The sequence below is a fragment of the Molothrus ater genome, chromosome 8, assembly GCF_012460135.2.
Source record: "Molothrus ater isolate BHLD 08-10-18 breed brown headed cowbird chromosome 8, BPBGC_Mater_1.1, whole genome shotgun sequence".
In the NCBI taxonomy this organism is placed as follows: domain Eukaryota; kingdom Metazoa; phylum Chordata; class Aves; order Passeriformes; family Icteridae; genus Molothrus; species Molothrus ater.
In genome coordinates this window covers 2,668,865-2,812,106 of record NC_050485.2, presented here as the reverse complement: position 1 = coordinate 2,812,106, position 143,242 = coordinate 2,668,865, and positions in this window count along the sequence as shown.

The following is a 143,242-nucleotide window of genomic DNA, read 5'->3' as shown; positions in this document are numbered from 1 at the left end:
GGAGTCACCACTAATGAAATGTGAGGCTCAAAGCATTAAAAATGTGGTGGAGAAGGTCCAGGAGCTTCCCTCAGCCCTAAAAAGCCAGGATAGTGAGGTGGCAGCAGTGCCTGGGGTACATCCACCCAGGTGGAACTGGTGAGGAAGGAGAGGCCAGGGCAGGTGGGAGCTTGCAGAGGATGCCTGGATACTCCTGGAGGAAAAGCTGGAATCTGCACAATGTGTGCACAGGTGGTGGGAGATGGCTGAATTACAAGGGACAGGTCATAAACAAGCTGGGAAATGTTATAGGGACTGAAACAGAGATAGAGATGGGGCTTTGGAGCTATCCACCATCAATGGATCCCACTGACACCTTGGGTGCTGCTGACCCACCAAAACAGAGCTCCAGTTGGTACAGAAAAGCCATGCTATGAAGGGCCAGTGTCCACAAGGAAGACAGAGGAGTCCTGCAACTTAATTTGAATAAGGGAAGAGAGTCCACTGGGCCACATCCCTGTAAGGTCTCAGTTTCACAGGACTCAGCCTCTTATCCTAAACTCCTGGCTGCATGTTGCCCTCTTCCTTTGGCTGAGGTAGGAGGAAGGTGCAGCCTTCCTGAACTGCCCATCACATGTTTCCTCCCTTGAACATGTTATTTTTCCCCAAAATTAAAAGTTCAGGCTGTCTGGGCTCTGCAGTTGGCTCCTGTGGGCCCATTTCTCCTATTATATTAAAATTCAGGAGTCAGACTGGGTTCTGTAACAAAACCAGGTACTGACATAAAACCATTTTGAAGACATTAGCACCCATTTCTCCTAAAGAATCTCACCCATTGGGTTGTTTGTAAGGACATCAGCACCGATCTTTCAAATTCAACCTCCAACCTCCAGTCAAGAACCACGTGTGATGCTTTAAAGGTTTTAGATGTCCTCGAGCAAAGCCAGCCAGGAGGAAGTGGTAACTGAGGAGGATTTTTAGGGTATCCTGAGCTCAGCCACCTTCTGAGGTGTTTGCTTCTCCCTCCAGGAGCCTGCAATCCCAACCTCAACCCCTCACCAGCTGCTGAACCTCTGGGGACATCAGCATTCCTCCCTGGGACAGCCCAGGCCCTACCTCACCCTGAGCAGAGACAGATGATCTCCAAATGCTCCCTGCCAGGCCAGAAGCTGCTGTGGGGAGTGATTTCTAATCCAAAGAGAATTTTCTTCCTCCCAGCATCACTCAGGGACATTTTCCTTTGCCCAAAAGGCTTCCTGCTGTGTTGAGTCATGCTTGAAGCTGTGCTTGTTAGATAAGTGCTGCTGAGCTCTTAAACAAATGAAGTTGATTTACCAGGGCTGTAGGATGGCCAGGTATCTAAGGTGTTATTTAAGAGTATTGGCACTTGGAAGGCCGAGTGCTAAAAGCACTTCATTTTTATTTCAGCTCTTAATTGAAAATCAGCTGGTTTGTCTCGTTCTCCTGCCCTGCTCCCATCCCCACGATGGGATAAGGGCTGTTAACGTGACACAACGTGTTTGTCAAAAAGTGGCACCAGCCCAGGCTTTCACTTGTGGTTTATTAGTTTAATTACCCAGGGTCTTGCAAAGGCTCCTCGGTGAGGCAGAAAGGAGAGAGTCGAATGTTTCTTGGGCTGGATCCTTACATCATGTGAAGGCACCTGGTGAAGGCAGCGAGGTTAAAACGTGGCTCCTGTGATTAACCGTGACTGGATTCAATAATACCTCGGAGTCACATTATTGCTGACCTTGTGCTTTGCCACCTTCTCATCTTTCTAATTTGTCTTTTCTTCCTGCCTTTGCGGCAATAACAGGCAGAAGTGTTAAAAAAATAAAACCCTCCTGATTGCCTTGTGGGAAAGAGCTCCCCTACTCAATGATTTTTAAATTTTCTTTTTTTAACTTTTGGTATATTTCTTGCTATTTGTGTTTTTCTGGCATTTGTGCACACAAATGCTTGCATGAGAATAGTGAGAATAGCTACTCAAGAGCTGTTTGGAGGCATCCTTGTGATTTTTTTTGAAAATTAATTTGTGTGATGATGTGCTGAATACTGCTAGTCATCAAGATAATTCACACTACAAGAAGTTCTTCCTATGTGCCATTTTAGGAGATGGTCCTGACATTTTTTGTAAGAAAGGCAAGGCTGAAGCTGGGATGTCCACAAAGAAAAGTCCAGATGTTTCCTGGCCTTCTTTCCAATGATTTGCTATTCTCGGTGTGTGTTTTGGTTTTTTGGTTGTGTTGTTCTTTTTTTTTTGGTTGTGTTGTTTGGTTTTCTTTGGTCACCCAGACCAGAGCACCGAGTGCCACAAGCTGTTTGTTGAACATCTCCCACCTCGTTGGGCAGCCCCTTCCATTGTTCAACAACCTTTTCAGTGAAGAAATTCTCCCTGACGTCCAGCCTGAACCTCCCCTGGCACAGCTTGAGATTCCTCTTCTTGGCTAGGAATTCTGAAGCAGAAATGGGACCAGGACCTAAACAAGTAAAATGTTTGGAAAATACCTTGCTCATCCCAACATCCAGCATTAGGAGCAACCTCTCTTTGTGATACTTTGACCCAGAAACACCAGCAAGTGTAAAATTTGGTAAACACACCATTTTGGCTATTTTTTGGTGTTCATTTTGTTTATTCTGGTGCATGTTGAACTGCCAGTTGTCCTGTTTACTCCATGGTGTAATTTAAGATGCTGGTTGGAGGTCCAGCATCCTTAGGTGAGAGTTACTGGCTACCCAAAACCTTTTATCTTGGTGGGATTTGCAGTCTGGTGGATTTATTGAGGATTTTCTCCTCCAGAAGGAGATTTAATCTCTCAGCTAACACTCAGCTGGCCTGGGTGGTGCATCACAGGTTCCATTTCTCTGGGACTTTGGGAAAAAGGTACTTACCAGATGGGATGTTTATTAGGAGTGGGTTTACCCAAGAATGTATCAATACAGAATTTTCTCTCTGCAGGTCAAGAGGAAATCTGCATGTACTTTTAGAAACACAGACAGCGAAACCATTAAATTAATTTGTATTTGCTTTAATAAAAGTGCTTCCTGCCTTTAGAGAATGACAATGGCACTAGATTAGTGCATCCAGGAGTGCCATTGTGAATGGCAGCTGGAGAATGAGAGCTTGATGGGATCTAAAATGAAAGAAGAATGTTTGCAATCAGTTTTGTGCCTCATTCTCCTCTCACCCCGGCTACCTGAGATGTTCAACACATAATTCTACAATTATGTGGTGTATTTTTTATTCTTTTTAAGGCCAGGTATTGTAAGTCTTCTGTAAGAAACTCTCAAGATGCTATTTTCATGCAAATAGCTTTGTGTGCTAAATTGAGGAGCTTAAGAAGCACAGAAAATACAGGAAATGTGGGCAGAATGCATTCGAAATGTAAAAGTTTCCTGGGAGTTGTCAACAGCTCTTTAAGAAGTCTGCTGCCTGCACCTTTCAGCAGCTTTTCTTTGTGATTGCTGGTGAAAAAAAACCCCCAACAATTACAGAAGTGAAAAGATTGTGAGTAGTTTGTTGCACCGAGGAGCAGCTCTGGAGAGCGATAAAGGAACGTTCTGCACTGCGCCTTTGTGGCTTTGGCAAAAACGAGGCGACAACAAAGCCCCACTTATTTTCCTATTTCCCACATTCAAAGCAAGAGAATGTCCAGGTTTTTCATGGCTTTTCCTTAAGGTTTCTGTGGCACCTTCTGGGACGTGTCCTTGTGTGTGTGCTTCTCCTGCAGCAGCAACTGTAGTGAAAGAAATCCGAATTTCCCGGTGGAAGGATCTTCATGGCTGGCACAGGAGATGAGTGCACAAGCCGTGATTGCCCAGGGCCAAAAGCATCCTCCTGGAATGGAGAGGGGCAGGAATGAAGCCAGTGGCTTTTCCCATCCCCCGAAAAGATGAGCACTTTCTACTGCACCACTGCTACGGGTGATTAAGGAAAACAATTGAGCTCTGACAACAGGCATTGACATCTCCAAATGAAAAAGGAGTGAAGGACAGATTCTGGGAGTCGCACTATTGATGAGAATGGATTTCCCTGGATGGCAGGGAATATTTTATATATATATATATATATGTATATATGTATACATACACAATTTTATATTTATCATTATATATAAAATATAATTTAATATATCGTTATATATTCTCATCAATGGTGAGACTCACAGAATCTGTTTTTCACTCCTATATATTATTCACTACATATATTGAAAAATATTATATATTTTTCACTCCTATATATTATTCACTACATACATATATGATTCTGTATATATTAAAAATCGAAAATATAACAATAATAATAAATTATACTATATACTATATATTTTATCATGTATAGTATACATTATACTATATATAATAATATAGAAAATATATTATATAGAATATATTGTATATATAATATTAAACCATATAATATCTAATATATAAAATTATATTGCATATATAATTTAATATATATAATTATATAAAATATAGAAAACTATTATATATAATATCATTATATATCTACTGTATTATATTTAAAATATAAATTATACTATATATTTTATATATTATATTATATATACCATATATATATTATTCACTATATATATAATATATTATATATACTATATATAGTATATATATAATATATACTATATATAATATATATTATAGATAACATATTTTATATAATACTATAAAAGTATATATATATATATAACATAATAATATAATATAATATAATATAATATAATATAATATAATATAATATAATATAATATAATATAATATAATATAATATAATATAATATATATTATTTATTTATTTTAAATGCTGCCTAGAACAGACAGTCCCATCAGAGGAGTTCAGGGGTAATCTGTGGCACAAAACCGGCTCTGTACTTGCATTGATGAGCCCACTGAAAGGCAAACAAGGAAAAGGCCTGAGTGAGTGAGGACAAAGAGGGGAGGGGCAGCTGGGTTAATGCTGATAAATGAATATTTGACGTTTAAGTTCAACTTCCATTTGCTTGCAAATGAAAACAATTCTGTCAACACTGCAGGAGATGGGCTGTGCAGTTTTTTTATTTGTCTTTTCTCCACCAAAGGTTAATTCTTCTTTGATTTAGAAGGTAAAAAGAAAGGCAGAAACATGGGCTTTAAATGATAGGCAAACACAGGGACTCACTGCATATCCTCAGCACAGCCCTGCTCCAGCAGCTGGAGGGGTCTTCGATACCTGGGCATGGAAGGAAGAGCTTGCCAGACAGGTTTCCTAGAGGAATTTTTTGCTCACTTCCAGCCCCGAGGTTAAAACCAGGATGTTTACAGCCACATCTTTTTATAGGCAGCATGTGATAGGTAATTTTATGTGAAAAATCTATTTAGTCCCCTGATGGAAGAAGTTAACTTAGGTGAGGCTTGTTCTCCCGTGAATTCTTGGCGTGCTTATAAAAAACCCCCGTTGCAGCTCTCCAAAATATTAGCTGTAAAACTTGTTCCTTGTTAAAGTTACAATCAGAAGGTGCAATAAAGGGATTATTCAGGCATGCATTACCACGGAATGTTCATCTCCAGGCACTCGGGTTCTCGCTCTGCAGCAGCACCGTGCTCTGCCTGGTAAATCTCCTGGTGCTGCTGGGGTAGAAAACACAAACCCTCCTTTAAATAATGCATCCCTACCCTGCTGTGCCTCTCCTCTGGTTCAAAGACAGCCCCCCTTTAAAGTTTAATCAGTAATTTTATCGTTGCTCGCAGGAAAAAGGTACCGATCCCAAAAAATATAAAATCAGGAAAACCGGGATGGAAAAGTTGAGCAGTGGATGGAACTGCACCTTCTCCTCTGCTCCTGCTGGTTTTAATTGATCCTTCATGGTGGTGTGTGCTTATTTGGGAAGGGTGGCCCTGGGAGGGTGACAGGAATCTGTTCTGGCTGACCAGAACCCACCTCTGGCCAGCCCAGCCACAGGGGAACCAAGGTGAAGCTGTGCTGGAGCAGAGCAGGGAATGGGGATTCCCTTTGGATGTTTGGTTGGATTTCTTTCCCCAGGTGGCTCTCTCAGAACAGTTTCTGTCCTTGCAAGAGGCCTTTTGGCTTCTGTTTGTGTTATCTGTGACCTCCTGAAACTCCAAGGGCTGTGGGACAGTGCAGCAATTCAAGGTGGATTTGTTATAAAAGGTGTTGAGACCTGAGCTGGTGCTTTCTCAAAATGCCATCAACGTTGTTGTTTTCCAGAGCAGAGTCCCAGTGATCCAGCACAATGGGAGAGGTCCATCCTGGGGGAAAGCACTGGGAAATCATGGACTCATGGAATGCTTTGGGTTGGAAGGGATTTTAGAGCTCATCCCATCCCATCCCACCCCCTGCCATGGGCAGGGACACCTTCCACCACACCAGGCTGCCCAGAGCTCCAGGGTGGGAAGGGATGAAACACAAGCTGCTGGAATCTGCTCTTGGATCCATGCTGGTGCTCCCTGTTGGCTTTTCAATGGAGGTGTCTGCCTAGCAGGAATGGTTTGGCACAGCTTCATGGGGGAAATTTAAACCATCTTGTTGTCCATGGGTGCTGTTTTGTCTAGAACCTGCTTGGCCTTTTGTGCTGAGACTGCATTAATCCTGGCTTATGGGGGCAGTTCATTATTTTAGTGGGATAATATCAATCTGTTGGTGTTCAGGCTGTCCCTGTGTGTCAATGTTATATTTGCTATATTGTTTGTTATGTTTGTTATATTTTTGTATTATTTATTATATTATTTATTATATTATTTATTATATTTGTTATATTAGTTCGTATATTTATTTTCTTACATTTCTTACATTATTTCTTACATTATTTCTTACATTATTTCTTACATTATTTCTTACATTATTTCTTACATTAATTACATTTCTTATATTTCTTATATTTCTTATTGCTACCATCTCTTTCTCTCCAAAACCCCCTCAAAGCCAGTCTGGGAAAAAAAGGCTCATTTTGAACTCTGAATCACCACTATTCTCTGGAGTCTCCTACAAGCCTCAATTTGGGTTTTAAAGCTGGTAAAAACGATCCAGTTTAGGATGCTGCTGGTTTTGCTGAGCGTGTGCTAAGCCACCAAACATTTTTCTTTGTCAGTCCAGCTGCTACTTTAGATCTCTAAGTCCATATTGTGCTGCTTTTCTGCTTGAAGAGATGCGAGAAAACCAGCCTGTGCTGTGAGGCATTTCCAGCCTTTGAATAAGTTGTACGGGATTTTAAAATTTTTTTTCACTTTTTTTATTCCCCCCATGATTGCTGTCTGCATAGGTAAAGCCCAGCAGAGCAAATGCTGATAATTCAGCTAAAATGCAGCTGAATTATTGGAATAGAGACCAGCATTTAGGTCTTGTATTCTTAACTGTGGGGAGGAAAGGAGGCATTTAGCACAGGTTTGCAATGGGCTGATACAGGGATGGCAGCAGAGGAGAAAAATGAGGGTTTTTTTTGGAAGCTTGGTGCAGGATTTTTATGCATGGCTTCCTGGCTATCTGCACAGGAGATATATATATATATATAAATATAATAATATAATATAATATAATATATATATTTATTTATTATATTTATATTATATTTATATTATATTTATATATATTATATTTATATTTTTATATTTATATATTTATTTTATATGAATAGGAGATTGCCATCACTATAGAAATGTTACAGATGTGCTCTCATCTCAAGGTCACAGTTTTCCTTGTTCCCTGGGTGAGGCTCTCTCTGGGACTGGTGATCCATGCTGGGAACTCTCCTGTCTCTCCCCCTTCTTTTCCTGCAGGGATTTCTCCTGTGAGCCATAACGTGGCTTATTTATGACCTTTCTTTTAAAAGTAAAAATTTTTTGATTTAAAAAAATTTTAAAATTTGAAAATTTTTCAGGTTTTTAAAATTGTGTAGATTTGAAGGTTTGGGATGTGTTTTCCCCTGGAACCTAAGTTTGAGGGGTTTTTCTGTAGGTGTGAAAGTACTGAAGGCCTTTTTTGTACTTCTCAATGGTGTTCCCCCTTTTTAGGGGTTGGACTCGGTCTAGGAGCTCTTTCCAACCCTAAAGATTCTTCAGAATGGGTTACTTGATGTTGTATTGCACTAAATAGTTTATTTTGTTGGTTTTCTGCACTTGAGAAAACAGCTGGATTTCTACTTCTTTTAGCCTGAGCTTGATGCCCAAATCATGTCAGGATTCTTGAAGCATCACAGAGACTTAATTGACCTCCCAACCCCCCAAAACCTCTAATTAAAGGGGTGAATAATTTTGCAAGGACACACCAATAGCGATTCCTCAGTCTAGAGCAGTTACTTTGCTTTTTTTAAAACACAATTTGAATCATGCATGTTCCCTTCTGTCCATTGATATTTCATTTTGCCGTTGCTGTTTAATAATCCTGTAAAATCCAAGTCCAGCAAATGTTCCTCCTGGAAACTCCAGCTGTGTGGGGAGGTGGAACACGGGGCTGGAGCAGGGAATTCTTGGGGGTTGCTGGGAGGCACTCTTGGGAAGCTGCATTCAGCATTTGCCTCTGGGATTATGCCAAGAAACCCAACCCCCTTGACTTCCCAAGCTGTTTAATGGTATTTTTATACAACCCCCAGGCTCCCCACCTTCCCTGCTTGTCTCACCTGCAGCCTGCTCCTCCCCACCAGCCTCAGCCTCCCTCACTCCCAGAGCTTCCCACCTTTCCCACCTAACCTTCAAGGCTTTCCCAGCCACAGAAATTCCTGCAGGTGGAGCTGGAATGCCGTCCTGCTGCTGGGATGATGCTGGGATGAGTGCTGAGGCACGGCTGGCTCTGCTTGCCTGAGCTTCTTGGTCCTCTCCTTGCACCTGGATTTGGGCACCTCTGGATCAGGAGACTGCCATGGCCAAGGACATTTTGTTGTGCTCATTTTCCTCTAACACTCATCCTGATTTTATTCTGACAGGAGGGAATCTCACTCCATTTCTTGTCCCCTAAGGACTTGTGATGAGAGGCAAACAAAACAATTTGTTCCTGGCTCCAGCTATTTGATATTACCCGTGATGAGGTTGTCCTTTGCACTGATTTATCTGGAAAGCCCTCTGGGCATTCCCAGATGCTGGGCAGCCAGAGGGGAGGTGAGAATAAGAAATTTCTTGGTTCCTAATTTTCCTGCTGGCTATTTTCTGTTTCCTTTAAGCCTCAAGCTGGGAATGTGGACCCCTGGTGTGGCTCCCAGTGCACCTCCACTGTGCTGTTCAATCCCACCAGCAGAGTGTCTCCCAGGATGAGAAATAGCTCCTAAAGCACAGGGAGAGCTCCAAAAGGTTGGGAACGTGCCCAAAACATCAACAAATTGATCTGTGCAGGGTTCTTGCTGTGAGCACCAGTTTAAAAAAAGCCAGGATGGGAGGAACAAGACAGGCTGGTTTTGCATGACATGACAGAAATGAATTGCAGGGAGAGCTTGGGGAATTTTCACTGCAAGCTGCTGGAAAACTCTGGTGTGTCCAGGCTGGAAAGGCTGTCTGGAAGGCAAAGCACAGCTGTAAAGAGAGTGTTGAAGGGTGGGATGTTCCATATGGGCTCTGTGCCTGCCCCCCATTCACATGGTGAAGGGGTCCTAGAATGGAATCCCAAAATGGTTTGGCTTGGAAGGGATCTTAAATCTCACCTTGTTTCACACCCCTGCCATGGGCAGGGACACCTCCCGCAATCCCAGCCTGCTCCAAGCCCCATCCAACTTGTCCTTGAGCACTTTCCAGGGATGTGGCATTTCTCTGGGCAAGGTGTGGGTGGGTACAGCTCTCCATGGGCCCCCCTTTATGGGCTGCTCTTCCTGGGGCTGTGAATTGTGGCCCTCAGCCCCTCTATCTGCAGTGCCACTGCCTGTGCTGAGTTCCCCTCTGGGGCTCCAGTGAAGGACAAGGTCCTGAGAAAGAATCTGCACCCACATCTTGCTCCCTCCCTCCCAATCTGGGGCCTTTTTGCAGCTTCAGGCCTTCCTGAGCTGGAAGTTAATCTGTAACTTTATATTTAATAGTCCTTGATGGACTTTTGCCAGGTTGCTCAAGCCTTTTTGTGTTCTGGGCCCTTGGTGTGCCCTGTTGTAAAGGGTTCATGCTGCTGTGACAGAGCTGGAGGCTGTTTCAGTCATGCTTCAAAGTCTTTGTTTTTCCTGGTACATTGAATTTTTGCTGTTTTTTCTCAGGCCTCTGGCATCCCCTGACCTTTCTCTGGCAGGAGGAGCATCTTGCAGCCCTGCTTCTGATACCTTTTATACCTTTTTTCTCTCTCTCTGAAGATCTTTTGAGAATGTGGTCTGCTGCCATGCAGGCCATCAGGCCAGGGCTGGGGAACCTGTTGAGTTTCTGCTGGGCTTTGGGGCAAGTCCCACAAACTCTGTTTAAAAGAAATGTGTTTTCTTAGCTCTGCCCAAAAACCAGTGCTGAGCTCAAACACTGAGCCAAGCAGTGTGCTGCCCCTTTCCTTCCTGCTCTGCTCTCCCTGTTAGTATCTGCTGGAAGGGCTCATGTCTCATCTCAGCATCCTCCTGGGCACGTCCAAGTCCCTCAAGCAGAGCTGATGTTCCCACATTCCCCTCTCCTCGGGTGTTTTATCTTTCTCAATGTTTTATTTTATTTTACTGATGTCAGTCCCATCTCAGCATCCACCTGGGCACATCCAAACCCCTTATGCAGAGCTGATGTTCCCACAACTCCCTCTCCTCTGTTTTCTTTCTCTTTCTTAATCCTTTGGTTTTTTTTTCTCACTGCAGGTTATTTTAGCCCAGTAAACATTTTTTTTTGACAGTTAGTGACATGAATAAATCCTTTTCCTGTCTTGCCCCAGTTGATTATTTAAGGGGAGAAGATGATTAAATCCAGCAGGGCTGATTTGAATTCTGTGTTGGCAGGAAGGGGGCGGCTGATGGGGGTCTGTCAAGTCACAGAGTTTGCCTTCATCAGCATCTTGGGAGAAACAGCCATGCCAGCTGCTTAAAACATCTGGTTTGGGTTGTTCCCTCCACTCCCCATCTCTGCTGTTTGTTCTTTTTCTTTCCTTCTGGAGAGTTCAGCCTTGCTGACTCTGAATGTTGGATCTGGAGGGGTGGCAGCTTGGTTCCTGCTGTTCCACTCCAGCACCAGAGCCTGGTGAGGGTTGCTGGCTTGGACTCCAAGCCAGGGTCAGCCAGAGCAGTAAAAATCCAGCACCATCTGCTCCCAGCTTTGTGCAGGAGGAGCTCTCACAGGTTTGGGGCTCTGTGGTTCGTGTGGTGCCAGCAGGGAGCAGGGAGGGCCCCTGTGTGCAGAGGGAGAAGGTGTTTTCCTAACCTTGGTGGCATGGAAACAGGAGCAGAGAGAGCCAGAGCAGCCCCAGCAGAGTTAATTAAGTGCTGCATTTAAGAGGTGGAATCGAATGGAATGGCTTTGCATTTACTGGAGTTGGCTGTTCCTGATCTCAGGGCTTGGGGGAGGGCTGAGTACCTGTGCAGTGGGCAGCAGTGCATTAGTGGGGGTTTGGCTGAGGCTTTGAGAGAGGAGCTTTGAGCTCTCTGAGCAGTGGATTTGCTCACCAGCAAGCCCTGAGCCTGCCTGATGAAGGCAGAGTGCTGTGAGTGCTGCCAGGAGGATGCAGGGGTGAGGATCCCTCTCACTTTAGTTTTCCAAGATTTTCTAAGCCTTCTGATGTTAACATTCTTGTGGTGAACTTTCTCACCCACTTTCTGTAAATAACTCATTGTTTTGCATTCTTTTGTAGAAGAAGAAAAAGTTCATAGACTGTTTCGACCAGTGTCATTGGAGAGGTGGCACTGCCACCCTCCAATCCACTGTCACTTTTGGAAATCTATAAATGTTGGAGTCAGAAAATAAACTTCCCTTTTCCTTCACCTTGAGAACAGTGGTGTGCACTCGTGTTTTCTTGTGTCCTATAGAGACAGATCCCCTCCTTTCTATCCCCTTTCTCTTGACCACAAGATGTGTCCATAAACCTTCTGGAGGCTGACCTCACCCAGCTGCTGCTCTGTGCAGTGAATCCCATGCTCAGGTCTTGCTGTGTCATGTCCCAGTGGAGCTCAGCCTGGCTGATCAAGCAGGGGCTGAATCCCAGAATTATTTAGGTTGGAAGAGCCCTCCAAGGTCACAGAGCCCAACCTGTGCCCAATGCCCAGCCCAGAGCACTGAGTGCTGCATCCAGCCCTTCCCTGGACACTTTCAGGGATGGGGACTCCTCCACCTCCCTGGGCAGCCCCTGCCAAGGCCTGAGCACCCTTTGCATGCAGAAATTGCTGCTGCTGTCCAAGCTGAGCCTCCCCTGGCCCAGCTTGAGGCCCTTTGCCCTTGTCCTGTCCCTGTTCCCTGGCAGCACAGCCCGGCCCCCCCCGGCTGTCCCCTCCTGGGCAGGGAGTTGTGCAGAGCCACAAGGGCCCCCTGAGCCTCCTTTGCTCCAGGCTCAGCCCCTTCCCAGCTCCCTCAGCCCCTCCTGGGGCTCCAGCCCCTTCCCCAGCTCCGTTCCCTTCTCAGTATCTTCCTTGTGATAGTCCCAGACCTGGGCACAGCATTTAAGGTGAATATAAAACCCACAAACAACCAAAATGTAGCCCAGGCTGTGCTGATGGGGTGGCTCAGCTCACTCTGAGTTCAGACACCCCCTCCAGGCTGAGCTCAGCCATCAGAGGGGTTAGGAACCCTCCACTTGGAACAATCAGCAACATTTCCTGTGCTCTGGAAAATCCAAACTAATCTTGTTTGGTGTCTGCCTGCGCCTTGCTGGAGGGGAATTCTGTCCTGCTGAGCACTGTGCTGTGCCAAAAGGAGCAGCAGATCCCTGTCTGGGGCAGAGTCAGCTCCTCCTCCCAGCTTGGAAATGGAGCTCCTGGACTCACCTGGCCTCGCCCTCCACTGCCACTATTTTATTGGGATAGGTTATCTCCTGGTATTTTGGCCACAGAGGATGACTTGCAATATTTCAGCTTTTCCTGGCTTGTCCTTTCACCTGCCTGTCTTTTCCCTTCAGCCCCCCTGTGCTTCTGATGCCTGACTTTATTATCTTTGCTGTTTCTAACCCTTTTTTTGGTGCCTGTCGGAGCCTGATTTCTGCTGGGGGGAAGATGGAAAAGGTCAGGCTCTCACTAGTGAAGCTGATTTCATTTGTTTGCTGCATCTGTGGACAAACTTGCATGTGTGTTGCAAGTATGAGCTGCCAGGAGCCTCCTGGGCACATGGGCCCCGTGGTTGTTTATTTATTTACCTCTCCTCTCTTGTTCTTTTCTCCCACCTGATCCAGTATTCCCAATTTTACCTCTCCTTGCAAGACAAAAGAGCTTAGTGGACTGCAAACAGTAAATAGAGCTGACATTTGCAGCAGTCAGTCTGATACAGGAGGATGGGGGATGCAGCAGCACTTTTTTGGGCTTGTTTCTACTCATTTAAAATATTTTTTAATCAGGAGCTAATGACAAGTTTTGGTCACGGGAGCTGATGCACAGGAAAAAACAAACCAAAACCCACCAGTTTGCATTTAAAATAATGCAAAGCATTATAAATAGGGGGATCTGCAAGGATATAATCAAGCTAAATTGCTCATTGTTGCTCTCACCAGAGATGATTTCTTGCCTCTCTCTGGGTTGTGCTGTCGTCTGGCTTTAGGGAGGATGTGTTCTCTCTTTATTCCTGCTATAAACCTTTGCAGCAGCAGCAGCAGCTGGTGGCTGTAAGAGTGAGTTTTTCCTTTGGGTTTTGTGCAGATCAAGCAAATATTCCTGGTGGCTTGGACGTTGCTGTCCAAACCGTGGCAGGAGAATTGTCCTGCAGGTTCCTGCCCCTCTCCTCCTGCAGCTGAGCTGAGCTGAGCCCTTCAGGTGGAGCTGTCTCCTCCTGCAACAGGTCACAGCCTGCCAGGAAAGCAGCTCTGCTTGGGGACAGAGGACTCTCTCTGCCTGCAGATGGTGTGCAATAAGCTCTGGATTTGAGTGACTCTGTGCAATTTATCCCACTGAAAGCCTGGAGAGAATCAGGATGCTGAAGTCTCCAAACAAATCGTGATGCCTTTAGTGCTTGGGTGGTGTTTTGGTCCTAATTTTCTTCAACAGTGTTATACATTAATGCAACATAAAAACTGTGCACTTTTCCTTGCTTTAATTGAACTAGGGTGTGGGAAGATGGAATGGTTTGGGTTGGAAAGGACATTAAAGCTCAGCCAGTGCCACCCCTGCCATGGGCAGGGACACCTTCCACTGTCCCAGCTTGTTCCCAGCCCCTGGCCTTGAACAATTCCAGGGATCCAGGGGCAGCCCCAGCTGCTCTGGGCACCCTGTGCCAGGGCCTCTCCCCATCCCAGGGAAGAATTCCTTCCCAATATCCCATCTACACCTTCCCTCCTTCTGCTTTTCCCCTTGTTCTATCACTTCATGCCTTTGGGAAAAGTCTCTCTACTTTGTGTACTGTGGAGACAGCTAATAAAGGTGGGCAGCAGTACCCTGGTCTGCTGATTTTCCTGCTAAATTATTTAAAAAAAATTATTTAGCAATGATTTGCTTTGGTTGTTTCTTCACTGGGCAGCTCTCTGAGAAGTGTAGGTGGCTTCAGTCACTGCTTGGCAGTGAAGCTTGCCATGGAAATGCCACAGCCTGGAAAACTTAATGGTTGTGGAAGGCAAACGTGGCTTTATGATATCACTCTTGTCCCAAAAATACAGTTTTTTGGCTCAATTATTCTGCATGTGTCTCTCTTAAAGCTTTTTCCCCTTTGCTCCACTGTGTATGGAGCAACTTTTGCTGAGGAATGGGAGTGTCCTGAGGGTTAAGTAACCTAATTTCATCTGTGCTGCTTTTGTCTTTCTACCCTCAGAAGGCAGAGACCCTGGACTGAAAAAAGCATATAAAAAGATTCTAATTAGTACAGGACAAAAAAAAAAAAAAAGGGGGACTGATTTTAATCTTCTAAATTAGCAGAAGGGTGGAGTTACAAGCAGCAAGTGTGGCACCTACTTGGATATTCCACTGCATCCATTTTTTTTGGTAGGAAGGCAAGCTCCTGGGGTGGAATTACAGCTCCCATCAAAGAGTGTCTTGTTTGGACATGCTGACAAGCCACTGATGTCCTTGTCAGCTGTAAATGCCAACCTGACTGTCAGGCATGAGAGAGGCCTGGTGGGGCCCACCTGTGACAGCAGGGAAACCTGGCTCTGGTGGCAGCTGGGAGAGCCACCAGCTCCTGGCTGAGGGTGGCATGGAGCCCCTGCCATGCCAAGGGGTCTCCTCAGTGGAGCAATGTACCTGGACAGCTCAGTGTGCTGCCCCAGCCATCCTGCTTGTCACTGCTCTTACCAGAACTCTCTCAGGGCCCTCTGGAATTCATCAATTTACCAAGACATAATCTGTGCTAAAATATGAAAGTAGAAGCTGAGAAACCGAATTCCAAGACCACAAGAAAGAGATAGCAGAGAGCTGTGAGCCACCTGTGTTGGGATCTTTAGCTGGTCAGAGTGAACCTGAGAAAAGTTGGAAATTCTCTTTTCCCAGCCTGGTGCTTGAAGAAGGAGTCAGGGCTCTTCATTTCTCAGTCTCTAGGTTGTTCATTGTTTCTTATCTATAAAATTCTTTCTCCTGCCCTGCTGAGGTCCATCCAGCAGGACAGTTCCAGGCACTCTGCCTGCCCCCAGGGCAGGGCAGTGTCTTTATACTAAAAACTACGTGTACAATGGTTACAATAACTTCCCAATACCCATCACCTGTGTTAGACAGTGAGCTTCTACTCTAAACCCATCCAAAAGTGCCACCATCACAGCAGAAGATGGAGGCCAAGAAGAAGAAGGAGAAAGGCTGGACACACCCAGATCCCTCCATCTTGCCCCCTGAACCCCCATACCAAAAACCCAAAATCTACTTTTTCACCCTGTGATAACTTCACTATTATTCTACCTAAACTGTTGTGGCTTGCAGATCTTTATCTAAGGTTGGTAATTTGCTCCATGGGTCATAATCAAACCCACAGGTGTTTTGGGCTCTGTGCCAGGGTCCTTGAGCCCCCTGGCAGGGGTCTGGGCTGCTCAGGACAGCCAGAGGGATGCCTGGGTCCTGACACACCTGCACTGTAACCAGTCCCATCTTCTGAAAGGTGCATGGACAAGACAAGGCACCAATAAGAAATGTGTGAGCAGCAGGGACAGAATCTATAAATAAGTGTATAATGTAAACAATAAAGGGCTTCTCCTTAATCATATTGGTCCAGGAGCCCTGAATTTCCCACATCTCAGCCCCCTTCTCATCAGCAGCTGGCTCAGGAGGTCCCACAAGGAGCAGAGAAGGCAGGCACCCCAGGAAAGATGATTTTTGGGGTGGCTCTTGGAAAAATCCCGTTGTATTTGGGATTAGGCACTAGGACACCACAGCCTGCAGCCTTTTTGGGCAGATCCCTGTGGAGCCTGGCATTTTTGCCAGGTGGAGATGAAGAGTTTTGCTGGGTGCTCAGAGAACTCAGCTCTCCACCTGTGATTTTTTTGTCAGAACTTTCATTCCTCTTTATTGCTGTTTTTCTAATTTTTCTGTGGGCTTCTAATGACAGTGATTATGCCAAATGCAGCACATTTCATGTACTGTGGAAATGACTTTCAGACCCAACTCTCAGGGCTTGAAGGACCATTAAAAACCCTGCTTTTCAGAACTAAGCTTTGGTGTTCTCCCCACTCTATTTCCAACCCTGTGTTAAGCTGTAAAGTAGTAAAATTGCTGACTTGATTATGTTGCATTAATTAATTATCTCTATAGCAACATGCACTGATGTCATAAATATGGGAATTCAGCAGTGCAGCTGGATGGAAGAGGAGCTAATGGATAAATGGGGAGAAAGCTTTTATTTTTTTTAAATCTCTGCAGTAGTTAAGTAAACAGATTACTAATAAAATAATATTTTGGGCAGTTTCTCTTTCACTGCCCCATTTCCCTTGTGATGGAGCCTTCTGCATTGCACAGGTCCTGAGTGTTCCTCCTAGAGAAGTTTTCCAGGCTGCAGGTCCCACTCTCAGCCTGCCCAGAGCCCTGGGTTATCCCCTGCTCTCTTTTATATTGACCTGGAAATGTGGAAATTGAGGCAGCAGAGCTTCTCCTTGCAGGAGGAATCCTCCTGCCTTCAGCAGAGCCAGGGATGGTTTTCCATGGGGGAGGGAAGGGTGTGGGTCTTGAGAGGGAAATACAGATAATTTTGGCACTGTGAGGTGGAAGGGCTGACACAGCGTGAGACAGGAGATGTCAAGAGGCAGAGGAGATGGAAAAAAGTGGATTTTGGCTCTGAGAAGGTTGGGATGCTCTGTTTTGTGTGGCTGTTAGGAGCCCTGGGTTATCTCTGGAAATCCTGGATGGCCACTGGCTCTCTCCTATTTTGGCTCTTGGTTAAAGGCAGGAGAGAGGTGTTTACAAACAGGATTTGTGCAGTGGGGCTTGGAGAGGGGCCCTGTCCCTGTGCCCAGGAGTTGCAGCAGATGTGGTGTCCTGAGAAGCCAGCAGGAATGGCTCGTGATGACAACTGCAAGATCAGGCTGGGGAGAGGAATAGCCAGCTGTGTCAAAGGAAGAAATATGGTCACAAGAGTCCATAATTGCACTGCAGGTCTCAAGCTCCACAGAGGTTGAGACCTGGTGCTTTTCTCACTCATTTCTGTTGTCAGTCTCTCCCCTGAATAATTTTGTTTTGCTGTTTGCTTGCAGCCATCAGCTGTGAAGCTGATCAGTCCTTACCAGTCCAGCACGAGGCTGGAGCAGTAAAGGCACTCTGGGGTGAATAATTTATTCAGTTAATCTATTTTGATTTCTGTCATTTGACAGAAAGTCCCAGGCTGGGCCTGTGTGGAGGAGGCTCAGAGTGCAGCTCTGCTATTTATACAGCACCCTGGCTCTGGGAAGAGCTGCCAGGCTCTGCTTGGTGGGGTGAAGAGCTTGTGATTTCAGAGCACTTTGGGATGTCAGACACTCCGGGGTTTTCAGCAGGAAGAGACTTGGGGATGTTGGAAGAGTTTTGCACTGTGGAGGAGCAGGGAAAATTCACAGTGAGGGTGTGATGGGCACTGCTGGGTGAGCTCTGGGACAGCCCCTGGGAGGTGCTGAGGGTTAAACCCCTCCTGTGGAGCAGCCCAGACCATGTGCTGTCAGATCAGGGCTTTTTGTGTCTCAGATGGGGCAACTGGGAGGCGTTTTAAAAACTTTTATTCCATTTTCAGTCTCATGTTGGGGTGAGACAATACAGATGTGATGATTCACACCATCCCAATCAGAAGCTGACTATTTCCTAATTACATTATAAGTGTTTCTTGGCCTGTCAGCTTTTGCTGTGCCACGCAGCATCTGCTGGGAGCAGGAAGCCCCAAATATTGCTGGCCTGCTCCTTGTTTAATTAGCTGCCACAGGTGTAACTCAGAGTGCAGGACACTGCACAAACATCACATTATAAACCACCCTTTCTGCCTTTCTGCCTATGTGCAGGAAGGGTTAAGCTGTAAAACAAATTTCTACATGAATTAAAAAACTCGTTAGCACGGGAATATTTTGATTTCCGCCGAAAAGTGTTTATTTTGGTAGCCTGCACAAAATTTCAGCTATTCTAAAACCCTGAGATTTCACAGGCGAGCTTTCATGTTCCCAGCAGAGAAGGAGGTGAGATACTCAAAGAATCTCTGTTCTTATTTCAGCACTGCACTTGCCAGCCAAATTTTTCCAAAAGAGCCCAGTTTGCTGACACAAATGGGGTTGCTGATGTGCCCAAGGAGAAGGAAGTGCTGGGGAACAAATTCCTCCCTGGGTCCAAGTCTCTCCCATCTTATCTTCCCCTTCCATATGTTTCCTCTGTAATGAGAGGAATTATTTATCATTAAAGTGATATATAATTTAAAAATTAAAGTTAATGAATGCTTAAATTAATTTACTGACAAAAACAAATGTCTGTCCTTCAGCTTCTATAATTTTAATTGGAGTGGGCTACGGCTTAATTAACATGTATTGATCGTAGTCCTGAGTGCATCTATAGGTGGGTGGACTGTGTTGGGAGAAATCCTCCTCTGAGATGAAGATTTGCTGATAACATTCTGAATAATTGTCTTGTGAAGAGACAGAAGTCTTTGCTGTTTTCCCTGCAGAAAGCTTTAAACAAAAGGTATTGTCTATAATTAAGGCAAAAAATTTGGCACGGCCGCTTTATAGATGGGAAGAGAATTCTGCTGCAAAAATATTAATGAATTGAGTCATTAATTAGGTGCATGAAGAAGACAGAAAACTGGAGGAGAGTTGGAGCAAATAAAGAAACGGATGCAACTGAAAACTTTTTTGGGGATATCAAGGTAGGCTTCAATTTTGTGTTTAATCCCTGCACTCTTTCCCCTGGGCAGGTGTCCCCAGTTCCATGGTGGGGATAAGGAGTGTGACAGCAGGGAGTGGCTTTTTCAGGGTGTGAGGGCCACCTGCTTCAGGCAGGGGGAGGAGAAGACATCCCAAAGCCCCTCCAGATGTTAGCCCCAGATGTTCTGGGAGCCTGTGGAGCTGGGGACAGGCCCTGCAAGCAGGGTGTGAGGAGAAGGAGAGGCAGCCCTCACTCCCTGGCACAAAAACCACAAAACCCTCTGCCTGAAGCTGAAAACCTTTCCCCTGACCTGTTCCATGTGGCAAAGGACCCGAATCCACCTCTTTAAAGAGACCTCTGTATTCTCTGGTGTTAATATTTTATGTTTTCTGAACGACCAGAGTGAAAGATGTGCCACATGCTTCATCTCCTCATCTTTTGTCTCCTTGCAGCTTCTGCTCACAGACTGCCTGAGCTCCTCTCAAGGATTCCAGAGGGAGGCACCCCCAGGAGCCTCCTGGCCCTTTGGGGCAGGTTTGGGGTCTGCAAAGGGGAAAAGCCAGAAAGGACAAGAGGAACCAGCCTCAGGCAGGTCCAGGTAGGACATCAGGGAGAATTTCTTCACAGAAAGGGTTGTCAGGCATTGGAAAAAGCTGCCCAGGGAGGTGGTGGAGTTGCCACCCCTGGAATTATTCAAGATGTGGCATTCAGTGCTCTGGTCTGGCTGTGAGGTGGTGATTGATCAAAGGGTGGGGTTGATGATCTTGGAGGCCTTTTCTGACCTAAATGGTTCTGTGATTTTATAATTCTGTGATTCTCTCAGCCTTGGGCTTGAGAGGTTTTTTTCTTCTCTAGCACAAACTCCTCCTTCTTCAAAAATACATTTTTTAAATTGAATTTAGAGGTGCTGAGGAAACAACCAGCCCTCTAGACCTGACTCACAGCAAAATGTTTATAAATTCAGATCCAGGCTGCAGAGACAAAGAGGAAAACAGAAGAAGAGGGGATTTATTTTGTGAAACCCCATGTTACCTGGCTGGAAGAGCTTCACAGCTGCCTCCCAGCACCACTTTCTGCACAGGGATAGGAAGGGGGCAAGAGGTGATTTGGGGAGCCCCTCAGCCCCCTTTCTGCCCCAAGCCCAGCTGGCAGCTCCATGTGCTCTTTCTTGGAATCACAGAACCCTTTGGTTTGGAAAACACTTCCAAGATCATTGAGTCCAACCTTTAATTCACCCAGCACTGCCAAGGCCACCACTAAACTGTCCCCAAGTGCCACATCCACACCTTTTTTAAACACTTCCAAGGATGGTGATTCCAACACCTCCCTGGGCAGCCTGTTCCAGTGTCTGGCCACACTTTCAGTGAAGAATTTTTTCCTAATATCCAACCTAAACATCCCCTGCTGCACCTTGGAGCCATTTCCTCTACCCTGTCCCTTTTTTCCTGGGAGAAGAGCCTGACCCTCCCCTGGCTACAACCTAATTCAAGTTTTCCTTTTGGCCTCCATGCCCTAGAGGAGGAGGATTTTGATTCATCCAGTGGGGCTGTGTAAATGGAAACTCCTCTTCCAACTTGTCAGGCCCATCCCTTGCTCTGTCCCTTTTTTATTAATGCCATGCACAGGCAAAGCCTTCCTGGAGACCTTTTTCTCCCCCTCCAATATATTGAATAAATTTTACATCAGGAAGGAAAGTAACTTGCAATAATGACCCATCAGTGGGTATTTAAGATTGCTTTAATGGGTCACATTGATGTAATCTCTACTTTTTCCTGGGAAGATCATACTGGGCCATAACCTCGATTCATATTTATGTCAGAAGAAACTATATGGTGGAAATGGCTCAGAAAGAGATTTTCCCTGCTAAGCAGTCAGATACAAATGTACAGAGCTGCCAGAAATGTGCTGGGGTTTGAAGGCAGACAGGGAAATATCAGATGTTTAGGGCATTTCTCTCTTGCCTGTAAAAATTCCTGAAAAACTGATTTCTCACCCTAGGATGTGACCCATGTGTGCTCATGGGACCAGAAATGTGCAAGGTTGAGCAACTGTAGGATTACTCTTAGGAGCACTTTTATAATCTTTTTCATGTGAGCATGAGAGGTGTCTGTAGTTTGCCTGGCTAAAAAAGAAAAAAGTCAGGAGGGAAAGAGAAATATAAATAAAAGCAATGGAGGTGTATGCATATAAATATATATACATAATATAAATATATTTACATATAATATCAGTAATGTTTGACCTTCCAGTCATGTCCTTATGCCTGTTATTCCTTAATGCTCAGACCCTTCTGGAGGCCAAAAGCCAGCCTGGCTTGGGGGTATCAGGGACATTTGGCTTGTCTATAAAATAAAATAAGGGATGAAAATTGCATTTCAGGCCATTCCTCTTGGCCAGAAGCAGCAGCTCTGTCTTGCTCCAGCGCTGCAGGAAGATGAGATAAAGTTGCAAGTTCACTTGGTCAGGATGGATGAGGGTGCAGGGGAAGGCAATGAAAATCACACAAATTCCCCGAGCTGTCTTGGCCAGGAAGGGACAAACATGACTAATGCTGCCTGAATGATTTGCACAAAAGGATTTCTTGGACAAACTTTGCCTTCCTGGAGGTAAACTGTCAGAGGGCACAGCTCAAGTTTTCTGATGTGTTCATGAGTCAGAATTATTTAATGAGGGAATGGAGCAGCCTCCCCCAGGCCCTGGAGCCGGGTTACCCAGGGGAGCAGCACCAGCCCCAAGCAAAGAGCTCTTGTTCTTGAGGTCACCCCAAGCTCTCCCAGATAAAGTCACTCCTTGGTTTGTGTTTTTGGGATCGTGGGGAGCACATTTGTAGTGCTGTGAGGTGGGGAACCTGATTGCAAAGATGGTTTTAGTGATGCAAGCATCCAAGTGCTGACGCCGGTGCTCAGTTCCTAGAAATGCTTCCAGTGGTTCCCATCTAAAAAAAAAAGAAAATATAAAGTGTGGTTACACTTTATATTTTTATTTTCTTTTTCTTTTCTTCTTCTTCTTCTTTTTTTTTTTTTTGGGGGGGGTATACCATCTAATTTTATTGTTTTTTCTGTCAACCCTTTGGACACACTTGTGAGAAGAATAATTTATTCAGCCATTTTGTCAGTGCCATTATCTCTAGCAGAAAGCCACCAACTAAAAATGAGTGGTGTAGCACACACACACAGGCTAAAGAATGAGACTTTCTTCCTTTCCTTCTTTCTCTTTTTATTTTAAAGCATTCATTTGTTGAAAAATAACATTTCAGGTCAGCTGAAATTATTTGTGTTGAACTCAACAAAAAAGATGACAGCAGAAAGCAGCAATTTGAAAAAAAACAAACCACTTTCTTGTGCATTTTTGAAATTAGATGCTTTTACTTCTTTTTTTTGAGGCCGTGTTTGGAGCCAAAATGAAACTAATGTTAACTTTAAAAAGATGCTTTTTGGAGCTTCTCTATTGAATCTTTCCCCCCCCACACCCCCAAATTTTCTCCTTGCTTTAAATTTTCTTTAGGAAGAAATAGTTTGTCTTGAGCTGGCTCAGGATGAGCCTGACCTAAAGGAAGTAAATCCACATGGTTATTAACTGGTTGAAGCCAGTTAAAAAAACTGGAATAACTCCTGTAGCACAGCAGAGCCTGGAGGTGACCTGGATCCTTTTGGGCATCCAAGGGACATCAAAAAAACTGAAATAACTCCTCTACCACAGCAGAGCCTGGAGGTGTCTTGGATCCTTTTGGGCATCCAAGGGATTAAAAAAAAAATGAACTAACTCCTGTAGTGAAGCAGAGACTGGAGGTGTCTTGGATCCTTTTGGGCTTTCAAGGGACACTGAAAAAATGAAATAACACCTACAGTGTAGCAGAGCCTGGAGGTGTCTTGGATCCTTTTGGGCATCCAAGGGACACAGAGAAACTGAAATAACTCCTGTGGTGTAACAGAGCCTGGATCCTTTTGTGCATCCAAGGGACACCAAAAAAATTGGAATAACTCCTGTAGCACAGCAGAGCCTGGGGGCATCTTGGATCCTCTTGGGCATCCAAGGGACACCAAAAACTGGAATAACTCCCATAGTGAAGCAGAGCCTGGAAGTGTTTTGGATCCTTTGGGGCATCCAAGGGACACCAAAAACTGAAATAACTCCTGTGGTGTAACAGAGCCTGGATCCTTTTGTGCATCCAAGGGACACCAAAAAATTGGAATAACTCCTCTACCACAGCAGAACCTGGGGGCATCTTGGATCCTTTGGGGTATCCAAGGGACACCAAAAAAACTGGAATAACTCCCATAGTGTAGCAGAGCCTGAATCCTTTTGGGCATCAGAGACACCAAAAACTGGAATAACTCCTGTAGTGTAAGAGAGTCTGGATCCTTTCGGGCATCCAAGGGGTACAAAAAAATTGGAATAACTCCTGTAGCACAGCAGAGCCTGGGGGCATCTTGGATCCTTTTGGGCATCCAAAGGACACCAAAAAACTTGATGCTGCTGGAGGAAGAGCATCTGGAGGGGCAGTGACACCTGGCCTGAGCTGCAGGATGGGATCCCTGCAGCATCCTGGATTTTGCTGTGCTCCTGCTTGGAGTCCCCTCCCTGCTCACTGCACAGCAATATTTCCCTTTAGCACATCCCAGGAGCAGCAAAATGGCCCAGGCTGGTGTGGAAATGCAAGAATGAAGTGAGAGTTCATTTTTCCTTGCTCTCCCAAGCAGGAGATTCATGAGGTGGCTGGGTGAGTTTAAGGGAACTTGCAGTCTTTTCATCATGTTGATGGGTGGATGGATGGTGTGGCTTGGAGAATGTTTAGGGCTTTAATTAACTCAGGGCTGCGCTCTCTGCAACAGTTCCCTGCTGCTTTGGGGAGCCATTCCCAGCCTCTTCAGACCTTGTGTGGTGCTGGGATGACCCTGGCTGGATGCCATGTGCCCAACAAAGCTGCTCCTTCCCTCCCCTCCTTGGCTGGACAGGGGAGAGGGAATTTAATGGAAGGCTCGAGACCAAGACAGGGAAGGATCACTCAGGAATTACTATCATGGGCAAAAAGGTCAGCCTGGGGAAATGAATTTCATTTATTGGCAATCAAATTGGAGTAGTGTAATGAGAAATAAACCCAAATCTTAAAAACACCTTCCCCCACCCCTCCCTCCTAGTCAGGCCTAATTTCACTCCTGAATTTTCCCTCTGCTCCTGCCCAGCAGTGCAGGGGCTGTGAAATGGAGTTGTGGTCACTTTGTCACACATTTACTGTCTCTGCCACTCCTTCCTCCTCATCCTTCCCCTGCTGCAGGAGGGCTCCTTCCCTCGGGAAGGAAATATTGGAACTATTCCAAGGTGAGTGCTCCCCACAGGCTGCACTTTGGGGCATCCCTTGGGATCACAGCCTCCTTCAGGAGCATCCCCTTCCTCCACAGACTGCAGGGGGATGGACCCTGCTCCATCCTGGACTTCCAGGGCTGCAGGGGCCACTCTGCCTCACCATGGGCAGCACCAGCTCTGCTGGAGCAGGAGAAGCTTCTGGCACTTCACAGGAGCCCCTCCTGTAGCCTCCTGCTCCCAAACCTGGCCGTGCCAGCCCAAGGCACCTGGAATCATTACTTGAGATTAATTTTCAGCCTAAAACAAGCTCTGGGGACCTGTTATTTTAGAGATTAAAGTTCTAGCATAAACAAACTCTGTGCATGTTGTTTTTGCATGGGAGATGTTTTTAGTATCATATTTAATGTTCCAAACAAAGCCATTGCTTGTGGTGTTTTGCAGCCTGGATGCCTTTGAAAGGGTAGATATGGACCTTGTTTGATGCTGAGCTATTTGGGGCTTTTTATTTGCATTTTGTGGCTCTTATCTTGTAGGCAGAGACTCCTTTCTGTGTCTGTAGATCAGGATGTCACCCACAGAGCTCTGTGGAAATGGGAGGTGGCTCCAGAGGTACAAGACACAAGTTCAGGGGCAAATGGAAAAGAGGGATAGGAACATTTTCACTTTGAGGTTTGCCTCATCCTAGCAGAGACTGGAGGTAACTTGTGTTTTTTCCATGCACCTTTGATTTTTTTTCTTTTTTTTTTTTTAAAGCCATCCCAGACTGGCAGAGGGGGGGAGGTGAATTTGCTGGAAAATTAAAATGCCTCCTGTGGTGGTGTTCACAGGGGTCTGAGGATGAGGGAAGAGATGAGGATCTGACTCCATGTTTCAGAAGGCTGAGTTATTATTTTATGATATATATTACATTAAAACTATACTAAAAGAATAGAAGAAAGGATTTAATCAGAAGGCTAGCTAAGAATAGATAAGAAAAGAATGATAACAAAGGTTTGTGGCTCGGGCTCTGTGTCCAAGCCAGCTGGGCTGTGATTGGCCATTAATTACAAACATCTAACATGGGCCAATCCCAGATGCACCTGTTGCATTCCACAGCAGCAGATAACCATTGGTTACATTTTGTTCCTGAGGCCTCTCAGCTTCTCAGGAGGAAAAATCCTAAGGAAAGGATTTTTCATAAAAGATGTCTATGACACCTCCCCAAAATTCAACAGCTGCCCTTGGGTGCTTGGCTTCTGGGCATGGCCACAGTGCCAGGGGCCAGGGGAACAAAAACCACCTGCAGAACTTCAGCTCTTCCTCAGAGGGCAGGGAGAAGAGGTGCTGTTCCCTTGTTGGCTCAGTGATGGGTGATTGTGACCGTGTTCACAGGGGTTCTTGGATGAGGGAAGAGATGAGGATCTGACTCCATGTTTCAGAAGGCTGATTTATTATTTTATGATATATATTACATTAAAACTATACTAAAAGAATAGAAGAAAAGGTTTCATCAGAAGGCTGGCTAAGCTAAGAATAGAATCCGAAAAAATGATGATAAAAGCTTCTGTCTGGGACAGGGAGTCTGAGCCAGCTGACTGTGATTGGCCATTGATTAGAAACAACCCCATGAGCCAATCCCAGATGCACCTGTTGCATTCCACAGCAGCAGATAACCATTGGGTACATTTTGTTCCTGAGGCCTCTCAGCTCCTCAGGAGGAAGAATCCTAAGGAAAGGATTTTTCATGAAAAGATGTCTGGGACAGGTGATGAGCATCCATCCCTTTGAGCTGCAGGTCAGGCTGGCAGGGGAGGGCTCTCAGCTTCCTGCAGGCTCCCCACAATGTGAGGCACTGGAAAACTTGTGTCTGATGAGCCTGGGGGGCTTCCTGCTGGTGAACAATGGCTGCTGGAGAGGAAAGCCCAGCAGGAGCAGTGGGAGGCTCTGAGGGTGCTGCTGCCACCACACAGAGCCATGGGCAGCCCTGGGTGGCCCCTAGAGTGTCACTGCCCCTCAAAAGCAAAACCCCCTCCCAAAGCCATCCCAGCAGGGCTCAGGGCTGCTCTGTGGGCTCTGCCTTTGGCATCCAGAGCAGCATCTCAAAGGGGAGGGTGCAGGGAGGGATCAGGCAGGCGCTGCTGCTGCTGCTGCTGCTGTGTGTGAGCACGTTGTTCTAATGCACTTATCTCTTGTTTCTGTAAAGGTTATAAAAGTAAATAATCTTGCTCTAACACAGTGTCCTTGCAGTGCCTGTGTGGCTCCATGGATAACTCTTCCTAAGGCTGACTTGTGGTGATTAATACTCCACAGAGGGAAATTATTTTTTTTAAAAAGGGAGCCGAGAAGTAAGGCTTGAAGATGCTTGTTCCCTTCATGCCCCCTGTGCTCGAGGCTGATTAGCTTTTGTTTCCTCCTCCAGCACGAGGGAACTGGAGAAATGTGCTCCCTCCTGCCCTGCAGTGTTGATCCCTGGCACTGTGGGGATGAGCAAGTGGCCAGAAGCATCAGGAGGTGCCTTTGCTCTGCCATAAGACCCCTCCTCACAGGCCTGGGCTGCCCAGGGGAGGCTGGCAGCACCTGTGGACCAGGTGAGCAACATCAAACTTCTTTCTGTGTGCTGGAGAGGGGCTGGAGAGGGGATGTGAGCCGGGCAGGAGACACTGGAATGTCTCAGCCCTCCCTTCCTGGCACTTGTGATGAGCTCAGGCTGATGCTGGCCCTGTCTCTGTAATGGGGTTTTTAGCACTCTTCAGAGACCTGCCCTGAGCTGTAGCCAAGGGCTGGGAGAACACTGGGAAGAGGCTTGGTACTGCCCAAGGCTTCCCTGCCCAGCAGCCAGCTTGCACCTGTGTGAAACACTGAGATTAATGAAAACTGTCCCTTTCCCCTGAATATTCTCAGTATTGCCCCCCTCTCCATGCTTGCCTGGGATCACAGTCCTGCATTCCCTTGTTTTCCAGAAATGTTTTGTCTTTGTGGAGCACAAATGTTGCCCTGAGCCATCCAGCTCTGTGTGCTCCCCACAGAGACGTGGCTTCTCCAAAACTTTCCACTCAGTGCTCAAACCTCTTCTGCCCTTTGAAAGCTTTGGCTTGGGAGGGAAATTCTTCTACTCCACGAAGGGGATGCTGCAAAATAAATCCCACCACGGGCAAGGGAGAGGCATCTCAGCTTCCTGCTCCCTAGATTTAGCTGTGCCATTAGCCTGGACCCTGCACATAAAGCTAATTTTATAATTTGTAAACGTTGCTGAGTGGGTTTTATAGAGGAATGTCGGGAAGTGATGAAATACCTTCAATAGATTTATAAAGAAGTTTAATGCATAAAGCTCTCTGCCCCCCTCCTTCTGTCTTGGAGTTGCACACAACAGAAAACATGGCCATGGGAAGGGCTTTGTGGCCAGCACTCAAGCCTTTAATTTTGCTTTTACAAGACAGTTTTATAACATCAAGAAGAATGGAAAAGCTGCAAGGCATGCATGCGCAAGACGCTGTGCTCCTGGAAAGTTCTGGATGGGCTCCAGGCAATGTTTGGTGGCAAAGAAAGATGAAGGGCTTGGAAAGAAGAGGAAATAATCAGCCAAGCCTTCATCCTGCAATATTCCTGTTTCTGTGAGCTGGGAATGCCACTGGAGCATGGGAAGGACAGAAAAAATCTGCAACGTCACGAGTCTGAGGGTGAGTTCTGATTGCATCAGTAACAGCTGCTTCTGCTCCACCCCACTGAATTTTCCTGATCTAATGAAAATGAGCCTTCTCATGATCTGCAGGGCTCAAAAACCTGCTTTTTACTGGTGCTTGGGCTCTGTGTGGAGCTCCTGTGTGGTTCCTCCTCGTAGGAATTCCTCTGAATCAGTCAAATGTTTCCTGCTTTCACTGGGGAGGAAAACACTTGTGGTGCCCAGTGGGTACCACTGTGAATCTCCTCTGGGTTTGGTGGTTTTGGATGGAGTAAAAATGGACTGACAGGTTTGGAACTGATTAGTGAAGGGAAGGACAGATGCATGTTGTGACTGTGTGTTCCCTGTTTTCCTCAGGCCAGCAAAGGGGATGTGTCACCAAACCTCTATAACACAAGAGCCTGCCTCAAAAGCCCCACCATAGAGGGTTTTGGCAGGGTTTTGGACCCAGAGATCTGAATTAGCGGGATAACTGATAATCAGCTGATAATCAGCATGCTCAGAGCAGCCTTATCACCCCCAGCAGCAGCCCTGTGCTCCCCCTCTCCATCACCCGAGGGCTGAGCAAACCCAGAGCCAGCATCCTGCCATGGGTCTCTCCTGAGGATGATCAGAAGATCTGGAGGAGAAGGCTCCTCCCAGCCCAGTTTGCCCAGATTAATCTCTGCCTTAAGACCTTACACACACTGAGAAGTGTTGGAGGGAGGAAGGATCACCAGGATGTGTTTTTCCACTCCATCTCTTTGGTTTTTATGTTCCTAGTTGTGTTTGCTTTTAACGATTCACAGCTTGGACTCTTTCCTGATTTTTCTTCCCTTTTTTACTGGTATCTGGTTTTTTTTCCCCCCTCTCTCTCTCTATTGAACGCTGATGGAAAAGGAGAGTGCTTTCCTCCTGCCTACTTAAATCTTTGGCTGAGTTGCACAGAAAAACAGTCACACTTACTGCAGCTCCCAAAGCCTTCAAATCATCAGGGGAGAGGGGAGGGGGGAGCTGCAGAGGGAAGAAAATCATTTGTACAGGCGTAGAGTGAAGAATCACCTTCCTTTAAACTCGTGATCTGTCTCTGTTCCTACAGATTGCTGTCTCTGATCTTTTTTTTTCTCTGCCCAATATCTCCTTTCTATTATCTTTCCTCTGCCTTTGCTGTGATGTGTCTGGTGTGTCCCTTTTTTTTTTTTGCTGGGATGTCTTGCTCCCTGGAGAGTTTGAATAAGAATGCTGGGACTTGAAGATCCAGGTTATTGACAAGAAATCATTACTAAAACCTTTTAATGCCTCTTCTGTAATTGATACAGGGATGGGCAGGGGGGGATTTTTCTGTAGACACAGGGGTTTTTTTCCCCCCCTCCAAATGTCTTTAAAAGCCCTGAGTGTGGTGTCCTCCAGCCATTTCCTAATGGGTTAAAGCATCCTGGTGCCAGATGCTTTGGGGTCTGTAAATATTGCCCTGCTTGCAGATGGATACACTGGCAGGGAAGCAGATGGAGCCTGAAATACTGAGCAGCAGAAGACCCCAGAGTGCTTGCTCTCAGCTGAGCACCATCCTACCTGTAGTTTTGGGGTCCCCCTTTAAGCTACCAAGATGTTTGCACAGCTGTTGTGGCCCTGTTGGCCCAAGTTAAGCTGGGAGAGAGAACAAGAGGGGCTGAAAACACCCAAACCTCCTACCCTGGTCTGGCTGGGATGAGGGCACTGCTGTGGTGCCCATGGGAGGGGAGGGATGAGGGTCCAGCAGGGTGGGACTTGGCAAAGCCCCATTTCCTCTACCGAGACTATCTCCTGACCATCTCCCTGGGTTGTTTTGATTTTTTTCCTCTTTTTGCTGGCATCTGTTGCTAGGAGATAGAAAGCACAGTTCTTTTTGAAGCATCTTCAGCTGCCTTCTACCTTCCTGGAGAGCTTCAGCTTTGTTCAGTGTCCCTGCTCCTTTCCTTCTCTTGGGCTCATCCTTTTCATCTTTCTCCCCTCACAGGGGTCAGGAAGGCTTTGCCATGTCCCTGCTTGTTCCAAACCCTGCTGTGAGCCTGCTCCCCAAATCCTCTTGTTTTAACTAGCTCAGGATTCAGCATCAAACCCCTGCCTGTGAGCTGAACTCCTGTTCCAGATGTTCCTCCCCAGGGATGGAGGAGTCAGGACTAAGGGAAAGAAGCGCCTCTGGGATGTGTGCCACTCCTTCTGCATGCAGATATGCACAGGCAGCTCCTCCATCTCCTGGGTCAGGACTTGGCCCTTGGGATGTGCAACAGCTTCTCACCCCTCTGCAGGCATTTCTCTGCTCTGTGGGCTTCAGCTTCCCATGAAAACTTGCTGGTTTAGGGGTTTCCCTTACACAGTTAAAATAAAAAGGGAGGTGAAGGATGCTGCAGAGGCCCAGGTGAGAACAGGGATGAGAAGCGGGTCGGGGCATTGACCCCAGTTTTGGGCTCTAAATCGTGCTGTGTGTGCCTTTAAAAAAAAACAAACAAACAAAAAAAAGAAACCAAAATCAAACAAAATGCATGAAAAAAGAGAAACCTGTTCTTATTCTCCCAGCTTATTCCCAGAACTGCAGACATGAAGCAGGTGGGCACTGAGGGCAGCAAAATGTTTAGTGATCGCTGAGCGAGGAAGTGACATTTTCCAGCTTGCCTAAGGATGCAAGAAAAATGCATCTGTGTCTGCAGCAGCCCCACGAGCTGCTGCTGACCTATTTACGTGCCCAATTATGCACACAGGCAGATGCCCTCTTCCCACCACAGAGCAAGGGGCTGAGCCAGGACAAAAAATTGCCAGAGTGGAGTTTTTCCTGAGAACCAACCCCCCCAGATCCTGGGATGTCAGCAGAGGGCTCAGCAGCAGCTCAGGGCGTTGCAGTCATGTGTTTAGATGAGATCTTGTTTATTTTCCTTTGGAGTGAGGGATGCAGCTGGTTTGGAGGGAGCAATGAAAAATCCAGGCAGTTTTTCCCTCTCTGCATCCATTAATCCTCACTCTGAGCCAGGGGCTCCCCCAGCACGGCACCTCTGGTACCCCTCCAGTGCTCTCTCCTCCTCCTTCCCACCCTGATTTACCATTTCCCATCTTTCATTTCTGTTATGGCCAGTGGCAGTGATTGCTTCACACATCCATCATGCTGTGGGTGTCACAGTGTCATGGTTGGTGCCTTTGTTCGAGTTCCAAAAACCTTAAACCACCTTAAACCACCAAGCCCCAGCCCATTGTTAACCTGCCTTTAAAACTGAGACTGCAGGAGAATTTTCCATGGGAAGTGGTGAAGTTTTCAGTGATTTGTTACCCATCCCCTTTGCAGCCTCACTGTAAGATTTGATTTCAACGTTATGGGCATTGAGTTGGGAGTGATAACAATATGGAAATGGGAACCAAGGATCGATCTCAAGAGCTAAACTGAGCTTTGTGAGTTAGAAAGAAACTTTTCTGGGAACTTTTTCACTGGTTTTTTTTTTCACAAAAAAAGTTCTGGGAACTTTTTTTTGTCAGGCTGTGCAAGCATTAACTCAGGATGTTTGGAGGCTTCACCATCAAGAAATCCTTTTCCTCTATCACACCTGGGCAGCATCAGCTGTTTGAGCTTTAATTCCACCTGTGGAAAGGGGACAGCTCCCTGGAGGAGGGACAACAATAAAAAATAATTTGTTCTGGAAGGAAGGGCTCATCCTACCTGGCTCCCCAGCTGTGGTGCAACACAAAGCCCTTGTCAAAACTAACTGCTGTCACTAACTGCTCACACTGAGCTGGAACAAGACAAACCCCACACCCAGGGATGCTGCCACCCTTTCACCCCACTTTCCTGCTCTGGATAATGAGGGAAATCAGTCATGCTGCCCTGGGGCTGCCCATCCATCTCCTTCCTCAGCAGTGGCCAGGGGAAGCCTGGCCAGTCCTCTCCCCTGTGAGCTCCTTGCAGGAGAAGGGCACAGGCTGTAGGAATTGCCACGCTGCAATTAAAAGTTAATGTTTCCACAGTGCTGGGTGATTTGCAGTTGCTCTCTTGGTATTAATGATCTTAAAAAAACCAAAAAACTGGCTCTAAATCTGCCTGTTTCTACCTGAGACAGCCTGTTACAAGACCTCCTTGAGTCCTCTGCAGCGGGCACTTCTCTCTTTGAGCAGAAACTGTTGGCTCAGAAAATCCCCAACAACTCAGAGGTGTAAAATCACGAATGAAGGGAGTTTGCCATTTGCCTAATTTTTCTCACCCAGTTTCTGCAAATCCCCCGTGGAGGTGCTTGAAAAGGATGTATTTCCCCTTCTCTTTCCTTGCTAGTCTTGTCATTCTGACAAATGGTTGATGTGTTGGTTGAGTTTCTAACGCTGCTGGAAATGGTCATGGCTTTCATGTTTTCCAGCCAGCAGCGTGATTTCCACAAAGAAATGAGAGTGAGGGGCTGTGCCTGACTCTTCCTCTGGTTCTATTTCACCCCACCACAATTTGTTTTCCTACAAATAACACCTGCCTATTTTACATCTCGACAGCAGCTTTCCTTATTTATTGAAAAGCTGGGGATTCTTGGAGGATATTTCCATTTTTCTCTGCTATTTCTGGTGGCTGCGCTACAGCAAATTGGTCTCCAGCTGCACCTTTTCTCCTCAGTTTTGGGTGGAGGGAGTCTGACTTGCTTGCTGGGGGATCAAAAATCATCCCAGGAAATGGTCTGCAAGGAGCAGTTTGGGGACACAGTGTGGAAACAGCTCAGCAGGGATGCGGTGGCATATGGGGACAATTCCCTGTTCCTCTGCTCTGCCATGTGGAGCCCTGGCACCTCTCCTGGTTAATGGCCATGGAAACAGTGTTGTACCCCTTCACCTCTGCTTTTGGTGGTGCCAGAGACAGCTTTGGCTGGTTGATGTCTCATTTCTCACCGTGGAAATCACGGTGCTGGCTGGAAAAGCACGAAAGCCACGACCATTTCCAGCAGTGTTAGAAACTCAACCAACACATCAACCATTTGTCAGAATGCCAAAACTAGCAAGGAAAGAGAAGGGGAAACCTGTCCTTTTCAAGCACCTCCATGGGGTGGTGGTGACTGACATGGAGCATGAGAAGTTTGGGATTCTCTGTGGAGTTGTTGAGAGTTGGTCAGGGTCACTGGTGAGAAGGGGACAGAAGGTTCTTACACGAGGCAGAAAACAGTTTTTGCTGGGCTAACAAACACCATCAGAGCTGTTCTTCAGCAGAGTCCTGTTTTAGTTGTCAGCCTTTACCAGCTGTAAAGACAGCATTTTGAGTTTCTGACAGGATTCTGAGTCTCTGTGCCTCTGTTTTTCTTAAGATGTCATGTCCAGACACAAACTCCCTCCTGGAAAGAGGATGGCAATTCCCTCACAGAATCACAGAACCAATAAGGTTGGAAAGGACCTCAAAGACCATCAAGTCCTCAGGCTGTATTTATTTAATCTGTCCCCTTTTCACTCATGTTGAAGGAAATGCCGTCTTCTAGCTAGAAAATGAGAAATGAAAGGGGCATGAAAGATCTGATTTTATTGGCGTTGTTTGACGTATATCTAAACAAAAAAGAATTGTAGAATACCCGAGTTGGAAGGGATCTACAAGGATTAGCAAAGTCCAACTTCTCACCCCATGTTGCCACGTTTTGCTACTTTTTTGTGGTCTTTAGCATTTAGGAAGTCCATGGGTTAGACTTCTTCCCCAGTGCTCAGTGAAGCAGCAAAATTTACATCCCGTGGAGTTCTCTTTTCCTGGGAAAAGCAGGAGTGAAAACTCCTATTGCCATCCCCTCTGCTGGCCACAGCTTTGTCCTTTTGCAATATGAGCCGCTGTCTAGCACCAAATAGGATCATATTTAATCCCAGGGACATGGTGTGGTTTCCCAAAGTGCTGTAGCATAATTGGAAAAAGAAGAACGAGTGCGGGATCACAGCGAGACAACTCAGCCGAAATGTGAACTGAACACATTGCAAACACCCCGGGACCTGCTCCTGCTCCACAGCACTATTTATGGTCCTTAACTGATCCAGAAGAGCTGACAGGATAAAAGAGGAGCCTGTTTCTGTTCCTTTGCAATTAGGCACCGTGCTCCCAAGCATCTGTTTGTAGGGGAGATCACTGCTGGTGATTGTGTGCCTTGTGTTTTGTTTCTGAGGATGCTGGAGCCAGCCTGGAGAGCAGGGCTGGGAAAGGGCTGCTAGAGTGATAAAAGAAATGAAGCTGGTGCCTTTGGAGGGAAGACAAGGAAAGCCTGGCTTAATTAAATTAGCAGAATGAAAGCTGAGGAAGATAGCTGCCTATAAATACACTGGTGGAAGATGGGGAGGGCAGAGCAGCACTGGAGGAGAACTATTTATGCCCGAGGACAGTGTTGGCACAAGAACAAATGTACATAATCCAGCCCAGAATAAATTCAGCCTGGAAACTGGAAGATTGTTTCTGACAATTAGAGAGCAGTCGGACTATGGAGCAGCCTTCCTGTGGGAATAGAGGGGATAAAACCCTTCCTGCTTTTAGCACAGGCCTGGATCTGATGACCCAGGGATGCCATGCAGCCCAGCACTCCTTCTCCTTTCCTTATTTTCCTGTCATTTCTGCCTCAGCCTCCTGTTTATGCCAATTCTCATCACGTCCCACCCTCCTTTCTGTCGCCTGATACGGATCTCGGTTCCTGGCTTTGCTCCCTCCTGATGCAGGTGGCTTTCTTGTAACAGTAATAAATTCCCCACATGGTCAGGAGCCTGCAGCATTCCTGGTCCTTTTTAGTTTCCTTTTTTTCAATCTCTGCCCAATCCTTCTTTGTCTGTTTGTCCTTCTCACGTGGAGGGGTCCAGGTGGGGGACAGTTGGTGTCTTCCAACCAAGGTGTCTCTGCCAAGCCCCACACAGGTAAGAGACTCTCTGGAGGGAACTCTGATGTGTCCTGTTTGGGTTAAATAGGCACAAAATGGCAATCAGAGCCTATTTCCAGCCCTTGCATCACATGGTGCTGAAAATAATTTGTCCCAGTGATGGAGAAGGGCTTTGGGAAAATTTGAAGTGCTGGGAGCCATGGATGCTGACAGCAGTAGCTTGCAGCCTAAGCCCTGGGAGTTGTCCCATTTGCACAGCTCTTTCTGGGACATATCCCATTTGGACAACTCTTTCTAGGATTGGGAAATGATAGGATAACTTCAGAATAACTTTGTTGGCTTCTTGAGTGCCTTTTCTCAGGTTTCCCTCAAGCTGCTGTGGAAGGGACGGGGCAGGGAGGTGGCTGAGCTCTGCTTGCCTGCAGGGATGCTTCCAGGAGGGCATCAGTGATGCTCTTGGCTCATGAATTGGATATTTATATTTGGTTTAGGTGCAGCAATAGTTCAATATTTAGGTTGATTTTTTGCTAAAAATATGGGCAGCGGATGGATGAGAGCGGGTGTGAGGAAGAAAAGGGATTTTTCTGCTTGCAGGTTGTACCTGTTCCCCTAAGCTGGAGCTTTTTTTCATTTATTACCATAATGAAGCCCCGTGAAACTCCCCAAAAGGCTGGAGGCCTTGCAAGGAGAAGCATAAGACCAAATTTCCTCCTTCAACCGAATCATAATGTTGAATCCCAAGTGTGCCAGAGAAAAAAGAGAAAAATTAGAAGCCTTTGTCAGGTATTATGTCAGCTTTCTGGATTATCAAAGGAAATCTTTTCAGCAAGGCAGTTGAAATACTGGGTTTTCAGGGGAATTAAGTGCCAGCCTGTGTGTTTTGGGTGCTAATTCTTCTAAGGCCTTCAAAAACTCCTGTCTTCATTCACATTCTGTGAGTGTCACAGCTTAACCCGAGCCACGTGCGTGCTCCATCCCACATCCAGACAATTCCTCTTGATGAGGGAGCAGGGTTGGTGCTGCTGCTGCCTTCTGCACGCACACAGCTCTGCCAAAGGACTGCAAAGTGCATGTGTTTGAACTTCACTCTGCCTGCAGTTAATTGCAATTACATATTTAGTTATCAGGATCAATAGGGAAGTTGGGAGGGAGGGATGTGGGAAATAAACCCCCTTTGCTGTGATGCTCCACCTCATTTCCTCACTGCTTCACAGCTCAAACACTTATGTTTCTAACGCCCTTAATGCCCATTTTTTGCTAAACCCTGTATTTATTGAGGGTTTGAGATTCATTCTTTTCAGTCCTTTTTTTTCATAGAGCAAAGTAGAACAGATATTAGATCAGAATGCATTAAAATAATAACCCTAAACAATGCAACCAACCAAACTAATTTAGTAAAGCAACAGTTTGCATGCATCAAGGTTTTTTACTCCCTTAACACTCTGTAATTAGGCTGCAGGTAAAATTGAATAAATCATTTATGGAAGGGTAAAAATGGGGAATTTCTCAGCAGAGTGTGCTCAAACCTCATGGAGGGGTCACTGAGGAAGGGCTGTGGGGGTCCCCATTGGGAGGAGCAGCCCTGCAGAAGGCTCTGTTTGGATCTCAGCTGCCCTGGCAGCATCAGGGAGGGATTTGGGCTGTGTGGGACAAATCCCAGCAGTGGGGTGAGGGATGTTGTGGGCACAGCACTGGGTGGGACTGTGCAAACTTCTCTTTGATGTTGCCAAGACCTTAAAGGGGGCGAATTGGGAAGAACTGAATTTGCAAAATTCTGCCTGCTCCTTCCAACTCCTCGCCACCCCTATGGACCCACAGGACATGGCCCCAAGGCAGCTTTGTCATTGTCACAATTACATTTATTCTGATCCCAGCCAGGTCAAACCTTATAAGCCAAGTGCAAGGCAGTTGGCTGTGCCTTGTTTTCCCCCCAGATTAAGCCCTTTGCATCACACATCTGTAGAATGACTTCAAAGCACTGAATATCCCATTTTCTTCCTCAGCTCCTGCCTTTGTTGGTTTGGCTTCTAAAGCAGCCAAAGGAATATAGAAATTCTCATGCCTTCTCCTTATTTATTCAGCATTACCTTGGCTCTGCTTGGCTGGGGTGCCTCCACATGAAGATTTTACCAGCCCAGCTCTGCTGTGCCAGGCATGGGAGCGTTTTCCCTGGGTGCAGGTGGAGAATGAATCCATAATTCTGTGGAAACTCAAACCCAGGGGCAATGCTGTGCTCGACTCCAGCTGCTCTTCTCCTCTTCCCACTGCCCTCATCCTGCTGCATGGCTTCTGGGATGCTGTCCCAGACACTGTTTTGGGGGAAATATGTTAGATGAGATTGAAAACCCAGCTGAATTCCTTGCTGGAGCTGCATTCCCTTCATGCCTCTCTGGTGTCTATCTGTTAGCATAAAGGAAAAGGTCATTATTTTTCAGCCTAAGCACTGGGCTCCTTCTCCTGATGGCCAGCAGCAGTCTAGAGAGATGCCAAGGCAGCTGAGGTGTTGGCCAGGGCTGTGGGAAGTGGTGATCCCAGCTGGCAGGTTCAATTTGCCTTGCAGGGGCTGCAAAGCAGCTGCCAGGTCACCCCAGGACGTGACCCATGGGGCTTTTCCTGTGGTCCCTTAGCAGGGAAAATGCCCTCTCCCTCCTCAGCACTAATTATGGACTCTTGCCTGTGTTTTGGAGGAAGGGATCTCTCTGTGCCAGTGCTGCCAGCCCAGAATCCCCCGTGGGATACATGGGTGTGACCTGTGTTCACAGGGGCTTTTGGAATGGGGAAGAGAGGAGGATCTGACTCCATGTTTCAGAAGGCTTGATTTATTATTTTATGATATATATTACATTAAAACTATACTAAAAGAATAGAAGAAAAGGTTTCATCAGAAGGCTGGCTAAGAATAGAATAGCAAAGAATGATAACAAAGGTTTGTGGCTCGGCTCTCTGTCCGAACCAGCTAGGCTGTGATTGGCCATTAATTACAAACATCCAACATGGGCCAATCCAAGATCTACCTGTTGCATTCCACAGCAGCAGATAATCAATGTTTATATTTTGTTCCTGAGGCCTCTCAGCTTCTCAGGAGGAAAAATCCTAAGGAAGATTTTTCATAAAAGATGTCTGGGACACATGAGGATAGTGCTGGAAGAAGGGACACCCCAGGGGAGAGGAAAAAGTGGGAATGGGGATGGAGGGATGGCAGCTGGAGCTTGCCCTCTGTTTGCTGGCACCTTTATCAGCAGCTCCTTCAAACCTGGGCTGGCATCCACTGCTGCTGGCACTGTCCTGGCAGAGGGGCTGTGCTTGTCCCTCCTGCAGTCATCCCTGTGACCTGCCACCATGGCATGCTTCCAGGACAGTCATCAGCTGCTAAAAATAACTGGGGAATAGCTGATGGTGTGGCTCCTGTCTGTGTGCTAGTGGAATTAGCCAGGAGGCTGATCCAGCCAGGGCTGCTCCCCTGTCCTGCTGCTCTCCCCAGCAGGACGGGGAGGTCACGGTGCCTTGGCTGTGCTCCACGGCCTCACTGCTGCACTTGCTGGGCTGTCACAGCTGGTTTTCTCCTCTGCTCTGAGTCCAGGCACTGACAGGGAAGTCAGCCCATCCAGCAGTGCTTGTGGTCCTTGACTCTTGCAGTGTCACATCTCTGGCACGGCTTTGCTCGAGTCTCAGGGTGAGCAGAGGTTACAGGAGTAACTTCACCCCAGAGGGAAAAAACACTTCCAGCTCTGTCTCAGCCTCCAGTGGGACTGAGGAGCTGGTGTTCAGTGCCTTCAATCCAAAGCACAGCCCTCTGATGCTGGATGCCACCAGCCTTAACTTTCTCCTGCAGGAAAAAACCCAAATTCTGCAGTGGGAAAGGTTCTCTGTCCATCCAGTGATCAGAGACCTGGGCTTGCAAATTGCTTTTCTGCATTTCTCCCTTCCCAGGTCTTTGTTGCTTGTTATAATTCAGGCCTTTGCTCTCTTCAGTGCCCTTTCCTGCAAGATGGTGCAAAGCCAAGTGACACAGGTCTCCAAGGAGGAGATGCTGATTCAGCTGGACTTGTCTGCTGTGGAGGTGTGGAGGCCACAGCTGCCTCTGGGTCACAACCACTTAAAGCAAAGCCTGGGATGCTCAGGGCACCTCCTGGCAGGGACAAGAGGAGGTCTGGGCACCCTTTTGTGTTGAACAGCTGTTTTATTCTGGCCTCTGGCTGGAGGGACCTGTGCTCTGGGACCTTGTGTGTGGGTTGCAAACAGAGAGATGCCCTCCTTAGCACAGCACGTCCAGATCTTTAATCAGGGACCTCAGTGTCCATAACCTTGCTTGTAATAGCTCTCTGCAGTCACTGCTGAACATATTCAGCCCCGGGAGCAAATGCTGGAGGAGGCATCTCCATCCCTGCTTGTGGGAAAGGGCATTTTCCTATATTCAACTGGGTTGCTCTGTTAGCCAGGGCCTCCTCATCCTCATGGATGTGTGAATTCCCCTGGCTGGGAATGCTGAGTGCCCTTGATGCCTTAGGGTTTAGCTTTTATATTTTTCACATTCTGTGCTGCTTTAGTGTGTGGGTCTGGGCTTCATATTATGGGATGGTGAGCTCTCTGCACAGAGCAGGGAGACAAAACAATTCCTTCTCTCTCTTCTCTTGGGGACCAAGGACAAATGACCCAAATCTCAGGCCCAAGAGCACAAACAACGTGGGCTGGAGAGAGAAAAACAAGCAGGATGGGACTGCATGGGCTAAAGCTGGAATGGGACAATGAACCGCAAGCTGCAAATGGAGCAGAACTGATCAAAGTGAGAGACCCTGTGAGCGGTCGTGCATTTTGTGACCATTTTGGCTCATCTTGGGTGCAGCCCTGGCTGGGCTCTTATGCTGCCCAAGGTGGATCCATGCAGGAGATCCTTTTAATAAATCCCTGCTTTATTCTCTAACTCTGTCTAGTCTCTGTTCTAGCTCAGCCTACACAAGGCATCACCCTGGCAGAGCAAACCAGGTTCAAGGGCTGTTCAAATGCTGAGAACTTGCCTGTGCTGAAGCTCTGCTTTTCTGCTCTGGACTTCTCCCTGCTTTTAATTCTGCTGTTGCATTTGTGCCTGTTACCCTCTCATTATAGGTGCTATGTTTCTCAGCTTTCCTTTCTGGGAACCGTGTCTGCTGTGTGCTGGAGCTGCGCCTCCCCCGCACCGCCCTCGGCAGGAAGCGGGATGTGATCCCTTCCATCCCTCCATCCCTTCCATCCCCTCCTCTGGCAGCTGCAGCAAAGTGTGGAGTTCACCGAGGGGACAGCAACCAGGATTCCAGGAGAGATTGGTGCCTACTCCCTCTCTAACTGCAGTTGCCTCTTTTCTTATTTATAAGTGCAAGCAAACAGGTGCTAAAAGCTTTTCCCCCCCATCCTTCTTGCGTGGCACAGTCAGGCTCTCTCCTGAGACCTCTCCTTGTAATGTGCTCTCTCTCCCCCCAAAGCTGCTCCTGCGATTCTTGGCATCTCTGCAAGGACTTGATTTATCTGTTTATCTTCCCCTCTCCCCTTCTTCATCACAGCTGGGGTTTGGGGCTTGGCAGGAATGAGTGGTGTGACCGTGTTCACAGGGGATTTTGGATGAGGGAAGAGACGAGGATCTGACTCCATGTTTCAGAAGGCTTGAGTTATTATTTTATGATATATATTACATTAAAACTATACTAAAAGAATAGAAGAAAAGGTTTCATCACAAGGCTGGCTAAGAATAGAATAGGAAAGAATGATAACAAAAGCTTCTGTCTCGGACAGAGAGACCGAGCCAGCTGCACTGTGATTGGCCATTAATTACAAACAACCAAGATGGGCCAATCCCAGATGCACCTGTTGCATTCCACAGCAGCAGATAACCATTGGGTACATTTTGTTCCTGAGGCCTCTCAGCTTCTCAGGAGGAAAAATCCCAAAGAAAGGATTTTCCATAAAGGATGTCTACGACAGAGTGGAGACATCCTTGAGCTCTCTGCAGGTGAGCTGGGGGTTGGAGATTCCTGCACTCACTTTGGATACTGGGGTTTTTCCATGGGGTGCTGTGTCCAGAGTCCTGTTTTGGATTTGTTAAAGCCTAATTCTTCCCAAAGTTAGTAGCTGTGAACCTCTGCTTCAGTGGTCTTAGTTCATGCCCTCATTCCACTTGTTTGTGTGGATCCTACAGGTATTGATCCATTGCTTTGGAAAGAGGTTTGTGTGGTTCCTTAACCTTTCTACTCTGGAATAACCCAGGAAGCTTCATACATCCTCTAATTCTGGCTGCTCCTGGTGCATTTTTAAGCAGGCAGCTTGTAGTTATGCTCTCTGGGAAAGTCTACTTCGTGGTAAAGCAAAACCTCATCACTGGTGCTGTCACTGGAGAAAAATGTATTCATTACAATTATTCTTACTATTATTTTTAGGAAAGATGCGATCTCACCTCATGCATAAAATTAGTTTAATGGAACAGCAGGAATGGGAGGGAATATTGGCTTTGCTGTGCTTGTCTGGGGAGTGAGTGAACAATTTCTTTGCTCCCTCTCAGGCCCTGGATGAATGATATGTCATTGGCACTACAGTTTTAGCTGAGGTGTGTCCATGAAGGCAACAGGGAACCAAAAAAGAGGTTTTAAAAATTATTTAAACAAAGAAAGTGGAATTTGTGAGCTTCTAAACATTGTCCTCAAGCAGCCAGTGAGGCTGAGAGCTGAGAATGATTTAGGAAGGGAGAAATAGGGGCAGCAAATGCATTTGTGTCTTGTAAATCCTCAAATAATGGGGTTACATCCCATCTTGAGTGGAAAGGAGAAGGGGCACCGTGTCAGTAGGGTTGGGACACCAGGTCTTGCACATCCCACAGTCTTCCCATGCCTCTCCTGAGGTTGTTCCTGCTGCTTTTAGCTGCCCCAATGAGCACAGCCAGCAGGCACTGAGTGGGTAGGGCTGTCAAAGTGCACTTGTGCTTGCTGCTCCTCAAAAACTTCTTTTTTCACTTCCCTCCCTGGGAATTGGAAAGGAGAGATGAGGATAGAAGTGATAATGTCATCTCAGGGCACCCAACGCCGGTGACGGCCGCGTGTGCAGGAGCTCTCGTTCCCTCCAGCAGTCCCACACGGCCTTGTCCCTCGGTTTATTTCCCCTCAGAACTCCAGGTTATCTTGGGGAGAGCTTTTTTTCTCCCCTCCTTTCCTGGAGGGAGATCTCCCTTCCCTCCCTTCCCTTGGTCCCTGCTGATCCCCAGTGTCTTTTCAGCAGTCATACACGGCCTTGTTCCTCAGCTTATTTCCCCTCAGAACTCCAGGTTATCTTGGGGAGAGCTTTTTTACACTGAAAAGTGAACTTCAGCAAATTTCTCCTTCTCTTGTGGAAGCAAGAAATTTGTAAAAAATTCGAACTGGAAACTCTTCCTTTGCCGGCAGCCAGAGGATCTTCCCTCTTTGTTCAGAGGAATATCCTGGTCAAAAAGCTGCTGCAAACAGGGCTTGTCACAGCTTCTGGCCCTGGGATTTAGGTGGGACCAAGCCCTTCACTCAGAGATGAGAAAAGGAGCTTTCCCCTCCTTTCCTGGAGGGAGAAATCCCTTCCTGCTGATCCCTGGTGTCTTCTCAAGCTTTGACAAAATGTGTCCCCAAGAATTAGGGGTTCTTTGAGTGAGAAGGATCAAAGGATGAGTTGGGAGTGGGAAAAAAAGTGTGGGAAGGAGGCAGTTGCAGGCAAACTCATCTAATTTCCATCAATAGGTGTGAGTCAAGCCTGAGGTTCTGCCTGTCTCCCAATTCCCTCCTTCCCTTGCAGTTTCTATGGGGTGTTTGCACTTTTCCCTCCTCCACCACTCTTCCCTCTTGGGCTGCAGGAGATAGACACTTTTGAAAATGCAAGGTGAGGGTTTGTTTTTTTTTTTTTTTTTTCAGCTCATCAAATGCTCTCTGGTGGCACCAGGGCTGTGAGAAAGCCTAAAAGACTCAGAGGCTGTGTGCAGTCTCATTCCCTTCGGGTGCCAACCCCCAGCATCCCTCCTCCAACAACTTCACTTCGTTGTGATGGCTTTCCAACATCTCCTCACCCTCAGGCTCCTGCAGCTCCCTCAGCACCACTCTCTGCTTCTGACTCCACTCCCTGTCCTCCTTCCAAGTTGTCTTTGGGCCACCTCCACATCTACTTTACATTGCAGGGGACAAAATCTCACCAATGCCTGGAAGGAAGTGAAAACATGGCCATGAAGGAGCTTCCTGTGCTCTGTGGGTGAAAATATCTCCCCTGCTGCAGGAAAAAAAAGATATAAAATTGCTTTTTAACCTGCTTGTCTTCCTTCTCCCCTTGGTCTTTGCAGAGATGATGGAAGCATTGATCTGACCCTGGCTGTGCTGTGCTGTCAGCGTTCAGGCTGTCTCCAGAGCTCCTCTAAGCCAGGATCACAGGCCAGATTAAACTTGTGGAAAACCTTACAGCTTGTGGGGGGACATTCCCAGAGCGTACAGGGACTTATTAGTGACAGGGGATCTTGAGGAGAGCAGGCTTTGCTGGGAGATTTTATCTATTTTTATAGCTGGTGCAGGTGGATTTTTCTGTGATAAAAAGCTGTAAACACCACAAAAGTCAGAATGCTCCTTCCTGGCTTGCAATAATCAGCTTCTGAACCACCAGAGAAAAAGGACCCTATCCCAAAGAAATAGTACTTGGCAGAGGTCAGGCTCTGCTTGTAGGTGATAAGAGAGTTTAGCCTTGAACCAATTCCTTTGGAGGGAGCTGGGCAAAAAGAAGGTGCTGGTGGTGCCCCTCAGGGGAGGAATTTGGAGTTAACCAACCCCTTAATGCACATCAGAGAATCCACCTCCTCCAATCTCTCATCTTTTTTGGAGACTCTTTGCCTTGCTCCTGCAAAGAAAGCGGACGTTGCCTTTAATACCTTTCAGTATTATCTGCCCTGTGTGGTTTTACTTGGCAGGAGCATTGGTTTTCTTTTTTTGTTATCCATCCTTTAAACTGTTTTTGAGCAGGAAAACACTTCCCCCAAAGGTTACTTAAAGAGTTCTTGTACAAATAGTGACAACGATGGCACTTGGGGGCTGTGCATCGATCCCAGAAGGCAAACAAACTACACCAACTATAAACCTTACGTTTTTTAATTGGGAAATTGATTTTAAATCCAAGCCTCTTGAAAAATCTAATTATTTTCCTTTAAAAAAAAACCAAAATGAAAATAGGGAGAGTCTTTCTCTCTGTCATGCTCCACCAGGCAAAAGAAAGTGAGGAGGAAATAATTCTTGGCTGCATCTCTTCAGGGTGCCCTGGTGATAACCTGGATAATACAATCTGATTTTGGCCTTGAGTCTGTTCCCTTGGATTATCACATTTCTTCAAGGACCAAAAGCTGTGCTGGTGATTCAGACCCAGAGGAGAGTGTCTTTTTAGTGGTAAGCTTTCAGGTTTGGTTTGTTTTTTTTTCCTTTTCCCCAGCCATCAAAGGCCAGAGAGGAGGCTTTTATCATGTGGCTGCTTTATAGAGAGCATGTTGTGGGCATCCTGACCAGAGCACAGCACAGTCCCTTTCCTTTCCTTTCCTTTCCTTTCCTTTCCTTTCCTTTCCTTTCCTTTCCTTTCCTTTCCTTTCCTTTCCTTTCCTTTCCTTTCCTTTCCTTTCCTTTCCTTTCCTTTCCTTTCCTTTCCTTTCCTTTCCTTTCCTTTCCTTTCCTTTCCTTTCCTTTCCTTTCCTTTCCTTTCCTTTCCTTTCCTTTCCTTTCCTTTCCTTTCCTTTCCTTTCCTTTCCTTTCCTTTCCTTTCCTTTCCTTTCCTTTCCTTTCCTTTCCTTTCCTTTCCTTTCCTTTCCTTTCCTTTCCTTTCCTTTCCTTTCCTTTCCTTTCCTTTCCTTTCCTTTCCTTCCCTCCACACCTCAGAGCAGGGTTTGTTTATAGAAACACTGTCAAGCAAAAAAAAGTCTTTTCAATAGCTCTGAGGAGAGGGACGTTTCCAGCTACTCAGTCCCCCTCAAACTGTGAAGACACCACATATCAGCTGCATAAAATTAATTTATTTAGTTAAGGGAGGCGTTAATTAAGAGATCTCATTTATTGTGTTTCTGCAGACAGCTCTCGAGGGCCTTTGGAGTTGTCAGCTCTGGTGACAGCAGGAGCTAATGGTGTCACAAATCCATAGTGGCAGGATTCCTGCCAGGGGAGGAAGTGGGAGATGGTGGAAGGGGTTGAGAAAGGGGTGATGGAGATGTGTGGCAGAGGCTTGGGGGATGATGAGAGCTCTGCCCTTCCTTAGACTCCCCCAGTGAATTCTGGCAAAGGTGGCTGCAGGAAAATTCTGGCTCAGGGTGGCTGCAGGAAAAGCCCAGGGTTTGGCAGAGCAGCTTAGCAAAGCCATGGATGCCAAAAAAGTATTTGTGTGGATCAACTTAAAATAACCGACTGTCCCTGTGAGCTGAAACGGGATGAATCTTTGATTTATTTGAAATAATCAGCTTTTTCTGCACTCAGAGAGGTTAATTCTCCTTGGTTAATCAGGATGTGTCAATCTGACAACAAAGTGCAGGCCTAACACCCAACTTGTGGGTTTAAATTTAAAGTGTCTAAGAAAATAACGAATACATTTTATCTGAAAGAATTACATGCTCCAGTACAGCTGTTTATAGGCATCTCCTTCAGGAAAAGCTGCACCAACACTTTTCCCCCCACTTTTTTTATCTTCTTATCATCTTTATCAAGTTGCTTTTGGAGGGAATTGAAATTCTCTTGATGCAGAAAATAAGCCAAAAGGAAAAAAAAAAAAATCATACAAAACAGTGGAGTGCTGAACTCGGTGAAGAAGTGGTGCTGCCACCTCCCAGGCAAAGAGGTTTTGTGTTTTGAGCTTTTTGTTAGTTAAACAAAGGAGGCATTGCCTGTGCTTAGGAAATCAGCCCTGGCTCTTCTTTAACACTCTACTAACAAATACATATTATTACTTTCTCCTTTTTTGATAGATTTTCACTCATTTAAACCCAGGGTATGCATCAGCCTCATATAGGCCACCACTACTTTAACTTTGATTGACTGATTTATTTTTTTTAGCGTGGTTTTTCATGTGTGTGGGAGGGCAGTGGCTGTGCAGCTTGGATGAGCCCCTAGCCCTGCCTCTCTCTGGGTGATCCATGTGCCCCTGCCCAGGGGGAATGAGGTTTCAGGGGGATTTTCTGCCATTGGGAGCTCAGGGTTGGGTTTTGTAGCTGCTCAGCTGCTCCAGGAGTGGTTTGAAAAATAGGAAAGGCATTTTTCCAAGCAGATCCTGAGGGGTTTTCAGTCCAAAAGAATCACTGGGAGCTTGCCCTGTGTCCCCAGGGACATGCTGCATTTTGCTGTCTACCTCTCAGAAGAGAAAGAAACCTCATCTTGCCCTTGGCTCCCATCACAAAAGCTTTGTGGTCCTCAGGCACAGCAGGGCAGGGATGGGAAATGGTGAGAGATGGAGCTTTTAGTTTCTGATTTAACCCTGAAGCAACAGCAGGGCTTTCCTGTGGTGGGAGCTGCAGGGACAAGAGGCTTTTTCCCTGTAGGAATTTCATGTCCAAAAGATTTTTCTCTTGGGTCTGTCTCCTCTGAAGCCACACAGGATCTGACCAAAGCTTTTCCTGCAGCAGCACAGTGTGGATTTTCCTTTGCTTTGCTGCTGTCCTTGTATGCCCCAGGGCTGCCTCGCCCCGTCCAGCTCAAAACTGGATCATAAAATCCAAACAGAACCATGAAATGCTTTGGAAGTGAACATCTAATTCCAACACCCATTCCATAAGCAGGGACCAGGTTCCTCAGAGCCCCATCCAGCCCAGCCCTGAGCACTGCCAGGGATGGGCACAGCACGATCCCATTTTTGGGAGAGGAGCAGCAGGGCACTGTGACCGTGTTCACAGGGGTCTTAAGGGAAGAGATGAGGAGCTGACTCCATATTTCAGAAGGCCTGATTTATTATTTTATGATATATATTACATTAAAACTATACTAAAAGAATAGAAGAAAAGATTTCATCAGAAGGCTGGCTAAGAATAGAATAGCAAAGAATGATAACAAAGGCTTGTGGCTCAGACAGAGTCTGAGCCAGCTGACTGTGATTGGCCATTCATTAGAAACAACCACATGAGCCCAATCCCAGATGCACCTGTTGCATTCCACAGCAGCAGATAACCATTGGTTACATTTTGTTTCTGAGGCCTCTCAGCTTCTCAGGAGGAAAAATCCCAAGGAAAGGATTTTCCATAAAGGATGTCTGCGACATGGCACTGCCCCAGCTGGGGCAGAGGGTGGGATGTTGGTGGGCTGGGAGGCAGGCACACAAAATCCACAGTGTGGATGTGTTCCAGAGCTGCCTGGGGAGGATTATCTCTCCTGCTGGAGTGGCCATGCTGGAGGACAGGGTGCTGTGGGAGGGGGCCCAGCAGAAGATGAGCTCACAGGGGATTCGTTTAAAGCGCGGTGTCGGATCCTATAAATCTGCGGGGTTTGCATATTTCCATATTTATATATGAAAATTTCCCGAGGTGGCTCAAAGGCAACTGAAATAAAAACAAGGCTGTCAGAGCTTGAAAACCACCAGCAAATCTCTAACAGACCATTTAATACAAATGTATGGGCTTGGAGAACCTCTGAGCTGGTCGCTCGGGGCACTGCAGCTCTGCTGGCCGGGAGGCTGTGGAGTGGAGGGACCTTTCAACCTGGCTCATGTCCCATGGGAGGGGGACATTGGGCTGCTGGCACTTCCCTTGGGTGCTGTCTTGTGTGTGCTGTGATGGTTTGTGAGAGGGCAGGGGGTTGATTTTTGGGGTGCTTGCTTGTGGTGCCCCAAATCTGCAAGGGATGCTGGTGGCAGGGCTGGAATGGGGCAGAGGAATGTTTTACACCCTGCAGGAGCTGTGCTGTGCTTGTGTTCAGCCTTCCTGGTGGAAACCAACTCCTTCTCCTGTGCCCTTTTCCTTCCTGATCTGCAGTTATCATCCAGAACAAGAATTCTCCAAACCACTGGTCTGCATCACCCTCGCTGACCTTCTGCTGCTTCACGAGTCTCTTCCCAGGGATTAATTTAAAGGAGCATCTCAGAGATTGATGCTCTGTGTCCAGAGGGGCCCTCCAGGTTGGAAAACAAACTCCTTTAAGATTTCCATGCATATCTTCATGCTGTTTTTTGAGTTGCTCTAGGTGTTGTCCACCAATCTTTTCTGGTCTCCCTGAGCAGCCCCAGATCCCAGTGTAGGTTCTGGCCTGAAGATTTTATAGAATCATGAAATAGTTTGGGTTGGAAGCAACCTTTAAAGTCCAATGCCCTGCCATGGACAGGGTTGCTCAAAGCCTCATCCAGCCTAGTCCAGAATATTCCCAGAGATGGAGCATCCACTGCCTTTCTGGGAGAACTCTGATTTCATCACCTTCATGGTAAAAATCGTGCACCAAATGTTTCTGAAGGCAAACTCCTGCTTTCCTGATGCAAGGACAAGAGCAAGCTCTGAATCCTCAGTAATTTTTCTCCCTCTTCAGCCCCAAGGCAGGAGTTGGAGGCCATGGACACCTTGTTTCAGCTGCAGCCTCCGAATCAAAAGGAAATAATTAGGGGAGGACGAGAAAGCTGGGACAAAAACAAGCTGTCAAGAAGAAGAAGAAGAAGAAGAGGGTGCTAATGTGTCTGTCATCCCTCTTCCCTGCTGGCCGGCCCCCAGAGGTGGGAGGCAGGCTCTGATGGAGAGGAGGGAGGGTGCCAGTGCTTGCCTGTCAGCCTCAGCTGTCTGCAGACATCAGCTCTCCTCTCTTGAAGGCTCCTCTTGCTCCCAGGCCACTTCCTTCTGCTGTCCCCCAAATTCCTGGCAGGGCTTTGCTCCACACGGACAGTTTGATGGCCACGACTTCCCTGCACAAGTGCTTCCAGCTCAGGTTGGATCCCCTGCCACTGAGTTGTGTCCTAACAGTGCCCATTTCTCTTCATTACCCACAGACAGGTGTGTGGCATGAGCAGCTCACATCTTGGTGTCCGCAGTTATTAAGTTAAGCAAGATGAATCCCAGTGTCAGCATCTCCCTCTCAGGCTTTGCTCAGGGCTTTGCTCCTTCCCCTTTGGCACTGGGGGACATTCCTGGCACTCTTGAAAGGTGCTGGGTATTTTCTGCCTGAGAAAATCACTTCCCAGGTCATTGCTGTCACCTATTACCGGGCTGGGGGAAGAAGCAAGGCAAAAATCCAAGGGTGTAAACACCTGGGGAGCTTTGCTTAAAGTTCTCCCCAAAGCTGTGGTCTCAAGGGTGGAGCTGTCACCCTCTATTGCTTTGCTCCATCAGGGACTTTCTGCTGCCTGATGCCACCAGTGATGGGCATTACTGGAGGCTGGTTTTGAGGCTGGCAGTGAATATTTAGGGGGGTTTTGGAGGCTGGGACTTGCTAACTTTTAACCAAACTTTTAACCAAACTCTTACACTCCTCAGCCTCAGTGGCCCTGCTGCTGGGAAGCCTTGCCTTACATAGAGGAGAGTTTGCCTAGCCAAGACTTTCTGCTTGAGAAAATCACTTCCCAGGTCATTGCTGTCACCTATTACCAGGCTGGGGGAAGAATCAAGGCAAAAATCCAGGGGTGTGAACACCTGGGGAGCTTTTCCTAAAGTTCTCCCCAATGCTGTGGTCTCAAGGGTGGAGCTGTCACCCTCCATCCACTTTCTGCTGCCTGGTGCCACCAGTGATGGGCATTACTGGAGGCTGGTTTTGAGGCTGGCAGTTAATATTTAGGGGGTTTTGGAGGCTGGGACTTGCTAACTTTTAACCAAACTCTTACACTCCTCAGCCTCAGTGGCCCTGCTGCTGGGAAACCTTGGCTTACATAGGGGAGAGTTTGCCTGGCCAAGATTCGGACAGCTGGGAGAGAGGGAGCACCCACCCCGGCCTTCAACAAGACTTTTGTCCATCATTTCTGTGCAGGGCTAGTGATTTCTGAGGAAAAAGGGCAATCCCTGCCAGTCATAGTGGTCTAAAATACCCCGTGAGGGTGCATAGTGTAGTCAGCAGTGTTTGCTCCAGAAAGGCAATTCCATTCCTGCTCTGCTCTGGGGCTCTATGAGGTTTAGGGCAGCATTTCTCACCCCTCTGTAGGATTTGTTCCCAAGTCCTGCTGCCTTTCCAAGGGCAGGTTCCTGCCATGCCCTGCAGCACCCATCCCTTTTTCCCTCTAGCTGGCATTAGAGGGCAGTCAAAGGAAACCTTCCTCATCCTCCTGCTCTGCGGGCTGCCAGTCAGGGGCCACAGGGCTGCCCTCCAAGCAGGACCCTTTGCCTTGCCCTCACCCTCTTGTTTAGGCTTCCTGCCCGTGTTTCACGGGTGAAAACCTCTCGTGGTTTTGTGCCTGGCATTCAGGACAGAGCATCTGCAGCCCTGATGAATCCTGGGCACGGCTCCTCCCCTGCCTCGCCCTCCGTCTCCCCCTAATTGACATCCCTGAATCTTGTCTCCGTTTGACAAATCAGCCTACTTACTGCAAGTGATGACATGGATAAATATTGCAGGCATTGCTTTTACATCTGGATAGCCTGATAATAAAAGCTATCAGGATCTCTTCCCCCTGCCCGTGCATAGCAATTACTACCCAAGGGTTCCCTCCTCCATCACCGGAGCGGGATGTGCAATTGTGTCTGTGACAGCAAGATTTCCCACTTGCACTGCTGGTTTTGGGCCATAAAACTGCCTTTTTTTTTTCTTCTTTTTTGCAGACAATTCAGCAGCAGTGTGGTGAGACTGTGCAAGTTGTGGGTTCTGAGTGGGGGATCTCCCGGGAGCCTTTTTGCTCACGAAATTCCAGGTACCTGTGCCCATTTGGATGGATCTGGGTGTCTGGAGTGGCCACTGTGGGTTGAGGGTGTGGTTTTGACTCACAGGTGCTGTCCCTGTGCCTTCCTCGAGCCAGCCCCCATGCAGGCTCTGCTCCTCATCTCCACTGGCACGTTGGTGGCTCTCCTGGGTTGAGGCTGTCAAATTGCAGGGTATTATTTTTAGCCTGGTTTCCCGAGGAAAAGCAGCTTATGTGATTGTACTGTCTGTCAGTGCCTTTCCTCCCACCAGCCTCCCCTTAACAAGTTTTGAACCCCCTGTCACATTTTCCTGGAGGGATGGAGAGCTCCAAGACGTGACATTCCTGCACGTTTCCCTGCAAATTGGCAGCTGGGGCCACTTTCCTCTGGAGGGGACGGGGATGGGTGGCAGCACCAGGGACAGCAGGAGATGCTGGGGAAGGTGTGAGGTGAGAGGCTGGGAACGTTCTCCTCTGAAGGTTTAATATCTCAAACACAGATATTAAGCCTTAATTAATGTTAATTTCTGGGAGAGGCGTTTCATTACAAAGGGTTTCTCCAGCTCAGGCGTGTCCACACCATCTGCTCGGAGCCAGCAAAGCCCTCGACCCCTCCGGCTGCAAGGACCGGCCCTTCCTGGGAAAAGGGAGCTCCAAAGCCTCTCTTTTCTCCCTCCCTGCCTCTCAGTCTGGGCCATTACTGACAGGAATTTATTAATTTTTTTAAGAGCTGGCAGGGGAAGACAGAGTTTTGTCTCCTATGGTTTTCCTCAGAGCGGGTTCTCTGGTGGCTCACAGAGAAATAGGGGTTTGTTCTTCTCCTTTCTCCAGCAATTTTTTATTTATTCCTTAAGCTTTCCTTAAGAGTTTGTGATTTCTACCCTTTGTGAAAACAGGGTGAAAGTTGTGAAATGGTGGCTTGACTGAGGTGGTCACATACACAGGCCCAGGAGCTCCCATTCCTTAGGGAGCTGCTCTTAATGAGAGACAGCTCCCATTAATACTTGCTTGGCCTCTCAGTCTGGGCCATTACTGACAGAAATTTATTAATTTTTTTAAGAGCCAAGTGCTGCTGCTGGTGGGGGAAGGCAGAGTTTTGTCTCCTATGGTTTTCCTCAGTGTGGGTTCTCTGGTGGCTCACAGAGAAAATGAGGTTGGTTCTTCTCCTTTCCTTTCCTTTCTCCAGCATTTTTTTCCCTTAAGCTTTCCTTAAGAATTTGTGATTTCTATTCTTTATGAAAACAGGGTGAAAGTTGTGAAATAGTGGCTTGACTGGGATGGTCACATACACACACACACACAGAGGAGCTCCTGTTCCTTAGGGAGCTGCTCTTAATGAGAGACAGCTCCCATTAATCCTTGCTTACTTTTTAGTCGAGGTCTTTGCTGGGAATGGAATTTTTATGGGAAATCTTAAACCAAACAATGATGCTAATAAGCTGTAATCAAAACCAGGGAGGGAAGGGACCTGCTTCTTTCTCATCCCACAGTCCTCCCTGAGGTTTCAGAAGGAAGCCTTTTCCTACAGCAAGATAAAACCAAGATACTTTTTTTTTTCTTTTTTTCTTTTTTTTTTTTTTAAACCAGAAAGTGAGAGTGAAACTCCCAGGATTGGTTTATGGCTTGGGCCTCACTGGGAATGTTGGAGAGACAGAGGTACAAATCCTTGCTTTGAAGGGCTTGAATCTGAGCCATCTGCATCCCTGGCCAGTGCCCAACATACCAGGTTATTTGTGCTCTGTGAAGCTTTATTTCTCCTATTTTCTTCCTTTTTTCTTTCTTTTATTTCATTGCTTTTTTTTTTTTTTCCTAAACCACTGAAAACTCCGTGATGACGCAGAAAAATCTGTGGCCTGGGTAAATAAATGTGTCATTTGAAATGGCTTTTTTTTCTCCCCTCTGTGTGAGATCTTGGGCTTGGCAAGTTGACATCCTCTGACTAAAAACCATTTTGTCTCAATTTCTGGCCATTCTTGCTCACAGTGAGTGGGTTTTGCCCATAAAGACAGAAGTTGCTGGGTAAAGCTGAGTAATTCTCTGTTTAGAGGCCTTTGCTGCTGTCTTCTCTTCCCTCAAGCAGCCACCTGAAGAGGATTATTGTCACATATTTTGATGTAGAACCTGAATCTGTCTCCTGGTTTACTCAGGAGAAATCCAAATGCACTTGCGACAAACCCAGGATTCCTCATGAAATGTTCACCTGCTTAAAGAAGGCTTTAAAGGAAAAAACCCTTTATTAAGAAAAAAATAGAAGGAAAAGCCGTTTTTCTCGCTTTATGAGATGATGGATATTTTTTTTTTCAGTGTGCAATATTTAGATAAAAGGGGCTGAACTTCTAATTACATTACCTAAGGAGGCTTAATAATGTTTGCCCAAAGTATCTGGTCGTGAAAATTCACCAGAGTCAATTCAGTTTAATTTCTGTTGAAATCCCTTTGCTTCATCCCTTCCTGCTTCCCAAGAGCTGTCTGAGGGTGGGAAATCCTTGGGTTTGGGTCCAACAGAGACAATCTTGTGTTTGAAGAGGGCTGGAGAAGACCTGGGTTTGGAGATGCTGTGTTGGGGGACCTCCTGTGCTGACCAGGAAGACCAATTTATATTCCAGCTGTTCCTCAGCCTTTTGGTAGCAGTTAATAGGTTCTTTTCTTTCCCTATCCTGGAAGTATTTTGAGTTGTAGATGCCTTTTTACATCAGAGCCCCCTCATGTGTTGTAGGACAAGCTCAGCCCCACAGGTGGGGCTTCTCCACTGACTTTGGCACCCTTGCCACTGATCTTTTAAACCTGGGATTTTGTCCCGTTGAATGTCATTCCACATCCGTCAGTCTGGCTCTCAAAGGCATCATTTCGTTCCAAATGATGCCAGAACTCCTTGTTTTGCCTCCAGAGTAGTGAGTTTGATGAGTGTTGGTCCCCCATTGTTAAGAAAGTGTTGAATGTGAGTGGTGACTGAGCAGCCTGCTCAGCAAAATCTCTCCAGGCTGCCTCCTTTTTTGGTATTATCTATTATAATATAAATATATATATATTTTTTTAGGCCAAGCATTTCTTTGGTTCATAATTCTTATCCTAATGTTCCCCTCCTACAGTTTAACTAATCGTTTGCCCATGTGGCACAATATCAGATGCTTTTCTGAAGTCCAGATGGTCAAGCTCTCTCACAAAAGACAAAGATTGGCTTTTGTCTTGAAAAAAAAAAAAGCTGTTATCTCCCAGAAAAATATATTTACCAGGCTCGCCTGACTGAATCCATCTGCATGAAATCTGGCTGGTTTTTCCCAATTTTCTCAGATTTTTGCTTTGGGGTTGCTTCTCGAGCAGAGTTGCTGCTCAGACCAACCTGTGGCTGCCCAAACCTCACCCTCCCACCCCAGTTTTAAATATTCCCTCATCTTTAGTCTTACACCCTCCTTCCCTCCTGGAAATAATAATGAATAAAATAATCTGTGGAGAAAGGAGTCTCTGGGCAGGCAGGCAGTGGCACTGAAGTGATTATTTCCAGCACAGCAAAAGGTTGAGAACTGGGTACAATTATCACTCCTGGTTTTACATGCTAACAGGATTTGCCTTTGGGGGATTAAGTTAACTATTCTGTCACGCAGGTGAGTGTTTTGTTTTGCTCCTCTGAACCAGCCTTTCTCAGGCTGTCAGGGAGAGGAAGATAAAGGATGAGTCCCGCTTTACAAAGCCCCGACCGAGGCTCAAGGCTCGCCTGGGAGAGATTAATTTAGGCTTGTTTCAAGGTCATCTCAGGTGCATCTCATTGTTGAAGGCACTTGCACTGCTGGAGAAGTGTGGATGCTTTTAAAATTCTTCTAGGCTGTGGATCAAGGGGAAGTGGTGGGGGGGGAATAAGCTCTGATGTTTCAAGAAAATATAAAGAGACTCGGTCCAGACGCTCTGTGTGGTGAAGCTTTCAGGCTGTCACTGCATGGATTCCCAAGCTGAGGGCAAAGAGCTGCTCCAGCCAGAATTTCCACTCAGTTTTTCATTTTGACAGAAAATATCAGGGTGACTGATTTTTTTTTCTTTTTTTTTTTTCCTTTTTTTGGTGTTGAACCCATTCCAGGGAGTTCTTGTGGCTCCCTCTGATTATCAGCTCCAGTGATATCAGCTTTGGGTGGCCACTGGGTTTCACTGGGCAGAAACTGCCCAAAATGGGACCAAACCAAGGTTTTACAGGAAAAATGGCACCAGGGGAGGTTTAGATTTGAAAGGTTTCTTCACATAAAGGGTGAAAGGCATTGGAACAGACTGCCCAGGGAAGTGCTGGAGTCACCATCCTTGGAAGTGCTGGAAAAATGTGTGTTGAAGGCACTTGAGAACAAGGTGGTGCTGCTGGTTTGGTGGCTGTACTGGATGATCTTAGAGGCCTCTTGGTGATTGTCTGGAAGAGGGAAACCTCAGACTGACTGTGATTTTGGGGAGGAATGACCATTTTTGCTATAGCAAAGCTTTCAACAGTGATGGGAGATCAAGCGGACACAGCCAGTGAGCAGCACAACAAAGGACAATGAGAGATTTTTTACCCTCCACTGATAAACTCAGGTCTAATTCCATGCCTGAACTGTGCAAAGTTTTGCATTGCTCCAGTTTTCTTTGAGAAGATAAAGACCTTGCAATTCCTAAGGAGTTGTGTTCTTCAGGTGTTCATTCCTCCCTGAGTCAGGACATCCCTGGGTAACCATCCCTCCTACCCCTTTGACAGAAACTGCTTTTCTGTTGACTTTATGGGGAAGCTGCAGCTTTAGGAGATGACCAGAACAAAACAAATCCCTTGTGAATTAATTGAAAGGGTCAATGTCTGTAGTTAATCAGTTAAAACTGCCTGTGGTTACCCAGCTGTGTCTTTCATGTCAGCAAGATCTTCATCTAAGATGGATTTTTTTTTTGGTGTTTTCTTTGGGGGACACATGGACAATTATGTTTTGACATTTATCTCAGGCTTTGAGACCAGCTTTGCCTCTCTTCCTCCTTGCTGTTTTATTTTTCCCCCTCTTAGTCAGGTGTAGGTTGGAATAACTTGACTTAATGACACTTTTTCAGCCCTGATTTTGGTGGTGACAGTTATTAACAGTTCCACGATAAGAAACAGGTGTTTCAGCATGGTCCATCAGGCAGAAGAAGAACAATGCCTCCCCAATGTCATTGTTCATGATGTATTCAGTGACTGCTGGCTTTCTTTTTTTTTTTCTTTTAATGAAGATTTTATTCAATCTCATAGGTAGCATTTACTATTTAGTATGCAAGCTTTGGGCAAGCTAGTGGAGTGGAAAAGCTTTTAATTTCTTTTTAATGCAAACATGGATCTTGCAAGACCTTGTCAAGTGATTGGAATGGGCTCAGGCTCCTGCTTATGTTCTCTCAGCATCACTTGGTGGTCCCCTGCAAGAAAATCCTGAGGATTTCTCATGGGATTTGTGGTTCAAGGGACAGGTCCAAGCGTGAAGGGATCAGGGAGACTCTCCAGGCCACTCCAGTTTTGTAACAAGGAGCCACACCTGGCATGGTTTGGGCAGAAAACATCATTGGTATAACAGGGCCATTGCAGCAGCTCCTGGGCTCTGCTGCCACTTCCCAGGCTTTCCCATGGATGGGTGGGTGAGGAGCAATATTTTGGAGTACAAAGCTGTCAAATATCCTGGGTAGTTTTTGTTCTGATGAGGTGTGGGCATGGATCACTGCCCTTGCTGGCATTGCTGGCCATTTGCTCTGGGCTGTGAGGGGAGGGCAGCTCTCCCTCCAGCTGCACCCCAGGGTGTGCTGGGCAGGTCTCACCTTCCCCTCTGTGCTCCTGGGGCTCACAGGGAAAGGGGTGAAGGTGGGGCACAGCAATCATGCCAGGCTTTTCCCATCCTGTGCCAGAGTTACTCCCAGAAGGAGCTGCCATCTCTGTGGTCAGTGGGACTGGCTGTCTGGACTCCTGGTAGGTGCTGGAGTTGTTTGATATCCCTTCAAGGAGAACTTCCTGCATCCTGAGGAAACTCCCCAGGAGATGGGAAGAGACTGACTTCTGTCCTGAAGGATGCAGCAATGGCATCTTCTCTTCCTCCTCATCCTCATCCTCCAGGGATGCTGTGGTCCAGCTTTCCCTGGATTGCAGGGCCTTGCCTTGCTGGAGCAGCTCTTGAGAACAGGGCTGGGACACCCACAGCCTCTCACAGCTTTATTCTGTACCACAGCCTATGGATTTGTTTACTCCACATTGATTTTTGATATCACAGAGGGGTGGATCAGTGCAGGGCCCATCAAAGGTGCTCCACAGGTCCCCTTGGCCTCCTGTGTGACCCAGTCCTGCTGCTAGGGTGAAAAAGGAGAAAGAAGGATTAATTTGTGATAAATAATGCATTTGTTCCCGCTTAAATGTTGTTTGATCTCCACAGTCTTCATTCCTCTGGTGACAGGCAGCTCTGTGTTACCCATCACAGGGCTTTAGCAGCCCCCACAGAGCCATGCTCAGCTAATACATCCCTCCCCATTATTACCTTCTTTCCAAAAATAATAATAATAATCATAAAAAAAAAAAAAAAATCCGCTCTCCTGTGGTGGCTTTTCACAGTAATTTCTCCAAATGAAACAATTAATGAACATTAAACATCCTTTTTCTGGGAAGGCAGCAATCAGGAGAGAAGATGGAGTATCCCTTTAAAATCTCCCTGTACATATGAACGTGCACACGGAGCCCCTTCAAGGCTGAGAAGGATTGGAAGTGATGGTTACCAGTATAATATTTAAATGAGGGTTAATTACCATAAACCATTCGGATTTTAATGTCTCCTTCTGTACAGTCTGTAAATCAGGGCTGGAATGGGCTTGTGTGCATGCAGTGGGTGAGAGCAATGTTCTCCAGGACTGGGATGTGGCCTCCTGGGTCTGGCCACCATTCCAGCTCACAGGAGCACTGGGGATGGAACACTGGCCACTCTGGGGAGGGTTTCCCCTCTCATCTTCCCTGCCCTGAGGATGAATTTTCTCCTGTCTCACCCCATCCCTGCCCAAGGCTTCCCCAGGAGGATGCTGAGATGCCTGAACGATGACTCAGGTTTGGATTTGCACAGGGGGATGTCTCTGACAGCATGATACAGCCCTTTTTTTGGGCACTAAGGGGTTTTTATGGGGTTTTCAGCATCCAAGCCATGAGCAAGTTGTTTCTGTGGTTTGCTGTACCCATATCCACACCCTTCACTTCCCATCCAGCCTGAGCAGAGGGGAAAAGGGACTTTGCTGCTGGAGACCAGGAGAACTTCAGGCACCTCACCACCTGCCCAGCCCCCTTCTTGTCCTTCCTCTTTGCCCCCCTGTCCCTCAGTGGGGGCCTTGTTTGCCTTGCAAAGTGCTCTCATTATAAATGCATCAGCCTCTGCCGGTCTCACACGCGCAGCCTTCATTTAGCCCTCCAAGCTCAATTACATCTCAGGATGTCTCGGGCTAATTAAAGTAATATTAGAACGTTTTCTTTTCCATTTTTTTTTTCTTCCCCCTTCCCTAATGCAGCTTTCAAAGCACAAGCCTTGGCTCTCACCCACTGGAGCCCACTTCTCTGAGCCTCTGAGTTCTCCCTAATGCAGCTCGCCACGAAGCCAGGCTAATTACATTTCTGAAGGATGTCATTAGTGTCGTGTTCCTGCTGGGTTTGAGGGCTGGGAACGCTCCCTTAGGGGTCTTTCAGCTTCACCATGCTCAGTGCCACCAGTGAGGGGTGGCTGGGTTGGAGGGGAGCTCAGCCAGCAAAGCTGCCTTGCTCTGGGCTTTGTTGTGAGTGATCCTTCTGATGCCTTCTGAAGGCTGAGCTAGAACAGAGACTGGATGGAGTTAAAGAATAAAGCAGGGATTTATTAGGATATAGCACAAGAGCCCAGCCAGGGCTGCACCCAAGATGAACCAAAATGGTCACAAAATGAACCCAAGATGGACCCAAAATGGTCCTAAAATGCACAACTGCTCACAGGGTCTCTCACTTTGATCAGTTCTGCTCCATTTGCATATTGGCGTTAATTATCCAATTACAGCTCCAGCCCATGAAGTCCCATCCTTGTTTTTCTCCCTTCATTCCACGTTGTTTGTGCTCCTGGGCTGAGACTTGGGTCATTTGTCCTTGGTCCCCAGCTGGAGCAGGAATTGTTTTGTCTCCCTGCTCTGTGCAGGTGTGACCGTGTTCACAGGGGTCAGGTTGAGGGAAGAGACGAGGATCTGACTCCATGTTTCAGAAGGCTTGAGTTATTATTTTATGATATATATTACATTAAAAGTATACTAAAAGAATAGAAGAAAGGATTTCATCACAAGGCTAGCTAAGAATAGAAAAAGAAGGAATGACAACAAGGGTTTGTGGCTCAGACTCTCTGTCTGAGCCAGCTGGGCTGTGATTTGCCATTAATTAGAAACAACCAACATGGGCCAATCACAGATCTACCTGTTGCATTCCACAGCAGCAGATAACCAATGTTTACATTTTGTTCCTGAGGCCTCTCAGCTTCTCAGGAGGAAAAATCCCAAAGAAAGGATTTTTCATAAAAGATGTCTGTGACATGCAGAGCTCACCATCCCATAATATGAAGCCCAGACCCACACACTAAAGCAGCGCAGAATCTGAAAAATATAAAAGCTAAACCCTGAGGCATCACTTCTCCTTGAATGTGTTGCATCCTTCAGCTCATCCTGGTTTACAAGTATGAAGTGATTAAGCCTCTCAGAGCTCCTGTGAGATAAGTAATTGCTCCTCTAATGGCTGGTATTATATCCACTCTCATCTCCAAGCCTTGGACAGTGCAAAAGGAACGAGGAGGAAAATCCTGAGCACGCAAAAAACATCAGTGATGCTTCTGGTTTACCTGACCATCTCACCTGCTGGCTGGTGCCCAGAAATTTGGAGCTACCTGTTGGAACCCTGACTACTGAGAGTTTTAGACTCTTTGTGCTGACAGGCACTGACCCCCAAGAGAACACTGCATTTGACCTGAGGCTGTAGAAAAAGCTTCCAAAATGGAATGATGGAACCAAGATTAAAAGTGCGTAGTTTAAATCAAAGTGCGTAATATCACATAATAGAAAACTTAACATTTTAAGTTTTAGAATATAATAATATGAAACAAAATGAAAGTTTTAGAGCAGAGACTAATCCTTCTTCTTCATAAGAAGAGCTACTCTAACAAGCACCTCTGGCACAGCTTGTGGAGCCCGTGGTCCATACACCTCCCTCTTTCATCTGTGCAAACCCCAATGAACTCTGCTGGCTTCAGTGGAGGCCCCTCAGAAGGGAAGAGAAACCCAAATTTGTCCATTTGGGGAGCCCATTGTTCGCATCAGGGATGGGATGCTGGTTCCCAAGGAAACAAAGAGGAAATGATGGTCACACCTTATTATCTTTCTTTCTCTCCCTAGGTGGTTACAAGGACAATGTTCCAGTTTTAGACCACCACAGCTCTCCTGGCTGGCCCAGGGCAAGGTGGCCACGGGCCTCCCACAGGTGAGTGCTGCTTTCAGGGGGTGTTAGAAGCTCATAAAAAGAAGCCACATGTAATTCACAGTAAAAATTGCCATGGAAATTCCTGCTCATGTTGTGCTCAGTTACATTCTGTTGTCCTGGAGAGATGCATTAACTCTCTTAGTGAGGCTGGAGCTCCCTGCCTCTGGAAAAGATGGATTATCCCAGGTAGCTCCTACCCCTGTGGGGAGCCTGATGCCCCCCTCTACCTGCCTGGCTTTTTGGGGCACTTCCATAAGCATTAGGGATGAGGATAATGCTGCCATGACCCTGGCTCACTGCTAATCCAAGGGGGATAGTAAGGTAGGCTAATATTGGATACCTCTTAGAATCTGAGTGGAAAGAAGTGTACAATTCAGTCCAGGATATCTCACACATTCTTTTGGTTTTGATTTATTTTTTTCCCCCTTGCAAGTGGATTTTTTTTTTTCTCATTTGGCCTAAACAATAAGGAAGAACCAAAAGGAAGTAAAATCTTTATATCATGTAAAGATGGATTGCAAAGCTTTTGTAAAGACCTATGTTGTGGGAAAAGAAAAAACACTCAAGGATGGGTCAGGCACAACCTGGGCACAGCAAGTGCAGCTTGTTCAGGTCAACCTGGGCTTGGTGGCACTCTCTGATTTGTGCCTATTTGGTGGCACCTGCTTTGCAAACATCACACTGGAGACAAATTTTCTGGAGCTGCCTTTATCCTTGAGCTTTATCCTTGAGCTATCCTTGGCTTTATCCTTTGCTACAACCTCCTGGGTTTTAGGAAAGCCTGGATCTGAGAGGCCTCTGTGCAAGGATGGATTTTTCCCTTTCAACTGGCTTTTCCCTTTTGTGCACTGGGGTGAAATTAAAGGGATTTTGGGAAAAAAAAAAAAAAAAAAAGCTGCTCTAACAAAGCTAAGCTGCCCTGGGAAAGGTTGTACCCAAAAGCTGATTGTCCAAGGTGAGGGAATCCCAGGTTTCCCACTGCTCTGGCCAAGCTGCCAGCTTGCTGTTGTCTGGAAAGAGAGATGGACATTAATTGAGAAGTTCTGTTTAATTTGGGGGCAAAATTAGGATCTGAGCTGTGAAACACCTGCAAGGGGGAACTGCTGCATGCAGGGATGGACTGGAGCAGCCAGAGTCCCAAAAATCAGAGAGAAACTGTAGAGAAACACAGCCAGGAGATTGGTCCAGGTGAAAGAAGGGACTCACGCAGAATGTGAGGAGGGGACAAACCTGTCTGGAAGGACATTAATTGAAAGGTTCTGTTTACTTTTGGTGGCAAAATTAGGATCTGGGCTGTGAGACACCTGCAAGGGGGAACTGCTGCATGCAGGGGTGGACTGGAGCAGCCACCTGGAGGTGGGGAACCAGTCTGTGTCCCAAAAATCAGAGAGAAACTGGAGAGAAACACAGCCAGGAGATTGGTCTAGGTGAAAGGAGAAGGGACTCACACAGAATCTGGGGAGGGGACAAACCTGTCTGGAAGGTAGGAGAGTCCTAAACCAGTTAATTTCTGTACACCAGTTAAGTTCTAAACCAGTTAAATTGTGTGATGTTCTCAGGAACCTGTTCTGGCTCTGAGCAGTCCCATCTGTGATGAGCTGGCAGGGTTTTTAAGAAGGTCCAAACTGACATGAAGTCCTCCATTTTGTGCTTGCTGGTAGCTGTGAGATTCAGAAGGCAGCGTCCTGGCAGAGCCCAGCAACAAAAAGGGACAGGAGGCAGGATCTGGAAGCCTGCAGCTGATCCAGCCATTCCTGGTGTAATGGTGCTTATCCAAAGGAGTGCTGGGACTGTGAACACCACATTTTGGCTGTGTGAGGGACAGCCAAATGCTTTAAAGGCTCCTGTAGCCTTTAGTCAGCAGCAGGCCAGGGCTGTGTGTGCTGCCACACGTGTCCCAGGTCAGGAAGCACAGCCTGTGGTGGCTGCAGGGGTCCTGGGGGCATGGGGAGGCTTCCCAGCAGGAGGAGCAGCACATCACCTACTGCTGAGGCAGAAAAAGTTTGAGGATAAACAAGAAACTTCTCTGATCCTATTCAGACCGCTGGAGGTTGCCCATGCTGTAATGACACATTCTGCAGATTACAGAACCCAGTAATTACAGCTAATAAGTCCAAGATGTGTAATTACCCTGAAGCACTTGCAGCTAGAAGGCAGAGTTAAGCACGGCTGTTACACACTCCTTAGGTGATCCATGGCTTTCCTTGCTCTCCATGAAATCCAGGAGCAGCAGAAAGTGTGGCTGCTCTTTTCCCCACCCTCCTCAGTGGGGAAAAAAGTAGCTGCTCTTTTTTTGGGCACTTCCATAGTGGGGAAAGTGTAGCTGCTCTTTTCCCCACCCAGTGCTGGGTGGAAGGGAAAAGCCAGCTCTTTTTCCTTCTTCCATTCTCCAGCTCCAAAATCCCATTTCTTTTCTGTAAGAGACACAATTCCTGCTCGGATTCAGATCTGGAGTGGGAGGCTCTTGAGTGGAAGTTGTGTTTGTTTTTTCTTCTCACCGCTTTGCTTCCCTTCCTAATTAAAGCAACTCTTTTGTCAGCCCCTGAATTCCTTCCCACCCTCCAGTTTTCCCAGAGAGGCTTCTTTACAATTTCTGCCTGTAATCAATACACAATTTATATGCAATAACTTTGCCCAGAGAATAGGGAAGCAGCGATCAGCGTTTCTCTTGCACATCCAGCCTGCTGGAGCTGCTGACTGAAGGTCAATGCAGGCTTGACTGTGACTGATTTTTACTGTCTTTGGGCAACCCAGCAGCAAAATGCAAGCTCTGGAAAACCTCAGCTCCATGCAGGCCATAATGGATAGCGCTGTGCAACCTGCCAAGCACACTGTGAAGCCAGATCCCTTGGAAAAGCTCCCTCTTAATGCTCCTGCAGCCCTTTCTGATGGAAGAAGGGCATCCCATCCCTCCCTGGGACACAATGGATATTCTGAGAGGTGTGAAGCTGGAATTCCTTGGAAAAGCTGTCTCTTAATGCTCCTGCAGCCCTTTCTGATGGAAGAAGAGCACCCCACAGCTCCGTGGGACACGATGGATATTCTGAGAGGTGCTGCTTTCCCCTGGTGTACAGATACTGGGTGCTCTGATGGCAGGTGAGGCTGGAGCCTGATCAGGGAGCAGGACAGAGCTCCATTAGGGGTGCTGGGGATGGCAAGACAATTCCAGAGAGAAAACCTCATGCTGAGGGAGCAGCACCTCATTTAACCTTCCTCCCAGCTGGGCTTGTGCTCCTCTGTCACTTGAGATCCTGCTGCCACCTCTTCACATCCCTCTGGCAGCACCATTCCCTCTCAAATCCCACCAGGATGGACAGCTGTAAGGGGAGGAGGAGATATCAGCAAGGACCCAAGAAGAAGTCTCAGTCTGTTGCAATAGGACACGAAATAAAACAACATGCACACTGGAACTTCTAAGGTAGAAAAAGAGGGAAGTTTATTTTTCTATTTCGATATCTATAGAATTGGAAAAGTGACCTTGGATTGGAGGATGAAATCAGCACTTCTCTAATGACACTGGTCAAATTACCAGCTCATCAAATTTCTCCTCCTCCAGAAAAGAATGCAAAAACCAATCATTATTTACATAAAAGTGCATAAGAACTCTGTTACAAAAATGTAAACATCAGAAGGCTTAGAAGAACAGGACAACATCAGTCCTCCACAAAACTTCAGGGGATGGATGTCACCCTCTGTGGCTGTTCACACCCTAACCCTCCCATGGGCATTGCCAGGGAAGAGAGGATCTATCCAATGGGAATGGCCAATTTTGGGTGTCCTGTGGTGTCTCATTCAGTCAGGGATGCTCCAGTTTAACAAGCAGGGAGGTGCAGCCTCGCAGTCATTTGGTGTCTTATTAATCACATTTAATGTGTAGTTTGCTTTAGCATTGATCATTTAAAAATTCCCTGTCGGGAAGGTTACCTGGATAATTACAGGTATAAATCTCCGGGACGTTCTTGCCAAAACAAATGGAGCGTCTCTGCTCAGGCCAGGGATGGACCCAAAGAAGCCATAAAAAGGGTGTGGAGTGAAGGCCCAGGAAATCTCCATCAAGCTGAGGAGAGCTGGGTAGCTCTGGAGGTAAATGAGGCATTTGGGTGGTTGGGAAGAGTTCCTGCAGTTGTCCTTTATTTTAGAAAAGTAGGAGCTGATGGTGGCTCAACAATGTCCAGATTTGGGGGAGCTCCACACAGTGTGTGAAGGATCCCAGGAACAGGGATGGATTGGGCTGAGGTCATGAGGTGCATCTTCCTGAAGGGTCTCAGGTATGGCTGAGGAAGTTGCAGGTGTTTATGAAGCAGAAGTGCTGATGAAAATCCTTGGTTAGCAGCAGAAAGCTTCAGTTGTTGTAGCCACTGGCTGGAAAATCCATGTTATTTGGTTCTGTCAGTGAAGGAAATGGAGTTGGACCTGCCTGATTGTGTTGGGGTTTTTTATATTTGAAGTGAAAAGCTATCAGAGCATCATTAAGTTCACATGTACCCCTAGAAACCAGGGAATGGCCTCTCCTCTGCAGCTCAACATTGTAAAGCCAAACTCACACCCTTCCTCCTCTTCAAATTGTGGCTGTCTCCTGACCAGAGCAGGTCTCAGATGGAGACATTCATCCTTTTCCACATCCTCTGTCCCCTGAAGGCCATGTTTACCCAGCTCCCCCCTTTCTGGAGAGGATGAGAGGTGCTGATTTGGGTTTCTGGTCTGTGCCTGTGCCCAAACACTCAGAAGGATTAGTCATGGTTCACACTGTCATAATAATTTAAGGTGCAATGACAACAGCATTTTAGAAGTCAAATATTCTGTATTAGAAGTATTAGTCTTAGAAATAAGAAGAAATATTAAAGCCTTCAGTGTTTTGGATTGCTTATAACAGCAGGATGTGTGAATTGCAAAGCAAGAAACCCAGGCTGGGACAGGGGCCCCAGTGCCCACAGCTTACATTATGAATAGCAAGAACAGCACACAGGACATCATCTTGATGGAACCAAGGCAAACAGCTAAAAACACTTAAAATACTCATCTGAAACCACCCCCATGTCTCTGTGGTATCCCAGCCCTCTCTAAAAGCACTGCCTGGCTTTTGTCTTTTACACTTATACTGCTGCTTCCAACTTTCTCATCAGCCTCATCTATAAATTCAGACTGTTCTTAAATAAGACTGGTGCCACACAAAACCACTTCTCCCATCCCTGTGTGCTGTCTAACGATTATTCCCTTATCCCTTTATATAACTGAATCAAGGCTGACACTTAAAGCACTCCCTTAGGGAAGTTATTGGATTTAACAGGGCTGAAACCAACGGGGTTCTAGAGAAATGCTCTGAAAACCTGGGCAAGATAATATCCTTCCCATAAGTTTCTGAACCACCCTATAAAATTCTAAAGCAAGAATGAACTTCCACAGGATTTTTTTTTTTCCCAGAAAAGCTAATTATGAGTAAATAGACCTCGGTGCTGTTATTGCTGATCCCTAAAAATGCAGTGGATGCTGCTCTCCTGCTTCTTCTTTCCCAGGCAGAAGGATGCTTTGGCTCTGCTCCTCAGCAATTTGTCCTCATTTCGATCCCACATGGAATTTTGACTATTCCAGATCTGTGGTATAAAGCTCTGCCATGAATTGCTCCTCCTCTCTGGCTTTTCCCTGTCAGTCCCCTGCTTTTCCATGGCTCCAACAGTTCTGGCTGCTTGGCCATATCTTTACCCCCCCTTTTATTTCCTTTTTTTTGACTTCTGAAGGAAGCTGAGCTTATTTGTTCCAGCTTGAGGGAGAGAGAGTGGATGGGAGAAGAGAGGCAGAGAGAATATAAAGCACTATGACACAGAAATGGGGCAAAGATAATTCTCCAAACATTTCCAATCCTTCTCTAGTCTTCCCAAAACCCCCAACATCCCAGCTTAGCCCCTCAGCTCCCAGGAAAAGATGTTTTCTGTTGGACAAGCAGGATTATGGAGTACCCAAAGTGTTGATGCTAGAAGGGATTTTGTATTACCTTGGCTGATAATTCTCCCAGGAGCCTGTGCAAATATTCTCATGAATGAAAAACTCCTTCTCTGGTATTTGCAATTCCTTTTATTCACGCTGACTTTTCCTTGCTGAGACTGCTCCCACAAAGGGCGAATAAATATTCAAAGTGCTCATGCCTGAAATGCTCCTGCCAATGTTAAGAAATGTTCTTTTTATTCTTTTTCTCGCTGCATTCAAACAATTTCAATTGATGAACCTTAAAAGAAGCTCCTGTGTGGAAGGGGAGGGTGACTCAGGAAGGGAAGAGAAGGATAACATGGTGGTATTAATGTCATTACCTACTCACCAAAGGGAAAGAAACCCTGGCGGTGGCTGGGGACATCTGGATATTAATTGAGGAGCTGAAATGAGTTCATTTAACACTCCTTGCACACACTATAAATGTTTCATCCCATTGACTTGTTTGTATGCAGGTTTTGTTTTGCCCTCCTTAATAAATACTCTCTGTAAATCATTCCACTGGCTGTGTTCCCTGTTTTGGGGCAGAGGATATTTGGAGATGGGGTTCAGGCTGTCCCTCCCTCTCTCTGAGCTGTGCTTTAACTCATGATGTGATCAGAGGTGGCATCCTGTTCTTCTTGGGTAGGGAAAAAGCTGGAAAGGAGCTGTGAAATCCTGGCCTGGCACAGCTGAAGGACCCGAGGGGATCCTTCCATCAGCTGCACTAAAACATCTCCAGTTTAGTCCCCAGCTTATTCTCCCAGTACCCTGAACTGGCTGAGGAGACCCAGGAGTTGTCTCAGATCTGCAGCATCAGTCTTCATCCTTTTTGTCTTGGTGGGGTTGCCCAAAACCTGCTGCCCAGCCCTTGTCACTGTTTCTTGGTATCCCCCCATGCAAACAGCACCAGCCACAGCTGCCTCAAACATCTCAGCACAAGAGCCAAGGAAATATTCCCCGCATGGAAAAAAATTAAAGCTTTTTCTTCTTGAAGTCAGAGACAGAAAGTCAGTTCCACTTGTTGCTGATTTTAAAATTACTCTTACTCAAAGTGTCCTTGCCTGGTGGATCCTGGACTGTAAGAAGGGACAGATGTGTCTTGGTGTGTGAAATTGTTGGTCTTTGTGATTAACTCCCTGTCTTAGGTTGGAAATGGGGGAATTCTATCACCATAGAATTCTATCACCCAGCTCTGTCAGAGCTGGGGCAGTTCTCTGCTGGTCATGGGGCAGTTTGCTTTGTCTCTTCCACAAACCAATCCTCCCTCCAGGAGATCTCTGCTGTCCATGGGCCATTAATTATTAATTATCTCCTGTCCATGGCCAGTGAGTGTCCCTGCAGGGCTGATCCAATTCCATCATCCCATGGGGAGATGCTGCGCCCAGGGGAGGAGCCAAGCATTCCTACCTGGATCCAATCTGAGGTTTGGGACACCCCAGCAGCCTTTGCCCAGTGCATTGCCAGAGGAGCAGCTTTCTGCTGCCCTGCATGGCCAGAGGGAGCCCAGGCCCATCTGCAGCAGCCCTGGAGCTGCAGAGGAAAACTCCCCCCTTGTGCAGGATCCCTGCTCCAGCAGAGCCACAGCTGGCACTGCAGGAGGGCTGAGCCCCCATGGGATGGGGCTGTGCCACCCCCTGACACACAGGGGGACAGGGACTGCTCTGATTCTGTCAGTTTTTTGGTTTTTTTTTGAACTATTGCCTTTGTATTTTTAAAATTTTCCTAGTTATTCCTATTCCCATATCTTTGCCTGAGAGCCTTTTAATTTCAAAATTATAACAATTCAGAGGGAGGGTGAATACATTTTCCATTTCAGGGGAGGCACCTGCCTTCAAACAAAGACCCTCCCATTCACTGGGGCACTCAAATCTCCTTTTCCAGGCTGCACCTGGACGATGGGAGACATGACTTGCACCAAGGCTGGACCATTCACCAAGTGCATGGAAAACAGGGATGGAAAGGAGGATCCAACACCTCAACCACAGCCAGATCCTGGCTTTGCTCATCAGAGACCACCTGAATGCCCCGTGAATCTCCTTCCAGAGGCAGCAGGTGGGTGTTTTGGGGATGGGAAGCAGGGATGGGACAGCTGGTGTATCGCCAGCCAGGGGCTATGTGCAAATCACAAACGGGATGGGGCTACTGTGGAATGTGCTGTTTCATTTTCCAGCATCACTCTCATTCCATGGTGATGACAATGGGAAGATGCCACCAGCTCACATCCCAGGCAGCAGACCAAGAACTTAATGTTACAACTCACTTTATAAGTTGTTTGACCAATCACACAAAGCAAAAGCACATTGCCAGTGGTTCTATCCAACTACTGTAAGCACAGGTACCTTTGGTTAAACAATGCTTGCTTATTTCAAATACAATACCTGCCTGTAAGCCTTAAAACACAATGCACAGAGCTCCATTATTAAGCTTCAAACTTCCTAATATCTTGCTAGATAAACTTTTCTGTAGCTTAGAGAGTTATTCTAGACAAGCGTTAATACACAGACCATTGTTCTATTTGTCCTTGCTTTTCTACTTTTTAAATAATTTTTCTGCTGACCAATGTCATGGCTGCTGCTTAGCTCCAATCACAGTTCTGCTGTCTCTGAGGCCTGCCTTTTGCAGCTTTCCCAAAACCCTCTGATTTTGTGGATTCTCACAGGTGGCAGGCAGCACACAGCCCTCAGCTGGAGTGTCCTTCCTGCCCCTCGTCACTCCTGGCTCCATGAAACTGCTGGAGCAAGAGGAATGGCAGCCTGGGAAGTGCTGAAGAGACCATCTGAGTGACCTGGGGTGATGTTCCCAGGTCTGGCCACACCGTTTGCTCGTTACTGCCTGCCCAGAACTCCAAAGTCCAACCTCAACCATCAGTATTTTGTGTTTCCAAGGCAACCCCAGCTTTAACAGCCTTCATAATGACATCATTTGGTTGAAATGAGCATGCATAATCTTTTGATTACCACTGGAAATATAAATTAGGTTACTCTCCCCATCCCCAGCCACTTGAAAAATAAATGCATTGGAGGGAGGGGGAGGGGGGAAAAAACCTCAGAAGAGGGTAAATGGAAAAATCAATTTTTACATTAATGGAGTCCTCGTTCAGCATTTCTTCTCTTTATAGATTTAGATAACAGTGATATCTTAGTTTCACAGAGCAAAGAAATTAATTACTTACTAATGGTGCAATTCAGAAATTAATTTATGTTGTCCATTTCAATGTGTCATTATTAATCAATTTAAAGGAAGAGGCCTGTAAGCCAGCACCATCTGAATTGACTTATGTTGCCAGAGGAGTCTCCCTGCCCCTTCCTTTCTAGAAAACACATAATTCCTGCCACCTGTGAGTTGTACCTTGAGCTGCTCTGGCATCCCTGATAGAACAAAAAAAATGGAATTCCTCAGGCCTGATAGACAGGTCCATCCTTGATGTGTTTCCCTAGGTATGGGGCACTGATAGGGTGCTGCAAAAAATTTTTAAGGCTGTTTTTTTGATTTCTTTTGGGTGTATTTATTTGGATTCCTGGCCTGGAATTCAAATTTCACACTAAAAAGGCAAAGCTCATAAAGAGGGTGCTGTCTCCAGAGGATGGAGATGTTTTGCTCCTGACTTCCTAGCAGGTCTTGGCCAGTTCCTGGGGTTTAGCACACCATGGGCACCCCAAAAGGGTCAGGGTGGGGCAGCAGCCTGAGCAGGGTGATAATTACATTGTCACAGACCTGATTATCTTCTTTTTACTGCTTTATTTCGATGGGAAGAAGTAATAAATTACACAAGTCTCCTCTTTTTCTGAGTAAGGCTTGTCCTAGGCTGGAAAGGGGGATCCTGGACCAGGCAGTAATTCATGAATAAACTAAAAAGCACTCCTTGAAACACTGAGGATTTCAAAATGGCACCACTTCCCATGTCCAGGCTGTTCCCTGGCAGGCCGGGCCTGGTGGAATGGTTTCCATTGTGCTCCTGTCTCCAGAAATGCTGCACCTGCTGCACATTCCTCCGTGTGCTCCCTGGAGCAAATGGCAAGGCTGGGCACTTGGGAGGACAATCTGCTGAGGCATCTTCTGTTCAAATCCTGTTTGGGCTGCTAGGATAAGGCTGGGAGAGCCATTCCTTTCCTGTATTCATGGGATCATAGAAGGGCAGGGAAGGAAGGGACCTTAAAGATCACCTTGTGTCACCCCCTGCCATGGGCAGGGACACTTCCACTAGCCCAGCCCCATCCAGCCTGCCCTTGGGCACTGCCAGGGAGCAGCCACAGCTTCTCTGGGCACCCTGTGCCAGGGCCTCACCACCCCCACAGTGAAAAATTTTCTCCTAAAATCCCATCTAACACTGCCCTGTTTCAGTTAAAAATCATTCCCCTTTTTCCTGTCCCTTACAAACAGGCTCCCTCCATCTTTCTTGTGGGCTGTCTTTGTATTATCATTGCAGTTTTGATGGTATCCCAGTGTGAAACAGAGGGATGTGAAGGTCTGGAATTGCAGAGCCTACTCTGTATCTGTATTTATGGGCATTTCTTTCCTCTTTCCCCCTCCCCTGGAAGCGAGGCTCACGTTTAACATCTGCTGCAGCAATAATGCTTCTTTATTAGGCTTGGAAAAGTTTAGACATGTGCTCATGATAGAGCAAAGCCTTTATCTGGCTTAAAGGGTTTCAGATTAGTTTCATGTTCTTCCTCACTGTTTTGTTTTTCAAGCCAATTACTGCCCTGCTGCCCACACCAGGCACATTCCAGCCTGGAAGTTCTTTGTTGAGCTAAAATACTTTCCCAGTGAAACACCAAACACAGAGTGAGCAGCAGGCAGCAGAATTAATCAAGAAACCATTTAGCACCTGCAAATAAATACTTGTATCTGAAGATTTTGAGGTTTTTCTTTTCCTAAATCCCTGGTTTCTGAGCAGAGGGGCTGGGGAGAAGCTGCTGAGGTTTAACAATGGGGTTTGACTTTAGCAGATTAGGGAGTGTTCTCACCCTCCCTGGCTGGGGCTCCCCAAATTCTGATGGAAGGAGGTCACCCAGGCTGGGAGGAGGTGGCAGCATCCCTCTGCCCACCCTTTCTGCAGCATTCCTGTGCTTAGGAATGATTACAAGAGTTAGCCCATCCTGGCTGGTGCCTTTCTGGAGCCAGAGAGAGCCAGAAGATACCAAAACCTCCAGCTGGTCCCTGGAAGCTCCTGTGCCCAGAAATCAGTGATTTCTACCACAATCCATTTATTTCCACAATCCATAAGCCAGGAGATAACCTTGGCTGGGCTCTGGAGGCTTTGATGTAGGAGTCAAACCTTTATTCAGTGCTAAGCAAATGGGAAAACAAGAAGCTATAAAAAATGTTTGTATATATAGCATCCAAAAGCTTTTTGCTTTCTCCAGTGTAGGAATTGAGAAGGAAACATAAACCCAAGTTAAAAACCTTGACTTGTTTCATGCTGGTTATCTCCACCCAATTTTCAGAATCCTTGTGCTTTTTAGGATGAGAGAAAAGCAGTCTGGGGCATTGGCAGCCTGATTTTTATTAATTTCCCTCCTCCTTCCTTCTCTCCTTGTTCAATAACCTCAGAATCCATCTTCTGGGGGGTTTTTTGGTGCCCTGGACTTGCATGGAGTCATGCCATGAGCTTTTATTCATCTGCTGACAGCAGCCCCTTATAAGTGAGCTCCAGGTCCTTGATTTCCTTTACTGCTACAAGCTGTTGAATCTAATTTTGGATTGTCCTCACTCTGGAGTTTCTGGAGAGCTGGATTTGGTGCCATCCCTGGCTGGGGAACATGGGCCCTCTATAACCCAAAAACCTTGGATTCTTGTGACTCTGCAGATTCCTTCGTAAAACAACCCTGAAAGGGCGAGGTAGGGACGGAGCAGGGTTTTTCCTTGGCCTCATTTCTCTTTGTCTCTGTTGTTTTCCTTTTCCTGGTCTAGGGGATCTCACCCCAATTTCCCTCACTTTTGTGGGATCTGTGGATTGGAAGCTGAATCCCTCCCTCCTCTAGAAGAGATCCAGAGACCCCTTGAGCCTTCTGTGTCTTGCTGGGATCCCTTTTTCCAAATTACACAAATTACAACCTGCAACAGTCTTGGCAGCTGCCCCTTGTGTTGGTCTGGTTTTTTTTTTTGGTTGTTATTTTTTTTTTCCTACTGCAAATCTTATTCCCACATTTTAATAGCCTGAATTAAGGGTCTCAGCTGTTATTTTCAGGGTACAGCCCCAGGCAGTCACATTGATAACACCTGCTGGGTTGAATATTGCACCTGCTCCATCCCTGCCTCCATGACATGGAGGTCAGTCATGATGTTACATGGAAAATGAAAGTATTCCAAAAATTGTGGTACTACCTCCAGGCCCCTGGAGAGAAGGGAGCTGCTGCTATTGCAGGTTTCCAGCAGAAATCTCTCCAGAGGTGGGGGATGTATGAAGAGGCACACCTTGGCTAAAGAAGCTTTGCAAAGTAGGTTTATATGCATTGATTGTGATGGTGACAATGTTAGTGAATGAGCAAGGCCATCAAAGGAGTTTTTGCCATTCAAGAAAGAGGGGGAAATGTGGGAAATGGATTTATAGAAAATTCTCAAAACCTGACTGAAGGTTTACTTAGTGTGTGCATCTGTATGCAAATCTTGAGATAAGAAATGCTGACTTGGAAATGCCCTGGAACAGGACAGACAATGTGGAGAGAGAAATGGAACTAGAAACAAGTTTCAAAAGGTAGCCTTGCAAAAAAGACTGGATGCTTTTGAGAAATAAAACTATGAAAGATGCACTGTGGTGGGACCCATGAGGGGTAATTTTAGATTATTGGCTTTAAGGCATTTAAGCATGGTGTGGCTAAAGCTGATAGGCCAACAAATACATTTATAATATAATTAAGAAATAATTGGCTTCTGATTGTGATGGTGTGAATTACAACATCTGTATTGTCTCACCCTTCACGTGAGACTGAAAATAGAATAAAAGTTTTAAAACACCTCTCAGTTGCCCATCTCTGGGTCAGAAAAGGGCACAGTCCAACAAGAGAGGAAGCAGGAATCAAACCCCAGCTGTGCAGGGGAATTGAGCCTGGATCAGCAGGAGCTGCACCCCTTGACTCAGCAGCTCTTCTGAGCCTGGGTTTATGGTGCAGGTGGGTTTATGGGCCTTGCTGTCCATCTGTCTCTGTGGTTTTGTTAAACCAAGGGAGGGATGTAGCCCTGCCTGCCAGGAGATTTTGGGATTGCTGCAAGGAGCAGCTCTCCATGGATCCTGTCTCCCCCTAATCCTGTGCCAGGCCCCAGTGACAGCTCAGGGGTGCAGAGCAGAGTCCTGTGGCAGGAGGGTTTAGGGCAATTTGCTCCCTCCATGAAGCTAATGCCTAAAGATGGTAACTGGCTTAAGACCTGAAAATAGGATTTTTTAAATGCATTCCAAGCCATTTCTTTCTCTCCTTCTCCTTGTAACAGTGCAATCCATGGGTAATTAGTTATTAGGTTAAAAATAAAAATAATTTAAGTATCATTTCTTAATTAAATAATTTAACCTGAAAAAACCTTATAACAAAAAAATAGTTAACTGGCTATGGTAACTATAGCTCATGGCTCTTGCCACAAACCAGTTTTCCCCACTCCCCAGGTGCAATATTTAACCCAGCAGGTGTTATCAACATGACTGCCTGGGGCCATACCCTGAAAATAAGAGCTGAGACCCTTAATTCAGGCTATTAAAATGTGGGAATAAGATTTGCAGTATGACCACAAAAAAAAAAGTAAATCTCAGCCTGAAAATGGGTTGACACATGGAAAAAGAGGAATCCATTGTGAATGTCCCTTAGGACAGGGCTGTCCCCTCACCCTGCTGTGGTGAAATCCCCTCACTCATCTTCAGGATGGGTGAGTGTGAGACTCCACAAAGCCTCACAGCAGCTCATGATGGCCTGCAGTAATAAACTGGGGAGCAGGAGGCAGGTGGAGGAGGCTAGAGATAATATCTGGGGAGCACATCACTTATTCCTTCCTCACACAGCTCAGGTCCTTGAAGGCTCTTCCATCCCAGTGCTGCTGGGATTCCCATGGGCTCCTCCTGCTCTCAAGCCATCTTTCCCCATATCTCCTGAGTGCTCAGCTCTCAGCACAACCAGTAAAACCATCAAACCATCTTCCCTGGCTGCTGCTGCTGCTTTTTCTGAGCACAGGGTGTTGGCCAAGCCACCCACTTTATCCCTTCCTGGCTGCTTCCCAGGGCAAGCTCCCACTGCAGCAGGACAGCAGCACATGGATTTTACCTGCTCAGAGGCAGCAGCTCCTCTGGCACTGTTTTGCTGATTATCCTGAATAAAATGTGAAAAATGCATGTATTTTATGATTGGCTTCTTGCAAATATTAAAATGAATATTACATGTGTTGTGTTAGAAAGTAATGCTGTATGAATTCTCTTAAGTAGTGTGTTAAATATAGTTTTAGGTTATAAAAATTGTTAAAATAGAAACGATGCTATGCAGGATACTTTTTTTAAAGAAAGGACTTTCAGTGAGATAGCAGCCACAGGACACCTGAATCTTTCAGAGAAAGAGAATTTATTGCCCTCTTATCAGAAGAAACGAACTTCTTCCCACCTCGAAGGTGCTGTCAGGATTCAGAGGAAGAAGCTGACACTGCCCAGACAGAATCCTGGGTTTGAATGGAATTTATGCATCATGGATGAGGTGTATGAATATGCAACAGGCTGTTGCTTTTAAGGGTTAATCCTCTGTTAACATTGGGCCTTTTTTGTGCTGCCCAGAAAAAGCACCCGGACGTCCGTAACTCTTTGGTTCTGTTGTCTCATATTGTTCTAATCCAAATTGTCCAAATTATTATTACTCTAATTGTATTACTATTTTTATAACCATTTTATTACTATTAAACTTTTAAAATTCTAAAAACAAGTGATTGGCGTTTTTCACAAAAATGAGAGTCCATGGAGCACGGTGGGCGGCTCAGCAGCAAATAAATGAGGGGTTGGTACAGCAGCTGCCAGGAGCATCAGCCTGATTTGCAGGCTCACAGGTCTGTGAGTGCAGCTCATCTTCCTGGGAGGGCAGAGGATGGCTGGGAGAGGGAGGAATTTGGGAGATGGTTCAGTGGGAAGCCAGCCCCTTGGAATGACAGTGATTAATGGCCCGTGCTTTGCCACTAAGCAGGCTGAACATGTGGTAGGTGTCTACCAATGCTTGCTCTGAAGGCACTTATCTCATAAAAATGAGTTCTCCCGTGTATTTGACAAATTTTGATTGATTTTCACTCCTGCCTACCTTTCTGGTCCCTGCCTCTCTCAAAAATCACTGTGTATGTGGGAGTTTCCTCCAAGACAAAACTGACTCTGGAGCAGTGAGAGGAAGAGCTGGGGACAGCTCCTTTGCCATGGAGTTTTTCTCCTGGCAGCCATCCTGCTCTACCTCCAATGCTAAAGTCCTCTCCATGCCTTTAGTGCTCTCCAGCTCTACCTGTCAGCCAATTAAGCTACATCCTTGCAAAAGTTTCAGCACAAGCTCACTGCAGTGCAGCTCTTCTCGTCACCAGCACAGTGGAGAAGAGACTTGCAAAGGGATGGAATTACAGAGGGACACAGCAGAACCTGCAGGAACACCACTAAGTGTCTGTGAATGATGAAAAAAACCCTTTTTATTAAGCACAGGTAGTCTGAAGTTCAGAGGCTGGGAAGGGAGAAGTCAGAGAGATGGGATCACCTTCTACAGACAAGGTGTGAATATGCATCCAGGGAGATGTTCCCACCTGAGATCAGAGCATTCATGAGCAGCCCATAACCAGGAAAAAAAATCACAGAATCCCAGTGTCACTGTCATATTTTCTGGAAAAATCCCTTCACCAGGGTTTCTTCTCCTGGGAAGCTGAGAAGCCTCAGAGAAAAATGAAAACAGTATTTATCTGATTGCTTCTCTGCATTTTGCTGCTTTGGAATGTGGTTGGAGATTGTTTATCCAACATGAGAATTGTTTTTACTTCATGACCAATCATGGTCCAGCTGTGTTGGGACTCTGGAAGGAGTCATGAGTTTTTCATTAGTATCTTGTTAAGCCTTCTGTCTGTATCCTTTCTCTATTCTTTAGTATAGTTTAGTATAACATTCTTTAATATAATATAATACAATACCATAAAATAATAAATCAGCCTTCTAAGAACATGGAGTCAAATTCATCAATTCCTCCTTTGTCCTGGGGACCCAGCAAATACCACATCCCAGAACAGACTGGGTTGGAAAATATCATCTTGTTCCATCCCCCTGCCAAGGACAGGGCACCTTCCCCTATCCCAGAGTGCTCCCAGCCCTGTCCAGCCTGGCTTTGGACACTTCCAGGGATGGGGCAGCCACAGCCTCTCTGGGCACCCTGTGCCAGGGCCTCACCACCCTCCCAGGAAGAATTTTTCCTCATATTTATCCTAAATCCTGACCCTCCATGCTCTTGTGAAAAGCCTTTCTTAGGCAATGCTTATATTGATGGCATTATTTTATCTAGAAACCACCTCAAAATTTATCCCAGAGAAGAGCCTGTGATGCTTTTCTAACAATCGAGATTATCAATATGAAGAGATAGCACCAGGTTGTTGAGGTTGGGACTGATGGTATTTTGTGCTTAGGTTTAAATGTTTATTTTTTAAAATCTATGTTATAGTTTTATAGGTAGTGAGTTTTGCTGTATTTTATTAATATGGTATAAAATGGTTAACTATTTTTTGTTATAAGTTTTTTCAGGTTAAATTATTTAATTAAGAAATGATACTTAAATTATTTTTATTTTTAACTTAATAACTAATTACTCGACATCTGCAATGCAGACTTTTTTGTTGAATTATAAAACACTACTCAAACTTATGAAGAAGAAGGACTGGTTTTTGCTTTAAATATTTTATTTTGTTTTAAATATATTACTATATTCTAAAACTCTTAACTCTAAGTTCTTTATTTTGTGATATTATACACTTCTAATTAAATTACATACTTGTAATTTTAGTGTAATTAATTACTTTTGGAAGGTTTTTTAATGATTTTAGGTTAAATGTAGCGGGGTTTTTGTGGTGTTAGAATTTGTTAGCATAGAAAGTTTAAAATTCTCAGTATCTTGCCTTGTCTGTTTCCTTTCACCTCACCTGAAGCTCCTCTACCTCTGTGTTATTCAAGCTGCCCCCATGAACAGAGAGCTCCTTTTCAAACCCCAGCACTCCCAAATGAGTTACAGGCCCTCCAAGTGCTGAGATAGGGCCAGCAAAATACAGCATTTGCAAAGCGTTCTTCAAGTGATAAGCAATTCAGAGGTGGAGTACCCTCACTGGGAAGATGCAGCCAGGGAAATTCCACCTCCAGCAATGGAAAGGTACACCTGGATCCACTTAAATGAAAGGCTCTCGTTAGGCAGGATTAATTGGGCTGCCTTGCTTAGCCCACCTGTGAGCAGTTTTGTGGCTGCAAGAGCTTATAAAAGCAGGAGTGAGGCACTTCTGAAGTTTTTTGTTGATTTTCTTCATCTTCTTCGTCTTCTTTTTCTGCTTCTTCTTCCTCCTCTTCTTCGTCCTCTTCTTCATCTTCCTCGTCTTCTTTGTCTTCTTCATCATTGTCATCTTCTTCTTCTTTGTCTTCTTGCTCCTCTTCTTTGTTTTCTTCTTCTTCTTTGTCATCTTCTTCTTCACTGTCTTCCTCTTCTTCGTCTTCCTCATCTTCTTCATCTTCCTCTTCCTCTTCTTTGTCTTTGTCGTCTTCGTCCTCTTCTTTGTCTTCCTCATCTGCTTCATCTTCTTTGTCTTCTTCTTCTTCCTCCTCTTCCTCTTCTTCGTCCTCTTCTTCATCTTCCTCTTCTTCTTATTCGTCTTTGTCGTCTTCCTCCTCATCTTCGTCCTCTTCTTTGTCTTCCTCATCTTCTTTGTCATTGTCTTCTTCTTCTTTGTCATCTTTTTCTTCTTCATCATCTTTTTTGTCTTCTTCTTCCTCCTGATGCTTTTTCCTCCTTTATTCTGGAAGCTGAAGTTGTAGGAAGCTTGAAAACTTGGGATGGCAGGTAGGCAATGTTTGGAGTCTGTGGATGTAATTGGAGTTTCTCAGAGGGGCTGCTGCTCTTAAGGAATTCTTCTGTTTTGAATCAAGGTACACAAGCAAGTGAAGAGGCTGAGCCAGATGTAATGTTTTTTGGAGCTCTCTAGGGCTAGGAGCTGGCAGTCTTTCCTCTCACAAACAAATCCTTTTGGGAATGAGCTTGGATCTGAGGTGCTCTGTTGCAGGATGCAGATGAAACAGTGCTTATTGCTGTATTTCTAGAAGGCATTAAATGAAACACGGACTAAGAGATGCTTATCTGAAGAGATAAGGTTCCAAAATAGCACAAAACTTCTTTAAAGAAAGCACTTTTTGGGTGAGCAGGGCTTTTTCTGGGCTGTGGGGGTGACATTGGGCTGCTGAGTGTTGGCTGGGGGCAAAACTCCACAGATGGAGACTGCAATGAGAACAGTTCACTGGTGTTTGGTGATCCTGTGAAGTCATGAAAAAAGCCTGAGATGCCAGGTTGGACAGGGCTTGGAGCAGCCTGGTCTAGTGGAAGGTGTCCCTGCCCATGGCAGGGTGTGAATGAGATTCACCTTACTACCCAAACCCTTCTGTGTTTCTGTGATTAATTTTTAACTGCTGTAAAGTACTAGGGAAGAAGTAATTTGAGGCTGGACCCTCAGTCTGGAGTATCCAGAAATGTCTGTTTTGGTGCTAGAGGCTGCCTGCTTGCGGAGCAGAGCGTGGACAGCTGCCTCAGGTGCTTCTGTGCTCTCCCAGATCAGGTGATGGCCTTGGTTCAAGGTTAGGCCCAAGCTTTGGCTGTCACTGCTTTCCTAGGGTTTGTTAATGTGCTGCTGATGCTGGCTCAGGTTCCTGGCCTATCCTTTCCCCCTGTATCTTCCTCCAGAGCTGCAGTAAAAACCCTATATATGCTGTACAAAGGCTGTTGGGATGTTCTCCAGGCAAATGGCTGCAAGGAAGCGCAGCTCTCTCTTTCCTTTTTGTTTTAACTCTGCTTCTCCTGAACTGTGACACAAAATGCATTAGTTTAGCTAAATTTCTTCATGCTGTGGATTGTGGTATTCTACTTTCCTGTGGAATTGTAGGTCTGACAAATGAATGGTAACTTCTGCCCTTTCCCTGCATGGGAAAGGGTGTCCCTTTCCCAGTCCCAGCAAATTATGACTCTGTGGCCACCACTGGGGGATGGATTTGGGGGAAACGAATGTGGGTGCTTCTGAATTTTACTTGTTTAGATGTGGGAGCTGTTACAATGTTGGACACAGCTGGGTGTTTTCACCTGTCTGGGGTTCAAGGCAGAGCCTTGCATCTTTTCATTGCTGTTTTTTTGGCTGCTTGTCTTTGTTAAACTCATTTTGTGGGGCCACCCACCCCTGCTCCAGACTCCACTGCGGATAATGGGGTTGCCTGTGTTTGCTGAGGTTATCACAGCCCTGCAGTGACCAGGCCAGACTGTTTGCAGCTGCATGTTGCTTTTTTTAATAAAAAAAGGCCCCTCTTGTGCAGCATTAAGCTACCAATGCAAAACCTGTCTTGCTGTCAGTGATAGGCTAATAAATTGAATTTTTCTACAGGAGCAGGGGTACCTTCTCAACCATGAATACCCATGTGATCCCAGCCATGAAGAGTGGTGCTCAGAATCAAAGATGGTGAGATCTTTTCATTAAAGACAGAAATCTCCAATTGGGCTGGCTGTTGCTCTCTCTTCCCTGCTGCCCCCAGAGAGCTCTCTGTGAATTCCCCTCTGAGCAGATCTGTCAGTTTGCGGTACTTGGGGCAGCACTTGGGATCATTTATCTCCAGTTATTTTATTTCTGCTGGTTTCTGAGCTAATAACAAGAGATGAGGGCTCATCTCCTGCTCTGGGCACCTTCCCATCACTTAACTAACAATTAATAAGCCAGATAATGGAGTGTTTCTCCCACACAGGAATAAACACTGACTCTATTAAACTGCGGCAGCGCAGCATCTCCAATCTGTTCAGAAACTGCAGCCAGTGCACAATCCTGTGCCCTGCTTAGAAGGGGCTGTTTTCCCCAGCCTGCAAGATGAAAACTAGGCTCAATTTATTGTTTTCCAGGCTGGATGGGACATAGCTTCTCACCCATTTGGATTAAGGGACCTGCTCCAGCAGCATGGTCACCCACAGCGTTGCCCTGGGAGAGCTGGGGCCATCCCACCCCTCAGGGATGCTCTGGGCCATGGGGAAAGGGGCAGTGGGAGCCCATCTGTGGGAGCTGGTGCCTGGGTTTGTTTGCAATACACTTCTGTAATTGCTGGAGCATAGGAAGTGCCTGTTTATTACAGTGTGCGTGCATCAAAGTAAATACATGAACTCCATATAAACATTTCCTTGCTGAAAAGCCTCTAATTGAGAGTTCTCGCCAGCAGGCAGCCAATTACTTATCTCAGCAGCTTCATGTGTCCCCTGGCCTTCACCCACTGCCTGGAGGTCGTGAGGGAGGGCTGGGGCCTGCAGTGTGTCCCAGAGGAGGAGGAGGAGGAGGAGGATGGAGGTTTCCCTGTGCTGCTGGGATAGACAAGGACAAGACCTGTGTTCCTGTGCCCTAATCCTGTAAGCCACATCCATGAGCCACAGGATGTTGTGTGAGATGGGGAAAGCCCTTGGAATGTGGATTCACCACACTGGAATGGCCAGCACACCCCTGAGGTCCCCCTGTGCCATCAACCCCGCAGAAACCAGGCCACAAAGTCCCTCAGCCTGTGGCTGTCCTTCAAAGTGCCCTTTTCCCCTCCCTCCTCCTCCTCCTGCCACTGACTTTTTCAATTGTTTCCCCTCAATCTGTCCTTTCAGAGACCAACCCCTGCAGAATATTGCTGGTGGCAGTGCAGACTTTTCTGACATCCAGAAGTGTGCCAGACCACTGGGCTGCCATTTGGAGAGATCAAATGATTCCTGTGGCTGTAGAATTATGACACTAGCCTTGAGGGCTGGAGGGAGTGGATAGTCATGAGCTGAAAGCTGCCCCTTTGAAGTTTGGGATTTCTGGAGATGTCATCTTTTATATCTATCACCAGCCAGGTTGCTTTTCATTTTGTTGGAGTGTTTTTCCTGTCTAGATTCTTAGAGAGCAAGACCTCACTTCAAGGCAGGAGGGATGATGAGAAAGATAGATGGGCCCAGACACTTATGCATTACAGATCTCTTTGAAATGGAGGAGTTCCAATTCTTCAGAGTTAACAACTTGCTAACACCCCGTGCATTTGTACACAAAAAATTCTCTCTGGGCTGGGCAGAAATTGGGAGTTCCCTGTTCCATGGGGGAAAATCTCTGTTGGGTCTGGTTTGAATTGTGCCAAAGCTGAGCTTGGTTTTAGGTCAAAGGTTTTTTTCCAAAGCTGTGGAGTGGATGGGCATCAAAACCTGTGCCCTTTGTTAAGGGGCTGTTTTGCTGTCCCCATTTAGTGGGGACAATCCCTGGTGGCAGCAGTGGTGTGAGAGATGCTGGCCTTGAACAGGAAACCCCTCTGTGCCTCTTGTGGTGCACACCCAGCCCCTTGGAGAGCCACTTATTCCCAGGATGGGTGGAAAACCAATAAAATTACCCCAAACTCACTTAAGCTGACTCAATGCCAGTGTTTCAAAGGACAGTGCTTTCCCAGCTGGGGGTGTTTCATCCCTTAGTCACCCTTCTTCCATTACAATTCCTGGGACTGACTGAGGGTGATGTGCCATCAGGTTGGACTGTGCCATGCCAGGTACAGGTTAGGCAGGAAGAGCCTTTCTCCTCCTTAGAAGTAAAGAAAAGTAAAATCTGCCTGTCACTTCTGTGCTTTTAGCACTTTTGTTGAGAATTAACCAATAAACAATCCAGGCACAAAAGTTGTCCAGCATGTTTTGATCTTGGCTGTGGTTCCACCATCCCTGTCTTGTTCTGCTGTCCAGCTATTGAGGGACCTGCTCTCATTTTCACCTTTTATCCTGTTAGGGCACTTCTAAAGGAGTAATTATTTATGTTCTCATGGTTAACATCTGATCCAGGGAGAGAGGAGCTGCTCTGCATCCTGTGGCATCTGCTGGGTCATCAGCCCTGGGCTTGCAGGACATCACTGTGGGAATGCAGCCTCACATCAGTGGCTAAAAATCCTCACTTGAAGCTGTTGTGGTTTGACCTGTGCCACCTCCTGCTCCTCAGAATCTTTGCCTGAGCAAAAAGTGCTCCTGCATGGACACTACAGCAAAGCACAGGCTTAGAAATGTGCTTTAGCCAAAAGGAGCTAGTTAAAATAAATCTTTCCCGCTGGCTGTGACCTGGATACTCTGTCTGATGAGACCTCAGTGGCCACGGTCCTTGCTAGTGGAGCAGCAGCTCTGGCAGGTGAGCAGGCAGAAAAAAGCTGTGCTGAGACTCTCTCATCAGCCTCCCACATACATCAATGTCTCGTGCCTGTGAGGAACTCTTGGACCAAAAAAAAAAAAATTAAAAAAAAATTCCCCTTGCACACAGAGCAGTGACAGATCTGGATTGTCTGGAGAAGATGAAATAATTTATAAGCTTGGGTTTAATGTTCCTGTTTCCTCTTTTTTTTCCTACAGCTGCCACCTCCCCACCTTCTGTCACTGTCGTCTAAATGAATTTACAAGGAAAAGAAAATACTTCTCGTTAATGTTCTCACACAAACGAAACATTAGCCAGGGTGACAAAAAGGAAAATAATTGATTGTGAAAGCAAACCTCCTCTGAGACAGTCTGAGCATTATCAGGAGCAGCCTGGGAGAAGGACTGGGGGGAAAGGGACAGGGGAGGAGGAGAACAGAACAGGCTGGAAGAGCAAATGTAGTGTTTATGATAATTATCCACGTTTTAATCCTCGTTTCCAACCAAGCATTCACTTCCTTTAATTAGTTCTCGATTAGAAAGAGATTAACTAATAAATTGTACAAATAAAGAGCAGGTTATCTTTGCAGTATTCCTGTACACCAAGTTCTGAAAGGATGGGGACGCGGGGATGGGGCCTGAGAGGGACATGAGCATGGAAAACCTTGTTTTCCTTTTTTCTCATTTCCTTGGCTGCAAATATTGTCTGTTTCTGGCATTAGCAATGCAGCCAGTGAAGTAAATCCATAATTAAACTGAATTAGCATGTACTTGGAAGTTTTACATGCACAGACACAAAGAAGGTTCCTGCTTGGAGCATTTCCAGTATGATTTGCAGGGGAGGTGGTGGAGGGGGGAGAGCAAATAAAACCATAGTTTAGTTAAAAAGCACTTTTGCTGAAATTCACTCTGAATTTTTGTGCTAAGAGAATGTAACGTGGGCTTTCTGGGTGGCTGGATGAACAGGGCCTCCTTAGTTTACCAGGAAATCTTTGGAAGTCACCTCTCAACTGGGCCTCTGTGTGTGTGTCACCTCAGTGTGGCTGCACTGAGGTCTCTGGGTGATGCACACAGGAACTGGAAGCTGTGAGAGGTGGGTGTTGGAAGGTAATCAGCATTTCTGCCCTTCAGAGGACAAGATTTACACCTTGCCCAAAAACTCAAGTTGAGGCAGCAGATTCATCTACAGCCCCCTGTTAGCTTCTCTCCTCGGCTCTGGTAATAAACTCCTCAGACAAATATAATAATTAAAGCTTTCCTAAATTAAATTTCCCCAGAATATGTCTACCAAAGTTTGGCTTCTCTCCTTTAAAGTCAGACATAATCTTGGAAGAATGAGGTCACTGATTTTTTTCCTGATTGAACATTTGAGAATCAAGCTTCCATTGCCCAGGAATTCAATACCACCAGTCAAGTCCTTTTCCCCACCTCTCAAATATCTTACACTTCATCTTGCTGCAACAATGCAATCAGATTGTACCTGACATTTTCCACCAGCATTCTGTGTCTGATATTTTACTCTCAATTTGGATTAAAATTTAGCTTAATTGTGCCAAATTACCAACTGTGCTGTTTTGCCAGGTTCTCAGAGTTGGTGGGAGCCACATTTCCCTGGGATTTGTCTCGTGCTGTCTTGACAAGAGAGCTCCTCTCTCTTGACAAGAGAGATCTTGGAGATCCTGAGTTTGTGCCAGCCCAGATAAATCAGCCTGGGCACTCCCATTGTGTCACCTCTTGAGCCCGTGGTTGGGTGGTGTCCTCCAAGGTGGTGCTGAGGAGCTGGAGGAGTCCAAGAAATTGGTGTTGTAAGGAATAAAGGTGTTAGCTTCTCTTTTCAGCTCTGGTAATGAGTTACTTGCACTGTTTTGCCAGGTTCTCAGAGTTGGTGGGAGCCACATTTCACCAGGATTTGTCTCATGGAGCTCCTCTCTCTTGACAAGAGAGGCAAGATCTTGGAGATCCTGAGTTTGTGCCAGCCCAAATAAATCAGGCTGGGCACTTCCATTGTGTCACCCCTGGAGTGCAGGCCCATGGTTGGGTGGTGTCCTCCAAGGTGGTGCTGAGGAGCTGGAGGAATCCAGGATGGAGGTGTTGGAAGGAATAAAGGTGGGGCTTGGCAGAAGCAGGAGTGAGAGGCTGGGAATTGCCTCCCTGGGTCTGTCAGGGAGCTTCAGTCAAGGCCGTGTCCCTCTGGCGTGCCCAAAGTGACCTCCCCATCGATCCAGACAGTCAATAGGCAGCTACTTAAGAGCAAAGTTCCGTTTTCTTTCCTTATTTCTATTTCTTCTTCTTCTTCACTTTAATTATCTAAGATAGATAAGCAGCTGCAGGCCAATTAGAAAACAATTACCCGCTGTAATCAATGCTGGTGTGGAAAAAGGGTGAGCATGAGTGTAAAAGCTCAAGAAATGCCTTAAAACACAGCTCTGAGGTAACACTATCCACGACTCCCCATCCTTGAAAGCCCTTTGCTTTAACTTCCCCAAGGTACAGAGCCAGAAATGTGAGGAGTTTCAGCAAGAAAAAAAAGCCAAACTAAGTGAAAAAAACTATAGAAATGCTTGGACCCTTCCAAAAAGGAAAAATTAAGGCTTTCAGGATAAGGATGGGGACACCAGCTGTGTGATTTTTGAGCAAGTTTTTCTGTTTTTCTATGCTGCTTTCACCTGGGAGAAAACAATCCTAATTTTATACAAGCTGTTGTGGGCTCTGCACTGGCTGTTACCATTCACCAATGAGATCTGGTGGTTATAATGGATGGCTAGATGAAAATATCAACTCTGCTGTCAGTGCCAGTCAGAGGCAGTGACTAAAATGATAGGAATTATTAGGAAAACAAGGAACAAACCAGTAAACTGTGTCCTGCTGTGGCAGAGGGTACACGTGTGTCATGAGTGGCCTGCCACTGACTCTGGCAGGAGAGGGAAACGTGGGGCAAGATTTGGGGAGAGGCAAGAAGGATGCTGAAGGTATGGAAGTGGTTCTTGCACAGAACAGCTTAAAAGGGTAGGTTTTTGGAGCCCCCTGCCCTGTGTGCTAAAATCCCACAGAGACATGGGAATGACCCACCCCACGGTCTCCTTGTTCATCCTTTTCCATTCATGAAAATGTCTCCCAGGAACACTTCACACAGACCTTTCTGCTCTCTTTTTCCCAAGCTGGGGGGTGCCTGAAAGGGGTTATTTCCACAGGGCTGCCACCAGGAAAATGCACTCTAAGAACCTTCCCAGACATAGGGAAACTGGGCAACCTGTGTAATTGTCTGATGTCATGCAAGCCAAAGTTGGTGATTTTTTAACTGTGTTTGGGACAGGAGGCAGCACAGCTGGAAAAAATGGGACATTTCTGAGCTAGGAGCTCAATGTCCTGCTCCTCCTGCCTGTGGCAAGCACTTGTGCTGTGTTGTGTGACCCATAAAATGAGGAATTTATGTTCACAGCTTTGGGCACCTGGTTTTATCTGGGTGTTGAGAGCCTCCCAGAGGAGACTGAGACCTCTGAGCTGTGGGTGGATATCTGGGAGAGCCTGCTGGATGCTCCAGAAGCTGCTGTGGGTTCTGGAGCTGCTCCTGCAGACCCTGTCCCAGTGTGGGACTGGGCTGGAGAGGAGCCACCCTGGCTATTTCTGCATCCCAGCACCTCTGAGGTCAGGCTGGTGAGGGAAAAGGAAAGGGAAGCAACTAGTTGAGATGGGAGCACAAATGCCCTGGGGTGGAGCCCCTGCAGACTTTCAGGGCTATTTTGGTTATTCTCCAGGAGGATGGTATAGGCTCAGCTAGGCTGAATTGACTCCTTGTGACAAAAAACAGAATCCCTGCTTGGAAGTGTGTGAGAAATGAGCTCTCCCCCAGTTCCCTGGCAGGTGAGAAGCTCTCAGGTTGGCTTTCTCCTCTCTGCCTGCTTTTGTGCCAGCCCTGCCAGTGCAATGGCAGGTAAGTGGCAACTCAGGTGCCAAAATATCTCTGTGTGAGCAGCAGGTGGGTGAGCAAAACTGAACTGTCTGCAGTCCTGGAGAGCCTGGATTTGGAGAGATTTCCAGCAGTCATCAGCAAAAGGTGAATTTTCTCAGCAAAAGAAGAGCAAAAGGTGAATTTTCTCCATGGCTGCCAGCTCAGTCTCTCAGTTTCTCCTCTCCTCACTCTGAGTTTCTCCAAGGAATTCAATCCTGGCTGGCTCTGAAACCGGAGAGAGGGATGCTCAGCCTGGTGCTGCACTTGGCAGAACTGCTGGAGAATTAGAAATAGCAGCATTTTCCTTCCACATTTAATCTCTCTCTGATTTCCTCTGATGGCCACCAATATTTCTGCTTCATTATATATGACATGCAATAACAAAAGTGGGGCTTTTTTTTGGTGAAATATTAGCTGCACGCCAGCAGTTTGCTCGTAATGAACTGTCTGCGTGGAGATCGCTAACTACAGCGTAATTATCAGTGAATAATTCATGGTGAATAATTGAACCATTTTAGCCCTTTCTGCCCAAATCAGACAGTGACTCATGATTTCTGGGAATTATTCTTAGAACACTTTAATGGTGCCTATTTCACACGCTGAGGTCAATCAGGAATATCTGAAGATGGGCTGATCTGTTCCAGGGCCAGACAGGAACAGGCTTTTGTTGCAGAAACTTGAAAGAGGAGAGATAAAAACGATTCTTTTTTGTTCCAACTTGCTGCTCTGAGCTCTGCTATCCCCTGAGCACCTTTGCCTGTGGAATTGGGGCGCTGGAATGTTTGTGGTGAGGTGGATGCATGGGAGCAGATAACAGCACATTCCAGCAGCTGCCTTCTCAGCTCTCCTCATCTCAAGCCCACAAACAACTGGTTTTAGGTTCATCCCCTTTGTGGGTCTGTGAGCAACCCACGGATTCAAGGAGCTGGAGGAATAGAGGGGTGAGGAGTTTCCTTCTGCTGTGGATCAGAATGGCACCAGCTCTGAGGGGAGAAGAAAAAGGCTGATGTAAATGTGCCTCCCAAGCCTCCTGCTCAGAGAATTTTGATCTATTCCCCAATTCCCTTTCGTTGTTCCTGCCTTTGCTTCCCAAAAACATACATGATGTGTCACAATTTATAACCTCCGGTTTAAGGAGAACGGGGCAGACAAATTAATCTCTATAAAAGCTTCTTTTTTTATTGCACTTAATGTGCACCTTTTGCCTTGTGTAATGGAGCTTGCATTCTGAAAAAAAATAACTTTGACATCTTCCTATTTTATCTCTTCTTTGGCTGCACGAGCATCCTGCTCCCTCCATGTGAGCCAGGGCAACTTCCCTTTCTCTCCATCTCCCTTTCAGTTGCTGTTTTGCCCAGATCTCTCTCTCTGTGGTCTGTGGCTTGTTTAGGTATTGTCCAGCTGCACAGATTTCCTCATTTCCTTCCCTTCTTTCTTGTCAGAGGTGTCAACACTTTTCAAAGTGCTGTAGAATCACCACGACTTCAATTTTCCGGGTTTATTTTGCTGGTGAGGAGCATCCTGCAGATGATGAAAAGGGGATTTTTGGGTGATTATTGTGAACTTTGACATCCCTCCTATGCCAGCCTGCTCCCAGACCGTGTCCCACATGGCAGTGGGTGTAGCCTGGTGCTCTGTAGGAAGGGATGCTGGTGCTGAAAGGTGCCTGTGGATGGGGCAGGGGCATCTCCAGTGCATTTGCCCTGGAGATTTCCTGTCTGGCACAGCCCCTGCAGCCTCCCCACGCTTTTCTGCATCCCCCTCCCACCCTGGTGCTCCTGGAGGGGCTGCAGAGCCTCCCCTGGCCGGGCTCCCACGGGGAAGCAGAGTCTCCTTTGACTTTGGAGTGTCAGCCTGTAAGAGAGCTGACCCCACCGGGGATCAGGCTTGACCCCAAACTGTTAAGGAAAAATGCAGACAACCCCACAGCCCCATCCTCTTCCCCTCTGTGGCCTCTCTCCTCCTTTGCAGGACCTGGGAATGTTCAGTCTTGCTTACCCAGCAGGGCTTTGAAGATGTGCTGTACAAAAAAGAGGGGGGGATGAAGACTTTGAGATTTTTAGGGCTTTCTAGGAAAGGAGCATTGCCACTGCAGTGACAGGAAGCTTCATTTTCAAAGCATTTTTGTTATTTTGCTCCCACTAAGGAAAAAATCAGAGGCTGACCTGAGAATTAGACCCGCTGAGTCCAGGAGAGCTTCACCCAACTTGAATTGGTGGTGTTTTGTCAGGGAAATACAGGGAAAGAGCAGCTCTGGGGTTATGGCTTTGCACTGTGAATAGGGTGGCCTTCCAGGAGGGCTGGAAGCAGAGGGAATCAGGGTCTGCTTTCCTTTGGGAATCTCTGGCTTAAAAAACACCCAGGCAGCAAATGAACTGCCATGAACTGCTCCTCACTTTGAAGCTGAGAATGTGACTTGCACAGTGCCTGTTTGAGAGCTCAGCTGGAGCTTCCATAATCCAAGTCTGGAGAAGAAAAGGGGGGAAAAAAACTCCACTAAAACACGAGTTTTATCCTTTTGTATTACTTGATGTGGAAAAAAAAATGGTATGTCAGCACCTCCTGAGGTCCCCACAGTGCTGCTGAAACATGAGATCTGCTTTGAAACCAACTGGATGGAGCTGGAAAAAAGGCTGTGAGCAGCATTGGGAAATGTCTGTGGCATCCTGAAGCCACTCAGGGGTTAAAGTAATGTTTTCCTCTTTCCCCTGTTCAAAAAAACCCCAAAATGATGAAAAATGGACAGGTTTGGCCCTGTGTTCTGGTCCTTGCCAGTGCAGAATCTCTGGGGAGGAGGAGAGTGAGGAATCAGGTTCCCTGAACCATTGTGGGGTGCAGCACCCCTGGAACGTGCAGCTGTCCCCCTTGGGAGCTCCACTCCAGGGAAAAGCCTTCCCCAGGGAAAAAGAAGGCTGGACTCAGTGGGGAGAAGGCCCACCAGGATTTGGGCATGAGGAAGATCAACCTCATGAAAGTTGGGCATTTTTGTCTGGAAGAAACAAAAAAAAAAAGCCATGATTATGAAACAGATGTGAAATCCTATGGAAAAGTGAGAAACTTGACAGCAGCTCCAGTGTCTTTTCTCTTTCCACAACATTTTTGCCTGCTTGGTGATCCTCTCCAAAGTGATGCAATCCCAGCTCCTCCTTGCAGTGTTGATCAAATGTATCCCAATATTCATGTTCCCAAAATCAAGTTCTATCTCCTGGATGCCTCCTGAGTATTACAGGGACTTTTATTCTCCAAATCAAGGGGAAGAGGGCACCCAACTGATTTCCCAGGAGGTGAGGGTTCTGTGGATGCTGCATTAGACACTAAAATTACCCACTGGATATTACACAGAGCATGTTGACAAGAAAAAAAATAGGCTATTTTCTTTTTCTGAGTAGAAAGAAATTGGCTGTGTGCACTCAGACATGCTCCAGATTTGGATACTGCATCATTGTGAAAGGGATGTGAGGTGGAGAATATCTGGGGTATTGGTATGTAAATGAACACTTTAATTATTGCAGTCTGGTTGCTGATTTCCCATGTCTGGTGCCGCCAGAGCACCTGGATCCTGTAGGCATGAGGAGTTTTTTTGGATCAGGTGAGCAGCTGGGGGCTGGCACATCTGGGCAATGCATGGAGAATACCTGACCCATGGTGGGAGATGGAAAAGCAAAAGGGATTTTGGTGCTGTGGCATGAGGGTTTTGAAGCCCAGTCCTAAAAACTGGAGCTGAGGCAGAGCAGGGGTGCCAAGTGCTCCAGGCTGAGCCATTCCAGGCAGTCCCTGTGCCTCAGGCAGAGCCTTTCCAGGCCCAGGATTGACTGGAGTGTGGCACAGATGTCCCTCACAGCCTCCTCCCACCCCAGTTCCCCTGCCCTGCTGGGAGGGGGAAAGCCCCCAGCCATGCCAGGGCTTTGCCTCCTCATTATCTCATGGATCCCCCCTGTCTGTGCCCTGGGCTTTTCGCAGACCCCCATTATTTCCAATCCCCTTCACTTGTCAAAAGTAATTTGGCCACTTGTTATCGGTCAGACAAAACAGCTCTGGGCTCTGCCAGCCCCCACTGGGGGCTGCTCCAGACCTTTCTCCCCCTCTTCCCCTCTCTCTGGGCTGAGCTGCTGAGGGGAGCATTCACCAGTCCCAATTAGCAGCCCAGGAATTTTAATTAGTTGAGCAGTCAATTATATCACTGGACACCCTTTGCCCTCTCCCCTCGCTCCCCTCTCTGCTGCTGGCCATGGGCAAAGCTCCCAGCCCTGCTCTGAGCTGCCAGAGGGGCCCAGCTGTCCCAGATCCTGGTGCTGCCCGGTGGGTTTGTCCCCTCTGAGGCACAGCCCCATCCCTGACCTCCACTTGAACTGGGGCTTTGTGCCCTCCCAGGCTGCCCTGCCAGCGGCAGCCTGAGCGAGAGGGAAACAGCAGGGAGGAGCTTTGGGCTCCATTCTCTCCCGTGGAGAGGAATGGGATGGGGAGGTTTGGAGAGAGGAGCCTTTCCTTCCCTTCTGATGTGCTTCTTGATGCTGATCTACCTGTCAGCTCTCCTCTGAGGCTGGCTCACAAGCTGGGACACCAGGGGAGCTGCCAGCTTGTTAATGCTGTCACTTGCCTATCAATGAGAATCCCTTTGGATCTGCTCTGCTATTTCTCTTTTATTGGCTTCCTAAAATTGCCTCCTCTCCCACTCCTGCACTCAGGGCTTTGCTGCATCTCCAAGGTAGCACTTCTGCCTACCACTGCTTCCTCACCTTGCTGGGGCATCAAAAACCTGTCCTAAACTTGCTGGCCCTTGCCATTGATTAAAGTCCTTCCTTATTTTGGTGTTTCTTATAGTTTTGTGTCAAGTGTTGCTCTTTTTGCTGTAAGATCAGGCTGCAGCAAGTCTCAAATCTGCACCAAATCACATCCTCAAGGTGCTGCCTGTGCTTTACAAGGTGACACAACTGGTGACAGGACCCTGCACAGGCATTCCCAGATTCTGGTCATGGCCCAAAGTGTCTCGGCCCAGTTCTTTTCTGAACAGTGAATTCCCCTTTCTGGGGCATGAAGTAGCTTGGTCATCCCTTCCTCCATCCATCCCTCCCTCCATCATTCCTCCATCCCTCCATCCATCCCTTCCTCCATCCCTCCCTCCATCCTTTCCTCTATCCATCCTTTCCTCCATCCCTTCCTCCCTCTATCCCTTCCTTCCTTCATCCTTTCCTCCATTCCTCCCTCCATCCTTTCCTCCATCATTCCTCCATCATTCCTCCATCCCTCTCTCCATCCCTTCCTCCATCCCTTCCTCCATCCCTCCCTCCATCCCTCCCTCCATCCTTTCCTCCATCCCTCCCTCCATCCTTTCCTCCATCCCTTCCTCCATCCTTTCCTCCATCCCTTCCTCCCTCTATCCCTTCCTTCCTCCATCATTCCTCCATCCTTTCCTCCATCCCTCCCTCCATCCTTTCCTCCATCATTCCTCCATCATTCCTCCATCCTTTCCTCCATCCCTCCCTCCATCCTTTCCTCCATCATTCCTCCATCCCTCCATCCATCCTTTCCTCCATCCCTCCCTCCACCATTCCACGTTTACCCCCTGCAGGATCTAACTCTATTAAAGCCTGGCTTTGTAAAGCCGAGCCGGTGGCCTTTGGGCGTGGTGGCGACTGAGCTGTAGCAACTCGAGCTTATCTCCCGCGGTAATTACCGGGTGTTTGACGGCATCTCGGAGGGGGAACTCCTCTCCCCCCGGGAACTGCGGGCTCTGAAAGCAGGGGAGGTGCGCGCAGATGTTTGGAGCATGCAATCAATTACCCTGAGCAGCCCGTTCCCCTCTGCCGGGGCCATTCCCCATCAGCGAGATGATCAGGAGCTGGCTACACACGCTGGGGAAGGGATGCTGGAGCCATCTGGCTGTGCCCAGTGTGATATGGGGAACATCTGGTAGGCACGTGTAAAAATAGGATTATCAGAGGAGGGAAAAAAAAAAAAAGTGACTGTGGAAAGGACGTTTTACCATCCTGCCTTAACCATGGAAAGGACGTTTTACCATCCTGCCTTAACCATCCTCCTCCTCTTCTTCCTCGCTGTAACGGCAGGGGTTCTCAGGTTGCACTCAGAGTGGTTTTCTCTGCATCAAATACAGTTTAATAGCTGTGGGTTTTAATGTGCCTCAAGCACAGGGAAAAAAAAATAATGGGGTCTGATCTCAATGAAAAGGGGAGGGGAAAGGTTTGGAGGAGAAGCCAAAGGCCCTGAAGGAAACAGTGCTTTGCTGTTGGTCATTCTCTCAGTTGTTGGTAAAGAGAAAGGGATGGATCCCATACCATGAGGACACTTCCTCCCCTTGCAAGGTGCTTGGCAAGGGACTGAGAGAACCTCCTAGCTTCAAACCAGCTGGAATGTTAAATTAAAATACTTTGCAGAACCTCAGGTTATTAATACTTTGCAGAACCTCAGGTTAACCTCAGAGCTTTCTCACCAAGGAAACACCAAAAGGATGAAGTGTATCAAGCAGAGGGGAGAAGACCACAGTCAGATGAGGAGAAAACAGCTGATCCCACGCTTCCCTGACAAGTCTCTCTGTTGCTTTGATTGATCTCTGAGAGGAACAAAGCTCTGCCAGGCTGCCAAGTGTCTTGTGTACCCTGTCAGGCTGGTTTGAGTGCCTCTGTCTATTGTGAATGCAAGATCTGAGAGGAATGCATCTTGCTTGAGATTTAACTGTGTTCCTTCTGTTTCCATCCTTTCCAGCTGTAAATATTCCAGGATTGGAGCAAAACTGGCTGTTTTGTAACTCCTGGGTGACACAGAGCAGGACAGGCTTTGCTGGTCACAGTGAACTGACAGTTTTTTCAGTAAATTAAATAGATGTGATTCACAGGGATGTGATACAGGCAGCACATTAACCCCCTCCTTAGAAAGATGGACACCGTTCAATTCACAAAAACCCACCCTCCTTCACCCTGTGCCCTGCCTTTTATCCCATGCTGTTGGGAGCAGACCTTTGGATGTTACGAAATACTTTGATTTCCCCTTTGAAAAAGTGAAGCAAGGGAGGACAGGCACATTCAGCTGCTGGGACTGGTGTTTGCTGCTTTCTGACAGAGACAGAGAATCTGCTCCTCCTGTGGGGGGAAAGAAAAGCTCAGGAGCTCTTAAGTGTGGGCAAAGTGGCTCATTTTGTGCCTGGAGAAGGAGGATGGAGGGCACGTGTCTTCTCTGTCCTCATTCCTTCCTTCTTCAGGGCAGAGATTCCTCTAAACACCCCTAATATGAGATGAGGATCAGCTTTTTCAAAGCAGTTCAGCCTTCACTTAGAGCCCTAAATGACAGCCAGCTTCTTTGGGAAAGGCACCACATCCAGCAGCTCTTAGTATTGCTGGACTCACTTGAAACTCCTGGCTGTAATGGCTACAATTATGAATTAATGGCCTTAAATTCACCATCAGACCTAATGCCTAGTTCTCCTGCCTGCTTCTTGTTTCCATTCTGCCTTCTCATCGCTGTTCCACAATTATTTGTCATTAGTCATTAATCTTGAAAGCATCAGCTTTATTTTCTCTTATTTTCCTCCAAGAAACTCTTGCCTGCTCCCAGGTTTTTATTGTTCACTGTTTTCCATCACTCTTTCCCTTGCCTCAATCTAATCAGTTTTGTACTGCTCTAAAGAGTTGGGGTTTTTTTCCCATCAGGGGAATAAAGCACAGGAGTGAATGTGCCCAAGAGATGTGTGTGACACAGCTGCTGCTGCCAGCACCTGGGGGGTGTTTATTCCCTGCTTTCAGCTCAGTCCTCTGGGGAGGGGGCAGCATTGGAGCATTTTTCCATAGAACTCTATCTGTTTTTCCTGATTTTTCCTGTCCCATACTCTGCTGCAGCAGAGGAACCTCCATGGGATCTTCCTCCAGGACTCTGGCTGGTGTGGAGCCGTTTCTCCCTGCAGAGCCCAAATCTCATTAAAAGGCTGGCACAGGGGCTTCTGGCCTGAGATCTTGCAGGGAGAGGATGAAATAATCCAAGAGGGACAAACCTCAGACCTTTGACCAGCACCTGAAGTGAGAACAAAGAATCAGGTCATGTCTCAAAGGCTGTAGAAGAGCTCAAAACCACATGAGGGTGTTTAAATTAACACTTCTCTCATTCTGTCATGCCAGGATGGTCCTCACTTGGCAATGCAGGTCAGGATGCTGAGAGATGCTGGGAGCTGCTCCCTGGCAGCAGGGAGCTGTTCTTGGATCTGAATGAACCCTCTACTCCCAGAGCATCCAAATATCTCCCAGCTCTGCATCCTTGGGCAATCCTGTAGGACAGGGGTGCTGGAGTGAGGAGGGACCCCTCTGGTGGGTCACATCTCCTTCAGTCATCCAGTGCCTCGATCCCACAGTGGGAAGATGTTCCTAGAGGTGTTGGAACCCTGCATGCTGAGAATTTCAGACTTTCTGTGCTGACAGGCTCTTGCTGACCCCAAGAGAACGCTGCATTTGACCTGAGGTTGTGGAGAAGCTTCCAAAACTGAGTGAGAGAACTGAAATGATGGGTGTGTAGTTTGAATAGAGGTGTGTGATATCACGTGGTGAAAAACTTGGAGATTAAGGTTTTAGAGAAGATTTTAAAGAATTTTAAAGGTTTCAAAGAATCAAGATTGAGGTTTTAAAGAATTTTAAAAGTTTTAAAGAATCGACATTGGTTCCTACCTCAAGATCTCCATTTACCTCCTTCACTCTCCCTGAGTCTGACTCCAACAGGGTTTTTCACCACTCCTGAAGTTCTTGTCTTCTTGCTGCTGCCAGGTTTGCTTTCTTCTTCCATCTTTCTCCCCATGGATCCTGAGTCTTTCCAAGGAAATAGCAGGGGTGTTGCTGCTTCAGCTGCTGCTGGCCCCTCTGGTGCCTTCCAGATGGAGAGACTCAGCATTGGTCCAGGTTTTGCTTCCTCCCTGCACACACAGACTGTAGGATGGGGAGGGATTGAGCCAGCAAAGGATGCTCAGGGCAAGAAGTGAGAGGTTGTGCATCCATCCCATCAGTGTGGAGAAAGTGGAGACAAAGCAGGGGCCAAGAGAAGCCAGTTAAACCAGGCATGTGTCCAGCCCCCTGTGGGAGATTTTGGCAAAGGTAACCAACAACAGTGGCAAAAAAATTAACTCTGATAGCTGAGCATTCTGTGGCTTTAATTACAGAATTCACCAGAGCTCTGGCAGTAGATCCTTGGGCAATAGATTTTGGGAGAGGAAGGTAAAAGATCTGGGCAGCAAAAAAAAAAAACTGTTTTATTTTTTAAAATATTTTTCCCCTCAGGGTGGATTTTCCCCCCCTGCCTGTTTCCTACTCAGTGAGGCCAAAGGCACATGGAACATTTGTTTCAGGGGGTAACAAAGTGGGAGAAAATTGGACATTTTGGAGAGAATTGAGACAAAAAATTCTCTCTCAGGAAGACAATAACCAACAACAGCAGAGAGTTGCAGGAAGCAGAGAAATTGTGACATTTAGGGAATAGCCTAAAATTCAGCTGGACATGTGACCAACAGGGAAAACAATGCATTTGTGACATTTGGGGATCAACTCCATTTCAAACAGTGCTGCTGAAATGTGCCAAACCCACATGTGTGCCCCCCTTCCCCACTGCTGAATGTGGGGAAATGGTGGCTGGGAGGGAGAGGGGAGAAAAGGGTTAGTTTTGTTTAAATATGTTGGAACTAGAAGGGATCAAAAGCTGTGCTGAGTCTTCCCTGAAGCACTGAACATTTTTTCTGCCAACCAAGTGCCCAGAACTTGGCAAGGCTTCACTGACTTGATCTCTCTCCAGTAGTCAAATGCTGCTATGGAAATCTTCCAAGGAGCTGATGACTGATCATTAGTGTTGTTCAAAAACACGTTCAGCTTTTCAGGCTGGGCAGAGCCACGGCAGGAACGTGGAGGAGCTTTACCTTCCAAAGCTGAGCTTAGAGCTTCCCAAGGCAGCCCAACTCCTCAGCCCTGCATCTGCTGCTGTTGTGAGCAGGGAAGGTGAGGGTTGGGCTGTGCTTTCGGCTCAGGACCAAGTTCCCCTGGTGGCAGAGCTTTGGCTGCTCTCACTCCATGTCCCTGCCCATCATCCCCAGGGATCCAAGTCCGTGGTGGTTGTGTCCCCCCCCAGTCTGGTTTTGCTTTTGTGGGGAATTATAGACCAAATATACACCTAATAGAGAGAATTTGTGGGGGTGACAGGCATCGTGCTGTGTTTGCTCCTGCCTCTGTGTGTGCCCAAGGGAGTGAAGCTCTGGGAAGGATGGATGCCTTTGGCTCAGCAGTTTTCCACCCAGTTACAGCTGAATGGAGAAGGGGAGAGTGCAACACCTTTTTGACTCTGTTTCCCATTGGGAGAAGCCCACAGGGATTTTCCTTGGTGGGTGAAGTGTGCTGGATCTGTCTGTCTGCTTCCTTCCTGATCCTCTCCAGCTACTGGCAATGGAGAGCCATGGGCTGACTGTGGCAGGAACAGATGGGAAGCTCTCAATCCAATAAACTTCCCAAGTTGTCCCTCTGTTTGTCATGGATGTGTTGCCTCCTCTTGGCAGCCAAGGCCTGGAGACCTCTCAGCCCCAAGGCCAGGCACCAGCTCCTGCTGCCACAGGATCCAGGTGTCCCTCCTGGTGTCCCTCCACACAGCAGGGTGGCTTTGGGGGAAGCAAAAGCTGCCCCTGTGTGCCAAGAAAGGGAAGAGAAAACCTGGGTGTCTCTGGAAACCCTTCTTTCTCCCCTGGCTCCACCAGAGCATCCCTCTAGGAGAGTTGGTTTTAAAGCCTGTGGAAGGGGGGAGCTGTGTTTGACATATGGCTTAAAAAATGCTCGTGTGTTCACAGCCCTAGAATTACCCAAACATTGTAGCAGGGCTAAGGGGGAAGAGATCAGCCAAACACTCTATTTTTCCACCTAAAACTAGCTAAGATGGGTTTGAGGGAGAGACTGTGAGGGGAAAAACACAGGCAAAGTGGCCCTATTAAAGCAAGGTAGCACAGGCAAGTCATAATTTCAGAACACAGTGCCTGCCCTTTCTTGCTGCCTAGCAGAAATCAAAACAAAAATAAGCTGAGAAGCCTTTTTCAGCCTCATTTTCAAAGCCATCTCTGACCAGGAAATAGCCCTGAAATGAGTGTGAGAAGTTAAGAGCCACACAGGGAGACTTAGTAAAGGAGCTGGTGGAGTGCTAGGAAGGTTTGTTTGTGTGCAAAATGTATTATTACCTATCCTGGAAAACACAGGACATTATATTGCTTTACATTTGGGGTATTTTTGCTGCAAGGCTCCAGAGTGATTTGTGGTGGTGGGGCTGAGGGAAGATAACAATTGGGAGATTATGAAGAGTGGAAATTTTCCCCCCCTTCAGTTATAGTATTAAATAGCTGCTTGTATCACAGCAATTTCTCCCCCTCTCCCCCTTTTTCTTTTTGTGGTGTGCTGAGATTAAAAAAAAAAACCAAACCCTTTATTTGCTAATGCCACTTATTTAATTTAATCAGGCTGAAGTACACCTTTAATAAATTTGCCTCCGAAATGAAAAATTACAAAGATGTGGCAGAAGAATATTTTAATGAAAACTGATGATGTAGCAAGTTAGAGCAGAATTATGTCCTCTCCCTGCCCTTTCCTAGCACGCAGCAGCACAAGAGAGCAGCCAAATATCCCTCAGAAAATCACAGGCTGTGCCACAGAACTCTTTTTAGTTTTCCTGTCCCGAGATCTACTCTCTTGAGGGGTTGTTTGCTGATTTCTAGACAGCCTGCCAAGAAATCCAGGAGTAACAGCACTGAAATAAGGCAGGCAGCAGGGTCAGTCTGCAGGATGTGTGATGCCAGGCTGGACTGTCCAGGTGTTGGGATATTCATGGAAAAGGTTGTTCAAGGGCAGGGGATGCATGACAAGGAGAACTATTCTTGGATGGATCCTCAACCAGTCCCAAATCCACCCTGCTCTCCTTCCAGACGATGGCACTCAATGGTGCCAGCACATATTTACCTGGCCCCAAAGCTGCTTGTCAAGCTGGGAGAGCAGTGAAGCAAGGATGCAAAATAATCAACATTTCCAAGTGGCTGTAAGGAGGAAGAGCTACAGGAATTCAGCAAGGCTGACTTCAGCCTCTTCAAATAACAGGGTCCATGCCCCTAGAAATGCTGGGGTTTCATTTTTTGAGCATTTCCCTTTTCTTCTGTGTAGGTATATTAAGGAAAAAGGCCACGGGGTTATCACCAGCATAAAGTGCAGCACCACAGCAACCTCAAAGGAGGTTTTGCCTACTCACAGCCCTGTTTTCCTCCAAAATCTCTCTTTACTCATGAAACTGCTCACCATGAAGCTGTCATGTGAAGGAATGGAAGTTCTTGGAAACAAAATAAACCCAGGAGGTCAGCAAACCTCCAGAATCAGGAGACACACACCTGCTCTTGGAAGCAATGTGTCCAAACCCACCACATTGGCCAAGTCTCACTTTGGCAACGAATAGAAAAGATAAATCTGGACTGAAAAATGTGAATCCTGCTCTGTTTTGGGCACTTTGGTGTGAATCACTGCCATTTGTTAGAGGGAAGGTCCTTTGCTTAGCCCTGGATCCCTTCCTCGTTGTGCTTGGTCTGTCAATGATGTCGTGGTGATGACAAATTTATGACACCGGAACATGAGTCCCTGGGAGCCATTGTGACAGATGAAGTACTGCAGATCCTCTGCAAGCAAAGGGAAAACTCAGCAGAAGGAAACTCAGATGAGATTTATGAGTCTTCTCCAGGAACCGACGTCACTCCTGGCCTGGGGCCACCACAGCCAGCAGGATTTATGCTGTGCCCCAGGCCTTGCTCTCAGGGGATCAGGCTGAGATTAATCCAGCCAAAACCAACACAAGGTGCCACAGGGGCAGTTGTTGGGCAGAGCTGGAGAGAGGGACCAGCCAGAAGTGGAAGTGCCCCAGGAGAAGTCCAGTGCATGAGAAGCTCTACCCATCCTTACCTGTTACTTGGCCAAAAATGCAGAGAACGAAGCCAGTTACATCCCTGTAGGACACAAAGCTGATACTGAGTCTTTTATTTCTTGTCTCACTCACTGGATGGACCCTGGTGGTTCTTGAGGCTCCTCCACCAGCCATGAGGAGCAAGGCCATGACTTCATACTCTGATAATGAAGGGTCAGCAATGAACTCTCTCTCCTGGCGAGCTGGAAAGTTGGCACGTCATGTGAAGGAGCTTTCTCCAATTCTCCCTAATTCAGGCTGAATTTCAGCCAGTGGCCTCTGGATCCCACAGCTGCTCTCTTGGGTTGGGCAGACCTTTTAGGAGCTCCCAAGCTCCATCAGCTGTAGAACAGAGGTGACAACCAAAGCTGTCCATAAAATATCCTCTTTCCCAGAGGGTGAGCCGTGTTTTTCCAGGTTTGCCCGCGATGCTTTTCTGAGTTTCCATGAAAACAAATCGCAGTTTTCATAAACACGAACTACCATCTGGCCCTGGAACGCTGGTGGGTGTTTTTATCTGCCTTCCATGGGATTTGCAAACTGTTGGGAAAATCCTAGCGAGGTGAAAAGGAGAAGTTTTGGCACAGCTCCACGGAGCTGGTGCTCCAACCCCCATCGCTCACACGCTCTAAGGCCGGGTTTGCTGCTGCGGGTTCAGTTGCCTTGACTTGGTTGAGAGCTCCAGAGCATCATTCCAAGGAGGCTTTTCCTCATCCCTTCACCTGAAAAGAACCACCCAAGAGCTCTTCCTTTGAGGCTGCTCTGGTGCAAGCTGTGTTCAGTGGTGACTCAGTGCTGGGTACAAGCCTGGCACCATCTGCCCGTAGCTGTGGTGTTCCCATCCAGGAGCACAGCACCAGGACAAACCAGCACAGGACTGGTTCCCCACCAGCACACACCCAGCTCAGTCATCCTCACCTGAGGAGAAGCTCCTTCCCTGTCCCCAGCTTCACTTAACAAAGCCATTAGCACCGCCATTAAATATTTAGCTTGGCGTGCTGTCCTACCTGTGAGCAGGGAAGGGCAAAGGCAGGAGCAGATGGGACAGGGATGATTCAGAGCCTGGAGTTACATCCCAGAGCTCCAGCCAGGGAGCTGCTTAAATCAAATCAGGCTCAGTAATGAGAAAGTACATAATTAGATGCTTTAGCAGCCATGGCTGCCCTGTGTGAGGTTTTGCACCATCTCCATGGGTTGTTTTTTTCAGAGCAAGGCGAGATTTGGATGAATTGCCGGGAAGGGTTTCAGTGCTGGATCTGGGGTGTGGGAGTGGAGGGAGCATCTCCAGGATGATGGGAATTGAATGAACAGGTTTGTGCTCATGGCAGAGAAGTATAAAGGGGAGATCTTACCACAGATGGGAATTTAGGCAAAGGCATGCCAGCTTTTTGGGTGCTGGAGAACAGAAGTGGCAAGGGGTTGGCAGAAGTATGGTGGCCTTCAGTTTGTGTGTCCAATCAAAGGAATGGTTTGGGAAAGCCTTTGAATTCCCAGGGGGCTCCAGCAAGAGGATTTGGATTGGTCTTTTAATTCTGCTGAGGCTTCAGCCTATCAATGACATTCTAAGATGACTGGGAGGAAGGAAGGAAGGAAGGAAGGAAGGAAGGAAGGAAGGAAGGAAGGAAGGAAGGAAGGAAGGAAGGAAGGAAGGAAGGAAGGAAGGAAGGAAGGAAGGAAGGAAGGAAGGAAGGAAGGAAGGAAGGAAGGAAGGAAGGAAGGAAGGAAGGAAGGAAGGAAGGAAGGAAGGAAGGAAGGAAGGAAGGAAGGAAAGGAGACTTGGCCAAACACATTTTTTTGGAGCTTGTTCAGGTAGGAAATGCTTCCTCCAAGGGTGTCCACCCAGGATAGAGCAGATCAGGCTCAAAACCTCTGCTGGAGAGAGAGCTGTTACTAATTAAATATGCACAGGGCCAGAGAGGGAATCAGCAGAGCAAACATGAAAATCCTTCACCTTCTCAGGGAATGTTCGTACCCACGGATTGCATTTCTTAGCCAGGTGTAAGTTCCCTCTCCCTCTCAAAAGAATCAAACATTAAATTAAAAGTTCTTGGAAGAGAAATCCCCAGATTTCACAATTCACACAATTCTTGTTCCCTGGCTAGTTCTCATTCCCAGTGCAGGATATTGACATACTCAGATAAGGGTAATTCTGGGGTTTTTTAGGTCTTTCTTGGTCTCTGGACTGGTTTGGATTTTCAGAAATGGGAAGCGATGCATTTCTTTGTGCTTTTAATTTTTTCCATCATTCCTGTGTTCCTTCATGTGTGTTCTCCCCATCAGCCGCTGTCCTCCTGCCTGAACTACAGAGATTCTTAAAATGCTCTTCCTCACCACACCCAGCCTTGGCTGGTCTCTGTGCCCCCCACGCCTGCAGGGATTAGGAGCCAGCACATCTCATTTCCTGCACAATTCCCATGGGAAGCACCTTCAGCCCAAGGAAGAGACCCTTCCATCAGTCTCTGGGGTCCTCTTGATCTGAAGTATTTTGCACAAACACAAGGCAAGGATAAAAAAAACTGATTTGGTGCTTGTCCAAAAGGATTTTTATTCAAAAAGCATCACAAAGGTTTGCAGATGAGAGAAAAAAAGAGGAAAGTATCAATATGAGCACATCCTTGGACGCTGCTGCTCTGAGCTGCTGTTTCCTTTCCAGTCCTTTCCCTGCATCTCTGAGACAAACCAGGAGCACTCTTGTATTTAATAACAGGGGAAATTCAAGTGATTTCGATCAATCAGCCTTACCCAGGGTCTCTGGAGGACTGCAGCTCCTGCTCTCCTCCCCTTCCCTGTTACACTCCAAAACTACTCAAGGAGATCACATTTGTAGGCTGGCAATTAATAAAGCAATCCCATCATTCAGAAAAAAAGGGAAATTGTGTTAAAGTCAGGTTGTGGGCTCAACTGCTTAACAGCAAAAATGTGTGCCAGGTTGGATTTTAGCCTGCTTGGCATTTTTTAAACAAAGCATTGTCCATCTACTTCAACTCAAAGGGCTCGAAAGAGAGAAATAAACGTTTTCCTGGGGCCAGCCTAAAAAAGCTCTTCATCTTGGCTCTGAAAAGGAAGAGATGAGGATCTGATTGCGTCTAAATGGATCAATTTTTCCCTCCCCTATGAAGTCTATCAAGCTGCCATCTATTGAAATCTATTTAAGCAGCCTCCTCATCTCTGGTGGCCCCTTTGTGGTGGTACCTCTGAGTACTGGGGAAGAAGAAGTGAGATGCACCAGGGAGCTGGTGCAGGGGGCTTAAAGAATAGAGAAAATGAGAACACACAATCTCTTCCACACTTTGCTCAACATGCAAGGAAAAAAAATCACCTTTTCCCTTTAGTGAAAGCCATTAAAGAGAAAGAGGGAAGGAGAAAGGAAGGAAGAGGAGAGTCATTACAAGGCTTTGAATCTGGAGGCCTTTTCAATCTGTTACACTGAATGCAGGTTGTCAGCAAAGAAGAAAAGCAGCCGCTCTGCTGATAAGGCAGGTACCAGTAAAACCTGCTGTGCTCCTAATGAATCCTGACTAAGCACTTTGGGAGGGGAGGGAAAGGAAAAACCACTGGCTTGTTGGAGTTTGCCCTGTGGTGTGGCCCTTGTCTGAACCAAGGAGGGACCCAGTGGTTTGTGCAGAACTGTCCCTGGGTAAAAGGGACAGTCCCTGATGGGCTCCAGGGGCACTTTGGCATGGGATGACTGCAGGAAGCAGCTCCTTTCTTCTTGCACCTGATTTAACTCCAGCCATGGTGGCTGGGAGGAGGTGGCCCTTCTCCTGCATGGGTTCATGTGGGAATTGGAAAAACAGAAACTTCCACAGACACTGAAGGGTTTTGATCTGCAGCCTTGGGAGAAGCTTGGATTGATGTAAAAACACAATACACAGATATTAAGCAGAAAAATAATGAATTTATGTTTCTATAGTTGTAAGTAAGAATATGCCTTAAGTAAGTGAGAAATTGTATGGGAAAGGTGGTGAAGGGTTCATAGTGTAGTAATGTAATAGTATGGGTTAGGTTGGGAGTTTAGAAGTTACAACAGAAGCAGATGTGTGCATGTGAGACAGAAGCCATTGGACAAAAGTATCTGCAGTGAAGCAGAAGTAAGTAAAGGTGATGGGTTAGAAAAGCAAAATACACCTTGTGGCATCTATTTATTGGGTTAGAAAGTTCTGTAAGTCTTGTAACAAAGAACTTGTGATTGCTTTGTGCTATGGCAAACTGCTTGCTCCTCTAAATCTCACAGCCTCTGAGACTGATGTTTCTCGGGTTGCTGTTGATAATTGCTGCCCCGAGATGTGCAGGATGTCTCTGCTTCGGCCCACACAACTGAAGAACAAGTCCGGAATCTTCAGTTTTCGGTCTTGAGGTTGTTTATTAATTCTTATCTATAAAATTTTCTTTCTGCCCAGCTGAGATCTGCTCACCAGGGCAGCCACAGGCACTCTGACCGCCCCCGAGGCGGTGTTGTCCTTTTATACTACAAACTACGTATAACATATTTACACTTAATTCCCAATACCTATCACCCATGTTAGACAGTGCACTTCTACTCTAAACCAATCCCAAAGTGCCAGCACCACTGCAGAAAATGGAGAACAAGAAGAAGAAGAAAGGCTAGACATGCCCAAGTTCCTCCATCTTGTCCCCATAACCCCCATACCAAAAATCCTAAAATCTACATTTTCACCCTGTGATAATTTTATTATTATACTATTCAAACCTCTGTGACTTTCAGGTCCTCATACAAAGCTGGCAACTTGCTCTAGGGGTCAAAATCAAACCCCCAGGTGTTCTGGGCTGTGTGCCAGGGTCTCTGAGCACCTCAGCGGGGTTTTCAGCAACTCTGGACACCCAGAGGGATGTACTGAGCTCCAACAGATGCTTATCTGAGCAATAAATCCTTCTGAGCCTGATGGTGGTCCCACCCCTTCATGTCTAGTGGTGACAGTGATAGGTTTAGGAGGAGCCTCCTGAGCTCCCAGAGCAGGCCTTTTGAGGTTTCAGTGTCCCCCAGGGCTTCCCATGGACCCTTTCCAAACTCAGCCCCCTCCATGGGGGTGTGGGTTGCTGGTTCAGGGCCAGGTGAAGATGCTGTCATGGGGTTATCCCTAAAGCTTTAGGCTCGGGATCTCTGTCCACAATTTCACCTCTTCTTGCAGACCAAGTGGTGAGCTCATTGTGACAAAGAATTTCCAGCTCAGTGCAAGCTTTTCTACCACCAACCCATGCCATGGAGTGAGGAGCAGCGAGTGCCTCCCCTGCTGCCTCCATTCCAGCTGGGAGCAGATGTGTGTCCCTCATGGATGGTCCCGTGGAGCCTGTCCCCCTGCAGCCAGCTGGGACAGCAAATGTTCTTCTTCAGGGCCCAACTGTGCTGCCTTCAGCAAAGGCAACTTTTCCTTTTGTGGAGAGAGGGAAGAAAGGGTAGAGATGGACGAGCAGGGATGACAACAGTGGGAATTAGCAGTCCACACAGCCCAGAGATGTGTGTAGTAACCTCTTTTATGTCTTATTCTCGCCCAGGGATACCTTTATCTTCAGCAGCAAGGAAGGATTTTTAATCTTCTTCACAAAGACAATCTTTGCAGGAGGAGGAAACAATCAGCTTTTATGGGGCTGTTCACTCCTTTATTTATTTGCAAATTCTCGCCAACAGTCAAACTTGAGCAAAGGATAAAAAAAGGAAACAAAACAAACAAAAAAAAGAAACATTCCAGAAAAGGTGAACAGAAAGATGGGTATTTTTCTTCTTACTGTATCCCACAGAATGAGAAATGGATGTCTTACATGTCTATAAATAATAGCCATCTATAAGTTACCAGCATTGAGATGTAAATGAGGTAACAGTGGGAATTTCATCTCGTTCAGCATGAAAAATGAGTCTCCTGTTCCAGAGAGTTTCAGGACATGCCTTTGAAGCTGGAGACAGACCCTTTGCTGGAGCAGGGAGCAGTAAGGCAGGCAGGTGACCTCCAGCTGAGCCCCCTCTGCCACCTGAGCATCCCCTCCTGCCGAGCCTCCAGTGTGGCCGGGCTTCCCACCACTAAAAAACGGGAGTGGGAAGAGGAAGGGGCCATGTGCTGCTGAAAAAGGGATATCTGTAATTCTGCTTGAAGCCTGGGAAGGGATCAGTCTGGGTCTCCTTCCCTCTGGATTGTCCATGTGGCAGATGTGGAGAGAGGCAAAGGGACTCTGGGCTCTCCAAGCACCGAGATGTTTTTCCTCTCGATAGGATGAGCGTCCGACAGCACTTTGAATCCATCCTTGTCTCCAATTTTCCATCAGAAAGTTTGCATACAAAGGGCTCTTGATGCATCTCCTCATTCTCCATGAGTGTTTCCAGCCCTGGCATACCAATTTCTCAAGCTCCTTATTAACAATTCCAAAGGAGATCCTATTAAACTGGTGCTGTCAAGTTGGGTAGGACCAGCCTCTCTTCATCTGTCAAGGAGTCTCCTCTTGATTCCAACTGCCTTAAAAACACAATGAGACAATGAGACAATGAGAAAAACCCAAAAAACTACAAACTAAATCCCAAATTCACAGCATTTGCTGGGAAAACACAGGTTTTGATCATTGTTCCCTAATTTTATGGAAGCTGCTGTTCAGGCAAGGTTAAACCATGTAGTTCAGAATTAGGAAATCAGGATCACAAAGGTGAAGATCGATCATAGTTTGGCTCCCTCTGAGAGATCTTGTCAGGAGATGAAGGAAAAAAACCTACAATAAATGAGATTCCTCCAGTACTGTCACATCCCTCCTTTTTTTACTGTTCACAACAGTATGACTGGAAACATCATTTTGGAAAAAATCATATCACACTATTGGAAAGATGCTGTTCCTAACAAGCTTTGTGGTCTCCACTCCTGATTTCTCATATACATATAAATGGCCTCTCACAGATTCTTGGAATGATTTGGATTGGAAGGGACCCTAAAGATCATTTGTTCCAGCCCCCTGCCAGGATTAGGACCACCTTCTTTCACTTATTAAAACACAGGAAAGCAATTAGATCTTACAGCTCAGACTGTGATTAATCATGCCACAAACAGCATATGGACATGGAGAAAAGGAATAGTTCCTGCATCATGTGGGATGTGTTCAATTGGGAACAAACTGGGATAATCTGGGAAAACATCTGTTGGATTCTGCAGGCTCCGCTGGAGCTGCTGTTTAGGGCATTCTTAGCCCTAAAACCTGACCTTGCCCATAAACCACAGGTTTGTGGATGGAGAAATCTTGGTGCTTTGTGAACGTGGGGCATGGAGATTCATGCCTCTGTTCCTCAGCAGTGGAAAAGGGAATAACAGCATTTCTGTCCCACTGCTGCTGACCTTTCCTTGGAGAAGTCCTTCTCTTATGCACGTGGTTTGTTCAACATCCACCTACTGACTTTTTCCTTTCCCTGCCCAATATCTGAGTGCTGCTGTAGTATGTGGTCATTGCAAAGCTATAAATAGTTCACAGCACTCCAATTAGGGAGCTGCACTTAATTGCATGGGGGAAAAAATTGCAGAGGAAAAAAAATAGCTGCTGCTGCAGACCTTGATGAGGAGACCCTTGATGAGGAGACCCTTGAACTCAGCAGAAGGCATCTTCAGGTCACTCCTGGGGCTGGAGAGAGTGGGATTAGATGGGGGGATATTCCCACTGGGTCAAGGCTGCGAGGAGAGAGGGAGGGACCTCTTAGAAGACAGAAATAGGTGGTGATGGTGGTGGTGGTGGACCTCTTAGAAGACAGAAATAAGTGGTGATGGGAACAAAGTGGAGGGCTTTTGGAGCTCTGACAGCCAAGCCTGATGTCAGAGGTGCCATTTGGGCTGTGGATGAGCAGCTTCATCCCTTTTTCCTTGCTGCTGGCATCACTCTGAGTGAATGAAGCATGGCCCATGGCTTATCCTTCCCCCCAGCTATTCCACACCTGGGGGAAATTTCACACTTTCACAGTGCTCTGCAGCTTCCAGGGGTGTCAGGACCCAGGGCATCCCTCTGGCTGTCCTGAGCAGCCCAGATCCCTGCCAGGGGGCCCAGGGACCCTGGCACAGAACCCAAAACCCCTGTGGGTTTGATTATGACCCATGGAGCAAATTACCAACCTTAGATGAAGATCTGCAAGCCACAAGAGTTTAGGCAGAATAATGGTGAAGTTATCACGGGGTGGAAAAGTAGATTTTGGGGTTTTTGGTATGGGGGTTCAGGGGGCAAGATGGAGGGATCTGGGCGTGTCCAGCTTTTCTCCTTCTTGGCCTCCATCTTCTGCTGTGATGGTGGCACTTTTGGACTGGTTTAGAGTAGAAGCTCACTGTCTAACATAGGTGATAGATATTGGGAAGTTATGGTAAACAATGTACACGTAGTTTTTAGTATAAAGACATAACCCTGCCCTGGGGGCAGGCAGAGTGCCTGGAACTGTCCTGCTGGATGGACCTCAGCAGGGCAGGAGAAAGAATTTTATAGATAAGATACAATAAACAACCTTGAGACTGAGAAATGAAGAGCCCTGACTCCTTCTTCTTCAAGGGCCGGGCTGGGAAAAGAAACTTTGGAACTTTTCTTGGGTTCACTGCGACCAGCTAAAGATCCTGACACAGGGGGTCTGTGCAGAAACCAAGGGGTGAACTCGGAGGAGGAAATGATGGCTCTGCTTGCCCCCAGAGCTTTGCTGAAGTCATTGATGCTGCTGGTGCTGTAGAATGCAGGAATCCATCTGGGATTCCAGCTCAGGGGTGGAGCAGCAACCCTGGGGGGGCTTTATCTGCCAACTTCTGCCTGAGTGTCCCAACAAGCAGAGTGCAAAAATTGCACTGGGAGTTGGGAAGAGTACTTGAGAGTGTCCTTTTCACATTGCACGTTGGCCTTCCTTTCCAATGCCTTTGGAGCAATTTGCATGGCATTACCCACAATGCCTGCAGCTGTAATGCTATTACAGCTTGGCAGCCTCTCTAACCTAATGATGACAAACACTGCAGCAATCCTTATCTGCTCTTTGCCAAAAAAAACCCCCAATAATTATTTGGGGGAGAGAAAAAAAAAAGTGATTTGTCTGCTCTTTTTTTTTTCCTCTTTTTTCCATGCTTTTTTTCTTTAAAAAGGCTCAGGAGGAAGGAACTGGGAGCATGGGAAGTTTAGGAAAGGGCTGGCCTTGATGCCAACTACAGGGTAGAGAGCACATTGCTAAAGCACAGCCCATGTCCTGCCAGCCCTTCTCCTGCCTTTTTCCCTGATTCATTTATTACCAGCTATATTTCCTTCCATCCACTTTCATCTCAGCTTCAGGGCAGGGACCTGTGTTTGGCAGAAATGCTTCTGGGTGACGGTTTCTTCTAAGTCTGTGCTGATCTCCAGGCTCCCATGCTCATCTTTTGATAGGAAATACATATCTGAGTGATAAAATGGGATATTCTGTGCCTCAGCATAATTTATGCTTTTCTGGCAATGCTAAGTTGGTGTTTGAACCTCAGATTTTGCCCACCTGGAAAAACTCCTGTAACAGGGCAGTTTCAGGGGTGAGTTTTGCAATGTTGTGTTTGGTGGGTGCCTGCCTCTGGCAGAACCACAGGATTTGGTCCTGGAGAGGGCCCAAAGGACAAACTCTGGAAAGCCAGGGAGACAGCACTTTGGCAGGGTGGCACTGTGGCATTTTGTCACCGTTCCCTGGCACAAACCCAGCTTTTCATTATCTCATGAGAGCAAACAGAGCTGGGACAATAATTTCTGTTTGCCCACGGAGCTGAATTGGCTCCCGGCACGCGGCTGCTGCTGCTGCAGCCCAGGTGAGCCCAGGTGAGCCCAGGGGACAGGGGTGTCCCAGGAGGTGAGAGAAGAGCTTCCTGATGAGCCTGGCATGTGGCTTTTCCAGCCTGGGAAGGTTTCTCCCAAGGAAGCAGGGGCTGGCACGGGCAGCGTGCCGAGCTGGCCCGGCGGCTGCGTCTCTCCAGACAGAAAATGGGAAGAGTAAAGCTCATAAAACAGCCCTAATAGCTCTGGCTTGGCTCCTGCCACCTTCCCCTCTGCAGCTCACTTCCTTTTCAGACATCCCACGGGCTCCTGGGGGACAGCAGGGAACACAAGCCTTTGCAAGGGCCAAGCATCCACACCCCAATCCTTTATTTTGGGCTCCGTATGCTGGAGCAGAGCAAGAGTTTAGAAACCATTCTAAAAGAAAGTCACAGCAGGGAGCTTGCTGAGGTGTGGGAGAGGTATCCAGGTTCCCTTGTGAAGCTGCCCCTCCCTCCTCCTCCCACTCTCTGGCTTATTAATTAACCTCTGTTAATTAAGGCTCAGCTCTCATTGCTAGAAGGTATCGGTGTGTTCAGAGCTTAGCAGGATTAAAAATTATTAGATGTTCTTGGATAATAGGAATGCCTCTGTGCTTGGAGCTTTGATTTCTGGGGGCTGGCCTGTAAACTGGAGCTAGAAAACTGAGAGAAAGTTTTTTGTGTGTATAGTCATGCCCAAAGTAATGAGTTTGGAGAGAGAGAGAAAAAAAAAAAAATCTGTTTTCAGCAGCAGAACTCTCCTTAACATCACCTCTGGAAAACAGGGAGCAGCCAGGTGACACAGGAGATGCCACAAACCAAAGGCAGGTGCTTTGTTTGGCTGAGATCAGCTGAAATTTGCCTGCTTTGTGACCCCTTTGCCACATGTGCTCAGCACTGAGCCCTGTGGGGCTGCCCTACACCCCGGCCTGGAGCGTGAGCAGGGTGTTCTCATCCCTCTGCCCCTTTGTGTGAGCATCCCACAGCAATCCTACAGAGCAGCAGGGGCTTATAAAGTGAGCAAACATAATATTTACACCAGTAAGAGTGCCCGTGTTTGAGCAGAAGCTAAACAATTTAAAGGGGAGATTGATTTGTTACATTAAAGGGTAAAGCAGGTCAGGGTTATGAAAAGAAGTTTAAATCCCATTCACAAAAGCAACATCCCAAATCCCTGCACTGCTCTTTCAGAGCTGGAAATGTCACAAAGAGATAATTCAGGAGGTGCCACATGAAAGTGGCTGGGATGATGGCCACTTCATCCACTTCAGTACAGCTGGACTGGGAGCTGGGATTGGAATATTCAGGCTGTTTTCAGGTTGTTGGTTGATTTATTATTTATTTTAACTCAGGGGCACAAAGCTGAGAATTTCCCATAAAATAAGAAGTCGGATTCAGAGAGGCAGCTTGTTTAGATAACAATGCAGCAACCTAAAATTGTTACAAAGAGCTTATAAAAGTAAACAGAGCGAGCGTGAGAGAAATTCAAATGGTTCCCTTCCCCCACTCCAGTCAAACTTTTAATTGCCAGGAATTCAAAGCAGCTGCATTTTCTGCTGGAAAAGTGCTCAGTTGCATTTTTATGGCAGCTCCTTTTCATGTAGGAGCCTCAGGAGCAGGATGGGGCCTTGCTCCATGGGTCAGATGGGCTGTGTATGGAGCAGGGAATTTTGGGGAGGTGTGTGGGGGAAGCCAGAAAGGCTCTGACTGCCTATTAGGCAGCTCATAATATTTCATGGCAGAAAAAAAAAGAAAAAAAGAAAAAAGAGGGTTATTTGGCCCTGAGTCATGCAATAAATGGCCTTCAGCATGTTTCACCCATTTTCCCATGAGCAGGCTGTGACTTTTTCCTCCCCAAATGAACCATGACAAGCCCCTATCCAAACAGTAATAATAGTAGTAATAACAGTAATTATCCCAGCAGCAATATTAATCATAAAAACCTCTTTTTTTTTTCCTTTTTAATTCACTGCTCTCGAGAGCACTGAGATCGCACAGCACTCCAGGGCTGCTGTGCAGGGATCCTGCTGCTCCAGGACTTTCCTGGCCAGGAGCTTGATGACCCAGAGCTTGTGTGGGGTGCACTGAGACCCGTGGGGCAGAATTTGGGCACTCCAAGCTGGGGGAGCTCCATGTGCTTGGTCCCTTTTGCTTCCAGGGATGCCCTGCGTGGGTGCCCTCTCCCACTCACCAAATCCCAGCAGCCTTGCCAAGAGGGAATTAAATCATCCTCTGATGCCACTGAAGTCATGCCCAGCCCCAGGTGCTGCCCTGAGGTGCTGCCCTGTGTGTCCCCAAAGCTCTCTGGGTGCAGGGGCATGGTGACACCCTCATGGAAGGAACAAGGAAGCTCATCCAATGGGAAAGGGCAGCTGGGAGAGCAGCATCCTGTATGGATGCTGTGCTGCTTGGGAGCTTTTCCCTGTATTCTCTTTTCCTCTGTATTCTCTTTCCCCCTCTATTCTCTTTTTCCCTCTGTTCTCTTTTTCCTTCTCTTTTTCCTTCTCTTTTCCCTCTCGGTTCTCTTTTCCCTCTATTCTCTTCATCCCCTCTATTTTCTTTATCCCCTCTGTTCTCTTTTCCCCTCTATTCTCTTTTCCCCTCTGTATTCTTTTCCCTCCATTCTCTTTTCCCCTCCATTCTCTTTTTCCTCTATTCTCTTTTCCCCTCTGTTCCCTTTCCCCCTCTATTCTCTTTTTCCTCTCTCTTCTGTTTTCCCCCTCTATTCTCTTTTTCCCTCTGTTCTCTTTTCCCCTCTATTCTCTTTTTTCTTCTATTTTCCCCTCTATTCTCTTTTTTTCCCTCTGTACTTTTCCCCTCTCTATTCTCTTTTCCACCTCTGTTCTCTTTCCCCTCTGTTTTCTTTTCCCTCCATTCCCTTTTCCCCTCCATTCTCTTTTCCCCTCCATTCCCTTTTCCCCTCCATTCTCTTTTCCCTCCATTCTCTTTCCCCTCTATTCTCTTTCCCCCCACAATTATCTTTCCCCCCCAATTCTCTTTTTCCCCTTTCCTCTCCCCAAAGCAGCCTCTCTGTCACCAACCTCCAGAGTCCCAAAGGGCAGCAGATTTGGGAAGCTGTGTCAGGGCTGCAGCAGGAGGTGATGCTGGTCCATGGAGGAGTTCCTGACCAAGCCAAGGAAATGCAGCCCCCATCCCAATCATCCCAATGCTCTTCTGGGTGCTTGACACCACAGCAATTCATCACTTTGTAAATATCTTCTGGTTTATTACATAAGCAATAAGCACTTTGTCGGAAATTGCATAACTTATAATCCAATTAAACAATAATTACGTTGTAATGGCTTTGTAACTATGGCATTAATTAACTTTTATTGCCCTGTAAATTAAGCATGGTATTGATATGGAATTGGGAGCAGACAGCTGGCTCTCGTGGTGGCAGGAGAGGGACAGGGAGCCCCAAAAGCTGTTGGGGCCATCAAGATGTGTGGTCACATGGCTGGCCTTAACAAGAGGGAGCATTGTCCTAGCTGTGAGCATCCTGCTCCTCCTGGGGAGGCCTCCTTTCCCATGGAAGAGAGGGGTCCTGGTGGCCAGGGGTTCCTGGGGACCAGGTTTGTGGCATTGACAAGGAGCTGGTGACTCCTGGAGGAGTGGGAATCTGGTTCCACACACCCACACATGGATGTTCATCCCTACCAAGCACCCAGTTCCCCCATGGCTGGCAGGTGCTCAAGAGATGGGAGCTGTGGGGAGGTGCTCTGATCCCTATCATCCCTCTCAGGATTGCACCACTGGGAAATCCTCCTTCTGGAGAGGGCTCCTGAGCTGAGGATGGTGCTTCAGGTGGAGCAGGAGGCAAATCCTGCCTGTGCTCCTCACCCCCACTTACAGCCAGGGATTTGGTGAGGGGATGTGTGTGAGGGACATGTCCCATCCTGGGACAAGCAGCCATGCCCTACATGGCACCAGGGGCTTTCCCTGAGTCCAGCAAGCTGAATCCTGGTGACATTGGTAGCCAAACTGAGGTGGCCAAGCTCTGACCAAACACAGCTGCTTCATCTCTAGGGGGACTCTGTGCACCTGCATTGCTGCTCCTTGATACCTCGGCGATGGCGAGGGAAACATTTGCAGTCTGAACTGTTGGGGAAGATGAAACAGGAAAGCCTTATAAATATGATTGCCTGGCAAAAGATTTTGAGAATATAGAAACTATAAGCAAGATTGAAATGAAGGCAAGCTTTGAGATACCTCAGTTACTGAACAACTGGAAAACAATGGTGTGGCCACTGAAGGTAATCCCCTTTTGATGAAACAACACCCTCTGCTTGCAGACAGGCCCAAGGCTCAGAGCAGACCCTACAGCTTGGCAGAAGGGGCCCAAAGAGGAGTTTTTAGGGTTTAAATGTAACACAGTGTGGTAATGTAATGATTCTTATAGGCTGTATGTAAATGCTATAGGATTTGTATCTTGTACTAGATTGGTTAGTGAGAATCAGAATATTCAACACAGAAGAAGATTCATGGTATTGCAATGGGAACCTCACTCTCTTACCCCTTTTACTCTCTTATGCTTTTGCTCTCTTGCCCTTTTACTCTCTCACCCTCTCATCCTCTCTGCCCCTCTCTTCTCTCAGTCCTGCTCTGAGCTGTGCCTGGCAGCTCCCAGCAGGGCCCTGCCCCCAGGCCCTTTGCAATAAACCCCAAGTTCCTGACCTGGCTGCAGAGATCTCTCATCTCCGTCCATCCTGACTGTCCTACCCCCAGCACTCCTACAGATGTGTGTGAGGGACATGTCCCATCCTGGGACAAGCAGCCATGCCCTACATGGCACCAGGGGCTTTCCCTGAGTCCAGCAAGCTGAATCTTGGTGACATTGGTAGCCAAACTGAGGTGGCCAAGCTCTGACCAAACACAGCTGCTTCATCTCTGGGGGGATTCTGTGCACCTGCATTGCTGCTCCTTGATACCTCGGAGGTGGCAAGGGAAACATTTGCAGCCTAAACCTTCCAGATTTTGGAAGCTAAATCTCCAGGTGTCACGGGGTTTGCCTCTCCAGCTCCTGAACACACAGCAGGCAGGTCTGATGAGAGGTTGGAATTTATTGCTGAGGCTTTAGAAACGTGTTCCTTACACCAGGAAAGTCGAGAATCAGCCTGGCCTCTCGGCCGCTGGCAGAACCGGTGGAGTGATGCAGATAGGGAAATGTAACAAAAATAATTATCCTTTTGATCTGGCCTAATCTCTAAATCTCCTCCCCACCTTCTGAACTTTGTTGAACAACCTCTCTGCTCCCTCCTGGGTTTCTGCCTCGCTGGCATCCTCCTGCTTTGCCACGTGTCTGCTCTGAACTCTGCAATCACCCAGGACGCACAAGCAGCCAGGATTTGACTGTGCCTCGTCCTAGATATTTTTGTGCTGCTTTTTGATAATTTATACAGGCATATTCATTTCATTTAAATAAAAAAAAAAAATCACAGTTTACATCAGCAAAAGAACCATCTTATTCATGGAAAACAGCTCGCTGGGGCTCAGCTCCCCTCCGGGCAGAGCGGCTGCTGCCGGTGGGCTTCCGAGCAGGATAAAACAATTATGGAGATCTGCCACCTTGTGGGAGCTGGGAGACGCGGCAGGACCCCCCCTCCAGCCCCTCACCTTCTGAGCAGCCTGGCTGCAGGGGCATCTTCAGGCTGGAATTTGGGATGTACACCTCCATGGAGGCTGGAGGGTGGGGATGGGCACTGCTGTGTTTGGCCTTGGTTTAAACTGGATCCCTCTGGATGCTCCTGGACCCAAAAAGGGACAGAATAGCTTTAGCCACCAAAAAAAAGGCTTAAACCCATTTTCCCTTAATAAAACAAAGGATGAGGAGAAAGAACTAAGTGAAGAGAGATGGGAGGGGGTGAGCTGTGGGGATGGGTGATGGGAGTGCCATCCATCATGTTCCCTTTGTCCTGATGGGAATTTCCACTCTCCCTCTCCAGCCAGCGTTCCAGCTCTGTGGCTGCCTCAGTGAGAGCCCTCCCAGGGCCCCATCTCCTGCTCCTGGGTCAGTGGTCCATCTTCTCTTGCTCTGGGGGTAGGAAGGTGAAGGGCATTTGTAGCAGTAAAAATCGGTGTTTGTGGCAGCTTGGTTTTTCTCCTAGAGAGTTTGTGATCCTGGAAGAGAGGTGGATGTAGTGAGGCATGGAAAGCACTCCCCAGAATTGCTCAGAGGCTGCCCTACTTCTGCTCCCTTCTCCTTTATCGAATTTCCATTTGCTTTTTAATTGGGGAAGTTGTTTTTTCTCTCACCTGGACGTCCATCCTGCCATGCCCAGCCAGCTGGTGCTCTCACAGCATCCCACTTCCCTGCAGTGATGGGACAGGATGTTGTTGCAGGCACCTCTGACTCCAGGTGGGCAGCAGGCAGCAGGAGGATCATTTTCCCCTGGCAGAAGGATCCGGTGTGTGAGCAGCTCCAGTGACTGAGTGGGGGGAAAAATAGGGAAAAAAAAAGGACAGGCAGGAAAAAAATAGAATGAATTAAGTGATTTCCATAAATAGCTCTGAGCTGTTAAATGAAATACTTTTCATGGCTGGTCGTGAAACATCTGCGGGGTTTGTTTAATGCCTGGGTTTTTCCATCTGTCCAGCTCTGCTGGCAGATGTAGCCTGTGATTTTGGTCCCCCCATCTCATCCTGGTGGCCAAAGGCTGTGCCTGTGGCAGTCTGGGGACAGAGGAAGGTGTTTATTGTCCAGCAGAGCTGTGCCTGCAGGTCTGCATTCCTACCTGGATGCCAGGGCAGGAGGAAAGTGGCAGCCTGAGGGTGCTTCCCCCAATGCAAGATTTTGAGAGCTCCCAGTGCTGCCCTGCTCCTTATTGGAGCTGGCAGGGCTGAGGGCAGGGACAGGAGCAAGGGGACACACAGTGATGGTTCTTCCTGGTGATTCCTGGGGTACCACAGCCCTTGGAGGGGCACAGAGGGGTGGAAGCCCCTCACTGTGACCGTGTTCACAGGGGTCTCAGGTTGAGGGAAGAGACGAGGATCTGACTCCATGTTTCAGAAGGCTGATTTATTATTTTATGATATATATTACATTAAAGCTATACTAAAAGAATAGAAGAAAGGATTTCATCACAAGGCTGGCTAAGAATAGAATGGAAGGAATGATAACAAAGGCTTGTGGCTCAGGCTCTCTGTCTGAGCCAACTGGGCTGTGATTGATTTTTAATTAGAAACAACCAAGATGGGCCAATCCCAGATGCACCTGTTGCATTCCACAGCAGCAGATAACCAATGGTTACATTTTGTTCCTGAGGCCTCTCAGCTTCTCAGGAGGAAAAATCCAAAGGAAAGGATTTTCCATGAAAGAAGTCTGGAACACCCTCACCTCACAAAGGGATACCTGGTGCCACCCCAGGGCTGTGACCTGGGCAGTGGGGCAAGCAGGGCATTAGTGGGAGGAATAAAATAAAGCCCCCTTCCTGAGTGGGAGGAGGGGGTAACAGAGGAAATCCTCAAGGAAATTTCCTTTCCTAAAAGGAAATGGGTTATTTCCCAAATGGCTGCAGGAGGAAAACTCCAGACCTGGGGTCAGGCAGGCCCCAGCCATGGGCACTCGGTGTCCCAGTGTCCCTGTGGAAGTGCTGTCCACCTGGAAGGACCCAGGGAATGTGGTTATTACCATTTCTTTAAACTTTTTAACCTGGCCAGCCAGAACTTGAACCTCATCCCAGTGAAAACCCAAATCACACAGATCTGCTGGTGAACTGGGAATTCTTCTGGCATCGAATCCCTGAAGTTTTTTGAGGTTTTCTTGGATCAGATTGCTGACACCTCCCAGCTTCCCTGAGGCTGAGCAGGCACTTCCAGCAAACCTGAGCATCCAGATCCCCCCTGTGCCAGCTGAAACATTCTGGGATGCCCTGGGTCACAGCAAAACATTCTCCTGAGCTGTGGCACATGTGCTTGTACTTTTGACAGGGAGGGGGAGGCAGGAGGAATAATTAATCACCAAAGATACTTTGCTGGTTTATTTTAACAACTGGAGTTTAGCCTGAATTATTTATGCTGAAGCTTCATAATGCACTAGGAAATGCACTGCAACATATGTCACCCAAAGAATGAAGCCTGGGAAATGTGAAACCACACTCCAGCCCTATTAAACCTGAGTTTAAGTGGGAAGAGGAGGACCTTTATTTTTTATTCTTTTTCTTTTTTCTTTCCAGCAAATTAATAATGTGTGCTGATTAGCACAAAAGAGATTAGCGAGGTTCCTCTCCATGTGCTTTGTTTCATCAATGGAAAGTTAATTAACAGCCCTCTGCCTTCTGATACCCAGCTACAAGACAACACTCTGGACCTTAATCTTAGCTTATGAGTTTTTAGTTTTCTTTAATTTTAAAGACTAGCTGGACAGGAGGTGTTTTCAAAGTTTGGATTTACTCACACTTTCCATACTTCAGGGTGATGCTGTATGGGGTAAAGCACTGGGCCTCTCTATTCCAGCATGGAATTATGACCTGTTTCACCCCCAAAATGTTATTAAAATGGTATGTGGAAAATTTGGGACATGGCACAGATAAGCAGGAGTGATAAAGACCAAACATACAGCATGGCTTGTGAGAGAGAGAGGCTCCAAAGCATTTTTAATAACAGGATGAAGCTTTGTAAAATAAGAACTTCACCCTGCTACAGCCCACGGGACCCAAAGAGAGACAATGACAGAGACTCCAGCCCTGAGGTGCAAATCCCTGGAGTGAGGTAAGGGTTTTCTGAGCTCAGGGAGAGGAAATGTCCAGTCCTGTAGTATTGTGGTGCTAGGTCCAAATTAAAAATTAAATGAAGGCTAAAAATGTCTTGGAAGCTTTGGCACCCCAGAAATATGTTCTGCCCACCCAGACAGACACAGAGTGCTTGAAAAAAATGACATTATACCATGGTCCTTTCTCATACCTTCAGCTAAGGCCTCTCATTCCCAAATCCCTCAGTGGTTTGTTTTCCCACATTTGACTTTCCCATAATTAGCACTCTCTCTCTCTCCATTAAAGCCCTGGCAGAGCTGCAGGCCCCTTCCACATCAAACCAGGTCCTGTCCCCCTTCCCAGGGGAGTGTCTGCACCGTCAGGTTTCACACCAAACCTGCCCCAGGTGCCCACATTCCTGTCAGGACCCAGGACATTCCTCTGGCTGCCCTGGGTGATTCCAGACCCTGGCAGGAGGCTCAGAGACCTTGGCACGGAGTCAAAGACACCTGTGCCTTCCATTTTAGCCCATGGAAACAATTACCAACTTTGTGTGAAGATTTACAAGTCACATGGGTTTGAATGGAATGATAGTGAATTTGTCACAGGGTGAAAAATTAGAATTTTGGGGATTTAGAATGGGGGCTCAAGAGGCAAGATGGAGGAATCTGAGCGTGTCCTGTCTTTCTTGCCCTCCACCTTCTGCTGTGATGGTGACACTTCTGGATTGGTTTAGAGTAGAGACAGACTGTCTAACATAGGTGATAGGTATTGGAAAATTATTGTAAATAAAGTACAGACAGTTCTTAGTATAAAAAACTAACACCACCCCAAGGGCAGGGACTGTGCCACAACCCGACCTGCTGGACAGATCACAGCTGGGTCAGAGAAAGAATGGAATAGATGAGAAAAAGTAAACAACCTTGAGAAGCAGAGCTGAGGAATCTCGACTTCTTCTTTGGTCGTGGGGCTGGGAAAAAAGAAACTTTTTAATACCTCAGGAGCCATTTCAGCAACACAAACCCCGAGACGCCAGATGCCACCCAAATTCCTCCTCATTCTTCCCTGAAGGAGACGAGGCAGAGTCCTTCTCCCAGCTCCCCCATCCTGGGTTTCAGCCCTCCCTTTCCATCCCAAGCCCCATGCATGGAGAAACCACAAGGAGGAGAGGCTCTGCCCAAAGACGCTGCCCAAATTAAGGAGCTCCCGGCCTTTGATCTGGTGTGCAGGGAAAATAACTCCTGTGGCTGACAGCAGCTTCACCCTCCCCTTGCTTAATTAAAGGGAACAAAGGAAAAGTTGCTAATTAAAAGGAACAAGGGAAGGAGGGGGGAGAGCACGAGGGAGGGAGGGAGGGAAGGGGCGGCAGAGCTGTGTTGGCAGTGCCGGGACACTGGGATGGGGAAGGAGCCAAAAGCAAAGCTCTGCTGCTCGTGTCCCTGTGCAGGCTGAGCTGTGCTGCTGGATCTGGGAAAGGGATGCTGCTAAAGCCCCCCAGATCCCCAGGGAATTAAACACGGGGGCAGGAGGCAGCCAAAGGAGCCGTCTGAGGGCTCACATTGCAGGAGCTGCCGTGTCGTGATGTCGCAGACATCTTTTATGGAAAATCCTTTCCTTTGGATTTTTCCTCCTGAGAAGCTGAGAAGCCTCAGGAACAAAATGTAAGCAATGGTTATCTGCTGCTGTGGAATGCAACAGGTGCATCTGGGATTGGCCCATGTTGGTTGTTTCTAATGAATGGCCAATCACAGCTCAGCTGGCTCAGACAGAGAGTCCGAGACAGAGCCTTTATTATCATTCTTTCCTATTCCATTCTTAGCCAGCCTTGTGATGAAATCCTTTCTTCTATTCTTTTAGTATAGTTTTAATGTAATATATATCATAAAATAATAAATCAGCCTTCTGAAACATGGAGTCAGATCCTCATCTCTTCCCTCAACCTGAGATCCCTGTGAACACCATCACATCGTGATGCTGTTTAATCACAAAGCTGCCTTCTCCCCACCCTCCAGCTGCCCTTGCCAGGATGCAGGAGAAGGTGGCCCATGATTTTGGTGCCCACTGGGCATGGCTCTGGTGCCTGTTTCCCTGCTTATGGCAGCCCATGAAGCGGGGGTGGGTGTGAAAAAGGGGCTGCAAGGAGCAGTTACGGAGTGAATTTGGAGGCAAATGAGTGGCAGCACTAATGTGTGAAATGTTTGGATCTGGAAAGGTCTTGTGTGACTTTCAGAGAGGAAAAAAAAATAGCCTGGAGGTCCAAAACCCCCTTCTAGCTGTAGTAACCTCTCCTGGCTTTACCTCATATGCTTGCTCCCAGTGACTTTGCAGAGTCTGTCCCTTCCTGAGGAGGAATGAAATGCACCAGCAAGGATTGCCAGGCATGGTCACCTGCAGGACAGCCATTCCTGCAGAGTTTCAGCCTATAGGCTTATCCCTGCTGGCTCTCCTGTGGAAGCTGTGCTGATTTGGGCAGCAGGCAGCTCAAAGGAGCCCCTCACCCTGGAAAGTGCCTCCAGCCCTGAGGATGCTCAGGGAGAAGGGGGGAAACAAAGGATGGGTTCAGATCTGCTCATCCATAACCTGCCAGCAACTTGCAGTCCCCATTGGAGGTCTGTGTGCATCCTTCCATCCTATCCCTGCTCCATGTGTTCCCATGAAGAGCACGTCCTGTGCAGGGCCAGGAGCTGGGCTCAGCAGTCCTTGTGTGTCCCTTCCAAGGCAGGATATTCACAATTCTGTGTTTCTCTTCCAGCTGATGCTGGAGGGGCCTTTCAGAAGCACAAATCAAAGCTGTTTCCATCTTCACCTCCAAGCTGTGCCTGGTTTTGTGCATAATTCATGTCTTCAGGCAGATGTGCCCTGCCCCTCCACAGATAATGCTCAGCTCCCACTGAAGTTGTTCCTATCTCTCCTGCCATGTGGCTGAATCCTACCACCCTGCAGGCCAGGGGCATTTTTGGAGGGAGACCCTTGAGCAAATCTGCATCCTCTCTGGGAAAGTCTCAACTCTTTTGGGGAGATTTTTGTGTTTTTGTCATGATGGTGATGATTTTACTCCTTGTTGTCTTCCCTGTGAGTTGTCCTTCATCTGCTGGCAGCCTGATGTTGTGCTGACAGAAAATCTGACCTGACATCAGCGAGGTCGAAAAAATGTTAAAAAAAACAAACCCAAAAGAACCAAACCCAGAGTTTAACAATAGAATAAACAGCCAGGGCTGGCAGAAGGAGAGGAGAGGAGAGAGTCAGAAGGGTTGCTCGGGGAGCTGAGCAGCTGCCAGCAAGCAGTGGGGTGAAAAAGTGACGCAGGATGATGAGAGGGCAAAAATCTTGTGAAAGCCAAGGAGAAAAGGAGGACACAGGGAGTTGTAGGGAAGCAGGAAGAGTTTGTGAGGGTGTCAAGGGAGATTTCCTCAGCCTAGCTCCATCTAAGTGTGCCAGGAGTGCAGGAGTCCTGCAGTACCCAAACCACCCTGGGCTCTGGGGAAAACACCACTCGCACCTATTGCTCAGAAAAATGCACCCTGTTCCACCTGTCCTGCCATTACAAACAGGGGAGCCACAGGAGATGAGGGAAACATCAACTTCCATGCAGGAGCCATGGAGGAGAAGGGCAGGAAGGCTGGGGGGACAGCCCATCTCCCTGCCTCCTTAGCTGTCATTAACCCAGGTGCTAATGAAGCGCAGCCAGACAGCTTCCTTCAGCTGATGGAAAGCTCACAAGGAGCACCTCTGGCTAATGAGGACATTAGAGGCTGATCTCTCCCTTGTCATCCTCCCATCCTTCTAATACCAGGCTAATTTCGCTCTAATGTGGATTAATTGGTGCCTTTCTGCCTGCAAATTCCTCTGACGGTCAAAAATATTTTTGTTTTTCTGGAACTGTGTTTCCCACCCAAACAAAACAGTTTCCTTGGGTTTGGAAGAGAGGTGGAGAAAAGGGGAACATCTCTGCTGCAAACCAGAAACAAGACCCAGACAGAGGCTGAGCAGGAGGAAAAAACCACATTTCATCATTCAGTGAGCAAATTCGTCTCGTCCATTCCCTCTTTGCTCAGTGTGATGGCAAGGCAGGATGAAAGGAAGCTAAATATGGCAAATAATGTGAGGAAAAAGCAAATCATGTGAGGGGCAAACGTCATTGAGTGTCTGGCCCTGCAGACTAAGGGAGCCAAAAGCCCTTCTCTTTGTATCAATGCCTTTGCTCGTTTTCCTCCTGGGGTGAATTTGGCAATCCCTTCGTTTCCATGTGGTGAGCAGCCACAGTCCAAGCCTCGCTGTCCCACCATTGTGCTGCAAGGCTGGGAAAGGGAAGGGTAATTGCACAGATCCAGACCCTGGCTGTGTCCAGCTGATGGTGTGGAAGGGAGCTTTGAGGGAAACCTCCAGCTCCTGGTTAGAAGGTTGTCAGAACAAGGCTGGGTGGAAAATCCAGCACAGGAAACCAACACGGCCTCCTGAAAGCTGTCTAGAAGCAGGATAGCAAATCTGGCACAATGGCTGATCCATCACTGCTGAGAGGCAGGAAGGGTGATTCAGAAAGGGAAACAACACTGGGGGAGTTTTGCAAATATCCCTCAGATTTTGTGGACCAGGCTTGTGGGGAATCCAGCTGGGATCGTGTGGAGCGTGGGAGGAACAGTCCAAGGCAAAGATGTTCTGGTGGTGCATCCACGTGTCCTGAGATGTGTGGGTGGGGGAAGGAAGCACAGCCTTGAGGAGCAAGGACTGCCTTGGCCATGGATCTCATCCTGTAGGACACACCTGACACCTGCCAGTGGGCTGAACTCGGGTGCAGCTGGTGACAGCTCAGGCAGGACTTTGGGATCAATGATTTTGTGCTGTGAGAAATATCTTCCACTCCCCAGCATGCAAATCTGAGGTAATGCTTCCCATTAATAAGGGGGAAAAGCAGGATTCTGCAACCTTGGATGTTCTTTGTGTTTCTCATTACTGGTGCCCTAATCGTGTCCCCAGAAAGAAAAAGCAGGATTCTTTTACACCTGACTAATTCTGCTGCTGTTACTCAGTGCTGCTTTCACACCACTTCCCAAGCCTGCCAAGACACCCTTGAACCAGTTTAGAAAAGGTTAGGATGCTAATTAAGAAAAGCTATTCTCCCCCACCCCAAACCTGAGGGAGAGATGTAAAAAAGCCTGTGAGCTGGGGTTGGATCTGTTATTACCCTTTCTCCTTTCCCTGTGTCATGAGACGTGTGTCCCACTTTTTCCCCGGGGGAATCCGCTGCTCCCGCGGGCCTCATGTGCCAGAGTGGATACGGGACAAGAGGTTAATTTGTAGCCCTGTGATGCTCCAGCTTTCCCTTTGCACAAATATTGATCCAAGGCTGTTCAAATATCCATCCTGGCTGGAATAGCAGCAGTGTGATGCTGCTGCTGCTGCTGCTGGAGATGCACAAGGACATTGGAGGGGAAGGGAACGGGGAAAGAAAGGAGAGCTGGGCAGAGCTGCAGGTTGGGCATCCGTGTTCTCACCTTCTCCCCTCCCTTCCCAACTTAAATTTCTTTTTATTGACATTTGTCTCACTGGGCTGAGCAATCTTGCAAAGGAGAGGGAAGCAGCAGTGTTGTTCCACCCTGGGCATTCATTAGGGGATATTGTTTCTGCACTTGAGCAGTCTGAGCTGCCCGGGCAGCGTTCAGGAGAAGGTTAAATAGAGCTGTTGAGTTCTGGACAAACAAATCTCCCTTTGCCAGCTCAAAACAGAGAAGCACTTCTGCTCTCCTGCCTCTTGCCCAGAAGAAGAGCAGTCACAGCAGGTCCTTTGCTGAAGGAGCACGAGCAGGGCTGGGAGATGCTGAGGTTTTCACCCACCCTGGTGGGGTCTGAGCATGCCCGGCTTTGCTCCCTCTGTCCGGTGGGCTCCACCTCGCCCCACGCCAGGGCTCTCCAGAATTCTTTCTCCGTGAATAACAGTGAGAAACCTTTGTAAATTAGCTGATTAGTCAGCTCCCCTAATTAGCTAATTACCCTGCTCTGCTTTCACTCGCGCTCTCCCGTTGTTTCCCCAAGCTCAGGTTGGAGGAAGGAGCGCGCACGTGGCTGCGCCGAGATCTTATCCTGCTTTGAAGCCTTTAAACTTGCATGATTCAGCCGTGCAGGGCTGACACGTGGCCGACCTCACACGACTTCTCTCTCCAACCCTTTTGTGAGTGCTGTACCTGCCTCCTGTGCCAGGCACCAGGAGTCTCCAGTGCCGCCTTACGCAACCGTTCCCTCCTCCGTCCCCGCTGCCAGCAGCTATTCCTGTTCAGCTCCCATCCATCTTCCTGCTCCCTGGGACATCTTGGTTTCCCCCAAAGCTGGAGGAGAGGGGATGTGTTGTCTGGAGCTAGCGAGGTGTGAAGGCACGGCAGCAGTGCTGCAGGGTCACACCAGGCGTCCCCCAAACACAAGATCCTCATTCCAGCACTGACGCGTTCCTGGAAACCTGTGTGACCAGCAGTGGGGATTCTCTGGAATATTTCCCCAATATTCTCTGGGAATATTCCCCAGTATTCTCTGGAATATTTCCCCAACCCCCTGGGGAAATATTCCAGAGTTTGTATAGAAATATTGTTGAAATATTCCCTAGTTTGTAGATCAGGGACATCCTCAGCCACACGCAACTTATTTTTACGTAGCAGCTTCTGCACATGGGCTCTTGGCTGGAAAAATCCGGATTTTTTTTTTTTTTTTGTGAGCTCTTCTGAGCTCCAGGCAGGCACAGTTCCTCTGTTGAGGAGTCCCATGGCATAGAGACAGGCTGGGTACAAAAATAACTTGTTTCGTTTGTTCTGAACTGGTGAGTTTCCTCTGATGCCCCAAGCCCTTGCTCCAGGAGAGATGGAAACAGCTTTTCTTGTGGTTCTCAGATCTCTGTCGTATCCCTTTCTGAGGCTGAGGAGCCCATACCCAGCTAACATTCCATGTTCCTTTGATCATCTCGTTGCTAGCCTCTGAAGCTGCTGCTCCCTGAATCTGTGATAGTTACCCTATAACCTCTGGATGGGGAGGAGGGGGACACAACTTCATGGAGAACTCAAGGCTGGGACAGGGTTTTCTGCGTTGTCTTTTGCTCTTCCCCCTCTGCAAATCTTTTCCTTGATTCTCTCTGGAAATTTATGAGCATGGTAGAAAGCTGAGAGGGTCAAGGAGAGGAGGCTGTCTTGGTCAGGGGGGCCCAGGAAAGGAGTCTGCAGGAGTAAAGTTAATGGATTGTGAAAGGGAGAGAGAGAGAAGCATTAATGGGAGAGACAAAAAAAACCAAGGGAAGTGCCACAAAAAAACCCCTCTGATAATCTTCAGGTGGACATTTTTATGTGGCTTTGACTGTCGTCCATGTGCTACATCTTCTGTCCCTTCTGCAGGGAAGGTGTGGGAGATGAGCAGGCACTGCAGGTCACAGCACAACAGAGACCTTTCCCTCACCAGGAGCTGCACCGAGGAAGCTGGTTTTACTCCAGCAGCATCTCAGACCCTCTTCTGAGGGGTTTTGGGGTGACTACAAGTGTAGGTGACACACAGGGGTTGTTAAGCAAGGACCCTCCTCTCCCCACACTTGGTGTTGGCTTTGAGGGCGCTGCTAAGTTGACTTTACTCTTTTGCTGCTGTCACATCACGCTCGTGCTGAGGGCTCAGAGATGATCCCATCTGTAATCAGGGGCAGGATTCCCCCCTCCTGCTCCTGCCCTGCCTTTCCCATTTACAGATAGAAATGAAGTCTGTGGTACGGACCCTTAAGCTGGTTAGACACTTGAGACTTGGAAGTCCTTAAGCACATTAGCAGCTGGAGGTCCATTATTATTCATTGAATCTCTCTGGGCTGGTTGGAATCCTCCTTTTAATTGTGTGCATTTCCCTCTGTCCTTTTATCACGGGAAGAAAGAAAGAAAAAGGGCGAGAGACACGGCAATCGTGTTATCTCATTACCCATCCCGGCCCTGGAACGGGACACAGGCTGGAGTCTGCTCTTCCCCTGCAGCAAAAGGAGGGAGAGGTGCCCATTTTACATATTAATGGCAAAATGTCATCCCCCCCTGCCTCTATCTCCCTTAGCACGCCGCAGTTAATAATTCGCATTTCATTAACACGTCTGCGCGGCCTCGCGGTGTTTCCCTCCTGTCAATGAAGAGATATTGGGGAGGCTTAGAGGAGCGGGAATTGGGGCAGGAGCAGCTGAGGCAGCTGCTTCAGGCTGGACTTGAAACAGATGAGCTTTCAGAGCAGGGGAATTTGGGGCTCTCCTCTGTGTGTTCATGTATTGAATGTACTGGGGTTACAGCTCCTCACCAAAAGTGTTTCCAGCCCAAAAATATCCTGGTGGTCAAGCAGGAGTAGGGGAGGAGAAGCTTTGTGCACTGTCACAATCTGGCCTGGCTGCAGTGACAGAGGGGAGGGAGCTGGGGACACTGAAGCAGGGTGTCCTGGTTTAGGGCAAATTTGGGAGAAAACCTCCAAAGGGGCCCCTCCAGAAAGCAAACCCACACAGCCCCTCCCCACAACTGGTTTGGGAAAGATTCCTTGGAGAGAAGTGGAAAGAACCTGTTTATTTAACAGGCACAGCACCCCCCAGCACACAGAATGAACAATATCAGATGACACCACTCTGTCACTGCTCTGAAAAAGATGACAAATTCAGAAAGTCTCTCTGGGGGTGGTCACTCTGTTATCAGTCCGTCCTGTGCTGGGGCAGCAAGGTGCAAACTCTCAGTGTTTCCCAGTCTGGAGCAGGTTTGAGTGGTTCCAAGAAAGAGAAAGAAAAACAGTCCAGGGAAAAATTTGGACTGCTTAGCTAAACTAACTAATGAGTAGAAGCAAAGCAAAGCAAAAGCAGCGCCATGTACTGCCCTGTCTCTGTGTCCCACCAGCTGTGGGGGAGCAGGCTGATAACAAAACAAAACTTTCACTCTTCAGAGCCAGTCTTGAAGGCACAGAACATGATATCCAGCATAAACAGAACACACAAATGGGAATACAAGCATCATAACATCACCCTAGGACACAGGGCCACTCCACCCCCTGACTTGACCGTGCCCTCAGAGCACCAAGCCACTGGCAGGAGTGGTTTTGAAGGGGGTTAAACAATACACACCCTGGGAGAAGTTGGCCATACAAGTCCTGCTGCCAGCTTGAAGAATTTTACATGAGGAAACTTGTCTCTTGAGCTTGGTTTTCCACACGCTGAAACATTAATCAACTTTTGAACCATGTACCGTATGAAATATTCATCATTTTCCCTTGCAAAAAAACCAAGCCATAAACCCCAGCTATCTTCAAAGCTGTCTCATGGCGTTCCATGCTCTGATCCTTTAGTAATTGCTGTGTCATTTTCACCTAAGTTTATTCTGTGATTGCTCAAGAGCGAGAAAGCTAAAAATCACTTCAAGAGGGACTTCACTGGTGTGTCTGGGTGGGAGAGAAAAGTGGGCTTTGGCTTGGAATTTGGCTGGCCAGACCCAGGCTGGTTTTGTTTCCCTGAAGGAGAAGAAAGGGGTTTAATGCCATTTTCAAACCTCATTTCATGGGGAAGCCAATTCACGCTGTGCTCCACCGGCAGGTGATTTCTTGATTAAAATGTTGGAAGAGAAAGCAGCTTAGATCAGCCACCCTTGAAAGGGGAAAATTCTGTCCTGCTGGTCCTTTAAACTGGTGGAAAACCTTTCCTCAGCAGGCACTGATGTCTTTCAGGAAAGGGAAGAGCCATGAGTCTTGAAGGGCTGATACATCCTCAGCAAGGCTGCTCCTCTCAGAGTTACCAACCTACATGTGCTTGGAAAGGAGCCCTCATAAATGAGTGTAAAAGAAAAGAAAATAAAAACCCAGATATAAAATGTCCCTTCCATTAGCAGACCTTAAGGCACTTTTAGAAACATTGGATGAATGAAGTCTCTCCCTTGCCCTGTCTGGGGTAAACAAATCCATCCTGTCCTTCAGCTCGATCTTGCAGTAATGTCATAATCCCACCTTTATTACATCACTGTTGTCATGGAAATAACTGTGATTTCATAAAGTCTCCGTAATGACTTTACCACAAGATCCATTAGGATGGGAAGATGGATTGTGAAGGCTGGAAAAATGCTTTCTTTAAGCAAATGCATACTGGATAATTAGCAAATGCGGCAAAGGGAAGGAATGGAAATTGGATGGGAAAAAAAATAAATGGGTCCATCTTTAACACGGGCTATTTATGAACATTTTCTTTGATTTGGTTTCAAATGGCACAAAGGCACTATTATAATATTCCAAATCAGCCTAGAAGTCCCATACTTCAGGGCATAGTCAGCACATGTTGAACAAAAAGCCGAGCCCTGCCCTAACCATTTCCCTCTGAGACTCCTCAGGCTTTGAAAGAAATGTTTTGGGCTTTCCCTGGTGGCTGAATGGAGGAGCAGATTGGATGGGCTGAGGAGGAAGATCCTGGGCGCTGTCCTGGCCAGGAAACCTTTTGTGTCTCCAAAGTCTTTGGATTTGCCTGGAATGGGGAGCCTGGAGTGGGTAACCCCTTCAAGGCCAGAGAGGTGCTGGGATCCTGGACATCTGCAGGAGGCAGATGGTGGGATTAAACCTTGGATGAGGGGGAGCTGGGCTGCAAAGTGGCAAAGAAACTGGCTTGAGTCTCATTAAAGGTGTTGAAGGAAGGCTGTGTGAGCTCCCTGTGAGCAATTCCTGCCTGAATGCCTGCACATGCCCCTGGCACTGCACCCTCAAAATACAAGTGGGGGGCTGCTGCCCATTCCCCTGAAAGGAGGCACAGGCAGGTGATTAAAGGTTTGATGGAATATCAGAGCCTCCTGAACGAGAGTCCTGCATCTCTCAGCACTCTACACATCAGTGTGACCTTGCACTAACAGCTAATGCACGGGGGCATTCCCACTCTGACTTCTTCTCTCCCAGAACCTCCTGATGCAGGTGCCTTTTCCCTTATTTCTGCTTCCCTTAGGAGCATCTCAGTCCCTTATTGAGATGTGGTTATTTTTATTTTCTGGAGAATAATAGTGTATTTGTGATGGTGAGGTGCACATTGCTCGATGAACAGCCCGGCCCACGGTGAGGGAGGGAGGAGGCTGCAAAGTGCTGGCTCCTGTGGATTCCTGCTCTGACCTGTGCAATCTCTTCCCTCCTGTCCCAGTGCCCTTGTGGCACAGCTGTGCAGCTCCCTGGGGACACTGGAGCTCAGGGAACAAGGAGGAGCAGGGGTTCAGGGAGGAGGTGTGGGAACACTGTTCTTGGGAAATGCTCCACTGAGAGCTGCTGGTTCAGTGCTGAAACACCTCTGGGAGAGCAGGGGCTGCCTGTGCTGCCCTTGCCTTAGGAGTTCAGCATCTCTCCAGCTCCTCTTTGCCAGCTCTGCCTGGCGTGGGAGCAGAGATGCAGAAGAGCACTCATGAGCTAATTGAAGTGGTCACATCCTCGCCAGCAGCATTTCCCACATTAGCCAAATTCGATCTAAAACTAATCTCCCAGTCAAGACAAATCTCTTCTCTGCAATCCTCTTATCATATTTACATATTGGAATCCAGGGATGGCTGCTGAGCTGGGCCATGGTGACACTTGTGGGGATGGCTCCTGAAGTGCCTGGCACTGCTGGCTGGAGCAGGTTCAAGGCACTTGTGACTCCTGCATTCCCCAAGTCCCTGTCTGCCCTGGAGGGCTCTGAGGAGTGGAGGAGCTGCAGCTCAACTGCTTGATCAGGGAGCTGCTGATCCCTGCTCCTCCTGGTAGGTGAAAAATACCAGCTAAGGGAAAAAGCCCTGTGGTTGGGCTCCACACAGGTGCAGGATGATCAGTGAGCATTATCTCATTAATCAGATCTTGCCCAACTTTAATTGCCAGAGCTGTTACTGACTGCTGTCCAACCCCTGATGGAGACAGAGCACGACTTGGCCCTGAGAAGTAACAACTTTTGGTGATTAATCCTTGCTGCTGGTCACGTGCAGCTGTTAATGATCCCCTGGGATGTCTGGCTGGAACAGGAGGAGATGGTAGGAGCCCCTTGTCCTGGCTGGCCTCCAGCTCTGGCTGTGCAGCTCAGGCAGACAAAATTCCCCCTGCACTGTCAGCCATCCATTGTGGAATGCTAAGGTGAGAGCAGCCAGCCCCAGGTTGTGCCAGGACAGGTTTAGGTTGGATATTGGGAAAAATTTCTTCATGGAGAGGGTTGTCAAGCCTGGAACAGGCTGTTCAGGTAGAGTCACTATCCCTGGAGGGATTTAAAAGCAGTGCAGATGTGGCATTTGGGGACATGGTCAGTGCTGGGGGAATGGTTGTACTTGATGATCTGAGAGGGCTTTCCCAAACTAAACAACTCCATGTTCCTCCTTCTTTCAGGGCAGGGAAATGTGCTCTGAAACATCTGCTGAATTCCATAAAAATGTGTTAAGGAGAGGGAATTATTCCTGCCTGCCCCAGTGCAGTGAAGCAGGTGACCATGGATGCTGACAGGGGAGGGAAGAGATTGGCACAGCCCAGATGGGAATCACCTCAGCCCCACCTCCAAACCAGCTCTTGGACACATCCCAAGCTGCCTTCAGGTGCTTTGCTGGAAAGCAGCCATATCCCAGTGCTGACTCACAGGCTAGAGATTGGGAATGCCACATCCTGGCACTCAAACTCCAGCCCTGCTGCCACTTTTTCCAGCAAATACACTATTATTCTCCATATATATAAAAGATATAAAATTAATTATATATATATATATATGATACCATATATAAATTTAATATATATAATTGATTCTCTATGTATATGATAATATATAATTAATTTTATTCCTTCTGACATATATATATAATATATATAAAATTAATTAATATATATAATATATAATATATAAATATATATTATATAATATATAAACTTAATTATTTATATGATAATATATAAAAATTAATAAATATAATATAATTAATAACATAATATAATTATTCTCCATATATATGATAATATATAATTAATTTTATTCCTTCTGATATATATAATATATAAAAATTAATTAATATATAATATAATAATATAGATAATATATATTATATATGATATGTAAATAGATATTATATAATATATATAAAATTAATTATATATATGATAATATATATAAATTTAATATATATATAATTAATTCTCCATATATATAATAATATAGAATTAATTTTATTCCTTCTGACATCACTTTGGGGCTCACCATCCTGGGCCATGGAGTTTTAGCACAGAAAGGTGGTCAAGAGGGTTTTTCCCCCAAGTTTTGTATCTGAGTTTGGAAATTGGGCACCAGTGAAGGAAGTAAATAGTGTTTTCATTTGTTCAGTTAAAAAAAATGTTATTTAAAAAAAAAACACATAAATCAACTGAAATCAGAACCAAACCTCCTGAAATGAAGCATTTTGATTTACCTTGAAATTAATTTGTTGACTTCCAGAGCGCTGGTTCTGGGGTGTGATTTTTTTACACTGTAATGATTTTTTACCTGTGCTAATGAGGTCCTGGGGTCTGAAGAATTGGTACTGTATTGACACCTCACTCCCTTTTTGTGCCTGATCCAAGCTCTGAGGAAGTCAGTGGAAAGAATGCCTTTAACAGGAGTCCACCCAAGCCTCTAACCTGTGCTTTGGTTGGGCCTGGCTGAAGGATGTGGGGATCCTTTAGGGGGCATTATGAACAGAGTCCATCTTCTTCCTTCCCCATGGTCCCTTCCTGGGCTGCTCTCAAACAACACTGTTTTTATTCAGATGGGCTGCTCAGGGCTGCAAGTTGTGCCTATTTATTACAAGGATGTTTTCCTCTTTAAACATGCTCTGCCTTTGATGAGGTCTGTAAGGAATGCTACCTTTGCCAGTGTGGGGGTGTCTCATGGAGCAGCCAAGGAGCAGCAGGACAGGAATTATCCTGTGCCATCCAGGAGAAGAAACCCTTCCACTGGCAGAGGTGTCCCTGCACCACCAGGCACATGTACTGCTTGTTTATGCACTCACTTATCTTACTAGGAGTAAGATTTGCCCTTTTGGCAAATCCCCAGGGGCTGAAGAACTGCTCCCTGCCTGGGCTGAGGCTGAAAAATGTTTTAAACCAAGTCTTGGTCTTGAATTTACCCTGCTGTGCTCACTTTGGAGCAGCTTGTGAGACAAACACCTCATTTACCAGCCTCAGATGAGTTGCCCTTTTGATTAGGCACATCCTGGCTTTCTCCCTATGTTTAAACAGACTTGGGTCATGCAATTTGCAGAATCCCTTAGAAAGCAGTGCCCCGTTGCTGGCATGGGGAGCAATCAGGTGTCCAGCTGGGTACAGTCACCTTCACACTCCTCAGTGCACCCACAAAGGGGCCTCACAGAGTGGCTGCAGGAGGAAGAACATGGACAACTTATTTTTTTTCTTACAGGATGGAGTTCAGGAAAGTCTGGCTTGTCTTGTTTTCCTGACTTAAGGCATCCAGCTGCTGCCATGATTTTGCTATCAGGGCCTCTGTTCTAGGCAAGGGGAACAACCAATGCCCCTGCAAGTCCCTTCCCTCTCCCTAAGCAGGAGCTGTCCCATCCCTGGGAGTGTTCAAGGCCAGGCTGGATGGGGCTTTGAGGAACCTGGTGTAGTGGGAGGTGGAATTGGGTGATTTTTAGACTCCCTTCCAGTTCAAGCCATTCTGAGCCACCTGGCTCAGGGTTATCCCTGGCCTGCTGAAAATGTGGCACATCTGTGAATGCACTTGTGTATCTGACTTTAAGGGTGACGGGGCTGATTTGCCCTGCTGTTATACTCATATTTTCCCTATCCTTGGTTTCCCAAGGAATGTTCCTGCCATGTTGGGTGTCAGAACCCAGGAAATTCCTCTGGCTGCCCTGGAGACCTCGAGCCCCTGCCCAAGGGGCTTAGAGACCTTGGCACAGAGCCCAAGACACCTGTGCCTTTGATTTAGCCCTTGGAAAAAACAATTACCAACCCTAGACGAAGAATTACAAGCCATGAAAGTTTAAGTAAAATGATAGTGAATTTATCACAAGGTGAAAAATTGATTTTTAAAGGTTTTTAGCATAAGAGTTCAAAAGACAAAATGGAAAAATCTGAGTGTGTTCTGTCTTTCTCCTTCTTCTTAGCCTCCATCTTCTGCTGTGATGTTGGCACTTTTAGATTGGTTTAGAGTAGAAGCTCACTGTCTAACATAGATGATAAGTATTAGAAAGTAATTGTAAATATTGTACACGTAGTTTTTAGTATTAAAAAAATAAACACCACCCAAAAGCAAGCAGAGTACCTCTGTCTTGCTGAAAAAAAACCTCAGCTAGACAAGAGAAAAACTTTCATAAATAAGATACAATAGACAACCTTGAGCTCTGACTCCTTCTTCAAGCGCCAAACTGAAAAAAGAGACTTTTTATCTGATCTCAGAGTCACTTTGAGCAACCAAAGACCCTGAGAGCTGGGGTCCTGCCTTTGCAGCAATCCCCCTGTGTCACCCAGTGAGGAGGTGCCTGCAGATGGAAGGAGGGGATCACAGACACCCCCAGTGCAGCTCCCAGCCTGTGCAGCAAACCCTCGAGGCAGGGGGGCATCCTCAGGGATCTGAGCAGCCCCTCCTGACCTGAACCTCAGGCCGGGCTGTGGAACCAGCTGAGACTTGTTCCTACAGCACCACAGGCTTGGAAATCAAAGCTGAGCTCCAGGGAGAGCAGGGGCAGCGCTCAGAGAGCCGGGAGGAGCTGGTGGCTCTGATCAGCCTGAGCATTCCCCTCTCCAGCCCTGCCTCTAATCACAGTTTGTGCTGGGAGAAGGTGAGGAGGGACGGATGGGCTGGATTTTCCCCCTGCTGCCTCTGTGCAGAGGGGCCACTGCAGGTCTGAGAGATCAGGAGCTGTTAGGAAGGACGAAAGTTTGACAAGAAAGTCTCACAGAAATGTGTGCTTAGCAGAAAGATATTTAAATGTAGAGTCTGATGAAGGAATAGAGATGGAAGCAAGTTTTGATATAGAAGAGAAGAATTGCTGAGCCAGTCTTACTGGATAACCAAGGAGGCAAAGGGTGTGTTAGTTAGAAGGGGTTTTTATGGCTTAGAGCAAAGGATAAACCACCAAACAAGAAGATGTTTTTACCAAGCAGGAAGAGACCACAGGCAAACAAGGCAGCAAATGCTGCAAGTAGAAAAAAGGTCTCAGAATTTTCCACTGCAAGAAAACTGAAAAGACACTTCTAGCTGAAACTGTAATGCACTAACTTTTAGTGATTGGAGAACATGAATATGGTAATTATAGCAGTTATGATAGGCTATAGATAAAAGTTAAGGTATAGATTGGTTCTACTGTATTAAGATGCTCAGCAAGGAAAAGTCTATAATGCATTGTAACCAAGAGAAAAGTCTATAATGCATTGTGACCAAACCCAAAGGGTCTCCAGGCCTGCCTGCAGCTGGAGCTGACAGCTGTGGGCACAGCTCTGTCACCCACCACCCTGGACTGCTGTAACCTCTTGGATGGAATAAACTGCATTTTGGAGAGCTGCTGGGAGTCCCACATCCCTCATTGAGGCTCTTACAAGGAGCTTTCCCCAGAGCTGGGCTGTGGAGGCACCGCAGCCCCGAGCAGTGCAGTCCCTCCCTCCTTCCCTTTTCTGTTTTCATTTCATCACCATGCTCAGGACTGAGTGGTAACGAGCAAGTCCCCAAATAACCTGGTTTCCAGCAGCAGCCTGGCTTTTCCACTGTGAGCAAAACCTGTTTCTGGCATAGTTTGTCCTCATGTGTGTCCTGCATGACCCCACAGGAGCCGTGGGCTCTTTGCAGGGACCTGGAGCAAAGCAAACCTGTCTGAATTCAGCCCCACAAACCAAAAGGTTGAAAAATCCCTGCCTTGGGAGTCCTGAGAGCAGTAAAAAGCCTTGGGAATATACAGCCAGTGATTTGTGTGAGGGAGGATTTCACTGAGCAGAAAGGATTCTGACAAACTTGCAGAAGTGGAAGTGCAGCTTAACGGCAGAGCTGGGTTCATTTGTCAAGCCCCTTCCTTGCTTCTGTACTTAGGAGAGAGAAACAATAATTGGCAGCAAAGCTTAGGTTAATCTACACTGAGAACATGATACTCAGCAGCTTTATTAAAAGGGGTGGGGAGGGGGCAGGCACGGGGCTGCTTTGGCTCATTTTAATTTTCAGCTTCATCTTTGGTGCTCACGAGTGTTGGAAAATAACCCCATGCTCCACTGACTGTGTGGGGAAGGAATCTCAGCTGGAGAAGATGGAGCAGTTGCTCCCTTTCAGAGCAGCCTGCTGATTGTGAAAGTGCCATTAGACAGCTTGTGGAAGAAGGCTCTTAGGTGTGAAAACTGCTTTTCCCCGTGCAGGCTGAAAAGGCCAACGTGGCATTTGCAAAGCCCTGGTGAGCGTCACGGGTGTGAAACTTCCCTCTGTCCCCTTTCCAAACCCAACTCCCTGCCAAGCTGTCCCTGAGCAGCAGCATCATCACTTTCCTTCCCACTGCAAGCCAGAAGAAACCTGGCTTCTCCCTCTTGCTTGCTCTCACAGCTGGCTGCTTGTTCCAGCGTGGATCCTCACTGAACCCGTGCTGTCTTTCCCATGGGTTTGATCCTTATGATCCAGGAGGCTTTGCAGGGTCAGTGTTCACCCAGGAGAAGGAATAAATGCCATATCAGGTTGTTTTATTGAAATAGAAGTGGAAGGGAATATATCAGAAGGGTGAGGGAGGCAGGGAGGTGGGAAGACATCCCCATTTCCATTTCCATTTCCATCCCTATCCCCCATTTCCATTTCCATTTCCATCCCCTCCACCCAAGTCTGGTCAGGCTGCCCTTGCACCAAGCTGATAAAAGTCTTCTCAGCTGTTGGGTTGTCCTTGTTGGGATCCCTCAGAGGAATTATAGGACCATAATTCACAGCTGCTCTGCTGGGAATCTCCATATATAGGAGCACCTGTCAGGCATTTATCCCTTATGGATTTTTACAGCAGCTTTTACAATAGGTAGAGAAAAACTCCAGCTGGCTCGAGTGACCTTTTAATCACCAAGGGATGCCTTCAGCTAAAAGCCCTGCACCTGAGGTGACAAACACCCAACCTGTTGCTTGCAGCCTCTTGGCTTGATGGGAGCTGCATCTCCTGTGGAAGGAAAACACAGCTCTGCATCCTCTGTGCCAGCAAAAGAATCAGTTCTGGAATACAACAAGTATGGCAATGCCTTTCCTGAGTCAGGAAAGTCATGGCATGGAGTTATTTTTCATCTGAAGGCTCTCAGGTGGGTGCTTGGGTACCGTGTTTGCCGGCTGGAGTGAGGGCAGGGTGTGCAGGGAGGGCAGGCAGGCTGCCTGCAATGCTGGGCATCAGATTTCCCTGTTGTGTGGCATTTGTTGGGTCCCCAGGACGAAGGAGGAAATGAATTTGACTCTATCTTTTTAGAAGGATTATATTATATTATATTATATTATATTATATTATATTATATTATATTATATTATATTATATTATATTATATTATATTATATTATATTATATTAATGCTGTACTATACTATACTAAAGAATAGAGAAAGGATACAGACAGAAGGCTACAAAGAATGATAATAATGAAAACTTGTGACTCTTTCCTGACACAGCTTGACCCTGATTGGTCATTAAGTTAAAATAATTCACATGAAACCAATCAAACATTCACCTGCTGGAGAAACAATCTCCAACCACATTCCAAAGCAGCAAAACACAGGAGAAGCAAATGAGATAATATTGTTTTCCTTTTTCTCTGAGGTTTCTCAGCTTCCCAGGAGAAGAATCCTGGGCAAAGAGGATTTTTCAGAAAATGTGACGGCAACACTGCTGCACACTTGGGGAGAATCCTTTTGGATGGATCAGTACCCAAGGAAGGGACAAGGGCAGCCCACTGAGGCTGGATGGATGAGTTCCAGCAGTGCTGGATTGTGGGAAGGGATAAAGTTCTCTGCAGGCTCTCAGAGGAGCCCTCAGAGGTCTCCAAAACTGACCAAGCTCTGCTCCAGGAGCCACCCAGGCTGCAGGGGCTTGGATCTGCCTCCTAAATAAAGCTGGAATCAGTCAAAACAAGAGACTTACAGCAGCTTGCTCCAGATAAGTGGCTTAAGAGCCTGAACTTTTGTTCTCAGGGAAATGCAGGTCTCCTCACCAGGTTGCCTGGAAGTGTGGAGAACAGAAGTAGGAAGGAGATAAGCGAAGGGCTCAGTGCTCCAAAAGCCAAATAACCATCTCAGAGTCTCAACAGCTGGAAGATGATGGATGTGCATGCAGGGAGATAAGGGCCTGGGAGGTCCTGAGATGGTCTCATGCTATTTTAAAGGAGAAAAAACAAATAAAATAAAACAAAACTGTTGGCTGGAGTCCCACATCCACGGTAGGAAAACACACTCAGGTTTTTGGGAGCTCTCTTCCCACTTGCTGATGGAAGACAAGGGCTTTGTGTTAGGGGAAGAGTTGGGCTTTGTGTGACCAAGTGAAATCACCTCAGTACAGGCCTCCTCCTTGCCCAAGAGGGGCTTCCCACGTGGATTTTGCTCCCTGTTTTAATGGGAAACGGAGAAAAAACGGGATTAAATTTCCATTCCCCAGCATTGCTACTCCTCACTTGTATATTTTAGAACCTGAAACAAGCCCTGCCATGCAGATAATGGGATTGAAGTGCCAAACAGCTCTGTGCAGGATTTTCTGGAACTCCAGATTGTTGGGGGGCACCAGCAGTGACGAGACCCATTTGAAGAAATCCAGCATGGGATTTTAAAGAGCACCTAAAAGCCAGCACATGTATGGAAAGAGCAGATGCTGGGAGAGCATGTTGGGCTTGCTCTGCTTTATTCCCTTGGGATTTTTTTTAATTTTTAATTTTTATTTCTGCAGATGAGCACAGCCTGGGCAGGAGCTGGGTTGGTTGGGCTTTGGGTGTGGCACTGAGCAGCCACACTGCTGTCCCTTAGGTGTTGTCCTGGGTTGACTTTATGATGCTCTTATCCCCAATCCTCTGTTCTGTTTATGCTGAATAATAAGTTTTGTACCTTTAAGACTTGTTCTTCAGTCTTAAAGGTACAAGAGAGTGAAGAGAAGAGAGAAGATGCCTGGAATTTTGTTTTCATACACTGCACTCACGCCTCCACTCTCCTTTATTTTAATTAATTTTAACTAACTAAAACAAAAAAAATTCCCTGAACTCCAAGTGTTTTTCCCCTTTTCTTTAAACCTGTTTAAACCTACTCTAAACTAAACACCCAGAAAAACATCACCAACTCACACCTGTAACTCACCAATCTGAACCTAAGCCACATTTCCAACACCAAAAAAACATATAACAGACTAAATAAACTAAACTAACAAAATAATAAATAAACTAAACTACAACCCAAAGAGGAGGCTTTCTAAGTTTATAATCGCTTTTAAAACAACAAAAAAAATATTATTTAATATTATTTAAATTTTATTATTTGATAAACAAATTTTTTCCACTTTTCTCCAAAAAAAAAATTTTTCTCCCAAACCAATAAAAAAAACCCAATTAAATCTACTTTCCTAACAAAAACCCCTTTAACAATTCTCTCCCAGATTTACCCTAAACCAAAACAAATGCAGTGTGCACACCTGGTGACAGTGTCACCACCACGCTGACAGCACAGGAGGGTCCTGCACTGACCCTTTTCCCCAACACCCCCAGGAAATCCAGGAATTTTCTCTCCTCCAGGTTTTTGTTCCTCCATCAGACAGAGCCACAGCTCCTGGGAGCCTCCTGCTCAGCTAAGAGCTGGGTTAAATTCAGTGTTCCCTGGAAATGTCTCTTGATATATTTTACAGTTTAATATTTGTCCTCTGTGAAGCATCTTCCTTTCATGCTAAAAGTGCACCTATTATATGCATGGCTTATTCTGAAATTCCTGGAGGATGCTGGAGGCTTGGGCTGTCTGCAGCACAGAGCAATGCATCCCTCCAGCAGGAAGGCTCCCAACTTCATACAACTCTCAGCCCTTATGGGCTGCACACATTTTTAGGGGATAAATTCACCACAGCAGCCAGGGTTCTATTTTCTGGCTGAAAAAAATCCCGAAACAAACGAAAAAACCCAAAACTAACCAAACCTAAACCCCAAAACCCAAACGAAAAAAAAAAAAAAACCAAAAAAACAAACAAACAGAAAAACCAAAAAAAACCCAAAAAACCCAACACAAAACAAAAAAACCACCCCCAAAAAACAACAAAAAAACCTAAAAATAACCCCAAAAAAACCAAAACAAAATAAACCCCAAAAAAACCCACAAAAAACCACCACCAACAACAACGATAAAAAAACCCCAAAAAACCAAAAACCAAAAAACCAAAAAAACCCAAAAAAAACCCAACCCCAAAAAACACCAAAAAAAACCCCAAAAACCCCCAACTAAATGGGTTTTCCCTGTGCCTCCTGGATTCTTTACTAGAGGCTCCATGTGCAGGCTTTTCCCAGGAACAGGCTGTGAGCATTAGCCAGAAAAAGCCATTTTGGAAGGGCAAGGTGTTGTTTTTTTCCACCTGCTGGGGAAAGCCTTTGTGTCTGGATTTGGAGATGTGACCTCCTGCAGTCCCTCTGTGGATTTAGGAATCTTATCCCACTTTCTGTGGTTTTTTTTTAAACCGACTTGCAAGAATTTAATTTTTCTACTCTAAAGCTTGGCTTATTTGTCATCAGCTCTGGGGTCCTGCTAAAAGCAAAACAAAACCTGAAAAATCAGCAAGTCCTAAATTTTTACTTTGGGATTGATTTAGGATTGGAGGTTGTAGGTGCTCCAAGGATGCAGCCCTGAGCAACTTGACCTAAAGAGTGGCAGGAGGTTAGAACTGGGCGATCCTTAAGGTCCCTTCCAGTGATAGGTTGGAATAAACTCTGTGATTTTATTCAAAAATCTCCCCCAGTGCTGCTGAATTTCAGTGCAAGCTGTATTCTCACCTCCTTTGCAAACATCAATCCCTGTTTCCATGGCCTCACTTTTCTCTTGATGAGAATCTGACCATGCAGAGGGATCAATCTCTTCTGGACAGCCCAGAGGAAATTCCCAGAGAAATAACAGGTACAAAGTGATGCTGGGAAGCTCTTCCTGCCCTGGGCTGCTCCAGGGTGGAGCTCAGGGCATGGTTTGGCATCCAGGTGGTCCCACCAGGAGCATTCCCAGTGCAAACCAGTTCCCACCACGAAGGACTCGTGGGGAGGTCACTTTTCCTTTGCTGCTCACTCGGGGCTTGCAAGACAAATGTCGGATTTGAATGACTACACTGTGGGCAGCCAGTGCAGAAAATCAATTAAAATACCAAGCAGCTTAGAAACAGGAGCTTTAATTACTCACAGGCAGGTCTTTAAAGGGGAACTAAACCATCAGGCTTCCTCTGCCCTTATTCCAGAGGTCTCAGGATGTCTCCATGGAGCTTCTTCTGAGCATCCAGTGGTGTGTGAGCTCTGTCACCCCCGGACATTGGTGGGGACGGGGCTCCCTGCAGGTCCAGGTGTTGGCAGCTGGGTTTGCAGCAAGGGATGAGCTGCCTGGCAGGGTGTCCCCATCTCTGTGAGTGGGATTTGGGCTCCCCAGCCCCTCTGAGGGCAGCTCAGTGAGCATTTTGTCTATCAGCGCTTTGGGACACAAACCATGCCCCAGCACACGCTGACTGGCTGACAAAGTGCTGGGCATTAGAGGGGAAAACAACAACAAAATAATCACACTTTTCTCAGGGAACTGCAGGCTGCAGAGCCTGTTTTTCCTGTTTATTTGCTTTCTGCTGACTTGCTCCCCATCCAACGTGGGCCTTGAGCAAGGGCAGGAGATGTGGGGATTTCAGGAGCCGTGGGGATTTCGGTGGCTCTTTGGTGGCCCAGCTCCTCCTCCCCCTTCAAAGCAGCCCAGTGCCATTTGTGGGGCTGTTGCACAACCCCAAAGCAGCGTGGTAATAACAGAGAACAAAACAAAGCATTGCTGAAACTCTTGCAGGCTTTCCAGATGCCTGTCCACATCCATGTCCTGCTGGGAAGCACACAGGGTGAAACCAGGCTGGGTGGGAGCCTGCCAGGGAACGAGCTGAGCTTCTCCTCTCCTTTCCCAGCCCCCTGGAAGAGTCTCAGGACACAAGGTTGCCCTGCAGGATGTGCTGCTGGCTGCCAAAAAAAGGAGAGGGAGCCTGGGTTTATTTTTATGTAACCTGGGGGGAGGAAAGGCAAGACAGGCTTTGCTTTGTGCTCTGAATCAGAAGTTTGGACACACAGAGTTTCAGCTCTTCTTCCTGACTGCCTGCCACCAGCAATTCTGAGTCTTCCAGGGGGCTGCCCCCTGGCTGTCATTCCCCCCATGCTAAAAGGAGACAGGATGATTTAAACCTCTCATCTAGAGGAAAAAAATAACAATAATAATAAAAAAGGAATCTGCTTGGGAAGAACAGAGGAAGCTTCTGCCTGCCTGCAGGGAGGAAGACATTTAAAAATATTCCCTGTTGACAGAGAGATGAGTTATTGCAATCCCTGAGCAGCCAGGGTGGGGCAGAGCTAAGGAGCTCTGCAAAAGGGGGTTCCCAGCAGTGACTGCTGCTTTTTGGGGCTCCTGGCCTGGATTGCAGCTAAAACTTGTTGTGGAGAGCTCAGTGTGCTTGCACCAGGGTCTGTGGCTTCCAGAGAATGGTGGAGCCAGGCTGGGGAAGCTGGAAGGGACACACAGTGTGACACTGTGCTGTTCTGGAGGGTGATTCAGCAGCTGGAGCTCTCTCCTGCTCTGTGAGGTGCTTTTCCTTTCTAGAGAAACCTCCCAGGCTTGAGGGTGCAAGGAACATTGAGCAGAGAGCTGAGCTCAGGCTGTGCCTCAGGAGGAGCCTCCAGCAGCAGGGGGAAGGACTGAGGGTGCCCTAGGGACCACTGGGGTGGAGCTGGAGCTGCTCTGGGATCAATGGGATGAGACTGCTGCAGGTAGTCCAGAGGAGAGGGCCATGAAGGTGATTAGAGGGATATGGAGCCTCTAATGAGGAGAGGTCCTCTCCTGTCAGGAAAGGCTGAGAGAATGGGGACTGTCAGCCTGGATGAAGAGAAAGCTCCAGCGACAGCTAATTGGGGCATTTTAGAGTGTTTTAGTACTTAAGGGGCTGCAGAAGAGCTGGAGAGGGGCTTTGGACAAGGGGAACGGCTTCACCCAGACAGAGGGCGGGGTTAGATGGGATATTGGGAAGGAATTGTTCCCTCTGAGGGAAGTGAGGCCCTGGCACAGGGTGCCCAGAGGATCTGTGGCTGCTCCATCCCTCTTGGAAGTGTCCAAGACAAGGTTGGACAGGGCTTGGAGCAACCTGGGACAGTGGAGGGAGTCCCTGGCCATGGCAGGAGGAGTGGAACTGGGTGATCTTGAAGCTCCTTCCAACCCAACCCATCCTGTGATGGTTTTATCACAGGATTCCCTCTGGAGTCTCTCCCGTGTCCCCATGAGGGCCTTGGGATGTGCAATCCCTGCCATGACCCCCCCTGCCAGCTGCTGTGCCCAGCTCTGCTGCAGCTCAGACCTTGGCAGGGGCTGTTTGGGCACAGAGCTGTGGCACAGCCCTGTCCCCACGCAGGTCATGGGGTGCCCAGGACACGGGTGTGGTGCCCCAGGTGGTGTCAGTGCCAGCTAAGGAAAATCCCCACGGGCTGGAGCCAAGGGATGACATTGCAGGGACAGCCTAGGTCAACATAAATTGCGTTCTGGCATTCTGAGATTATCTAAACCCTTCTTTTTCCCAGGATGAAAGGGAACAAAGGCCTGCTCAGGAAAGAGCCTGGAATACCATTTTCCCTCAGCCACGAGAGTTTTATTAGGAGAGAGGGTAAACAAAGAGATTTGGGGTTAATTGACTCAGGATGGGGAGGAGGGAAGCAGGAGCTGCTGGGTTTTGAGGGCTGCCACTCTGGTGCTGCTGGTGTGGCTGGCAGGGGCTGCAGTGCCTTCCCAGGCTGTGGGCTGGGTGCTCTCTCTAATGGCTCATTTGTGGTATTTTTGGGGTCCCTGGATGGAGGAGGAAAGAATGAGTCTGGCTCTATGTTTTTTAGAAGGTTAATTTATTATTATATTATATTAAAAAGTTATCATTATATTAATTATATTATATTAGGTTGTATTATATTAGGTAATAATATACATATAAATTTATTATATAAATATTATTAAATATAAATTTTATTATAGTTGAATATAAATTTATTTATTTGTTTATTTTTTTTTAATTTTAAATTTTATTTATTTTTTATTTTATTTATTTTATTTATAAATTTATTTATTATTATTAACGATAAATTTTATTATATGAATATAATATATATATAAAGTTATATTATGTTATAGATTCATTACTATATTATATTATAT